The 144,179-nt window shown below is 38.1% G+C and overlaps 4 protein-coding genes, 1 long non-coding RNA gene and 1 pseudogene across 5 annotated transcripts; 2 read left to right on the top strand and 4 right to left on the bottom strand.

Moving 5' to 3' along the window:
- Positions 1–47,226: 47,226 nt before the first annotated feature.
- LOC145163520 (replication factor A protein 1-like) lies at positions 47,227–49,250 on the bottom strand. Its single transcript, XM_079082358.1, has 8 exons — positions 49,154–49,250; positions 49,098–49,105; positions 48,739–49,009; positions 48,536–48,629; positions 48,248–48,375; positions 48,026–48,110; positions 47,802–47,949; positions 47,227–47,286 (listed from the first exon to the last, which is right to left on the bottom strand). The coding sequence occupies exons 1-8, from the start codon at positions 49,248–49,250 to the stop codon at positions 47,227–47,229; spliced, it is 891 nt and encodes a 296-aa protein (XP_078938484.1).
- A 2,854-nt stretch (positions 49,251–52,104) lies between these two features.
- Positions 52,105–54,684, bottom strand: LOC145163518 (uncharacterized). The gene is made up of 10 exons (XM_079082357.1): positions 54,532–54,684; positions 54,322–54,436; positions 54,166–54,258; positions 53,981–54,074; positions 53,768–53,885; positions 53,118–53,293; positions 52,911–53,031; positions 52,652–52,834; positions 52,491–52,559; positions 52,105–52,401 (listed from the first exon to the last, which is right to left on the bottom strand). The coding sequence occupies exons 1-10, from the start codon at positions 54,682–54,684 to the stop codon at positions 52,105–52,107; spliced, it is 1,419 nt and encodes a 472-aa protein (XP_078938483.1).
- A 1,819-nt stretch (positions 54,685–56,503) lies between these two features.
- On the bottom strand, positions 56,504–57,850 carry LOC145163517 (uncharacterized). The gene is made up of 3 exons (XM_079082356.1): positions 57,567–57,850; positions 57,205–57,479; positions 56,504–56,982 (listed from the first exon to the last, which is right to left on the bottom strand). The coding sequence occupies exons 1-3, from the start codon at positions 57,848–57,850 to the stop codon at positions 56,504–56,506; spliced, it is 1,038 nt and encodes a 345-aa protein (XP_078938482.1).
- A 2,100-nt stretch (positions 57,851–59,950) lies between these two features.
- LOC145162316 (uncharacterized) lies at positions 59,951–61,035 on the bottom strand. Its single transcript, XR_013739035.1, has 4 exons — positions 60,935–61,035; positions 60,365–60,459; positions 60,150–60,212; positions 59,951–60,013 (listed from the first exon to the last, which is right to left on the bottom strand). It is a non-coding gene; the product is annotated as an uncharacterized LOC145162316 (long non-coding RNA).
- Positions 61,036–90,955: 29,920 nt separating this feature from the next.
- On the top strand, positions 90,956–135,716 carry LOC145163516 (cyclin-T1-4-like; annotated as a pseudogene).
- A 6,807-nt stretch (positions 135,717–142,523) lies between these two features.
- LOC145165696 (F-box/kelch-repeat protein At3g06240-like) lies at positions 142,524–143,864 on the top strand. The gene has a single exon (XM_079084497.1). It carries the CDS (start codon positions 142,534–142,536, stop codon positions 143,686–143,688), a length of 1,155 nt encoding a protein of 384 aa, XP_078940623.1. The 5' UTR covers positions 142,524–142,533; the 3' UTR covers positions 143,689–143,864.
- The last annotated feature ends 315 nt before the right edge of the window (positions 143,865–144,179 follow it).

Here is a 144,179-nt window from a genome sequence, read left to right as displayed (position 1 = left end):
GTGGGTTTGTCAAACCCAATATAGATCTATACACAACTATCACGCTCTCCCTCAAGGAGACTCTGGTTACAATACAGGACTTAATGGTAATTTGAAGTAAATGTCTCACAAAGTCATTAACGGAATTACGTGTTATGAAAACTTGGTACCGTATGGCCGTACCTTGCTTAATGAAAATATCCTTTGTATAAATGTACCCTTTTTAAATGTATGTGTTATGTAATGTATCATAAACTATACCTATTATAGTTTATCAACCAAGGGTAGTACGTAGTAATGTATGCAAACTATATTCAAAATAGTTTATTAAATGTTTGAATGTATCGGTTGTACTTTGATTATAATCACTTGTTATTCTTTATATTTTATATGTCCAAATCCATTTGTAAACTGATGTGTGTCTAAATATTAAGATAAAATGTCATATATTGCAATAACATATAATCACATAAAGATATACACCTTGCTCAACATGTTACAAGGTGAAATGAAATTGACAGCAACTTTTCGTTGAATACAGTTTCTGTTACTGTTCTTAGAAAATTTATAGAAAAATCATCAAAGCTCTAAATCCAAATCCGCAAATTCTGAGAGTTTGGAATATGAGTCTAGTTTGTTCGTAAATTTTATCATGATTTTTAGTGATTTCTAACAGAGGTGAAAATGTTCATAATCACAGACTGGTCCGGGTTTGCCTCTGAAATGATAGGCAGTTTTGTAAAAATCACCATAAATTGTAGAAAAATCATATGGAGATGTGCAAGTAGCCATTTTAAAGCTAAGAGTTTGAACTACTTGCACCTGGAACAGTTTTGAAAACTAAAATATTTAAGTTGACCAAAACAGTCCGTGATCGAAGTTCATCTTTTCTGATGTAATCTGATAGAAAAAGTTTAATTGTGTTCTTGATGATTTTACTTGTATTCCCCCCTTAAAACTTAAGAAAAACATGTAAATGTAGGGGTATGAACTCACCTTATGTGTTCTTAGAGGATGGATGTTGGAGAAGAGAAGTGTTCAACTCAAAAACACTTAGAAGATGCCTTGACGAATCGAGAACCAAGAGTGGAAGAAAGCTTGATGATTAACCTTGGAAGTCTTGAAATTGAGAGAGAATGGTGTAGAAAATGAGTGACTTAAGCCTTGTATTTATACTAGTAAGAATTACTATTCATATATAATTCTTTAATAATAAGTGTTAAATGTTGACATTCTCCATATAACTAGTTAGTGTATATGACATATTCATGATGTAATCATGACAAATGTTTCTAGAAGATGGTTAATACTAATTGGCTAATAATAGTAATTTTTAAAACGTAAATAGTAAATAGTAGGTAGTAAATAGTAAATAGTAAATAGTAAATAGTAAATATGATGAGATTTTTACAATTGTCATATTTGTAAACCCCGTTAAGCCATGTTTAAGAGTCTTACACAGCCCCCAATAATTGTGCAATAGTGTTTTATCGCTTTGGTTCGTTGTTTAGCACTGTTAAGGCTAAGGAAAATCAAACACATGAATTTTCCAAATGATGTTTTCTCATTAAAATAGCGAATTGTACAACGTAAACCTTAACATACAAGGGTTAATGGAGTTGACCGGTGTGACTTGTTGACTTTGTTTGACTTTGACTTGACCGAAATTTGACGGTTGTCACATCATCCCCCCGTTAGAAGAAATTTCGTCCCGAAATTTGCATTTTTGACTGGGACTTCAAGAGTTCGGGAAGAGATGTGGATACTTTTGTTTCATCTGATCCTCGCGTTCCCAGGTGAATTCGGGTCCTCGTTTAGCGTTCCAACGGACCTTCACGATGGGAATACGACTTTGTTTCGTTCGTTTGATTTCCCGATCCATGATTTCGACTGGTTCCTCCACGAAGTGGAGATTTTCGTTAACTTCGATTTCGTCGAGTGATATTACGAGTGTCTCATCAGACAAACACTTCTTTAGGTTCGACACGTGAAATGTGGGATGTACTTTGTCGAGTTCCTGAGGTAATCGAAGTTTGTATGCTACTGGCCCAATCCTAGCAAGGATTTCGAATGGCCCGATGTACCTTGGATTTAGTTTCCCGCGTTTGCCGAATCGTATCATTCCTTTCCAAGGGGAAACTTTTAGTAGTACACGATCACCCACCTGGAATTCCAAGGGTTTGCGTCGTTTGTCTGCGTAACTCTTTTGCCGATCGCGAGACGCTTTCAGTCTTTCTCGAATTTGAACGATCTTTTCTGTGGTTTCCCTTATGATTTCAGGGCCAGTGAGGGTGCTATTAGAGACTTGCCCTCTAGCTAGCTATGTATCCCCCACCTCAGCCCAACACAGGGGTGATCTGCATTTGCGACCGTAAAGAGCTTCGAATGGAGCCACTTTGATGCTAGTATGATAGCTGTTATTGTAGGAGAATTCGATAAGCGGTAGATGGGTATCCCATGCTTTACCGAAGTCTATCACACAAGCTCTTAACATGTCTTCCAACGTTTGAATGGTTCGTTCGCTCTTTCCGTCGGTTTGTGGGTGGTAGGCCGTACTCATGTCAAGCCTAGTTCCCAATGATTTTTGTAGAGACTGCCAAAACCGTGAGGTAAATCTACTATCTCTATCGGAGATAATGGATATCGGCACACCATGGAGTCGTACAATCTCTTTGATGTACGTTCTAGTCAGCTTCTCCATCTTGTCGGTTTCTTTTATCGGTAGGAAGTGTGCTGATTTGGTCAATCTGTCTACGATTACCCATATGGTGTCAAGCCCGCCCGATGTCTTAGGCAGCTTGGTTATGAAGTCCATGGTTATTCGTTCCCACTTCCACTGAGGTATATCCGGCTGTTGTAATAGCCCGGATGGTTTCTGGTATTCGATTTTGACCTTGGCGCAAGTCAGACACTTGCTCACATAGGTAGCAATCTCAGCTTTCATGTTCGGCCACCAGTATAATTTCTTGAGGTCCAGATACATCTTATCCGACCCGGGATGGATGGAGTATCGAGTCTTGTGTGCTTCATTCATGACGACGTCTCGGAGTCCACCAAACTTCGGTGTCCAAATCCGGTTCATGATATAACGTGCTCCATCATCCTTGACTTCTAAGTTTTTATCCATTCCCCTTAATGTCTCTCCTGCCACCTTTTTTGGTTTCAAAGCTTCCAGTTGAGCTTCCTTGATTTGTATGGTCAGGTGGGAATGGATTGTCATTGTTAAGGATTTTACTCGGCGGCCCGAGTACTCCTTCCTGCTTAGAGCATCGGCCACTACATTGGCCTTGCCCGGATGATAACGAATTTCGCACTCGTAGTCATTCAGCAACTCTACCCATCTCCTCTGTCGCATGTTGAGCTCTTTCTGATTGAGGATATGCTGAAGACTTTTGTGATCAGTGAAGATAGTGCATTTCGTGCCGTAGAGATAGTGTCTCCAGATCTTCAAAGCGAATACTACTGCTCCTAATTCCAGGTCGTGGGTAGTATAATTAACCTCGTGCGTCTTAAGCTGTCTTGATGCATACGCGATAACCTTCCCTCTCTGCATGAGCACACATCCGAGGCCTTGATTCGAAGCATCACAGTACACTACGAAGTCTTCGGTTCCCTCTGGGAGAGACAAGATCGGTGCGCTGCATAGGGCTTGTTTTAACGTTTGGAAAGCAGTTTCTTGTTTATTTACCACTTGAATATCACACCTTTCTGCGTCAAGGTGGTGAGTGGTTTCGCAATCTTGGAGAAGTTTTGTATAAATCTTCGGTAGTAGCCAGCAAGCCCAAGGAATTGTCGAATTTCGGTTGGCGTCTTGGGTGCTGACCAATTCTCGATTGCCTTGATCTTGGAGGGATCCACATGTATGCCTTTCTCACTTACCACATGGCCAAGGAAATCCACTTCTCTAATCCAGAATTCACACTTAGAGAACTTAGCATAAAGCTTCTCCGCTCTTAGTGTCTCTAGCACTTGGCGTAGATGTAGGCGATGCTCTTCTTCGCTTCGCGAGTAGATCAAGATATCGTCGATGAATACGATTACAAACTTGTCTAGGTAGGGTCGACACACTCTATTCATTAGGTCCATGAATACCGCATGTGCGTTTGTTAAACCGAAGGACATCACCACAACTCGTAGTGCCCATAGCGAGTTCTGAATGCAGTTTTGGGAATATCTTCTTCTTGAACTCGTAGCTGATGGTAACCTGACCTTAGGTCGATCTTTGAGAAGAAATTTGCTCCTTGGAGTTGGTCGAAAAGGTCGTCGATTCGGGGTAGAGGATATCGGTTCTTGATGGTGAGTTTGTTTAGTTCCCGATAGTCGATGCACATGCGAAAGGATCTGTCCTTCTTCTTTACAAAAAGGACTGGTGCTCCCCAAGGTGAGAAGCTTGGTCTGATGAACCCTTTGCTCAAAAGCTCGTTCAACTGACTGGACAACTCTTGCATTTCTGTTGGTGCGAGGCGGTATGGAGCTCTGGCTACGGGGGTAGCTCCGGGTATTAAGTCAATTCTGAAATCGACTTGTCGTGCGAGTGGTACACCAGGAAGATCTTCTGGGAACACATCCGGGAAGTTACACACTTCGGGGATGTCTTTGATGTCTTTCACGTCTTGTTTCTTGTCTACTACGTGGGCCAAGAAGGCGTGGTACTCCTTCCGGAGATACTTTTGGGCTTTGATGCATGAGATGATTTGTAAATTCGCACTAGGTTTGTCACCATAGATGAGAAGGGTTTCGTCATTTGGTAGATTGAGGCGAACGGCCCTTTCCTAACATAGAATGTCGGCACGGTGAGGAACTAACCAATCCATCCCGATGATTACGTCGAAGCTTTTTATGGTGACCGGCATCAGGTCAATTTTAAATGTATGGTTGTCTAGAGTGAGAGTACACTCTGAGTATATATCGCTAGTGCGTTCTACTTTCCCATTTGCCATTTCTACTACATAAGTATCCTTTAGTGATTGAGGATTTTGTTCAAGTAATTGTTTATATTGGTGGCTCACGAAACTCCTCTCCGCTCCACTGTCGAATAGTACGCATGCATAAGAGTTATTGAGGAGAAACGTACCGGTAACCACCGTGGGATCCTCGACTGCTTCCCCATGTCCTATTGCCAGGACTCTTCCTACTCCACCAGCATTAGGGGCTTGTGCTTTGGGGCAGTTTCTTTTGAAGTGACCGGCGTCTCCACAGTTGTAGCAGGTTCGGGTTGCCCCCGTACTGGCGACTTGGTTGATTGGTTGAGCTGACGCTTTACAGAAACGAGCAGTGTGCCCCTTCCTGTCGCAGTTGTTACAGTGCATCTCCCTACAAGCACCATTGTGGTGAAAGTTGCACTTGTTGCACTTAGGTAGGGTTCCAGCATATGGCTTCGGTGGTGCTGGAGTGGTAGCAGTAGTGGCAGCATTAGTGGCAGCATGGACAGCAACAGTTTGTTGCTTCTTAGCGGGGTCCTGTGCTGGTTGGCTCTTCTTTTGGTTCCAGAACTTCCTTTTGTTGTTTCCCCCTTTTGATTGATCAGTGGTGGTGGTTGTAGTATTATGACCGGCTCGGTGGTCAACACGTTGTTGTGCCAGCTCCCTGGCACTGTCAAAAGTAGTTGGCCTTGAAGCCAGGACACTACTTTGCACTTGGGGAGACAGTCCCCAAAGGTATCGCTCCACCTTTTTCTCCTCCGGAGTAATCATTGTTGGGCAGAGGAGAGCCAATTCATTGAATCGGGTGGTGTAGGTTTCAAGGTCGGAGCCCGTCATCCTGAGGTTCCAAAGTTCTTGTTCCAGCTTTTGAATTTCACCTCTCGGGCAGTACTCCTTCATCATCAAGGTTTTTAGTTCTGCCCAGGATATGGAGCTAGCCACTTCGAGAGTAAGTGAATTAATCCGACAGTTCCACCAAGTAAGGGCCCGGCCGGTGAAAGTGAAGGCTGCGAACTTAACTTTGCTCGCTTCGGGGCAAGAGCACACTTGAAAGACTACTTCAGTCTTTTCAAACCATTGCATTAAAGTGATGACTCCCCCGCTCCCATTGAAGTTGTCGGGTTTGCCATTGGTGAAGTCTTTGTAGGAACACTCTCTTGTACGCCACGTACTGTCTCCATGGTTAGAGTTTGTAGCACCCGATCCAGAACCACCAGCTCCGTTTGTCCCTATCTGCGATATTGCGGTCGCTATGGCTGCTGTTACTGCAGCCTGGAACATCGCAGGATCAAACTGTGGAAGCAGCGGCGGAGGAGGTGTTGCTATGTTGCCGGAAGGTCTTGGTCTTCTCCTTGGCGGCATGGTTCTGTCGTAAGTCGTAAACCAATGTACTTTTAGTAAAAGTATATTTATAGGAAGAGAAATCTTTTATACATAAAGTATATTATTACGTTGTTTTCCGGTATGTTTACGATACATACGATTTTATACTTTTAATTGACCCAATACATTGGGTTATGAGGTAAAATGAAAGTATAAAATATTTTATTTGAGTCTCCTTGTTTCCAAGTATATGACTGTTTGTAAAAGTTTTACATATACTAATTTAGTCGGGACATAATTAATATATTATATTTTAAAATGATCTTTATCGGTTACTAAATTAGTTGCAAAGTGCATACCAGTCATATGTGATTAAGATATAATAGTCCTTCGAATAGATGACCCTAACTCCAAGACCACAACCAAACAAGGACAGGAAGTGAAACAAAGATACATAAATTCTAAGTCTATAGCATCTTAGTTACATATGACCTTAGCGCATCCACTTAGCAGCTATTGATCTATAAATAAAGACCTATTTAATTCTCAGATAATTTATTATAGTAACACAAAATACTCCTATAGTATTTGTAAATGTTTAGTTTTGAGTTCTTAAAGTATCCTTTTGTAGTGTGTTATTAGGTTTGTTAGATTTGTTGTCCATCCTGACCATCCCCCGGTATATGCAAGTAAATTCCCGGACAGATATAGTTGATCAGGCTATATCCTTCCCAGATTTAATCCACATATACTAAGGCATACTCAAAATGTTCAACTCTTCTTCTTTTGCTTTATGTTTTCGCTAGTTATGATACCATGCGAGCATGTAATGTATGTATGTATACTTTAATCAAGAAAATCATTTATTTTCTAAGAGTATATTTATTTGAAAAATGCACAAATCCGAGACTATTAGTCCCAATTGTGTTTATAGTTTGTATATCTTATGTGGTTTGATATACTTAATTTACTATAAACTGTGCTCTGATACCAATCTGTCACACCCCCAAACCAAGGATGGCGGAAACGTCCGGGGGTGGATGACTTCATGTATAGTATCATAACAACAATTGTAATAGTAATTGAAGCAAACACAACCAACATATATATAATTGAAAAAGTGACATCATTGTATGAATTACATGTTTACGAATCAATTACAATATGTTGACAAAATATGAAATAGTAGACGCCTTAGCGCCCCATCCTCAAAAGCACTTGGTTACCTGTTTAATGATTTCCTGAGAATACAAGTTGTTTGAAAAAGTGTCAACACAAAGGTTGGTGAGTTCATAAGCTTTTGTTTGGTATTATTAAAAGCCTTTCGTTTGTAAAAGTAGTATTTGTATTAGAAAATCCAATATTTTCCTTAATGTGTAAATGTAGTCTTAAAACCCAAAGACCGAAATGTACAAGTAATTTGTGATATTTATAGTAAAACAATGCAAGTTTAAATCGACATAAACTCGTTAAATTTTAATGAAGTTCCCGTAAATTCCAATGTTTATTAATACTTTATGTGAGTTTATTATAACCATACTATGACCAAGGTTGCCTAAAACGACGTTCTTCAGGCGTCGGAAATGTTATGACATTTGTCACCCCAGACCTATCGGTCTAACTGTTGCATGCAGTTTAGGTGTGGGTTTGTCAAACCCAATATAGATCTATACACAACTATCACGCTCTCCCTCAAGGAGACTCTGGTTACAATACAGGACTTAATGGTAATTTGAAGTAAATGTCTCACAAAGTCATTAACGGAATTACGTGTTATGAAAACTTGGTACCGTATGGCCGTACCTTGCTTAATGAAAATATCCTTTGTATAAATGTACCCTTTTTAAATGTATGTGTTATGTAATGTATCATAAACTATACCTATTATAGTTTATCAACCAAGGGTAGTACGTAGTAATGTATGCAAACTATATTCAAAATAGTTTATTAAATGTTTGAATGTATCGGTTGTACTTTGATTATAATCACTTGTTATTCTTTATATTTTATATGTCCAAATCCATTTGTAAACTGATGTGTGTCTAAATATTAAGATAAAATGTCATATATTGCAATAACATATAATCACATAAAGATATACACCTTGCTCAACATGTTACAAGGTGAAATGAAATTGACAGCAACTTTTCGTTGAATACAGTTTCTGTTACTGTTCTTAGAAAATTTATAGAAAAATCATCAAAGCTCTAAATCCAAATCCGCAAATTCTGAGAGTTTGGAATATGAGTCTAGTTTGTTCGTAAATTTTATCATGATTTTTAGTGATTTCTAACAGAGGTGAAAATGTTCATAATCACAGACTGGTCCGGGTTTGCCTCTGAAATGATAGGCAGTTTTGTAAAAATCACCATAAATTGTAGAAAAATCATATGGAGATGTGCAAGTAGCCATTTTAAAGCTAAGAGTTTGAACTACTTGCACCTGGAACAGTTTTGAAAACTAAAATATTTAAGTTGACCAAAACAGTCCGTGATCGAAGTTCATCTTTTTTGATGTAATCTGATAGAAAAAGTTTAATTGTGTTCTTGATGATTTTACTTGTATTCCCCCCTTAAAACTTAAGAAAAACATGTAAATGTAGGGGTATGAACTCACCTTATGTGTTCTTAGAGGATGGATGTTGGAGAAGAGAAGTGTTCAACTCAAAAACACTTAGAAGATGCCTTGACGAATCGAGAACCAAGAGTGGAAGAAAGCTTGATGATTAACCTTGGAAGTCTTGAAATTGAGAGAGAATGGTGTAGAAAATGAGTGACTTAAGCCTTGTATTTATACTAGTAAGAATTACTATTCATATATAATTCTTTAATAATAAGTGTTAAATGTTGACATTCTCCATATAACTAGTTAGTGTATATGACATATTCATGATGTAATCATGACAAATGTTTCTAGAAGATGGTTAATACTAATTGGCTAATAATAGTAATTTTTAAAACGTAAATAGTAAATAGTAGGTAGTAAATAGTAAATAGTAAATAGTAAATAGTAAATATGATGAGATTTTTACAATTGTCATATTTGTAAACCCCGTTAAGCCATGTTTAAGAGTCTTACACAGCCCCCGATAATTGTGCAATAGTGTTTTATCGCTTTGGTTCGTTGTTTAGCACTGTTAAGGCTAAGGAAAATCAAACACATGAATTTTCCAAATGATGTTTTCTCATTAAAATAGCGAATTGTACAACGTAAACCTTAACATACAAGGGTTAATGGAGTTGACCGGTGTGACTTGTTGACTTTGTTTGACTTTGACTTGACCGAAATTTGACGGTTGTCACAGTGTCCACTCTCACCTATCGCTTCCTTGACTGGTGGAGGGTCGTTAGCCGAACGGGTAGGACAAGGACTATAATTCTCCTTTCATTAAAAGTATTAATGATAAATACTAAGTAACTAAACTCTTATTAATACCCAATCTTAGTTACTTAGGAAAATGTGAATTTGGTGCTAACCCATGAAATTACACTTTGCACTTTGCTTAAGTCGTTAGTGGAGCGTGTGTGGTTAACCGGCACACTAACCTGGACTTAACAAGGTAGGCAAAGGGTAACCTAATATTTATCATAGTATCGGTGGAGCGTGTGTGGTTAACCGGCACACTGATTAAGGGGTAAATATTAAGGGTACCAAGTATATTTGCATGGTTATTCACACCTTGTTTTGTGATCCTCGGCATCCCAGTCACAAAACCTGAAGGGCACACTCGAGATTGAAACATGCCTTTGAACAGTTCAATGAATCTCAAAGATCTAGGACTTTCAAATCCAATTAAAACCTAATAAATTATTTCGTTTTTCATGGTGGAAATTGGTGAATCGTCATTCACCTACCTTCAAATATTTTATAGCTTGGATTACGGCATCCCTCTTCTAAGTTATAAAATAGTGTGTTGGGTCCTAGCCTTAATATTTCATATTGGGTGTCATATTAAGGACTTTAAATCAACTATCTTGAATATCTCCCAAAAAGATGTCTGGTCTAGACATTTATGATCTTCCCAAATCTCTTGAAACAAGCTTTCCTAAATGAAGATGATGTCCCATGGATATCATACTTCTTTCACCTCCTCCAATTATTCTCCCTAGCCCACAAGTTCCTAAAAAGTTTAAGGTCACTCAAGCCCTATTGGCAAGGCAAGGTCTAGGTGTTATCACATCTTGGAGATGTAGTCACATATTGACAAGCCGGGAGAGTTGGGTGTCAAAGTCTTGAGAAAGTTGGTGGCTCAACTACTTTCTAAGTCACATAGTGAGTTCTTTTGGGAATCCTATGAAACAGACTAAGACAAGACCCTTAATGATCTTATCTATTTGCTAAGATCAACTTCCTAAAACGCTATGGACATTGACAATGATGACATTAGATATCCAGTAAAGCTCTCTCTTCCCAATGGAAAGGGATCGGCCATAGTCAACTCGGTTGACCCAATGGTAAAGAGAGAGGCGAAGTCTGAGATAGTCCCATTATCAAGGGTCCATAGGTAACTATTGCCAAAGGAAGGGGCATTGGTTACGAAGCTGCCAAATTTACCTAAGGATGTTAAAGTCAATAAGTTTGGCTCTACTTCAGGTAAAGTCCATTGTCTAACTCTATTAAGTACATGTTGATTCTGATCGCGAAGATGGATTTCAATCGCATGGTTCGGTGATCAGAATTTTGGGCTATTACTTAAGAGTTATGATATTTATATTGCTTAGGAATAGATAACAACAAGGTTTTCATATGGATTGTAAGGATAAGTTTTTCCGCAAAGTTTTAAAATAAAAGAAAAAGGTTTTGATTTTATTTATTTTAAGTATCCTTACAATGGCATTTGTGAAAAGTTGTTGCTTATAAGATTCCATTGATAGCAATATTGGAAAAATGGATTTGATTCTTTCGGTTGTGGTAGTGTCTAATATTACCAAATAAGGAAAGATTGTCATCACCCAAGGTTCAATTGGACCGAAACTTGGAATCATGCAAGTTGTATAGTATGATGAATGAGAACTTTCATCTTGGAAAATTAAGACTAATTCCTTATGTGAATAAGGAAAGGACTAAGGGATCGAGTACACATTCTTGTGCACTGGTCAAGTCCACCACAAAAGATCAAGAAGACTATTCGTCATGATTTACTTAAGTTCAGTAAATATGGTTATACTTATAAGTTTAAGTATAAGTTTGTAGCATTGGAGAAGTTTCAATGTGAGACAGAACGAATAAGAAGAATCAAAGTATGGCCGAAAGATAAAAGTTTCTCAAATCTGAAAAGATGGGAGAGTACTTTAGTATCATGTTTATGATCATCTTAATGATTAAGATACCATATCACAATTGGTCCTCTAAAGTCATCTTAGTGCATTCTTATGACTAAGAAGAGGAGTCATGAATTGTTGAAATGGTTAAATCAAAAAGATGAGTCATACTTCGTTCCAAAACAATTCTTAGAGTCATACTCCAAGATTGTAACTTGAGTGACATATCTTAAAGAGGGTTTGTTAACACTAGTCAAATGTAAGAGTAAAAGGTTATCTACTCTTGTACATTTGAAATTGGTAAGTTGTGATGTTTTGGATAAAACAGAGACCAACTTAGGCCAATTGTGTAAAGTGTTAGTCTTGATAAAGAATCCGCACTATTCTTGTTAGTCTTGATAAAGAATCCGCACTATCTCTTGAATATTTGACAAGGGAGTCTTATATGTCAAGAGGACAGTGGGAGTCTTAAAGCTCTTGAAAGTTTCAAGACTTAATCAAGAATAAAACCTAAAGTCCTTCACTAGCACACGACTTGAGGTTTATAACCTATCGTGTTGAAATTTTTGTGCCTATTCAAGTTGGCTTTGCATAGGAGTTCTGAGAGTTCTCAATTGGTTGCACAACTACTTGGAAGCAATGGCAGGCACCTGAGCTGCCAAATGGCAAGAATTTAAGATTGCACAAGTTTAATCAATATGAGTTTGGATTTGTCACTAACCTTGTCTTGTGATTATGGTTTTGACAAATTCACATGGATAAGAACACATACACTATTAAATCTAAGTGTCATAAGGTTTCTCTCCGATTCATGAAAATGATGGTGAGGAAACACTTTCACTAAGTAGATTTTAGCTAGATAGCAATTGTGATATTTGCATTCTCAAAGTCGTTAGTGGAGCGTGTGTGGTTTACCGGCACACTAACATGGACTTGTGAGAAGTGGCAAAGGTCTAAACAATTGAGACTATGATTACGGCATCCCTTTTCATAGTTCTAAAATTGTTTAGACACACATGTGAGCTATCTAAGAGAGGTGTATGATTTTGATAAAGTTTTATCAAAACAATCTAGTATCAGAAATCTGAACTTTGGTAAGAAAGTCAGCTGATTTCTGAGTACATGTCAAAGCTAGTGGGAGCATAAGTGTTATGCTAATAATCATCATGTTAGTGGGAGAATGATAATTATGACAAAGGTTGCAAGTTAGCAATGTTAATTATAGAAAACAAAAGTTTCAATTCGTGAGGTTGCAGGGGTTGAAAAAGTTGTTTTGCTATAATTAAGGGAGAGGAAATTATACTTCATTTCAATTCTAAAAGCTTAGATTGAGATTTTAATCGTATTTAATCAAGGATATATATATGAATTCATGTTGGAATGGCTCAACATAAGGAAATTCTATATATGGTTCCATTATTTGAAATGGAAATATTATAGCAAAAGACTGGTTTAGTCTTTATGTGAGACATCATGAATCGTGTCCCATATGCTTCGGATATAGGATCGATTACATGTGCTATATCCATCCTTTCTAAAATTTTTCAAATGCCTGGGGCATTATGAAGGGAAAAGGTCTAGAATTGGATATGACTAAAATGATTAAGCAATTGTCGAGGACAATCTAAGGTTTACCAAAGATTGGTTGCTCAAGGACAGTTGGAAGTATAATGTTAATTCTTGAAGGACCATATTGACATAATCTGTAAGGAGGCAACTCTTGTTCAGAAGTGATAGTCAAAATGGAATATGGAAATGTTTCAAAGTTAGAAATTATTCAATCTGTGTAAGATTAGGAAACTTAATGAAAGAAGGATGTTTCCAAGGAGCTGATCTCCTTTGGAATGCTCTGTAATGATTGTTGTCAAGTCTTTCTGACTTTGTGCATAATCATTAAGAGGATCAATGCATATAAGTTTAGAATCTAACAGATTTCAGTAAATGGCATGAATTTGGAATTCTTGCATTTGCTGTAAGGATTTGGGACTGTGAAAAGAGGATCATTGGAGTGATGTTCGATTGATCTATTTTACAAAGTAAAGATCATAGACAAACATAGTATGCATACTTGGTGTATGGCATGACTAGTGTTTGGAAAACATAATGTACATGCTTGGAGCATGGGACAACTATTGTTTTAAATTCAAGTATAAAGTTGATAAAACCGAAACAATGAATAATGAGTAATCAGTATGGTGATAAATAAAAATGTTTATTTATATTAATAGGGTTTGATACCATATTTGATTCATTTATTCTTGTGTTTCACTTTGCATGTTTTGACTTCCAGAATAACTAAGTCGCTCTTCCTGAATGATTAAGTTATTCATACCATCCACAGTCGGTCATATGTTGGAAGTAGATATGAATCAAGACTGTCATGGGTTGGTTTGTAGAGGTCCAAGTTGGTGGACAAAGTGGTGCTACAACACTCATGAGTGCTCATAAGTTCTGAGTATTGGATTCAACCCGCGCTCATTTGAATCACTTCATGGATTTTATCACGAGTGATCATGAGACGATAATATCTTATATTCTTCAAACCTAGAGATATGAGTTGTTACTATGAGTTGGTTATACATTGATTGCACGAAAACGCATTGGTAACTCGATGTTATAAAACGTGCCTTTGTGTATGATTCAACAAGTAGTAGAACAAGCCATATGAGTCGAAGTTTATCCATTCCTTTTACCTTCGGGATAAAAGCAATATATGTGGGCCCCTCGATGATTTAAAGATGATACATGTGAGTGCTTGGCCAAGCCAGGACTGATTTGATTTGTTCAATCAGTCAGTCATCATGAATCGGAAATCGGGAAACAACAAATGGACAGAGAGAATGATTGATAATCCATGTCTCAGTCCATATGATATCTAGAATGGAGGAATATATGATCCCTTATCTAATGGACAAGTCATTGACAAAGGTCAAAGTTCATCGACAAGGTCAGAGTTCGACAGAAGCTTTTGAGAGCTACGATTGCTGATTGGTTCCTGAAGTCATACGCAATAATAGTTTTAGACTTATCCAAGTGGGAGACTGTTGGATTAATGTCTAAGTCCATAACTATAATTGGTAAGACTTGACCCGACCCGACATGGTCCATTTGGGTTGCATGGCATCATGCATTTGGATAGACTATAATGAGAGAAATAACACTTAAGGTTGGTTAATATATTATAAGTTATAATATATTAATAAGGTTATTTAATTAGTATTGATCAAGAATTAATTTGGAATTAATTAAGTGATCAAAAGAAGACTAATTAAATATATGGGTTGATTGTGTAAATCATTCATTCTTATATATGTGGGCTTGTGATCCAAGATTCCTTATGTTGGACTAAGTCCATGGGGTGACCCATGGATACTCCATGAAGGTTAAAATCCATGGAGCATAAGGAATGGGTAAAGTTATGAGTTACATGGTGTAACCCTAATAGCCACCATATAAAAGAATCCCATGGCTCAAGAAATCGTGCACTAATGTGTGAGTGTGAGGGCTAGACGATTTCAAGGAGTGTTCAAGTTTCTCTCAAGTTATTCCAAGTGTATTTGGTGTTGTGTGAACCATTTGAGGTGTCACACTTGGGGCACTAGGCACTTAAGCTTCATGAAGACATTCTACATCAAAGAGGTATGTATTCTATCTTGTTATATTTATTATTTTGTATGCTAGATTAGGATAATACCTTGGATGTTCATAATTGTATGTATAATAGAGAAAACATAGATCCAAGGTATTTAGGGTTGCATGTACACTTAGGAGTGTTAGAATGCTCATAACCCAACAAAAGTGTCAAGTGAAGGACTAAAAGATCGAGTACACTTGGTTGTGCGTCGATCAAATCCACCACAAGAGTAATAAAGATATTCGTCATGATTTACTAAAGTTTAGTAAATATGGTTATACTTATAAGATTGAGTATAATTTTGAGTTGATTGAAAAAGTTTCAATAAATAGCAGAATGAATAAGAAGAATCTAGTAGGCAGAAAGATAAAAGTTTATCTATTCTAAGAAAAAGGGAGAGTAACTTTTATTGTGTTTTATGATAGATCTTAATGATTAAGAGCCATGTCTCAATTGATCCTCTAAGTGAGTCTTAGTGCAAATGCATGTCTAAGAAGAGGAATCGAGAATTGTAGAAATGGTTAAATCAAGAAGTCAATCATACTTCGTTCCAATATCAAGTCTTAGAGTCAAGATTCTGACATGAGTGACAAGTCTTAAGTAGGTTTATAACACTCGACAAATGTGGAATTTGGAAAAGTTTTCTTATTCCTGCACATTTGAGATTGGTAAGTTGTGATGTCTTGGATAAGACAAAGACCAACTAGAACCAATTATGTGAAGTGATAGTCTTGATAAAAACTACACTAACTCTTGAATATTTGTTTTGTCAAGGAATGTTTCTTGACAAGAGAACCCTATATGTCAAGGAGTCAGTGGGAGTCTTAATGGTCTTGAAAAGTTTCAAGAACAAATCAAAAGTAAACCTAGTTAATCATCATTAGCGCACGACTTGAGGTTTATAACCTATCGTGTTGACATTATTTGTTTCTGTGCCATTCCAATTAAGCTAAATATGTATGTGAGTTCTATGAGTTCTCATTTGAATGCATAAAGACAAAGCACCTTGATCAATGGAAAGTACATTGATATGTAAGGGTGAGTTGCTAAACCACTTGGAAGACATGGTGGGCACTCGTGTTACCATGAGGCAAGAAATCAAGATTGAACAAGTTCAGTCCATATGGTTTTGGATTTGTCGCAAACTTTCGTTTTGACAAATTCACATGGATAAGAACACATACATCATAAAATCTAAGTGTCATAAGGTTTTCCTCCTTCATGAAAATGATTGTGAGGAAATGCTTTCACTAAGAGAGATTTTAAGAAGATAGCAATTGTGAAAATTGTATTCTCAAATTCGATTATGATTACGGCATCCCTTTTCATAGTTCGAATTGTGAGATTTGGCAATTGATTTGAACATTTGGGACTTAGTAACATAAATTCTGAATTGTTTAGACACACATGTGAGCTATCTAAGGCAAAGGTGTATGAGCTTAAAAAGCTTAGATAAAGGCTTATCAAAGCATTAGGTATTAGAAATACGAACTTAAGGAATTCAATAAGCATTGTTTTCTAGAAGTTCAATTGTTTTCTGAATACATGTCAAAGCTAGTGGGAGCATAAGTGTTATGCTGGTAAGAAAATAATCATCATGTTAGTGTGAGCATGATTATTATGGTAAGTATTGCAAGTTAGCAATATTAATTATAGAAAACAAAGATTCATTTTGCAAAGTTGCAAGGGTTGAAAAGTTGTTTTGCTATAATTAAGGGAGAGAATATTATACTTCGTTTCAAAATTCTAAAGCTTAGATCGAGAAATGTTAATAAATTTAGTCAAGGATACATAGTGCATTCTCAAAATTCGATTATGATTACGACATCCCTCTTCATAGTTCGAATTGTGGGAACAGGGCACATAAAATATTATGGCAGAAGGATGATGAAGTATCATGTCTTTATGTGAGACATTATGCATCGTGTCCAATACGCTTCGGTTATAGGATCGATTGCATATGCTATAATATTTGACCATTCTAAAATTTTCCAAACGCCTAGGGCATTAAGAGGAAACAGGGACTAGAACTGGTTTTGACTAAAATAATTAAACAACTATCAAAGGACGATCTGAGGTTCACTGAGGATTTGTCGCTTGTGAGTAGTTGGAAGTATAGTACTGGATGGACTATATTGACATTATTATGAATAGATAAGATTCTATTAAGAATGAGTTGTCATATGGCAAATATGGAAATGTTTCCATTAATGGGAGTTGGATATTAAGAAATATGTCTAGATTAGAAACTTTTATGCGAGAAGGATGTTCAAAGGAATGTACTTTGAATGTGAGACTTCACGTCTATGGAATTGTCTTGTAACAATTTACGATAGAATACCTTGTAATTTCATTAGCCGGGTCTTGGTGACTTTTGTGCTATGACATTACGAAAGAATCATTGCATAAAATGTTAGAATCTGACATATTCTAAAAGTGGCAAGAATTTGGTATTCTTATACTAATAATAAGGATTGGGGATTATGAAATGAGTTTCATTGGAAAAGTTTTCAATTGATCTATTTCACAAAGTATGGACCATAGGAAACCAAAGTGTGTATGCTTAGAGCATGGGACAATTGTGGTTATAATTCGAGTAATAAGTTGATTTTCTGAAACAGTAAGCAATGAATAATGAGTGATAAATATGGTGTTTAAATAAAAGTGTTTTTATTTACGCTCAAAAGTTTTGGGACCATATATGATTAATATTATTATTGCGTTTCATTTTGCATGTTTTGACTTCCAGAATAACTAGGTTATTCGAACCTCCACAGTCGGTCATACGTTGGAAGTAGGTATGAAGGAAGACTGTCATGAATCTGTCTGTAGATTGTCTAAAGTGTTTAGACATAGCACAAGTTTGCTGCAGAGTTCATGAGTGCTTTGATAAGATTAAAGTATTGGATTAAACCCACGCTTACTTGAATCACTTCATGGTTTTATCACGAGTGATTGGTGAGACGATAAAATTGTATATTCTTGAAACCGAGACGTGTGAGTTGTTATTTGCTGGTCGGTTGCACATTGATGATAAGTAAACGCACCAGTAACTTGGTGTTATAAAACTTATTGTTGTTTGTGATTCGATTAGTAGGTGCAAGCAAGCATTTGAGTCAAATTTTATCCATTCCTTTTACCCAAGGTGGGATAAAAGCGATATATGTGGGCCCTTCGATGATTTAGTGATGACAAAGGAAAGTGCTCGGCCGGGCCGGGCCAGGACTGATTTGATTTGTTCAATTAGTCAGTCGTCATAAATCGGAAATCGGGAAACGACACATAGACTGAGAGAATGATTTCAATCCATGTCTCATGTCTATACGATATCTTGTAGAATGGAGGAATATATAATCCCTTATCTAAAGGACACGCGTATCTGATAAGATCAGAGTTGACATCGGCTTTTGGAAGCTATGATTGCTGATCAGGTTCTGAAGTCATACGCAGAATAGTTATTAGACTTATCCAAGTGGGAGACTGTTGGATTAGTGTCTAAGTCCATAACTATTTTGGTATGTACTTGACCCGATTATGAGCATGGTCCTTTTGGGTTGCCTTCACCATAGCAATATGTAGGATGAATTAAGGAGAGAAAGGTTTAATTATGATTTATTAATATATTATAAGAATAATATATTAAAGGAGAAATCATATAGTTTAATTATAGTCAAGAATTAATTAAGAATTAATTTTGTGGCTAAAAGAGATTAATTAAACTTAGGGGACTGGATTTGTAATTATAAGATAATTACGATTGGGCTATGGATCACCTAATAATATATAGGTTGGACGAATTCTATGGGAAGCTCATTAGAAATCGTCCAAGGGATATGTTAAAGGAGTCCATGGGCTGCTTAGGGCCTAAGCAGCCAGATTAGGGTTTCCTAGTTGTAAACCCTAATAGCCTACATGTATATAAAGGACCCTTAAGCCCCAAAAACGTGGACAAGTAATCCTTTAGGGTTTCCAGCCGTTTTTGGTGCCTCCTCTCTCCTCCCTCTTCATCCAAGTTGCTTAGTGGTGTTTGTGACTCCATTAGAGGTGCAACACTTGAGGCACTAAGCTTTCTGAAGCCAATCAAAGCAAGGATTGATTGTTATTGCTATATAACAATCAAAGGTAATTACTAAACCCTTATTTTAGTTCTTATTTGATAGATCTAGGGTTTGTAAGTCTTGGATTCATTGCATGTACAATAGAGAAACCTTGATCCAAGCATTAGGGTTTGTATGAGCACATAGGATTGTTCTTATGCTTAAAACCTATCAGAATTGACTCCCTCGGGAGTGAGTAACCTTCACCGAATAACCCTTCCGCCATCGCACACCCGAACTCCAGGGAAGTTGAATCTCAGTTGAATACTTCTCACACCGCAGGTGCCATACCCAACAAAGATATCATATACCCGACCTTCTGATCATCTATCCTCTTGGATGCTAACCAACTACAACTCCTAACTACTAAGATCCTCAATCATACCGCAGCTGCATCCGGCGCTGCCCTGACCTCCTCTGCTGTAAGCTGGAATGCGCGTCCCTGAGCCCTCGGAGGCTCCGCTCCACCCTGACCCCCGCCAGTAATCCTCAAAGTGGCCGGTGCTGGAGCCTGCACCGGTCTTGCAACAAGTTGTGGACAGTTGACCCTCAAGTGTCCAACCTGATGGCAATGATAACAAATCCTCATATCCTGCACCGGAGCCGACTGACGACAATCCCTCGCATAATGCCCCTCTCTCCCGCACTTACGACACGCACCACCGGATCGGCAAACTCCGGCATGACCCTTCCCACACTTCTCACAAGTGTGGCTGCCCTGACCTCCAACCCTAGAGTCAACGGTTTTGAACCGTTTCGGCGCCGGTTGCGACTGCACCGGGGCCTGCCTCTACTCTCGCAACTGCAACTCAATCTCCAACTCACGCCGCCTGGCGGCCTCCTGCAACTCTAACAAGGTATCACATCTCTGCGTGGACACAGACTGTCTAATATCCCTCTTGAGCATACTCAGATATCGGGACATCTGAGCCTGCTCCGACGCGAACTCCGGGCAAAACATCGCCCTCTCAGTGAACATCCTGGTGATCTCCGTCACCAACTCTGAACCCTGCTTCAGTTCCAGGAACTCCTGAGCCAACCTCTCTCTCTCAACCTGCGGAACATAACGAGTACTGAACATCTCCCGGAACTGATCCCACGAAACCGCAGCCCGCTGCGCATCAGAATAAGATCCCGTAGTCAACCTCCACCAATCCTTCGCCCCGAGCCTCAAAAGGTTCAGAGCACACCTCACCCTCTGATCCGCAGGGCATGAACACGTGAAGAAACAACCCTCCACGTCTGACAACCATCTCATAGCAACGATCGAATCCTGAACTCCATCGAAAGTAGGGGGCTTGATTGTCGAAATCCCGATACTGAAAGCCCCGACTGGCTCCTCCTCCTGTCGCTGTCACAGCCGCTGCGGCTGCCGCGACTGCTGTCTCTGCAAGAGCTGCATAGCGCTCATCAAAATACTTAACCATGGCGGTCTTGATCGACCCAAACAGTTCCGGCAACTCAGCCCGAAACATAGCAGCAACCTCATCATGCAGGATCTTACGAATCCTGGCATCCAACTCATCTGTACTCATCTGACCGATGACTTCAGGTGGTGCTGGTCCATCCTGACCACCTTCTCCTGATCCCGATCCCGAACCGAATCCTGCCTCGAAACGTCTCGCATCCGCCATAATGAAACGAACCATAAGAACCTCAGATACCTCGCATAACCGCCGAGAACTAACCTCTAACCAACAACCTAGGGGTTGTGACTTCCTTGACACGCGTATGGGTCCTGTGCTTTCAGTAGTACGGGCCCATACTACCTTCCACACCTACCCATATTTGTCTCAAGTATCAACAAAACGCCCTAAGCACAAACATACATAACAAGCACTCCATCCTCACCCCTAGAGGAATACTGAATATCCCATAACAAGAAACCCTAAGCTAGCAGGCATCATAAATCAGACAATTCTATCATGTAATTCCTTAGTACTAGCATGCTGTTCTAACATATCACATATTCAAAATAACTTATATGGTATTTTGGGGTCTACTTACTGGCTCTGGATGATCGTACCCTCTGCATCCTCCTTTACTTATTTCAAAAACCTTTTGAAAACCATTTTGAAAATCCTTCCTTGATTTGAGACTGGATTCACACGAATGTTCCTCCAATTCACTCAAACCAAGGCTCTGATACCAACTTGTAACGACCAAAAATTTCAACCAAATTAAAACATTTTAATTCATTCAAAAACCATTAAGTTCATACATCTCGTTTTCAAAATAGTTTAAACATAAGAGTATCCCCCAGAACCATATCACATAAATCATAAAACATGAGGAGCGGTACGATCACGCCTTCGCCTTGCCACGATCTCCTGAAGTACCTGAAACAATACACTGAAACTGTAATCCCGAAAGCTTAGTGAGTTACCCCCAAAATACCAACCGCACATAAACATACTCATAACATATCACAAATAGAACAGCCATGCACATTGGGTCTACTGTGTGACTGGTCCGCCCGCACCGGGCCTTCAGTCCACCTGGTCCACCCTCCGAGTCTAGCCATGTACATCGAGTCTACAGTGTGATTGGTCCGCCCGCACCGGGCCTTCAATCCACCTGGTCCACTCTCTGAGTCTACGGTATGACTGGTCCGCCCACACCGGGCTTTCAGTCGGCCTGGTCCACTTTCCGAGCCTCGGCACGTCTTGTCCGCCCTCTTGGGGCCTTCAGCCTATCCGGACCGCTCGCTGGGCCTTCGGAATATCCGGGCCGCCCTGGGTATGTTGGCCTACAGCACAAAGCAAGACCCGCCTCAACCCAACCCCCGTCAAACAACCATGTGCACATAAAACAATTAATCACATAACAGATCCTTAACCAGACAAACAATCTAACAGATCACATAGCATATCAACATCCTAACCAGGATTCCGACCTAACCGGTCACTAGCATAACATTACCCTATATTCTGGGTACCGACCTTAACCAGGTCACTAACATAACATTACCCTATATACCGGGTACCGACCTTAACCAGGTCACTAACATAACACCATCCTAAATACCAAGATGCAGATCTAGCAAGGCAATAACATAACAAACAATACCCGAATTTCCATCCGATAAAGGGCCGACCTTGGTGCCGTAGACCCTGTTGATATAGTGAGGATAACTCACCTGAAATGAAGAACCGAACCACGGAAGCACACACCCGAAGCACTGCTCCAAACTCCAACACCTATTGCCATCAATGGACCATTGACATAAATAACCAATTACCATAACACCCTTGAAGGTCAAAGTCAAAGTCAAAGCCAAAGTCAAACTTCCTGACTGACCCTACTCGTCGAGTCAACCCGTTGACTCGTCGAGTCCTTATACTCTGAAAACTCTTAGAACACGACTCAACTCGCCGAGTCACCCCAAGACTCGTCGAGTCCAACGATCTCCGAGTCCCATCCTGTCCAACTCACGGAGTTACCCCTCGACTCACTGATCTGCGTCTTAACCAGAAGAGGTTAGGGGTTCTGTGACCTGACTCGCTGAGTCCAAGAACAGACTCGCCGAGTCCAAGGCAATCTTCAACAGACTCGTCGAGTTGTTCTTCCAACTCGCCGAGTCCATGCACATGTTCATACAACTCGTCGAGTACACCCATGTGACTCGCGAGTCTCTCCAGTTCTCAATCCATACAGAGGCTTTTCGAGCCATGCATGGGCTCCAATCCATAGATCCACTCTTCTACAGTCTAACCCTCACATAAAGTTGCAAACTTTACGTGAAACCAAGGAGATATAGGCCCAAAACACTCTAGGGCTAGGGTTCATGACAAAGGGGCTTTACCAACAACTCTTAGACAGAAGCTTTATGACATTTTGGACCATCACAAGCCTAGATCTGAAGTAGCAACCTCAGATCTAAGCCTCTAACTCGAAATAGCTCTCAATCATACCAAAAATGCCCCATATCTCAAATGATAATAGATCTAGATGCAAAAGAGCCCAAGCAACAGATTATTACCTCCAAAATAAGCTCCGACTGAAGTAGATCCCGGATCTACACCACTCCTTTGCTGCAAACCTCTTGATCTTCAAGCCCCTTTCCAAGATTTTCTCCGCCAAAGCTCTATTCTCTCTATTAATGGAAGCTCAGTCGATTCTAGGGTTTCTGGATCTCAAAAGGGTAGCAAAGAGGCTGAGGGTGGGTTATAATGTGCTTTATATAGGGCACAACCCCCGGTATTAGGGTTTTCTCTCATCAGCACCAACTCGTCGAGTCCAAGCCGCCGACTCGACGAGTTGGCCACTTAAACCGCGATAGAATCCCGCTCCGACTCGGCGAGTAAGCGGACCTACTCGTCGAGTCCCTTTCCTAAATTTACACTTTTGGCCCTTCATTGAACAATTGAAATTCGGGGTGTTACATATAAGTAATGTCTCCATATCTTGAGAGCGAACACCACCGCTCCCAACTCTAAATCGTGAGTAGGATATCTCGTCTCATGCGGCTTCAGCTGCCGCGACGCGTAGGCTATCACCCGTCCTCTCTGCATGAGGACCGCCCCCAAACCTGTGATGGATGCATCACAGAACACCACAAAATCCTCCACTCCCTCCGGGAGTGTCAAGACTGGAGCCTCGCACAAACGCTGACGGAGGGTCTCAAACGCCCTCTGCTGCTCAGGACCCCACCGGAAATCCACCCCCTTCCTCGTCAGACGAGTGAGGGGTACTGCAATCTTAGAGAAATTCCGAATAAACCTCCGGTAGTACCCTGCTAAACCTAGAAAACTCCTTATGTCCGAAAGTGACCTCGGCACCTCCCACTGCATGACTGCCTCGATTAGTCGATTTTGGCCGGGTCGATCAAAATCCCCTCCTGGTTAACGAGATGTCCTAGGAACTGGACCTCTCGCAACCAAAACTCGCACTTCGAGAACTTGGAATACAACCATTCTCATCTCAGAACTCCCAACAACTCCCTGAGGTGCTCCTCGTGCTGCTCTCGGGTCTTGGAATACACCAAGATATCATCTATGAACACGATGACCGAGCGATCAAGCATCGGTCTGCAGACCCGATTCATCAGGTCCATGAATACTGCTGGCGCGTTGGTGAGCCCAAATGGCATCACCACGAACTCGTAATGACCATAACGAATCCGAAACGCGGTCTTCTCCACGTCCTCCTCTCTGACCCGGACCTGATGATATCCCAACCTCAAATCAATCTTGGAGAACCAAGATGCACCCTGCAACTGATCGAAAAGATCATCTATACTCGGGAGTAGATAACGGTTCTTCACCGTCAACTTGTTCAACTCCCTATAATCAATGCACATCCGGTGCGAACCGTCCTTCTTCCTGACGAAAAGGATCGGTGCTCCCCATGGAGAACTGCTAGGTCGAATAAACTGCTTGCCCAGCAGTTCCTGCAACTGTGAAGACAGCTCCTGCATCTCGGGTGGCGCCAATCGGTACGACGCCTTGGCGATAGGAGCCGCACCCGGCACCAGGTCGATCCGGAACTCGACCTGCCTCTCCGGAGGTATCCCTGGCAACTCCTCCAGGAACACGTCGGCAAACTCCCTAACCACTGGAACCTAAGCAACTGAAATCTGATCCTTGACCCGCGTATCCACCACATACGCTAGATAACCCGCACACCCGTGCTGAATATACTACCGAGCCCTGGCAGCCAAACAAAAACCCTGATCCCACTCTGGTGCCCTCACCATATACAATCAGTTCTCCCCCACTTGGGGTTCGAACTACCACTCGCTGGCCCTCACAGTCAATCATGGCACCGAACCGACTAAGCCAATCCATCCCTACAATCACACATACCTCCCCCATGGGGATCGGAATCAAATCTATTGGAAAGGGCACCCCGAAAATCTCCAACTCACACCCTCGGTAGACCGAAGAAGCAGAAACCCCGTGTTCGTTGGCGATAGAGACTCGCAACGGACACTCTAACTTGTCCACTGGCACAATGAACTCCTTACTAAACGACTGAGATACGAAGGACCGACTCGCCCCCGAGTCAAATAAAACCAAAGCATGCAAAGAGTTCACTAAAAACATACCTAATCACAGGTACAACAGATGAGCATAAAACAAATATAATAAAAGATATAAAGGATAGAAACATACCAGCAACCACATATAGTGCTACCCTGGCCTCCTCCGCTGTAAGCTGGAAGGCATGCCCCTGAGCCTTCGGAGGCTCTGCCTTAACTGGCCTCCAATCAGAAATCCTCAATGTAGCTGGCGCGGGAACCTGCGCTGGCTTAGCGGCAAGCAACGGGAAGTTGTCCATCATGTGGCCAACCTGATCACAGTGATAACATTGTTGGATATAGTGTCTAAGTCCATAACTATATTTGGTATATACTTGACCCGACCCGGCATGGTCCATTTGGGTTGCACTTCACCCGAACAATTTATGGATAATCGTTTGAGAATAGTATAAGTTATGATTTATTAATATATTATAAGTCCTAATATATTAATATAAAATCATATTATTTAATTAGTATTGATCTATAATTACTTTAGAATTAATTTAGAGATCAAAAGTATGACTAATTAAATATTGGCTCTTGTATTTATATAGTGTGGGCTAATGCTTATTTGGAATGGGCTAGGCTTGCATGGAAAGTCCATGGATACTCCATGGAGCTTTAACCCATGGATCTCATGGAAATGAAAAGACATGGGTATTAGGGTTTACATGGATGTAACCCTAATCCACCACACTATATAAAGGAGGCTTTGGTTCTTGAAATTACACTAGTTGATGTGTGTAAACCAAGATGGCCGATTTCAAGAACTTTGTGACTATTCTCTCAAGTTTCCAAGTTTGTGGTGATTTGTGACTTCCATTTGAGGCATCCACATTATTGGTGCTAGGCTCTCAAACTCCAAGCAATCAACTACTACTACAAGGTAAGTAATTCTACTAGTTTTATTTGATTCAAGTATCCCATGTCATGCTAGTTAGGATAAGAACCTTGTAAAAATAATTATTTGCATGTATCTTAGTCAAACATAGATCCAAGGTTTCTAGGGTTGCATGTACACCATAGGAGTGTTAGAATGCTCAAAACCCATCAGTGGTATCAGAGCCAGGTTTGTTTATTTGATACTTGATGCAAAAAAAAAAAAAAAAAAAAAAAAAAAAAAAAAAACTTGAAAATCGAAGTTTTGTTCAAAAGCTCGTATCAAAATTTCAACTTTTGTATATGTACTTACGATTCTTGAAATTTTCGATATGAACAATCATAAACATATGAGTTTAGAAGATCATAGAAATTATGTGCTAATAATTGATTAGATTAATTCTTGATCTTTATGTGTTTTATTGGAATCCATAACTAGTTCTTAAGTTATGGATAACCAAAAGTCACATTTATAAATAACCATTAAAAGAACACATAGGTTACAAAAAATGAAGAGTCTTCATTTTTAATAACCATTAACTCATAAGTTATGAGAAATGAAAAGTTTTGAAAGTTTACAAAACTTGCCCTCAAGTTTTGGAACATGTAAAGTCATATTAAAAACTTTAGTTCCAACCCCTAGAATTTTAAAAGTTAAAATTCAACCCTTATACTTTATAATATTATAAGTTTAATAATATTTATATATGTATAAGATCAAGTCGTCTTACCGCTAGTACGCCTCATTCACGAAGCCGGTCTATAAGGGGGGTATAAGGTTGTTGCCTATAAAATGGCAACTTAATGGGTGTCCACTCTCACCCACCGCTTCCTTGATCGGTAGAGGGTCGTTAGCCGAACGGGTAGGACAAGGACTTATAAATTCTCATTAAAAGTATAATGATAATACTAAAGTAACTAAACTTTATTAAATTCTCAATCTTAGTTATTTTAGGAAAATGTGAATAAGGTGCTAATCCATGAAATTACACTTTACACTTTGTTTAAGTCGTTAGTGGAGCGTGTGTGGTTAACCGGCACACTAACTTGAACTTAACAAGGTAGGTAAAGGGTGACTTAATGTTTATCATAGTATCGATGGAGCGTGTGTGGTTAACCGGCACATCGATTGAGGGGTAATACATTAAGGGTACCAAGTAATTTGCATGGTTACTTCACACCTTGTTTTGTGATCCTCGGCATCCCAGTCACAAAACTTGAAGGGCACACTCGAGATTGAAACATGCCATTGAAGAAAGTTCAATGAATCTCAAAGAATCTAGGAGTTTCTAAACCAATTAAAACCTAATTAAATATTTCGTTTTTCATGGTGGAAATTGGTGAATCGTCATTCACCTACCTTCAAATATCTTATAGCTTAGATTACGGCATCCCTCTTCTAAGTTATAAAATATTGTGTTGGGTCCTAGCCTTAATATTACATTTGGGTGTTTTGTTAAGGACTATCTCTATATCTAATCTAATCTATTCCCTCTTCTTTTCAGATGTCTTCCAATAACAATGCTTCTGGCTCAAACCCTACTAGCTCCTACTCTCTCATGAATCTTTGTGGGAGAGTCATCTTTGATGGGTCCAACTTTACAGATTGGATTAGAAACATCAGGATGGTCACTCGGTATGAGAACAAAGAATATGTTCTTGACAAGGAGCTGAAGGTACCCGAGCCAACTGCTACTCCTGAAGAGCTTGCTGAATATGAGGTACATGAAAGAGATGCTACAAAAGTGGCATGCATCATGATGGCCACCATGACAGCCGAGCTCCAAAAGTCCTATGAGGACTATTATCCTTTTGAGATGCACTAGGACTTGATGGACCGCTACCATCAAAGTGCTCGTCAAGAGCGATATGAAATAATCTCCTCCATGATAACAACCCGAATGAAGGATGGTGAACCCATCACGGGCCATATGCAGAAAATGCAAAGGTATGTGGACCGTTTACTGAAGCTGAATGTGAACTTCCCTGAGGAGTTAGCAATAGACATCATTTTGCACTCCTTGCCATCGTGTTATGATCAATTCCGCATGACATATCACATGAACAAGGAAGAAGTCACCCTCAGCAAACTTCAAGGACTCTTGAAGACCGCCGAAAGTGGTCTAAAGGGTAAGTCGGTTGTTACTACTCCTACTCCTACTCCAACTGCGGCCAATGTCTTAGCAATCGGGCATGGCAAAGGGAAGAAGAGAAAGAACCCTTCTAAGGGTACCAAGGGTAAGAGCCTTGAAGGCTCCTCTTCAAGCAAAACCAAGAAAGGTTTTGTCACTCCTTCTGCTAACCCTAATGAGGCTGAATGCTTCTATTGCCATGAAAAGTCGCACTGGAAGCGAAACTGCCCAAAGTACCAGCAAAATTTGAAGGATGGGAAAGTAAAACCCAACCATGCAGGTATATACACTATATTGTCTAATAACTCACCTCATTCTAAGTCTTGGGTCCTTGATACAGGTTGTGGTATTCACATATGTTGTGATTTGCAGGGACTAAAAAGAAGTGAGAATGTGGAGCAGGGAAAGATAAACTTGATCATGGGAAACAGGAAAGCTTCACCTGTCACCAAGATAGGAATTTATTCCTTAGTGCTAAATAGTGGGTTTACATTAGATTTGAATAAATGTTATTATTCGCCAGAAATGGCAAGAAATGTTATTTCCTTTCATGCATTGTATAAACAAGGTTTTACCTTTTATTTTGATAATAATAATGGTAGTATTGATGCTTTCTTTAATAATGTTCTTTATTTTAAAGCATTACCTTGTGATGACGTGTATGAAACTGTATCTGTTGTAGAATCTAGGAAATAATGTATTGTGTATTAACTCTTCCACTAGCTTAGATAAAGCATCCTTATGGCATTGTCGTCTTGGACATGTAAGCAAGAAACGCATAGGCCAACTCCAAAAGGATGGAGTCTTGGAGTCATTTGACCTAAAGTCAGATGATAGTTGTGAATCTTGTTTGCTTGGTAAAATGACAAAGTCACCTTTTACTGGCACTTGTGCTAGGGGTGAAGGTTTGTTGGACCTCATACACACGGATGTGTGTGGACCCTTCAGAACCGCCACAAGAGATGCTAATCGGTTCTATGTGACTTTTACTGATGATTTTAGTAGATATGGATATGTCTACCTAATCAAGCATAAGTCAGAAACCTTTGAGAAATTCAAAGAGTTTAAGAAAGAAGTGGAGAATCAGTTGGCCAGGAACATTAAGATGCTTCGATCCGATCGTGGTGGTGAGTATCTTAGTACTGAGTTCCTTGACCATCTTAAGGAATGTGGGATTGTCTCACAATTGACACCTCCTAGGACACCACAGTTGAATGGTGTAGCTGAGACGCGCAATCGGACCTTGTTGGACATGGTTCGTTCCATGATGAGTCGAGCTTCGCTACCAATCTCATTTTGGGGGTATGCCTTAGAGATTGCCGCCCATATCCTTAATCTAGTCCCTACAAAGAAGGTTGCCAAAACACCTCACGAGTTGTGGACTGGAAAAGTTCCCAATCTAGACCACATCAAGATTTGGGGTTGCGAGGCTTTCGTGAGACGCGAGACTCACGATAAGCTCGAACCCCGAAGCGAAAGGTGTATTTTCATCGGCTACCCACATAAATCCTTTGGTTACATCTTCTACAGACCCAGTGATAATGTGGTCTTTGTAGCAAGAAGAGGATTATTTCGAGAGAGAGAATTCATGAGCCAAGGAGACAGTGGGAGGCAAATTGACCTTGAGGAAATTCAAGAGTCAAGTGGTGAAAGAACCTCAAACCCTAGCCCTCAACCTGAGGAGGAAACTCCTGTTGAGCCGACTGAAGAATCTATACCTCTGAGGCGTTCCACCAGAGTTAGGAATGCACCTGAGCATTATTATGGTTTTCATATTACTGCAGAAGGTGAGACACTTATCAGTGATAACACACTGGTAAATCTGGATGAGCCTAACAGCTACACGGAAGCCATGGCAGGCCCTGAGGCTGCTAAATGGAAAGAGGCTATGGATAACGAGATACAGTCCATGTATGACAATCAAGTTTGGAACTTGGTTGACAATGTACCTGATCGTAAGATAGTTGGGTGCAAATGGATCTTCAAGAAGAAGACCGACATGGATGGTAATGTACACACTTATAAGGCACGACTGGTTGCAAAGGGTTATTCTCAAACTCCGGGAGTTGATTTTGATGAGACCTTTTCACCAGTGGCCAAGATTAAGTCTATTAGGGTTCTGTTAGCCATTGCTGCATTTCATGATTATGAAATATGGCAAATGGATGTCAAAACCGCTTTCCTTAATGGAAAGTTGGCTGAAGATGTTTACATGGTTCAGCCAGAGGGTTTTGTCAGTACAGAGTACCCCAGTAGAGTGTGTAAGCTCGAGAAATCCATTTATGGATTAAAACAGGCACCTCGCAGATGGAATCTTTGCTTTGATGAGAAAGTCAAAGAATTTGGCTTTTCAAGGAGTGAAGATGAATCTTGTATCTATATCAAGGCTAGTGGGAGTATAGTCAGCTTTTTGGTACTGTATGTGGATGACATACTACTCATAGGAAATGACATCCCAACCCTGCAGGAAGTAAAGTCCTGGCTTGGGAAGTGTTTCGCTATGAAGGACCTTGGAAAAGCTGCCTATATCCTAGGGATAAGGATTTTGAGAAACAGGAGTAAAAGACTAATTGGACTTAGTCAAAGCACCTATGTGGACAAAGTGTTGAAAAGGTTCAACATGCATAACTCCAAGAAAGGAGAGTTACCCATCAAGAGTAACGCCAGATTGAGTAAGACACAAAGCCCTAGTACTGAGGCTGAGATAGCAGAAATGAGTCGAATACCTTATGCTTCAGCTGTAGGATCAATCATGTATGCTATGACGTGTACTCGACCTGATGTAGCCTTTGCTTTGAGCATGGTTAGCATGTATCAGGGGAACCCTGGCAAGGCTTACTGGACTGCGGTAAAGAATATCCTCAAGTACCTACGGAGGACTAAGGACTGAGTCCTTACCCTCGGTGGCAGTGAGGACTTGAGAGTTGTAGGGTACAGTGATGCTAGCTTTCAGACTGACAGGGATAATTTCCGCTCTCAGTCGGGCTGGGTCTTTACTCTAAACGGAGGGGCAATTACTTGGAAAAGTTCCAAGCAGGAGACAGTGGCTGATTCCACTTGTGAATCAGAGTATATAGCAGCAAGCGAGGCAGCAAAGGAGGCTATATGGCTAAAGAACTTCTTCAGAGACCTTGGAGTTGTACCAGCTATAAAGGAGCCAATGGAGATTTTCTGTGACAGCAATAGTGTGGTTGCCTTAGCCAAGGAACCAAGAGATCATGGGAGATCCAGACACATTGACAGAAAATATCACTTCATCAGACATCGAATAGAAGAAGGAATCCTCGTGGCAAAGAGGGTATCATCGGATGAGAACCCAGCAGATCCCCTCACGAAGGGACTGACTCGGGCTAAGCATCTCCAGCATGCTCGGAGCATAGGGCTGAAGGATGATATTAGTTTTAGTAGTTAGATAATCTTGAAATTTGTAAAATGTAATTGACATTTGATGATAAATAAAAGCTGTTATTTATGAGTAAAGTGTTGCTATCTCTTGTCAATCGTTTACTATTATTTCTTTTTGCATGTTTTGACTTCCAGAATAATTATGTTATGGTTTATATCATATTATTCAAACTCTCCACAGTCGGTCATATGTTGGAAGTAGATATGAATCAAGACTGTCATGGGTTGGCTTGTAGAGGTCTAAGATGTTAGACAAAGCGGGGCTACAACAATCATGAGTGCTCATAAGTTTTTAGTATTGGATTCAACCCACGCTCACTTGTATCACTTCATGGAATTTATCTCGAGTGATCGTGAGACGGTAATATCATATAAGTCTTCAAACCTAGAGATATGATTTGTTGCCTATGAGTTGGTTATGCATTGATTGCACGAAAACGCATTGGTAACTCGATGTTATAAACCGTGCTTTTGTGTGTAATTCAACAAGTAGTAGAGCAAACATATGAGTGGAAGTTTATCTGTTCCTTCTAGAATTAGAAACGATATCTGGGCCCCTTGATGATTTTGTTTTGACCTATGTACCGGGCCCGGTCAGAACTAAATTGATGTGTTCAGTTAAGTTCTATGTCAAACAAATCGGAAATCGGGAAACAAATGCTGGACAATAAGCAAGACCATGTTCCATGTATTTGTCCGGCTGATATCTAGAACAGAGGATTATATGATCACTTATCTAAAATGGCGCTTCATAGTTCAACAGAGTTTAAAGACCTACGATTGATGATCGGTTCCTGAAGTCATACTTGCAACTATAGTTATTAGACTTATCCAAGTGGGAGACTGTTGGATATAGTGTCTAAGTCCATAACTATATTTGGTATGTACTTGACCCGACCCAGCATGGTCCATTTGGGTTGCACTTCACCCGAACAATTTATGGATAATCGTTTGAGAATAGTATAAGTTATGATTTATTAATATATTATAAGTCCTAATATATTAATATAAAATCATATTATTTAATTAGTATTGATCTATAATTAATTTAGAATTAATTTAGAGATCAAAAGTATGACTAATTAAATATGGGCTCTATTATTTATATAGTGTGGGCTAATGCTTATTTGGAATGGGCTAGGCTTGCATGGAAAGTCCATGGATACTCCATGGAGCTTTAACCCATGGATCTCATGGAAATGAAAAGACATGGGTATTAGGGTTTACATGGATGTAACCCTAATCCACCACACTATATAAAGGAGGCTTTGGTTCTTGAAATTACACTAGTTGATGTGTGTAAACCAAGAGGGCCGATTTCAAGAACTTTGTGACTATTCTCAAGTTTCCAAGTTTGTGGTGATTTGTAACTTCCATTTGAGGCATCCATATTATTGGTGCTAGGCTCTCAAACTCCAAGCAATCAACTACTACTACAAGGTAAGTAATTCTACTAGTTTTATTTGATTCAAGTATCCCATGCCATGCTAGTTAGGATAAGAACCTTGGAAAAATAATTATTTGCATGTATCTTAGTCAAACATAGATCCAAGGTTTCGAGGGTTGCATGTACACCATAGGAGTGTTAGAATGCTCAAAACCCATCAAACATAACCTCAAAATCGGAACCGGGGTGGCCTGGCGACAGTCGTTCGCATAATGCCCCTCCTTGCCACACATGTGGCACTCACTACCAGCTCGACAAACCCCAGAATGACTCCTGCCGCACTTTCCACAAGTGCGGCTTTGCTGACCCCGGTTCTAGAATCAGCAGTCTTAGACCGCTTAGGCGCCGACTGCGACTGTGTAGGGGCCTGCCGCTGCTCCCTCAACTGCAGCTCAATCTCCAACTCACGCCGCCTAGCGGCCTCCTGTAACTCCAAAAGAGTATCACATTGCTGGGTAGCCACAAACTGACGGATGTCAGTCTTGAGCATGCTCAGATAACGGGTCATCTGAGCCTACTCAGAAGCAAACTCTGGGTAGAACATCGCCCTCTCCGTGAACATGCGGGTGATCTCCGTCACCGACTCTCCCTCCTGTCTCAAACTCAAAAATTTCTGAGCCAATCGTTCCCGCTCAACCCGTGGAATGTATCGGGCGCGGAACATATCCCTGAACTGTTCCCAAGTAACAACAGCTCTCTGCTCATCAGTGTACGACCCTGTCGTCAACCTCCACCAGTCCTTGGCCCCGAGCCTCAGCATGTTTAGGGCACACCTGACCTTCTGGTCAGTAGGACATGAACACGTGAAGAAACAGCCCTCCACGTCAGATAACCACCTCATGGCTCTAATCGAATCCTGGGTACCATCGAATGTCAGGGGCTTCGTGTTATCGAATTCCCGGTACTGGAAGCCCCGACTGGCTCCACCTCCTCATGCCGCTGATACGGCCGAGGCAGCTGCAGCGGCAGCCGTCTCTGCAAGGGCTGCGTAACGCTCGTCGAAGTACTCAACCATAGCGGTCTTAATAGACCCAAACATCTCTGGCAGCTATGCCCGGAACATAGCAACAACCTCATCATGTAGGATCTCCCGAATCCTGGCATCCAACTCCTCTGTACCCATCTGCACCACAGGCTCAGGTGTTGTTGGCCCCTCCTGGCCTCCGTCTCCTGATCCTGATCCTGAACCAGATCCAGTCACAAAGCGTCTCGTCATCACCATTCTGAAACATACCACAAAATATCAGATAATCCACATAGATAACTGGGAACCAACTCCCGACTAAACCCTAGGGGTTGTGACTTCCTTGATATGCGTATGGGTCCTGTGCTTTCAGTAGTACGGGCCTATACTACCTTCCACACCTACCCGTATTTGTATCAAGTATCACCACAACACCCTAACAATATACATAAGCATAGAGAGCGCTCGATCCTCACTCCTAGAGGAAGGCTAACTACCTCACAACTGACCTACCGTTCCCACACAACTCACTCATCCATGAAACTTCCACCAACCCTGTAGCACTAGTGTATGCTAGCCATACATAACACTGGACCCTATAGACATTCGAATATCCGGTCCTACCCTAAGCCCTAATCAATAAGAACATAACATAAGGTCAAATCAAACATTCTCGGGCTATAAGATCTTAATTATGTACAACCATGATACATACACAAGTAACTACAGTAATGATGTCAATCTCATATAAAGAAACCCTAGGCTAGCAGGCATCACATAATCAGACAATTCTATCATGCAATTCCCGAGGATCCCTAGCCTAGTACTAGCATGCTGTTCTATCATATCATAATATCAAGTAATTGTATGGTATTTTGGGGTCTACTTACTGGCTCCGACTGATCGTACACTCTGCATCCTCCTTTACTTATTTTGAAAACCATTAAAATTATTTCGAAAATCTTTTTCCTTAGTTTGAGACTGGATTCACACAAATGTTCCTCCAATTCACTCAAACCAAGGCTCTGATACGAACTTGTAACACCCAAAAATTTCAAGACAAATTTGAACTTTTCAAAACATTTAAAACGCACAGTTATTACAGACATGTTTTCACAATAGACTATATCAGAGTTTTTCCCATAAACATAAATAAAACATGAGGAGCTGTACGATCATGCCTTCACCTTGCCGCGATCCCTCGATATACCTGAAACAATAAACTAAATCTGTAAGCCCAAAAGCTTAGTGAGTTCCCCCGAAATACTGATACACTGCACATAACACATATACAAATAACAACATATACTGGGTCCACAGCTTTACAGACTGGGTTGCCCCCTGGGCCCACAGTGTGAGTCTGGATTGCCTTACGGGCCCACAGCTCAGATCTGGATTGCCACCGAGCCCACAGTACGAGTCTCCCTCAGCTCGTATCTGGAATGCTCTTGGGTTTGCTGGTTACCACACGGAGCAGTATCTCCTCAACCCATCTCACATAATATGTCGACATATAACATAACTAATGCACATACAGATAATCATACAAAATCACAGGTAGTCCTACAGATCTACCAGACTAGCATACCACTGGCATACATTACTAGCTCAAACTCAACATATCAATCACTACTAGGATATTAAATCCAATGGGTCGGCCTTGGTGCCTTAGACCCCTTAGTATAGTGAGGGTAACTCACCTCGCAAGTAGCTCGGAAGAGAGTGTCAAACTCCTCCAAATGTAACTCCAACTCCAACACCTATATTCACCAATGTCCTTTGCTATAATATCCAATTTACCAAAAATACCCTCAGAAGTCAACTGTTCAGCCCTTGGTCAAAGTCAAAGTCAAAGTCAACTGCCAAGGTCAACAGTCCATGTTGACCTTAACTCGTCGAGTACCCTCAGATACTCTTCGAGTTCCTTGCATAACTTGCCAACTCGCCGAGTCACTCGTCTGACACGCCAAGCCCAAGGCAATCCTCATCGGACTTACCGAGTCACTCTACTGACTCGTCGGGTCTACGACAATCTTCATCGGACTCGCCGAGTCGACCATGCCACTCGCCGAGTCACTTTGGTCCTTCATCCATACATATGCTTTTTAAGCCATGCTAAGGCTCCATACTGCAGATCCAACTTCCCAAGGCATGCTTATCACGTAAAGTTGCAAACTTTACGTGCACGCAATGATCTAATGACTCAAAATGCCAAATCCAAACTTGAAATGGAGTCTAACTCAAATGGAAGGTTTCATACATGACAAGGCTAGAAACTTTATGAACCTAGATCCCAAGGAGGGTTCAGATCTGAAGTTGCAACTTCAGATCCAGCTCGTACTCAACAATAGCTTCATAATCAAGCTAAAAGCCCTAAACTTCATCAAAAGAGATCTAGAAAGAAATGAGGCCAAGATCATGAATTGATACATCAAATGAAGCTAACTGAGATAGATTTTGTAGATCCACACGAGTCCCTTGCTGCTAGCTACTTGACCTTCAAGCTCCCTTCACAAGTTCCACCTTCCAAAGTTCAAAAACACATTCAAATGAAGCTCTCACACGAAATAGGGTTTGTTGGACTCTCTAGAGGCTGTAAGGGACTAAGGGAGGCTAATGATTCCTTAAATAGGGTGCAAAACCCCGGAAATTAGGGTTTCACCCTCCAGCTCCAACTCGTCGAGTCACTCTTCCGACTCGGCGAGTTGGTCACTTAAACACGTGGCCCCAAACCCGCTGCTACTCGACGAGTCAGGGCATCCAACTCGTCGAGTAGACCTTGAAACTTGAAAATTAAAGCCATAATATTAATACCTGAGAATCGGGGCGTTACAGATTGCCACGACGTGGGGGTCGTTTGAGTTGACTTTGACCGTTGACTTTTTGACCAATTTGACTTTTGGTCAAACTCAAGTGGAATTGAGTATCTAGCTAAGGGATAGTCTTGGTTTGGCTTTAGGAAGCTCAGGTTAGCAATTTTTTTGTTGGGGATGCTGTTGAGCTTCTACTGTTTAGTTTAGGTGAGTTTTCTCACTATACTTTGTACTGTAGTATATGTCTTTGTGTGTAGGATGTTGTTATTATAACATCCCAATATTGTCATTTATGGTCCCTGGGGTTAGAAGGAATGAAGCCATGAAGTCTAAGGGCTAAATTGTAATTTTGGGACCAGGAGGAGTACGTTGCGTGTACATAAGGGTACGCTGAGGGTACTAGGGCGCGCCCTAGTACGCTAGGGTACACTTGTGTACGCTGGGCGTACTCATAACAGAAGGAAACCCTAATATCTCGGGTTGGGGGCTATATAAACATCCTTATGACTCATTTTCTCTCCTCCTTCTCAACCTCCATCTTCCAGAAACGTCCCCAAACCCTAGTTCTTGTGTGTGAGAGTGAGTTGGTGGGTATTTTGAGCTCTTGAAGGTGAAGCCATTGCAACAAATAGTTGAAGAAGGAGATTGGCTTGTAGATCTGAAGTTGTGTTGTGTACTAGAAGCTCCAGAAGGTAAAGAGCTTCAAAATTTATGCTTGTAGGTCATAGATCTAGCCTTTCTAGCATTATGGAACCATTTCTTGTCCCAAAAACCCCAATATGGTGCATGATGCATTTTGGACGAGATAAGATGTCCTTTCTGGACCTTGAAGAGGTCTTAAGTGAAAAATGAGGTCCCAATGGCTTAAGATGTCCCATGCATGAAGTAGAAGGGTCTTTATGGATTAAGACCTTGGATTAAGAGCTTTCTGGACGTCCCAAGTGATAAAGTTCGAGACTTTATGGTTCTCGGATACTTTTGGTCGATGGATCTGAAATATGGGCTTAAGTGCTTAAGCCATTAAGCACTTAGGAGAGTTTTGGTTCAGTCGCGAGTACGCCCCGCGTACTGGGTCAACCACCCCGATGGTGGTCAACATCGGGAGAGTACGCCCAGCGTACCAGAGGAGTCTGCCCCTCGTACTTCCTCTGTTCGGCTTGTGTCATTTGGGCTTCGGGTTTTGGGCTGTGTTTGGACTAAATGGGCTTGGGCTTTGCTGGACTCTCTGAATATTTGGATTTGGGCCAAGTTTTGATAATGGATCTTGGATTGAGGCCCAATTAGGGAGTTGGGCCCAATTTGGTAAATTGGGCCAATAATGGGCTTTGCATAAGGACTTTCAAGTCAAGGACTTGGTATTGGGCTTGGACCAATAAAGAGAATGGACTTAATGAGTTGTGCGGACCCTTAGTCAAGATTGTTATGCTGTGTAATCACTTGGTTTTATTATATGGATAGTTCGGGATCATTGGTGAGGCGGCGATTCGGGAGTTCGACTCTTCAATTCGGATCTGACATTGCGAGGTGGGTTATCCTCACTATGCTAAGGGGTCTAAGGCACTAAGGCCGGCCCATTGGATTTGATATCCTAGTAGTTATTGCTATGTTGAGTTTGAGTTAGTGATGTATGCCAGTTGATATGCTAGTCTGGTAGATCTGTACGACTACCTGTGATACTTATTGATTATCTGTATGTGCATTTATCTGTTACATGTCGACATGTTAAGTGGGATGGGTTGAGGTTGTACTGCTCCGTGCGGTAGCCAACAAACCCTAGGAGCATTCCAAATACGAGCTGTGGGCCCGGTAGGCAATCCAGACTCGTACTGTGGGCTCGGTGGCAATCCAGATGTGAGCTGTGGGCCCGGTAGGCAATCCAGACTCACACTGTGGGCCCATGGGTATTCCAGTCTGTAAAGTTGTGGACCCGTTACGTGCTGTTATTTGTTAATGTGTTAGTGGACTGTATGTGTATCGGTATTTTGGGGGTAACTCACTAAGCTTTCGAGCTTACAGTTTCAATTTATTGTTTCAGGTTCATCGGATGGTCGCGGGAAGGCGAAGGCGTGACCGTACACTTCCTCGATTTATGACTATGATTTCTGGGAACTCTGATGTTTAAACTATTTTGAAAACAATTGTAATAACTGAATGTTTTTAAACGATTTAAAAAGTTTTAAATTGGCTCGAATTTTACGGATGTTACAGTTATACTGTAGTGTTATGTTAGAATAGTAGATATGCTAAGTTTACCTATGTTTGCTTGTTATTGTTTTATGCATAGTATGGTTGGGTTGAGGCCGTACTGCTTTGTGCTGTTACACAACAAACCCGGGAGCAATCCAATCATAACCTAAGGTCCGGGAAGGGCAATCCAGTCTTAGGTTGCGGGCTTGGAAGCAATCCAGTCTTAGGTTGTGGGCCCAGGGACAATCTAGTCTTAAGTTGTGGGCTCATGGGCAATCCAGTCTTTGTGATTGTAGGCCCGGGGGCAATACAGTCTTCGTGTTGTGGGCCCCTGGGTAATCCAGTCTTTGTGGTTGTGGGTCCGGTGTGCATGCATTGTATATGTATTGTTGTGTGGGTTATTTTGGGAGAACTCACTAAGCTTTGGCTTACAGTTGTGTACTCAAATGTTTTTCAGGTACTTATCGGATTGCGATGGCGGGACTGTACACACGCACATCAATGGTTTTATGATTCGAGATTCGACATTGTTTTCCTTATAACTCTGATTTTGAATTATGGTGTACGAACAAATGGTTTGACTTTAATGTAACTTTATAAAAATGGGTGTTTATTCTATTTTAAAAATGAACAATTTTATTCTGGAATTTGGGACGTTACATTTATAATGCCCAACTTGTCAATAAAATCACGAAACTGTTGAGCCCCTAAAGGCTTAGTGAAAACATCAACAACATGAGTCTTCGATTTAATCTTCATAGATTGAATTCCCTTGGACTCAACACGTTCCCGAACAAAATAACAATCCATTTCCACATACTTAGTTTGCTCATGGAAAACCGGATTATTGGCGATATGTCTCGCAACTTGACTATCACAGAAAAGCTTAGTTGGACCAGAACAATACATTCAAAGTTCACTCAACAAACACCTTATCCATATTAGTTCACTAACAGTAGATGCCATGGCTTTGTATTCGGCCTCAGATGATGAACGGGAGACAACTGACTTGTCTTTGATTTCCAGGAAATTGGAGAACCACCTAATAGTAGAAGGTATTCAGTTCTAGACCTTCTAGGCATTGGGCATCCCAACCAATCAGAATCACAGTAAGCAATAAGATTACTCCCCCTTGTTTGGTAAGAAGTATTCCCTGCCAGGTGATAGCTTTGAGATAGCGTAAGACTCAATTAATTGCTTCAAGATGACTCATACGAGGATCACTAACAAACTGGCTGAGAACATTGACAACATAAGTGATATCTAGACGAGTTTCTTGATGATAGAGCAATCTACCCACGAGACGTCTATATTGGTTGACATCTATCGTGGCTTCTCCTTTACATTTATCTAGTTTCAAATTTTGCTCCATAGGGAACGAAACAGGTCGACAATCAAGCATTTCTGCATCTTCCAAAATATCTAATGTGTATTTCCATTGGCTTAGGATCATGCCGACTTGTGTTCTAGAAACCTCAATACTGAGGAAAAACTTTAAATGACCTAGACCCTTGATGCTAAACTTAGCAACAAGATCCATATTCGTATCTTGTATCTGTTGCATGTTATCACCAACAATGATAACATCATCCACGTAAATAAGAGCAACAACAAAAGAATCATTATTTTTACAAAGAAATAAGGAATGATCAGCTCCTGAAGGTTTGAAACCAAGGCATTGTAAGAAGATAGTAAATTTTTTATATGAATTTCTAGAAGCCTGCTTAAGCCCAGAAAGGGACTTTTTTTGATTTGCATACACGAGGATCATCCTTTAACCCAAAACCTTGTGGCATCTTCATGTAAACATCTTCATTTAAATCTCCGTGTAAAAAGGCATTGTTCAGCTCTAGATGGTGAACATAATAACCCTTTTTCACAGCAACAACAAGAAGAGTTCTGACTGTGACAAGTTTTACAACTAGGGCAAAGGTATCGTGATAATCCACTCCTTCCATTTGTGTGAATCCTTTTGCGACTGAGTGAGCTTTGTATCTTTCTATTTCCCCATTGGGTTTATATTTGATCTTGTAAACCCATTTAGAGTCAATAGTTTGCTTTCCTTTAGGTAGCTCTTGTAGAATCTAAAGTTTTTTTCAAGAGCTTGGATTTCTTTCTTCATAGCTTCTACCCATTTGGGATCTTGGATGGCTTTTGTAAAGTTCTTTGGCTCATTATTTGAGGTAATGAATTCCTCTTGTCGTTTGGTTTTTTCCCTATTCTCGAATTTCCTTCGCAACAAATCCGAGTCTAAATTGCTATTGGGTGAAAAGTGGTACGAGCCTTAGGTTTTATTTATGTCTCCCATCGTTGTATGTTTTTCAGAGCACCCAACCACTAAGAGTGGAAGAGAACCATTGAAAGTGTCATCGGAAGAAGCTAGCATTTCTTAAGCTTTCTTACTCAAATTTATTACTTTTATGGATACATTGAAGAAGAAGATTCAGTTTTTTTCTTCTTAACAGATCGATTTGAAGAAGCGGATTCAACTTTCTTATTTCTTCTCCATTTCGGTTTGGTTTTTATCCGGGGTGGTACAAACCCATGTAATGATCGGTATCAAAATCCTATCTTTTTGTATTTTTAAATCCCGTCCACATGAGTTTTGATTTTTAAGATCATCAAAATCATGTTACAAATGTTTATTCAGTTATTTAGTGATGAAATTATATGTAGCATTGTTCTCTGTATTTGGTTTTTGGTTCGCAGGTATGTTTTAATCTTTTTACAACCATCTTTGTTTCTAATTTTGGTTTCTTTCTTATATGTCAAGATCAGCCTATACACCTTTGGTTTGATTATTGTAGTTAAGTAAGAAGTTGAAGTGTTGAAAGGGCTTCATTTAGAGCTTATTACAACTTTAGCATGCTAGAACAAGAACCGGTCTACATATAACTCTTTTAATATGGATCTTAATTATTTTTTCTCATATAAATATTTGGTGGCAACTCTATACTTGGTTTTGTTTTTGTATGTATAGTTTATATGGTTTCCTATACATCGAGATAAATAATCTCAAGAAGAATGTAATGGGGCTTATGACTACTCAAGAATACACATGGTTTAGCAACATACTTTGAATAAGTTGCAATAGAGAATTTTAGTGCTTCGTTGGCGGAGTTGTAAGTTTTTGATAATGTAAATGAAGTGAGGCTCAAATTAATATAAACATAGAAATCTTATCTTTTGATCGAATTTAATATAGCTCTTATAATAATAAACGATATTATAATACTATTAGGTAGATTTTAAGAGTAAAATGTCTTAATAGGAAACTAAATGGAACTACATTGCATGTCGTACCGCAAAAAGAAACTAATTGCCGAAATAAAACTATTCGCACCCGTCGTTTGGCGCGGGTAAACGACTAGTATATATATATATATATATATATATATATATATATATATATATATATATATATATATATATATATATATATATATATATCAAGGTTGTAAAAATCGCTCGATGATCGACTGGTGTTAAGGGATTAATCGATCTTGGTGTGGATTATTCGGGGACCATATATTATTAAGAAAATATTAAAATTAATCAAATATTAATATATCTTAAGAAAAACAAGTACTTCAAAATTAGAAAATAAGAAAATTTGTAATTTGAAAATTTGAAAATACGAAAATATGAACATTTTGGTATAATATTTGAAAATTTGAAAATTTGAAAATTTTGGAGTAAAAAAATATACTGCAATTCCTACAATCGATTTAGAAGACCTACAATTATTCTCTTCTAAGTTCTTTATGTGGTTCTTGATACACAAACCACATCCATGATTTGTCCCAGTTGTGAGTGACCTCCCAGGGTTTTGAGCCAAGTGATTCCCAAGACCATGTCATGTCTAGCTAGTGAAGGACTCATGCCAGAAATCAATGAAGTTCTAAACGATAGATAAGGAGTCGAACTCGGTTTTGTCAATGGTTATATACATTCGAAGGTTTAAGTCTATCATGTTTGTAAAATGTTTATTGTTTTTCTTTTCATTTCCTAAGGAAGTATGGATTCTTGGTGCGAAATTCCACAACCCTTCCCCTCTTTTAATGTTGTGGGAGCTTAAGATGGTTGTATAGTAAAAGCCTATGTAATGTTCATTACGAAACATACCAAGAAACACACGACAGTCGATGAGAGTTGCAAGTGAATACCTTTCCCTTTTGGCTTGTTCTTGTTTCTCTTTTACCTCCTCCAAGTTTGACTTTTCTTTAACCAAACTCGAGTCGACTCTAAATGCTTTCCACCAAGGAATCCGACCCTTTTGCTTTGTTATATTTGGTTTCGCTTGGTTATATTTGGTTTCGGATAGATTTTTGACAAACATCATGGTCCCTTGACCCTCTAAAACTTGAAAGGTTATCCAGAACTATGGTTTGGAGACCATAATGTTGTGCAACACGGTGAGCTGCAATACAAAGATAGGAAGTAGGCAATTGTTGAAATTTGAATTGATGTTGTTCTAAGTTCTGGATGAACTTCGAAATGTTGAGTTCCATTTGATGAATGGAGAGATGAGGACATGGATTCTACCGAACCTTGACCAATAAAGAATACACTGACATAGATGCGTAATATGGTTCAATCATTTCCAATTTCTCATGGTACGTCGATGTCGCTCTTGGAGTCGTACGAAAACTTAAAGAGGTTGACGATTGCACCAATCTAGAGCTATACGGTTCATATGTGGACTTAGTTTATTCTTGACTTTCATAGCCAAGTCCATAAGGTCCAATTTCAATGAGCCCAGATCTATAAATTCGGGCCCATATCCTTTTTAAACCTATTTTTGTGACATCCTAAAAACCTTCTGTTACTTCAATTAACGGAAATAACCTTCTCACAACGTTCCATTTGTACTCCACCATCGTATGCGTTCCCTTGTTCTTTTCTTCAATCCAGGCGGTGGCGGTGGTGGTGGCGATCTACCAAGAGGATTCACCGCTTGCTCCGGTGTTTCCTTTCTCTCAACTTCAAGTTTAATCTCCGCCAAATACACGTGATAATCTCCATTCTTTGATGCTTTTTCCGCTCCCACAATCCAACTATCTGGATGTTTTCCGTTAAGGTGGAGAATGTACTGATTCTTAAACTTCTCTTTCATTCCTCTCTGATTCGAGATTAGGCTTATTTGTTTTCCATTCTTTGTTTCAATTGTCGTCACTAGTAGCGGTGGTGGTAGAAATGACAACAAATGATAGTTCCAGAGAAGAAATTGGAAGGAAGAAGATGATGAAATTGATTTAACGATTAACATAATCAAATGATTGTTCAAGAGAGCTCCCTCTCTCTCACGGCCACAAGGCGAGAGTCGCCAATACAAAGAGTATCATTTTATCAATATAAACATTAATCTTTCTCTCTCTATATATATATATATATATATATATATATATATATATATATATATATATATATATATATATATATATATATAACTCGTGGGAATCATGGATTAAAAATTAATTTTTTAATTAAATTGTACTTATTTAATTGGGAATCATGGATTAAAAATTAATTTTTTAATTAAATTGTACTTATTTAATAAGATAACGACATAACTGTTGGTAATAATACGAACCGGTAGTGGTTTGAATATGCAATTGGCATTTTGTATTTGTAGATATGCAAAGAAATTATAATTTTATGAAATGAAATATAAATTTAATAAATAACAAATAACGAAATTTATATGAATAATAAAATTGTACGAACTTTTTTACAAATTTCTAAAAACTTCTTTATACACAACATTAGAAGTTTTATTTGTTAGTCTACCATTCTTATCTAAAATCAATAATTTTAATCCTTCTCTACTTTGAACTCTGGATAAAGCAACATACAATTGACCATGTGTGAAAACAGGCTCTTTGAGGAACAAACTAACCTTCGATAAAGACTGTCATTGGCTCTTATTAATTGTCATTGCAAAACACACAGCCAATGAAAATTGTCTTCTTTGGAATTTGAACGGGATCTTGTCTTCAGAAGGAGTTAAAGACATTCTTAGAATAAAAGTCTGGTTTCCAATATTACTTCCAGATAAGATAACTGCCTCAATAACACGTTTGCCCAAAGATTTAACTTGTAGTCTAGTCCCATTACATAAGCCATTTTTCTGATCAATGTTTCTCAATAACATATTTAAAATACATAAAAAAACATATAATCAATGAAAAATAAATTAAGAAAATTACCGTATTGGGTACAATGAATAACATGTGTAGTAGGTGTACGATGAGACGATGATGTGGTAAATTGTTTTTTGGATTTTTTGTTATCCAAATATAACTTCCTGATTTTTCTTCTCTCTCTAGCGTCAGTTGTATTCATGTCCTTGTTTGGTATGTAATGAAAAAAAATGGAATATAGTTAAAAATAAAATTAATAATTTAAAACTAACTGTTACAGACGACTGGTAGGTTATGTAATCATGTATAAAGTTGAATACATGAATTGATAAATAATGAAATAGCAATAAAACTGTGTCCGGAACGGGTTAGACAGTATTTATGTGATGATTATATCAACGGATTGGAATTATCTATCAGTTTATCGAATATTAAATCTGGTTAGAAAAGCCCATTCCGGACCAATTGGTTAATTTCAATAATAATAACAATAATAATAATAATAATAATAATAATAATAATAATAATAATTTATTAAAACAACAAATAAAAGGGTTAGAATCTGTTGCTATTTTTTTAAAGTATAGGGAGTAAATACAAACTTTGTCTTGGCATCTAACAATCGGTGCATAATAGACGATGGAAAAGAGAAAACTGAAAAGGAACATACCAGACGATACGATGGAGACCTTGTGCAGAATCGGAAGAACAGTGGTCGAAGGAGGATGGATTTCGTGAGATTACAGGGTGAAAACGGAAACTTTTAGCTAATAGTGAATCGACGAAATGCTTCTTAATATGCGATTTCAACAGGTAACAAATTAGGCCTTTTTTTAGATGAAGATGCAAACTGGTTGAAATCGGGTGGAATATTTTCTCGTTATTCAATTCTGAGGTCATAACAGTTGCTTATGTATGTGAAAAAGTAAATCCCGAATATCTCTCTAAAAATTTTTACTTCCCGCTAGTGTAATTTCATTCGAATTTCAAACATCCCGGTAATGTATTACCATTTTTAAAGGGGATAAGGAGAAGAGTGTGATGTCATTAGGGAATGTGTGTACGTAAATTATAAAAGGTAGAAGCTTTGATAAATCTGAGTAAATTCATGAATGGAATGAATTATGAATTCACTGTTTAAGCAGAAGTCAACAACCTTTATATTTTTTTAACTTTTTTTGTGGGTAGTAGAAGAGTAACAATTAAAGATATGGTTGTGTACACAGGTTCAACAACTTTTTTCCCAATCTTCAAAATACCGAAAACCATTTTTTCTTCCAATTGAAGGATTTGACCAAAAGTCAACATCTTTACGTGTATCTTTACTACATAAGTCACAGGGCAACTTCACTTAGCTATTTGCCCAGGTTGCTGTTATGAAAAAACATTGCAATGGATTGGTAGTCAACATCACTTTCTTCGTTATTGGAGGGTAGTTTCGACTTTTGATAAATTTTCAGGATCTCATAATTATTGAAGGTTATTTTGGATATTTGGAGAGAGCCATATTTGTTTGTATTTGATATTATAAAAGAAGACTAATGCTTTTGAATCTCATATTATTTGCAGAAATGGCTGGAACGATATTCAGAATCGCAAAATGTTCTTAACCTACAAAAGCCAGATGCTTCTATTGATTTGAAAATTATGGAATGCTACATTTGTTAGTAATGAGAATCAGGTAATTCTTATAGCACATGTCCCCCTAGTGTGTAATTACGAAATCTTGTTTCAGACTTTCTATTTTTATATTGATCAAATGATCAAATCTCGTTTTTCTCTTTTTATTTTTTATTTTTATCCATTTATATTGAAAAACATAACGATTTAGACACTTTACTGATGAAAGTAATACATATAAACAACATTTAGCATCTTGTTTGGTATTGCTGTAAACTTGTAAACATTTCTCCTTCCTCAATTTAACCAGGACGAACACCTGTTACACCGTAATTGTCAATATGACAATAAACACACCCCAAATGTAGGCAACATCCATTAGATAGGGGTTACAACTAATCTTTTAAAGGTATCCTTATAGCAGAAAACGAAAGCTCTTGACAAACTTCTTTGATCTGATATAAAAAAAATGTATTCAATAATTAAATTTGCAAATATTCGTATTGACAAATTTTTATTTCGACTTTTTAATTAGATTGTAGGTAGTGTGTATCAGTCAAGTGGGGTGTCTAGTGATTTGAGTTCAAATGATGATGGTGTCTAAATAGGTTTAAACTCGTAAACAATCTTCTATTATATCTTGTATTAAGTGTGTTTAAGATTATTTTTGTATTGTAAGCTCTATAAAACCAAAATATATTAAAGAAAAAAATTGCATGTATATCCCTGAAGTAGGATTTTTAATATACGGAAAAAATAGATTAAACAACTAATAACATTAACAAAAGTTTTTTTATAAGATAGATATGCGAAAAAAATAATGTATAATCCATAATTTATGTAAGAAACCACTAAAACAAACAATGATGTTGAACAAATGTTTCAACCTTGTAAACCACGAATGTAAACAAACAAAGTTTTTCAAACTTCCTATTAAAATTAAAACTCAGCAACAGTTTCACAATGTAACCTTCACAATTTCTTTACTTTGTTCCAACACATCTGCATTAGTCTTGAACTGAAATTTATGTATTAAATCATCATGCTTACAAACTTGATTAAATGGAATGAATTTATTTGTATTCGAAGAGGTATCAGGGGGATCATCTCCATCAAAACTGTGTTTATAAAAAAAATAAGCATTATTAGTGACATAAAGGGTAATTATAGAAAAAATGATAAAACATAAATTACCTTTTTTTGAAAACATTGATCTCATCAATGTCGGTGTTAATGAAAAGTTTTGTCACGAAAAAATATGTGTTAACTGTGGGTTGATCTAAACAAAATTGTATAAGTGTTATTTAAATTGTTATAAAATAAAATATAATATGAAAATCAATTACCTCTCAAAACTTTAAGCAACAGTGTTATTTAAATTAGTATAAAATAAAATATAATAAGAAAAATAAATACCTCTCCAAACTTTAAGCATCGCAAATTGAAGAATGACAATTATTCGAAGACTGTGTGGATTGTTATCAATAAATTTTTGCATTTTGTAGGCATAATGACCCCACAAAGTGACACGAATTTGTAAACCACTGGAAAAAAAATGATTCAAATTACTTGAAATAATTATAATATATATATATATATATATATATATATATATATATATATATATATATATATATATATATATATATATATATATATATATACACACACACACATAAGTTTGTGTGTGTGTATAAAACATACTTTGCATCTTGTATTTGGATGTTGAGTCTGTGTTTTTTCATATCGGAATTATCTCGCAACATGTCACCAAAAGCAACTACCAATCCAATTACATCTATGAAAAATAACAACGAAGAACGAAACATTCTTGTGAATTTAAATATATAATATTTTAGTCAAAAATAAAATTTGACAATAATTAAAATATATTAAAATAAACTAACCGATAGCAATGTTCTGAGGATGTATCAATGAGATAATCGTTTGATAATCAACAAACTCAAAACCAAATGTAGGTCCAGAAAAGTCAGCACACTCAGTAATAACAGTGTTATGGACAAAAGTAAGTTTATGATGAAACCGAGTTAACCTCAAACCACTTATCCTTTGTGATTCAAAGATTGGAAATTTTATGTAAAATGCATGGCCATCTTTTATAATATCTTTGAATTTGTAGATGTTTTTTGTTGGGACAATTGCTTGGATCTTGTTTCCCTAAAAGAAGTATGATATGAATTGGCATTTATAAGTAAATTATATTTTGTATATATAAAGAAAAAATATTTTTAATTTTTCTAATTACCTGTTCATCTATTAAGATCATTTCAATTGAGTAAATTTCATCCTTGTTTTAGAAACACATTTGCTTCCACAAGTTTATGACATGAAGTTTGAAAGCCAAGTCATCCCTAGTTACATCTACATCAGCTACAAAGGTAACATTTTGTGGTGCCATTTCTGTGAAAAAAGAATTAAAATAACAACTTCATAACAAATTGTTGTAAGATATTGAAATTGAATTTGCATATGAAAAGTAGTTAAAGTGTCATTATTTACTTGCATAAAGAAGTCCAAATTGACACTTGTTAAAAGAAGTATATTTTTCAACTATATAACATCAATATGAATGAGTTATTGTGGTATACATATGCATATGTAAAAGTAGGTTGCGTTATTAGGTAAAAGTATAAAACATGATATCTGATAAATACATATAGAAAAAGGGCATAATGGTCGTTTTAGTAAAGAGAAAGAATATCGTTTTTATCTGAAAAATAGTTCACTAATGGAGAGGTTTTTGTTAAGATAATCAATCATTTTTAGGATATTGTATAATAACAAAGTTAATAAAGAATAAATGAACAAAAAACTAAAAATATGAATAACCCTATAAGATTTTCGACCATAACATACACAATCACACTCAAAACCAGTTAACTTTTTGTTGCAATTATGTATCAATAACCATTCGTATAGATCATGGTTGATGGGTAGACGGACAGTTAACAGTTTTTTATAAGAAAAAAGCAACACAATAAAGAAAAATATACGCATACCATGAGCAAAAGGGAACTGTATACAGAAGAACAATACTTTTTTTAACAGAAGAAAAAATATAGATGAAAATGAATTACCAAAGTCGCAGACCAGAAGCCGTACAAAGAACCAAAGTCTCAAACACGCAAAGGTAAACAAATAATTTTAGATACAGATTTATATAATTGTAAATGTAAATAATATAATATAAATAATAAATGATAAAATCGCAAAGATGATTACATTCCCATTATAATGCAGATATAATGGGTAAAAGATAAATCAATTCAAAAAAATTCAAATAGATTGCTTAGAATATGGCAACTGAGAAGCTCATTAGTAGGAGAAATTAAATATCCTCCTACTTTTTGTTCCTACAAATCCTCCTACCCAATTAAATAGTAACATATGTAACATTTAATGATATTTTTATACACTAATATGACACATGTAATCATTTAATTGGGTAGGAAGATTTGTAGGAACAAAAGTAGAGGGATATTTAATTTCTCAATTAGTAAGATAACTCCAAAAAGTTCGTTTCTTTTAATTTTATTTTATTTTACGTTTTCTATGTAAATTTTTGTAATTGATTTTCATTATTGAAGCAATGGTAGGGAAAAGTTTATGAGGAGAAGTGAGAAACGGGTTACCAACATAAACCTTTGGCATAAACCATGGTAATTTATAAGAATACGGACCATTCAATCAGTCATGCAATTTAACATAATACTTTATTTATTTTTTTCCATTTATGGATTAGTTTTGTACAGGACCATTTATGTTAATTTATTTAAATTTAAAAACGGACCATTCAATCATTGATTCAAACTATTTTTTTAGAACTCGAAGGTACCATATTAAAAAAAACAGTTAATATTTAGAACATAGTTACATAGGTAAGTTTCATAACTGAACGTAAGTTTCACTATGACATTATCACCAGCAACTGTTAATTTATAGAAAATAGAAAGTTACTTTAGTTTTTGTGTGTAATATTGCATCATAGTTTTATTTTTATTTCCATTTATGCTTTACTTTTATGCAAAGAAAAATTAAAAACTCTATGTGAGTAATTTTTACACACAGGGAACTCTATGTGAGTAATGTCTGTGAAGAGTGTGAGTAACTTTTGGTTAAAGCGGGAAGGAAGGAAGTACACGCTGACATTATCAACTGATGGGAATGATATGAGAGCATTGTATAACTGTGGTCTTGCTATTTCCTTCAGAGCTCAATTGATTGCAGATATTGGACCTGTAAGACTAAAAGAAATGTTTTATTTTTTGTTTTTTTTTTTATAAAACTAAAACTCTGGTTTATATTTTTTTAATGTTACGAATTCAGGAGGCGGCTTTAGATGCTGACAAGGTTTACATGGCTGCCAATGACAAATTCGATGCAATGATGTACAAAAGTAATTATCACACAACGGATGGTAATATTAAACTGTCTTGTACTGTGTTTGACGTGCATTGGGCTGACACATATATTAGTGGGACAAAAATGGACAAAAGTTTCAGCTTTTTTATCCCATTTTTGGAAATGACGTGAATGCCCTCAGTTTTGTCCCGACTTGATAATACATTTTTGTTTATGATATCTTATTCGTGAAAAAGACATGAATGACATCAAACTTATTTTGTGTTTGCAGCTATTTTTAGATGGGGTGTGGCATTACAACAAAGATCTCACTTAAGGACATGAAATTTCATAGAGAAGGTTAAGTTGTTGAGTCAGGCAAAAAGGCTTTATGAGGATGTATTTCTCATGGAATCCAATAATCTTTAGGTGAATGATGAATTGGGCAGGAGAAACAAAAAATAAAAAAGTGTATATTCAGATATTAAAAATTAAAATTTAAGAAGACTATAATAATGAACATTATTTTTTTGGGAATTGATCATCTTTTTTAAATTTGGAATACAATTGATGATAAGATAGCAATATGCATCTTATTGTTTTTATTGCAGGTAATTTAAGATATGAAATGGTAGATCTTGGGATCTGATGGTGGATTTATGGTGTGAGTCACTGCACTGGACATAAGGTTAGATTTATTATCACTTTGTATTAATATTATCATAACAAAGTTAATAGAGAATAAATGAACAGAAAAGTAACAATACGAATAACCATAACTAAAAATTATAAAAGTATGATGCTATAACATGGTAATAAAAAGTTAACATCAAACAACCATTTAAAAACAATCATAGGAAACAAATGTTTGAACCATGAAAAACCACAATGTGAAAAATCCAGTATGCAAATTAAAAGAAGTAATTGTCCATGCAATTGCAAAATGGAACAACTATTAAAATATCCCAGAAAAGAATAAACCAGTCATTTTTCTCCAACTTTACTTTCAACAATTGTTTTCCTGGACCATCCGGAGATAATTTTGGAGTTTTTGATGTAGATAAGTGATCATTCATCTCTAAATCGAAAACTTCTTCCAGATTTCGCTTTAAGACCGGTGTTGTGTTCAAAATCTTCATTGGACTTGTTGTGTCGTTTTTGTCGATAATGGAAGGAGTTATGTTATCGTCTGTGCCATAAACTGCATCCTAAAAAAAATATAATCGTATAATATTATTATTGCTTAAATGAATTTATGTTTTAGAGAATATGTAAAAAAAATTTAAATGTATTTAACCTTTAAATTTTTGATATCTTGAGATTGCAAATCGACCGAACCAAAATCTAACGACTGTGAATTAGAAGGCTGTATAATACAAAAAATAAACAATAAAATAATGTTCTAAAAAGTAAAAGAATATTTAAATAAAATAAACGAAAAATAAGTAATAAAATAACTTGTGACTCGGCGAACTTATTTTCAAGTTGTTCGATTAAAGTCTCATCATCACTGATTCTAGCAATACCATATTGGTTGTTTTTGTTAGACACGTTGAATTTTGTAATAGAAATTTTAAAGGCCAATTTCAAACCTTTCAATGCATTAATTTCCCCCGGATATAAACCTAGATCGTCTCCACGCTGCAATTAAAAACATTTTGTTTAAAGTGATAGTATATAACAAAGTTATATGATTATCATGAAATAAGGAGAAGACCTCAATCATTTTTTTAACAAACTCTTTAGCTGACTGCTTCAACAGATACCTCCCTTCTCTCTCAAACATGGTTAAGGTTAGAGGTCCTATATTATCTTGCACGCGTATAGGAATCATAAACCTATTAAAAATTTGATAATAATATTAATATTGTGATAAACATGGAATATTAGATAGTTCATTACGATTCAAGTGTAAAGTAACAACCTTGGAACAACCGAAGTGGTAGTTTTTGTGCAATTTTCATTATGACATTCATAAGTCTTTGTTTGATGAGCATCATTTTCATTTACTTTTCCAAAACAGTTGGTACATGCTTGATAATACCATTTTTGGTTTTGTAAAATTCCCTTTATAGTGCCCACGATAACGAAAAAACATTTCTACAAAAAAAAGGTATGTACTTTAGATTAACATACACAAGACAACTGTAAATGAAATATATTTAATTTATATAATACAAACATAAAAAAACACAAAACATGGTCAAACTATTTAAAGAAACATATTAAATTGAAACAAAAAATAACACATGAAATCATCATCTCCATCCAAACTGTTATGTATGCAAAAAAAAAAAAAATTATTCACGTAAAGGATGTTATTGTACAACAAACAGAATAAAACATAAGTTACATTTTGTTGAAATTGGTAATTTCATCTGTGTCAGAGTTAATGAACAACTTGAAAGAGGTAAAGTAGGTGTTTACACTTGGACGATCTATAACAAATATATATATATATATATATATATATATATATATATATATATATATATATATATATATATATATAAAATATTATTTTATTGAGGACAACATAAATATTAATAACATAATTTGAACACCTCTCCAAACATTAATCTGACCAAACTGAAGAATAACAACGATGCGACGATTGTCTGGATTGTTATGTATATAATCAAGCATCTTGTACGCATATTCACCCCACAAATTGACATGAAGTTGCAAACCGCTGAAAAGCAATTTATTTATAAAAAAAATGATATATTTAGATAATATAATTTAAAATTTATAAATTAGAAGATGTAAACATATAAGAAAATCAACTTTGCATCTTGGATGCGGATGTTCAGCCTGTGTTTTGATTTCTCTGGATGACCTTGTTGTATCTCAGTAATTGCAACAACCAAACCCATAACATCTATAAAACAAAAAAAAATAGGCAAATGAATGTTATGTTTGGAATTGGAAAATATAATATTATATTTAAACATATAATGATATGTACTAACCAACAGATGTATCTTGAGGATGGGTCAATGATAACACAGTTTGATAATCAACAAATGAAAACCCAAACAGAGATCCAGAAAAATCGTTACACTCTGTAACAACAGTTTGTTGGACGAATGTGAATTTCTAATCATGAGGAGTTAACTTAAAACTACCCGTCTTCAATGCTGCAAAGTTTGGACCTTTGATGTAAAATGTCATCCCATCATTCACTACATTTTTGAAGCGATATAAGTTTCGTTTGGAGACCATTGCTTGGATTTTGTTCCCCTAAAAATATTTAATACAATAAGAAAAAGTTGTAAAGTAGTTAAATTTAAGGAAATATGTGTAAGAAATATATAAAAATATTTTTTGTAACATACATGTTCATCCATTAAGATCATTTCAATTGACCAAATTTCATTTTTGTTGTAGAAAGACATTTGATGCCGAAGGTTTATGACACGAAGTTTGAAAGTCAAGTCATCCCTAGTTACATCCACATCAGCTATGAAGGTAATATTTGGTGCTGCCATTTATCTGCAAAAAAAGGAGAAAAAATAAAAATTAATTAAATAGAAGAGTTTCATACCATATGTAATCAATAGTAATTAATGTTTGCGGAAATGAAATTATGAAAATCTATAAAGATGAAAATTACAGTCAAATTAATTTTGTTTTCAAACATAATTGAATGAAAAAAGGATTATTGCCTACTTGTATAGGGCATCCCCACTCTCTTTCATTATAAATGAATATTATAAGATTCACACCCACTTCAAAATGCATCAAATAATCTCACTTTTAAGAAACAACACATATTTGTGATAGTTTAGTTTAATGGTATGTGGACATAGATAATTTTTTTTTTTTTTACAGAAATGGTATAATTACAGATAGATAAACAAAATAGTCAATAGAGAAAAAAAAAATAACAGAAAAGCAACAATAAAAATAAGTATATAAGATTTTCGACCATAACATACACAGACACACTCAAAATCAGAAAACTATTTGTTGCGATTATTAGGTATCAATAACCTTCTGTACAAAAAAGGGCATAATATGCAATTTATTAAAGATAAACAATATCAACTCTTTGATGCGTATATAGTTCACTGATCAACAGATTTTTGTTAAGATAATCACAGCCACACTCAAAATCAGTAAACGTGTTGTTGCAATTAGGTATCAACAGGGCATAATCGTCAATAACATCCACATCAGCTATGAAGGTATGAACAGGTTATTATCAGTAAACTATTTGTTGCGATTATTAGGTATCAATAACCTTTTGTACAGAAAAGGGCATAATATGCAATTTATTAAAGATAAACAATATCAATTCTTTGATGCGTATATAGTTCACTGATCTACATATTTTTGTATAGATAATCACAGCCACACTCAAAATCAGTAAACATGTTGTTGCAATTAGGTATCAACAGGGCATAATCGTCAATAACATCCACATCGGCTATGAAGGTATAAACAGGTTATTATCAATAACCTTACGTACACAACATGGAACAATCGTCAATTTATTAAAGACAAACAATAAACAATATAATTTTTTTGATGTGTATATAGTTCACTGATAAACATGTTTTTGTTAAGAAGAAGAAATATACGCATAATAGGAAGAGAAGGAGAACTGTAAACAGAAGACCAATACTTATTTCAACAGAAGAAAAAATATAGATGAGAATGAATTACCAGAGTAGCAGTGAAGAAGACGTAAAGAGAAACGAAGCTATGAAAGACTTAAAGGTAAACAATTAATTTTAGATTTTTAGATATATATATATATATATATATATATATATATATATATATATATATATATATATATATGTAAATGATAAATGATAAAATCTCAAATGCAATTAGTTCCTATTATAATGCATATATAATTGGTAAATTGGTAAAAGATAAATCAAATCAAACATATTCAAAATTGCTTAGAATATCAATTCAAACTTATTCAAATTGCTTAGACTACTAGGTGTGGGCAACATGTTATTACATGTTATCACACCCAAATTGGCCACCTCATCATCCTAGTCACAATTTGGTGTTATAACACCCAAGGTGGAAATGGGCAACATCTAATAACATGTGATAACACCAATTATTTTCTATTTTTTTTTATTTTTTTTTTTGATGTTTTTTTTTCTATATTTCGAATTTGTTTTTCTATTTATTTATATTTGAAAAGTAAAAATAAAATTTTAATAAAACTTAAATTAAAAACAACATTAAAAAAATTACAACAAAACACAAAAACATTTAAAAACCTAAAAAGCCAGAAAACAAAAAAAAAAGATGATAAAACCTACATTTTTTGGCCTAAAACTATTCATCTTCATCTTCGTGACCAACATAAATGTAATCCGCCAAGTCTTCACGGAGTTGCATGTGTTTTCGCTGATCTTGAATATCAACCACTCTATGTAAATATTCCGATGTCCCCGGTTGAAATTGCACATATCTTGGCTCCGTAGGAGAATACGTTGCAATATTGCGTCCTTTATCTTCGACAACCATGTTATGCATTATGATACATGCATACATGATATATCGTAGAGTATCTAACTCATAAGGTCTCGCCGCATGTTCAACTATGTGCCATTTTGATTTCAAAACCCCAAAAGCACGTTCATCGTCCTTACATGCTCCTTCTTGTCGTCTCTTGAAATATTTGTCCTTTGGATCTATTGGGTGTCGAAACGCCTTCACAAACGTGGAATATTGTGGATATATTCCGTCTGTAAGGTAATACCCAAACTTATATTCATTTCCATTCACTGTGAAAGGAGCATCCGGGGCTTTTCCTGACAAAAGATCGTCAAATATTGGTGATTGATCGAGAACGTTGACGTCGTTGTTAGAACCCGCAACCCCGAAAAAAGCATGCCAAATTCATAAATCTTGTGAAGCAACAGCCTCTAATACCAACGAACGCGCTCCATGATGACCGCTCGAATACTGGCCTTTCTACGCCACGGGGCAATTTCTCCATTTCCAGTGTGTGCAGTCAATGCTCCCAAGCATACCCGGAAAACCATGTCTTTCTTCATGCGCCGCATATAGTTGTTGCATATCATGCAACGAAGGTTTGCGCAAGTATTGGTCACCGAAGGTTTCGACAACACATCTTGCCAATAAATACAAACTTTCTCGTGCGATCCTCTCAGACATTCTCATATAATCGTCAACAGAATCGGGCGACTCCCCTATTGCCATAAGTTTAATTGCAGCAACACATTTTTGCAACCCTGTGAAGCCTCGTTTGCCTCTAGCATCATATCTCATTTGGAAAAATTCATACCTAATTAAATATTAAACATGTAAAAATTGTATTTATTTTATCTAAAAGTGACATTTTGTAAATTATAAAAGTTGAATCAAACGATACCTTGCTTCCATAGCGTTGGCTATCCTTTCAAAGACATTTTTTCGCAAACAAAATCTTCTTTTGAAATCGCTTGGCTGGTAGACACAATTTTCCTCAAAATAATCGTTAACTAGCCGCCGATGCCCTTCCTCACGATCTCTATTTAACGCCGCACGTCGCGTGAGTAGTGGAGCTGGATCTGGCTGTAATAGGATGTCTGTGTAATACCGGTACATTATACTCACGAACAAATCGTCTTCGTCGTTATCATCATTGTACGGATGGGCCGGATCAAATTCATCCATAGTTGGTTGATTTTTGTGTTTGTGTTTTGAGTGATACAGAAAATAGAGATAGATATAGAGAAATATGTGTAGTAAAAAGAATGAGGTATATATATAAAATGAAAATGTAATTAGTAAATTTTTTTTTTATTAAAGTTACCGTTTTTAAACGGTTTGAATTTGCAAACGGTCGATTTTTTACGCGTTAAGATACGTTACCACCATCGCGCGAGATAACATAACATCTAATAACGGGAGGGGGGGGGGGGGTGTTCCCCCGTTATGGCGCTGCCACATCGGATAACGCCATACGGGCGTTGCCCACACCCGCCCCTCTTAGAATATGGCAACAAGGTTGCTAATTAGTAGGAAGTTTCCCAGAATGTCGTTTTCTTTAAATGTGATCTGATGGAAAGTTATTTTATTTAATTTTTGTAATTTTGTAATTGGTTTTCATATTTAATGCAATGGGCGGGAATTTTTATCTGCAGAGAATTGAGAAGTGGACACATGGAAGGATGGTGCATAATGAAGTGACATGTGGCATTTAGGGGAGACAATTATTAGGAATGAATATATATATATATATATATATATATATATATATATATATATATAATTTTTTAATTAGTTAATCCTAACAATAGTTAAAAATAATAATCACTTAAATAAATAAATTTTAAATTAATTAATCAGTATAATAGTCAAAAGTAACATTAAATCAAGAATTGTATTTAATTTTATTCAAGCGTAAACTATGTCTAGAGGTCATTGTAAAATTTGATTGCAATATATGTTTATCTGATCATATTGTTCAAAAAACTAACAATCATATATATCAACATAACGTAAGAATTATTATTTCGTAGTTAATATGAATAACTACATGATCTTAACTTGCGCAACGCGCGATAATTCGCTAGTCTTATATATCTTCTCTCACGGCCACAAGGCTAGAGTCGCCAATACAAAGAGTATCAATATAAACATCTCTCTCTCTCTCTCTCTCTCTCTCTAACCAACTTTAGCCACTTTTCCCAAATTGCCCTTTTGAGCCTTCTAGAATATACATGTATAATTCTATGTTAATTATGCTAATTGGTGTCTAGTGATTCCGGATTCTTATCACAATGTAAACCCAAAAATACAAACATAGATATAGTTGTTATATCTAAGTAGTCCATATTCATTACAATCTTGACAACAAAAGTATCGTATATGTACCGCTAATGCAGTCAACAAAAATGCTAAAGCCTAAGCCTCCCTCGCATAAAAGAAACCAAGTGTTAGTTACCAGCAGCTGCACACCTCAAATTTATGCTTGAAGAAAAGCGTTGATCTTCCGTGTAATGCACACCCATTGTTGAATTGCAACATCCTTGGATTCAATATAAACATAATTGATATTTTTTGCCAGTGGTTGCAGATACTGTTCAACAACCAATGGGACCCATTTCTGTGTATATTTATAAATACAACATAAAAAATTAATTAGAACAATTATGAAACTACACAAGGTATAACAAAGAACAAAGAATGAACTGAAATTAAAGCTTCATAACACTTCAAAGGGAAACAGACTAACAAAAAACAATAATAGAGAAACAAAAAGGCTTAATCTCAACATAATGTGATCGTATACATAAACAAAGTGGAAAGATAAGTAAACCTAATTAAGGAAGTCGCTTACAGTTTTGATTGTCTCCACATGAGGTCCAGCCCATTTTCTAGCTTGTTCCTTTTTCTCTAACACCTGACACAATTACAAAATGACAACTTACATATTTTCTCATAAAGACAAAAAGTAAACAATTCCACCAAGTATATCCTTTTGTTGCTAAATGACACATGCAACAATGTCCAATAAAATCCAGATATACAAAAGTTACCTTCCACGTAAATGACTCAAAAGCAGATTTTCCATGCTCTTTCCAGCGAATCTCAACAAAAGGCTGCAAGATAATATGCAGTCAAATCTGATTCCTTTAAAGACCCACTTGAAAACCATCCAATCGAGTTGAAATCCAAGGTGATAGACATGCAACAAAAACCTAAATACAGTTTTTGTAGACATCTGTATCTTATGTAGAAAGATAACCAAAACTATGAAAACCCACTTACAGTTTTGATTTTTTGCACATGAGGTTCAGCCCATTTTCCAGCTTGTGCTTTTTTCTCCAACACCTGTCACAACAAATGATAATTTAAACCTCCTCTCTTGTATTAAATAAAATTTGAACAGAGTTACCAACGAATATAAGTATAACACCTTTTAGTAAATGGTATATGCAAAATTGTACGCCAAAAACACTATATTTACCTTCTGCCAAATTAATTGAAGAGCAGGTTTTCCATGCTCTTTCCAATGGCTTTCCACATAAGACTGTAAGATAGTAATGTAGTCAAAACAAATATGGTGCAGAAAACGAGATCAAAATATATATGATTGATATTGGAAACACAATTAAGGAACATAATAAACATTTGAAAGAGCTAATAGCATTGTGTGATAATGGTTTTCTCAAGTTTAAATACCTCACTTTGCAATGAAGTTATGCAATCTTTCTCTCTTTGTGCAATGATCTCATCCGTTCTTTTTAGTTCTTGATTCCTCTTGTCAATAAATGATTCTGAAAAACAGCATATAGTTAATGTAAATACGCCAAGTTTTGTCATTATATGCTTCCACTACATAAGCCTTATACACTAACTTCGGGTGTCCACAAATCACACAATTGAAGTTTAAATAGAATACATCTTTAGAGACCAAGTTTTGTAATGCTTTTTCTTTGCAGGTTGAAGGTCATCTGACCAATAGGCTGCTATTGATTATTCATACTATTTACCTTAAAACATACTAAGAAACAGTAACCCTAAGGTCGTCAATTGGTAAATGGTTAGAAAGGCGTACAAATTAGTATCTCCAAGATTCACTTGAGGTCAAATAAATCAATGAGTTAAAACACATATTCCAGGGAGATAAAAGAAGGTAACAATAACTTGAGTGGACAAATTGAACTACACCAATATAGAAAAAGAAACAGTGTACTAGCTTGACAAAATTCAAATTTTGATAAAGTAAAGGGGTAAAGGAAGAGGACAAACCAAGTGCTTGGATCTTGGAGGTGAGTTTATCGACTTCGATTCGAAACGCCTCGCAATTGTCCGACCCAACTACAGCTTCTGTAATGGTACTATCGGCTTCAGTTAGAGAAAAAATTAGGGCAAAAAGAAGCGAAACATAGAGGATGACATGGAACTTCGAGGTTGCCATAGATGTAAAGCTAGCGACCGAAATCCAAAAAAAACTCTGAAATCAGTGGCGTCCCTCTGCAAGGGACATAAAAAAAATAATAAGTCATTGCCTTTCGTTATTTTTATGGTTTAAAACCTTAAAACTTTATATTTTATTTAATTTATTAAAGTTAGTTTTATTTTGAAAAATAAATCATTTGATCGGGTTAACATTTTTTTTACCGAAACAACACGAAGTTATAAATTATATCTCCTTAGTTTTACAAAGACTTCTTTATATGTAACATTTTATTTCTCAAGATTAACAAAAATTTAATAATAAGTAAATAAAAACAAAAATAATTAATGAACAAAAATCAAAATAATAAATAGCTGCCAATAACAATTAGTAATGAACAAACAATGTGACATCCCCATTTTCACGGCCAGAAAAGACCGATTTTGTTTATGCTTGTTTGAAAATCAGAGTAACATTTTAAATAAAAGTGTTGCGGAATTTGTCCCAAAACAAAATATGATAAAGATTTATCAAAAGCATTTCCAAAGAAATGTATTTCATTAAAAGACTCGGGATGTCATGTTCGATACAGATCAAAAGCATAAACAATACAATATAAGCCTTGCTACATTATTTCATATCTACAGGCCTATATCCGTAATCCCTCATCCAAAACATCACATCTATGCTCGAGCACCACTACCTGTAATACACGAAACTGAGTGGGTCAGGCTTGGGAGCCTGGTGAGCACATAAGGTTTTCAACCCACAATAAATAAGTTATTTAATTTCATCAACCAGCAATAACCCGATTACCCGTTCCCGTTATCCTCACTTTACGTCCCTAAAACACCTATCATAAGGGACCTAGCCTAAGGATCATCATCGGGATGGACACTACTGCTAAAGGGATTCCTCAGCAATAAATGTCCTTAAGGCAACCATGTGGGGGATGGAGTACACCGGTGAACACATCGTTCACAAACACCTACAGGTTGCGAGCCTGCTAGCGTTCCACTGGACTGTCTAGAAGAGTCTGTGCTCGTCATCCATACTCCGCTAGATGACAGAATCAACAACAACATCGAGGTCTCTCATCATTTTCACACACATCAACTTATTTCATCTACCTATGTTATACCAAACATATTTGTAGATAAAATATATATATACGTTTTAAATCATTTTAAACATGTATAAAACATCATTCAACATCGTCTCAAATAAACAAACAACATATATACACATAACACGTATTTTATATAAAATACTTCATATCTATGTGTAAGATGAAAATAACTATGTACTCACTTGACTAGTTAGTGGAAACTAACTACTATCGTGGTTCCAACCTTAACACTGCTTGCCCACTTATTATCTTGCCAAAATCTTATTTCGTTCTATAAGCGTATTCTCGTAATTGGCATCATACACACTTCATTTATCTACCGGTCACCGCTTGAACGTTCTAAATTTCAATCGGAGAAACGTAGCACTCAATCTTATATATTATCGTATTTTTCAAAAATACATAAATTTATGTTGTTTGGAAGAATCTGATAGATGATGTCTATTTATACTTAAAATTTTGAATCTCATTTCATATTATTCGTACATCTTATAGGCTTAGTCATAACATAATATTGACACGTAGCCTTTATGATCGACACTTAACTTCTTCCTACTACAAGTTTTCTCTATGATTGAGGCGTATCAGAATTAGAAAGGAATCGTACATTTCTTTTGTTTTATATGAATTCACAATTCTTATCTTATATAATTGAGTAAATTACTGAAATCGTCCCTATGGTTTGGTCAAAATTGCACGTTTGATCCCTAACTTTTATTTTGCACTCGGATCGTCCCTGTGGTTTGATTTTGTTACGTTTTTTGTCCCTATGGTTTGGTCAAAATTGCACGTTTAATCCCTAACTTTATGTATATAAGGGATGAAAAACGCAACAAAATCAAACCATAGGGACCATCCGAGTGCAAAAGAAAAGTTAGGGACCAAACGTGCAATTTTGACCAAACCATAGGGTCGATTTCAGTAATTTACTCTATATAATTTACACATATAACCCTTGTAAATCTATATAAAATCCATATATGTCCATTCCTTTTCTAATTAATATATATTTTAATTAAAACTTCTACATCTCTACATGTCGATTTTACCCGTATACAAATATATATCATTATTCAATTTTCTATTCTTATAATAACTTCACTAATATAAACCAATATTGTTTTATAATAATAAAGAATTACAATTTAAAAAATATATAATGATCTTCAATATGATATCTTAATACAAAATAATATTATCAAATATATAATGGATATTGTTGTGCGACCTACCTAATTTTAACAATCGATAACTAACGTCGTAAAATATAACTAATAATTATCGTCGAAAGAGAAAAAAAAATGAATGCAACATAAAAATTACCGTTTCACTATTTGAGTTCACATTTTAATGTATTTAGACCAAATACACCTTATAATATATAGAGTTTGATTTTAGGATCGTTACAACTTTTGTTTAGATCACTAACGCTAAAAAGCACTTTATCGTAAATTCACTTTTTACGTCACACAGCATCGTGTCGGTTCTGTCGCGAAACTTCGACAGGTCATAACTTCTTCGTTATAACTCGAATTTCGGTATTCTTTATATCTCCGGAATCCTTATTTCGACCACTACAACTTCATTCTTAGATATCGAGTTTATCTAATATTTATTTTCGACACTTATTTTTATTCTTAATTCATTAAATCATAATAATCAAGTAAATAAGCACATATTTCACATAATTCCTAATCATTACTTCAAAATGAGTTACAAAGGTTGACCTAGACTATTACACCATCATTAATGCTTTAGCCCGGAAACACGGGCGTTACAATTCTCTCCCCCTTAGGATGATTCCGTCCCCGGAATCATACATCAACAAACAAATACGGATAACGACTCATCATGTCACTCTCCGTTTCCCAGGTGAGATTTGGCCCATTCGAATGTTTCCATCGGACTAGCACTAAGTCGACCATCTTGCGTCGTAACTTCTTAGTCTTACGGTCAACAATTGCCTCGGGCTCTTCGATCAGCCTCTTATTCTCATCCATTCTTAACTCTGAGATTGGAATTATGTCGGGAACTTCTCCCGTGAACTTTCTCAGATAACACACATGGAAGGTGTTATGAATACCATCTAGTTCTTCGGGTAATTCGAGCTTGTAAGCTTGGTTCCCAACCCTCTGAAGAACTTTAAACGGTCCAATAAACCTTGGACTCAACTTTCCTCATTTCCCGAATCTTATAAGTCCCTTCCACGGTGAGACTTTAAGCAAAACTTCGAACGTCATCGGTCGTCTTTCCCTAATCATCTTCAGCTTCTCAGCAGTCTCATGGACTATCTCGGGGCCCATAAACTGCTTTTCTCCAGCCTCAAGCCAACAAGACGGCGTACGACACTTCTGTCCGTACAAAGCTTGATAGGGTGCCATCTTGATGCTCGAGTGGAAACTGTTGTTGTAGGAAAATTCTACTAGAGGTAAGTGCTCATCCCAGTTACCTTGGAACTCTAGGGTACATGCTCTTAGCATATCTTCGAGTGTTTGTATCGTTCTTTCGCTCTGACCATCAGTCTGCGGATGGTAAGCTGTACTCAAACACAACTTCGTACCCAATTCCTCTTGTAGGCTTCTCCAAAATCTTGACGTGAAACGACTATCACGATCTGATACAATCGTTAGAGGAACACCGTGAAGTCTTACAATTTCCTTCACGTAAGCATTTGCGAGCTTATCCATAGACCACTTCTCGTTGGCTGCTATGAAGTGTGCACTCTTGGTGAAACGATACACGACCACCCAAATCATGCCGTGTCCGTTCTTCGTTCTGGGTAGTTTAGTCACAAAATCCATGGTGATGTCTTCCCATTTACCCATGGGTACAGGTAAAGGTTCTAAACTCCCATATGGTTTCTGATGTTGTGCCTTAACTCTCGCACATGTCACACACTCAGCCACATACTTAGCAACGTCGAGCTTCATTGTCGGCCACCAGTAGTAGGGTTTTAGGTCCTTATACATTTTAGTGCTACCGGGATGAATCGAGTACATGGTCTTGTGCGCTTCTTCCATCAGAAGATCTCTTATTCCTCCCGTCTTAGGTACCCAAATCCGATCTTGGAATACCTTCAGCCCTTGACTATTTGTACCGAACACTAACGTTTTGCCCAAACGTTCTTCCTTTCGGCCATTCTTCTCTGAAGCTTCTTCTTGAGCTTTCTTGATACTTTCCACAATCGTCGAGACAACTTCTATTCTCAATGCCCTTGGCCTTTTCCTTTCAAGGTTGACTTTCCAACTGAGAGCATCAGCGACAACATTTGCTTTACCGGGGTGGTAAAGTATCTCACAGTCGTAGTCCTTGAGTAACTCTAGCCAGCGTCGTTGTCTCATGTTCAATTCCTTCTGATTAAAGAGATACTGGAGACTCTTATGATTAGTGAAAAGCTTGCACTTCGTGCCATAGAGGTAATGCCTCCATATCTTTAGGGAAAAAACTACCGCTGCCAACTCCAAATCATGAGTGGGGTAGTTCTTTTCGTGCTCTTTCAGTTGTCTCGATGCATATTTAATCACCTTATCCCGTTGGGTCAAAACACAACCCAACCCGACTCCAGAGGCGTCACTATAGACCGCGAAGTCTTCAACTCCATCGGGTAGTGTAAGAATCGGTGCTTCACATAATTTCATTTTTAGCTTCTCGAATGCTTCTTCGTGCTTCTCACTCCACGTATAAGTAGCTCCTTTGTGGGTCAAAGCTGTCAATGGAGCAGCTATCGAAGAAAAGCCTTGGATAAACCTTCGGTAATATCCAGCTAATCCCAGAAAGCTTCGAATCTCCGTGGGACTTTTTGGTCGTTCCCACTTCATCACAACTTCGATCTTTGCGGGGTCAACCATTATCCCTTCTTGGTTAACCACATGACCCAAGAATTGGACTTCTCGGATCCAAAAATCACACTTGGAGAACTTTGCATACAACTTCTCCTTCTTCAGCACTTCTAATACTTCCCGTAGATGCTTGCCATGCTCCTCCTGGCTTTTCGAGTAGATGAGAATGTCGTCGATGAACACTATCACGGATTTATCGAGGAATGGTTTACAAACCCTATTCATCATCCATGAACGCTGCTGGAGCATTGGTTAGTCCAAATGACATAACCAAGAACTCGTAGTGTCCATATCTAGTTCTGAATGCAGTCTTCTCAATATCCTGCTCTCTCACCTTCAGCTGATGATATCCTGACCTAAGATCGATCTTTGAGAAGTAGCTCGAACCTTGCAGCTGATCGAATAGGTCATCAATCCTCGGCAATGGATACTTGTTCTTCACCGTTGCCTTGTTCAGCTCTCGGTAGTCTATAAACATTCTCATGCTTCCGTCCTTCTTCTTCACGAATAACACCGGAGCTCCCCAGGGTGATGAACTAGGTCTAATGAAACCTTTGTCCAATAATTCCTGAAGTTGTGTCATCAGCTCCTTCATCCCCGTTGGTGCCAATCGGTAAGGTGCCTTTGCTATCGGTGTTGTACCTAGTAACAAGTCTATCCGAAACTCCACTTGTCTATCAGGCGGTAATCCAGGAAGATCTTCGGGAAATACTTCCGGATAATCACACACCACGGGTATACTCTGCACCTCCTTTTTATCCTTCTTTGCATCGATAACGAATGCCAAATATGATGTACATCCCTTGGCCAAACACTTTCTGGCTTTCATTGTGGAAATGATTCCAGAATTTACTCTGCGTTTGTCCCCGTACACGATAAATGACTCCTTTCCGGGTGGGTTCACCCTTACTATCTTCTTTCGGCAGAGAATCTCAGCATCGTTGGCGCTAAGCCAATCCATTCCCAAGACGATGTCAAAACCGTTCAACTCTATGGGTAACAACTCTTCGTGGAATTCGTTTCCGTTTAGGTCGATGACGATGTTCCTAATATGATCACTAACAGGTACGAACTTGCCACTGGCAACTTCTACAATCAGGGTATTATTAAGTTTCTCTACAGGCAATGCTAGTTTCCCACCAAACTTATGTGATACAAAGTAGTAGTTTGCTTCGGAATCAAACAGTATATTGGCAAGCAAACCATTTACAAGAAAGGTACCTGAAGCGACGTCTGCTGCCTCCTTCGCAGCCTCAAGCGCCATCTGGGAGGCTCTTGCCTTCGGCTTTGGTGGAATGTTGGGTCTTCCTGCCTCCTTTTTCTTCGTACAGTCCCTTGAAATGTGCCCCTCCTCGTTGCACTCATAACAGACCTTCTTAGTAAACGTGCATTCGTTGGCCTAGTGCCCGGGCTTTCCACACTTGAAACAGGTGACCCCTCTGTCACATTTTCCTTGGTGTTTCTTTTTGCATTTGTTGCACCACTTGGCTTCACTTCCCTTCGAACCAGACTTCGAGAATTTACTCTTCTTACCGGACCTCGAGGATCCGTCAAATTTCCTTTTCTCACCAACCTCAGCCCTCTCCATATCCCTTTCCTTCTGCTGGGTCTCCACATTCTTAGCTGCTCGAACAGTCGATTTCAGAGTGGTTGCCATCTTGACTGTTGGGCCAAAGTCGGCTGGCAGTCCATTTGTGAACCTCTCAATTTTGGAGAGTTCGGTTGGCACCAGGTATGGAAATAACTTCATCTTCTCAGTGAATACAGTAGCATAGTCGTCAACGCTCATCCTTCCCTTCTTCAAGTTTTGGAACTCATTGTTCAAATCAATCAGATCTATCTCTGAACAGTACTGCATCTTCAGTTGTTCCAATAACTCTTCCCATGACATTTTCAGGGCTTCTCCTCGTGGCATTATATCTGCCAATAGCTTCCACCAGCTCAAGACTCTGGTCTTCAGTTGCCTCACTGCGAAGACAGTCTTCTGTTTCTCGCTACAGCTGCAGCTCTCGAACACCATCTCCATTTCGAAGATCCAATCCATAATCTCAACAGGCTTTGGGCTTCCTGAGAGACTTGGTGGCTTGGCACCCAAGAAATTCTTATACATCCGTCCATCCTTGTCGTTTCCCCTCTCCGGGTCATTCCTTCGTTCTCCTTGAGTCCCAACTTGACTCACATGGCGGCTATAGTTCCCTTCCTCAGATTGCTCGGGAATCAGCTCGGGCTCTACGATTGGTATGGTAGCTTCGTCCCTATTTTCGTGAAACATCTGCCTCATTTCCTCCCTTTGTTCTGCTAGCATAGCCCGAATCATGGCTTGTACTCCAACCATGGTGATTGGCTTGGGTGCAACTTCTACTACAACAGGGATTTGCTGAATCACTGGGGGTTGATTCCTATTCCCATTCGCATTCCCAGCTCCACTGCGGGTTCTTGCCATTTTGATCTATACACCGAATAAGGTGAATTTAGATCTTTATTTAGGATTGACGTTTAAATCATCCTTATCACTCCGAAACATTTACATGTTAGTTCTAATATCGTAGTCGTACGTTTAGAATCCTAAACACATAAGGTTTCCAGATCCGGTCGGCAAGTGACCATAGATCTGAACAAATAACAGCATATTAGGCACAAAGCATTTAGCACATAAAAGCATTTTAGGCATAATCCCTAAAATAAGCTAGTGCTCACACCTCACAATCATCGCTTAGCATTCTAAGTTTAAGTCTAGAAATCCTACAAATTCCTAGTTCGCTTAAACTAATGCTCTGATACCAACTGTGACATCCTCATTTTCACGGCCAGAAAAGACCGATTTTGTTTATGCTTGTTTGAAAATTAGAGTAACATTTTAAATAAAAGTGTTGCGGAATTTGTCCCAAAACAAAATATGATAAAGATTTATCAAAAGCATTTCCAAAGAAATGTATTTCATTAAAAGACTCGGGATGTCATGTTCGATACAGATCAAAAGCATAAACAGTACAATATAAGACTTACTACATTATTTCATATCTACAGGCCTATATCCGTAATCCCTCATCCAAAACATCACATCTATGCTCGAGCGCCACTACCTGTAATACATGAAACTGAGTGGGTCAGGCTTGGGAGCCTGGTGAGCACATAGGGTTTTCAACCCACAATAAATAAGTTATTTAATTTCATCAACCAGCAATAACCCGATTACCCGTTCCCGTTATCCTCACTTTACGTCCCTAAAACACCTATCATAAGGGACCTAGCCTAAGGATCATCATCGGGATGGACACTACTGCTAAGGGGATTCCTCAGCAATAAATGTCCTTAAGGCAACCATGTGGGGGATGGAGTACACCGGTGAACACATCGTTCACAAACACCTACAGGTTGCGAGCCTGCTAGCGTTCCACTGGACTGTCTAGAAGAGTCTGTGGTCGTCATCCATACTCCGCTAGATGGCAGAATCAACAACAACATCGAGGCCTCTAATCATTTTCACACACATCAACTTATTTCATCTACCCATGTTATACCAAACATATTTGTAGATAATATATATATATATATATATATATATATATATATATATACGTTTTAAATCATTTTAAATATGTATAAAACATCATTCAACATCGTCTCAAATAAACAAACAACATATATACACATAACACGTATTTTATATAAAATACTTCATATCTATGTGTAAGATGAAAGTAACTATGTACTCACTTGACTAGTTAGTGGAAACTAACTACTATCGTGGCTCCAACCTTAACACTGCTTGCCCACTTATTATCTTACCGAAATCTTATTTCGTTCTATAAGCGTTTTCTCTAGTGAGCTACCAGTCCAGAGAGAGAAACTCTAGTGAGCTTGAGTGTGTGGTGTGAAGAGAAGGGCTATTTTAATCCTTGTTGGTGTGGTTTTTGCAAAGAAGAAGGAGATTCCAGCAAAAGAAGGTCAAGGGGGTTGCTATTCTGTGATTTCAAGCAAGGAAACTCCATCTTTGAGGTATTAAATCGAACCCTTTTCTGTTTTGGTGAAGAACCCTTGAATCTAGGGTTTTCTCTATCCTTTATTGGCTTGGATATGATACTTATGATGTCCCTTTGAGTGTTAAACTCTGGATCTGGACCTTGAGAGGTCCAGAGAGCCCCAACCTCCCTGCTTTATGCTACTTCCTTAGAGATATGAGCCTAGGTTGCCATTTTAGAGGCTATTTCACCAAAAGAAGCATATTGAACGTTGCATGAGTGTAAAGGTCGGACCTTTACGTGATTATTGAGTATGGTAAGGTCAGATCTATAGGTTAGAGAAACAGATCTGACCTCAGAAGGTCATTTGAGTGTTGCCATGGAAGGAACTCGCCGAGTCCATAAGGGGACTCGACGAGTCGAGTCGGGTTGCCCCGCGATTCATGACCGGTAGTAACCCGTCGAGTGAAAGGTTAACTCGACGAGTCGAGTGAGGATCTATGAGGATTCGGAAGACGCCTGGACTCGCCGAGTCACACGAGTGCACTCGACGAGTCTGGTCAAAGTTTGACCGTTGACTTGAGTTGACTTCAGTTGACCGTAGGGTTTTGGTCAAGTTGGTTCTAGAGAGAGACCTGGGAGGGGTAGAATGGTCTTCTACCCACTCCTTAGAAATGAGGACAAGAGAAAGTATTAATTAGAGATGTTATTGTGTTGATAGGAGGAGGCTAGGTCGGGTTATCGAGCACGAGAGGTTATCCGACATCGTACGAGGTGAGTCTTCTCACTATACTTTACCTAGAGTGGTAATATGTGTGACCGGAAGGTCTTATGTGTCATGAGGAGTATGTGATGTATGCTGTTATTTAATATGTATGTGTTATGTTATGTTATGAGTAGTATGTTATGGACCGGAAGGTCATTATGATATGGACCGGAAGGTCATTATGATGTGGACCGGAAGGTCATTAGGGGTAGGACCGGAAGGTCTACCAGGATCGTGGGACGGAAGTCCCCTGAGACACATGGACCGGAATGTCTTGTAGAGCTATAGCCTTGAGTGGCGTATGTGCGTATGTGGTATTTTGGGGAACTCACTAAGCATTTATGCTTACAGTGTTTGTGTGATGTGTTTCAGGTACCAGTGAGGATCACGGGAAGGCGCCAGCATGATCTGTACACACTGATGGGATTTATGTATTAGAGATCTTGGGATTTGTTTTATTATGATGACATGTGACACAATGGATTCTTATGATATCTTATGAATGAAATTATGTTTTAAAAATGAAAAATTGTTTTGAAAATTTACGTTGTTACAACAACTTCATTCTTAGATATCGAGTTTATCTAATATTTATTTTCGACACTTATTTTTATTCTTAATTCATTAAATCATAATAATTAAGTAAATAAACACATAATTCACATAATATTCACATAATTCCTCTTTATTACTTTAAAATGAGTTGCAAATGTTGACCTAGACTATTACACCATCATTAATGTTTTAGCCTGGAAACACGGACGTTACAAACAACTTGGAAATCCCAATCTTATACAGTTATATCCTGTAAATATCAATACAGTAGAAATATAATAAATATGAGAAATTGTACCCAATCCTCACCATCATGAATTATATTGGACAATTCCCTTTCCTTTATATGGATAGAATCACCGTGGTCATTATACATCCATATGCACACTTGTTCAAAAACAATCAGAACATAGTTTAAAGGGAAAATATATAAAAAAAAAACATATGTATTCTTTATGGATTTTTCTATTGTCTGTTCTCTATAACGATTAAAAGTATTGTATATTGGTAAATTTTATCCACTAAAAAAATATTTTGATAATCGAGTTCAGAAAATAATGAAATACATAAAAACAAAACATATTCTCACCTTTTTTTTATCAATCTAGCCATTGAGTTATTGGTTTTTCATGATTATAGGCCGATAGGATATTGAACAAAAATTATATGAAATGGAGTTGGAAGCCTCACGATTTTGACATTCTAAACTAAAGTTGCAAACATTGATTATTAATATGTATATTTAATGTATATTATTACAAAATCTCAAAAGATGGAGCATGTAAATGGATTAGCATCTAAACTTGCAACAACGACATACACGGACGTTTTATTTTTTCTATTACACCCTCCAAATCTGTTAGGGCTTCCATCTCCCCTCAAATAAGTAATTTCACGCGCATGAAAGAAAAAAAAATATTGTACCCACACAATATTTAATTGGAGTAGAAAATGACAATCAAAAGTAGTTACCCTTGGATAGGATCATGTTTTTTCCTCCATAAAATACTGTATGACATCTATAGTGATGCCAATATATGTGTAGTCATTAACTTATAATGGAACCAAGTGTACAACATGTTGATAGGAACATCTGTCACTCGGTGCAGCTGAAGAGCACATATTTTTTTCATGAAAGGATGGATGCAGTCAAAGACATCCATCCACCAAAGGCATGCACTTTGCTTTTTTGTTTAATATTGCATATGTAAGATAGCAAGCATAAACATGTCATATATAAAGTTTACAATACATAACATAACTTTCATAATGAGAATTAAAAAAAAAAAAAAAAAAGAGAGAGAGAGAGAGAGAATAAAAGTCCAGAATGTTGTTAAATCACAAATTATTAGGAGCATGCATTTCAAGAAGAAAGTAACAGATGTTATGTTTGTCGGTCACAAAATATTATTATAACTAGAAAGGTTACCCCCGCTACGCGGGGGCCAGGAGTTTTCAATGTTGTTTCCGAATTGATAAATATGACAGACATAGAAAGTGCAAGGATGAAAAGTCCGGGCTTTGCCCCGGACAAAAAATGTAAAAGTTTTGACTGCAAGGACCAGAAGTGTGAAAATGGCTAAAGAATTAAAGGGGTAGGAATTAGCAACTTTTTAGAAAATGGATCAAAGTTGTCAAACCGTTAAAGTTTTGTGGCCAAACTTTAAATATTAAAAGGTTCCAAAAAAGTGTAAAAATATTGATTGCAATGACCAAAAGTGTCAAAATGGGTAAAGAATAATGACCAAAGTTGCCAAAAAACATCCAAATTTAGTATTCCTAACTTCCAACAATAATACAGGGACCAATTCTGCCAAAAAAATGGGAAGTTGAATGGAACACAAACAAAAGGACATGAATAAACTAATTAAAGAAGTACAGGGACCGGATATGTAAATCAAGGGACCAAACTTGGACAAAGTATCCCAAGTTTACTATTCCTTTCTTCCACAACTTTAATATATATATAATAATGTGACTGGATATTTAGAGGGCGCCCGAAGAAAGAGTCAACAAACTCATATGCTTGTCGTTCACAAAATTAATAGGTTCCACATAGAACCCATTTTACAAACGAAATCAAAATGAAAGAAATTGAGGGGGAGAAAGCAAATTACGAAAAAAAGGAAAATATTAATTTCTTTATATTAAAACTTTTAGCGACAAAAATTATGAGATTGTAAAGACAGGATATTTTGCCATAATGTAGGAAAGGAAAACTAGAAAGTACAATGTTTTTAAGAGAAAATCAGCAAAGTTCAAACGCGGCGCGTGGAGTGTAGCATCCCAAAAATCCAACCATATTTTTTTAAATAGGAGTAAAGGTTTTTACCAAAAGTTTCATTTATATTTGTTATTAATTCATGAAATCATCTTTTCATGTCACATTAACATATTCATAGAAAAAATGCGGAAGCTAGTCTAGTTTTGAAAACAGGAAGATAAAAGATAACTTAGATAGATACCTCAATCATGTAAACTCATTGCCCTTCGAACTTGAAGGATCTGCAACTAAAAACATAAAGTAGTGATTGTACGCCTAGTGCTTAGTTTGTAATCATAACACTCACCCATTATACAGATCATATGCAATACACACAATAACACATAAACTTCAAGTAATATGATACAAACACATTTATTTAGTTGACTGATTCTTATTTCCATTATGCATGCATTTAGATAGAGTCCACGTTTTCATCATTTCCCAGTCAAGAGTAGTTGTTTTAGTCCATGTCTTCCATTTCCTGCATGTTCCCATTTCCAGCTTAATTTTAGGACCTAGTTGCATATTTAAGTTGCTTGTAATCTATTGTTTTGGGTTACGAATGAAATCATAAAAATTGTTCCAAAGTTGCTCTCCTTTTCCTGTTATGTTCTTAGGAGATTAGTCATCTCGAAATAGACTTTATCAATTGGTGCTTTCATCATTCGTTCTCATGACTCCCAAGTCAGAACACAGCGACTCCACCTCCGACAACCCTAAGGTCACCAACGCCGACAACCCAATCGCCGCCCTTCACGCCTACATGCTCCATATCGCTCAAATTACCACTGATACCAACGCCAAACTCGACAAATTGATCCAAATCCTGACCGACCAACATGTTAATCAGCCTCCACCGCCGCCGCCACCACCCCCCCCCCCCTCGCCGCCACCCCCACCACACGTCCCGAATCAGACCCTCCGACCACCGAAAATTCTCCTGCCGACTTTTGACGGTTCCAACCCACTTGATTGGATTTCCAAGCCGAGAATTACTTCACATACTACACCATTCCACCGCCTCAACGCCTTTCCTTAGTTATCTTCTACTTTACCGGTGATGCTTTAAGCTGGTACAAACATCTTGCCAGCAACAACCTTCTTGGCACTTGGCCTGAGTTCACCCGCGCACTTGAACTGCGTTTTGGCCCATCTACATATGAAAATCACCAAGCTACCTTGTTTAAGCTTCAACAGACCACCACCGTCTCCGCCTACCAAAGCAAGTTTGAAAGAGTCAGTAACCGGGTCATCAGTCTCTCTTCTGTATCCTTGCGTAACTGCTTTTATCTCCGGTTTACGTCCCGACATTCAATCGGAGATTGCCATCCATAACCCGCAAACACTTCATGCCACTTATGGTCTCGCCAAATTAATTGAAGACAAGCTCCATGATAACCTTCTTCCTGCTACTGGTACATCGGACCCACCGCCACCGACTCTACCCTTGCTGACTGCCTCTCCTTCCACTTCTCCACCACTTCCGATCAATAAACTAAGTCCCACCGAAATGCAACAACGAATGGCTGAAGGCCTATGTTACAATTGTCCCGCTAAGTATCAACCCGACCACCAGTGCAACCCGCCCAAGTTCCTCCTTCTTCAATCAGACAACGATCCACCATGGTCGTACCTGCAGCAAAATGACTTTAGCCTTGAGGACAAGGCCATTTTTTAGGGGCGGAATATTGATACAAACACATTTATTTAGTTGACTGATTCTTATTTTCATTATGCATGCATTTAGATAGAGTCCACGTTTTCATCATTTCCCAGTCAAGAGTAGTTGTTTTAGTCTATGTCTTCCATTTCCTGCATGTTCCCATTTCCAGCTTAATTTTAGGACCTAGTTGCATATTTAAGTTGCTTGTAATCTATTGTTTTGGGTTACGAATGAAATCAAAAAAATTGTTCCAAAGTTGCTCTCCTTTTCCTGTTATGTTCTTAGGAGATTACTCATCTTGAAATAGACTTTATCATAATACGTCACATATTACTTATATTCTACCACATAACATATGTTAACATATTTCTAACCATTGTGTCTAAAACTTCCTTTCGAGAGTCTATTCTCTAGAATATAGATAATCCGATCACACTTCCCTCTGAGAGGCTGTTCGTGATTGAATATTGTCTTGGTACAACTAGAACTGCCTTCCAAGAGGCTACTCTCTAGTTGTAACACCAACACTTTTCGTTAAACATTTCACGGATAGACCCTCATTTACGTTATCAAACTAATGTAAATTGTATTATAAAATAAATAAATAAATGAGAAGTTGTCTTACGTGTTATGTGTTTACAAAGTGTTCTTTGTATGTAATACTGTATTTATGTTATACGGATAAATATTATAACGATATAATATTTGTATAAAAATACGGTTGAAAAAGAGACGAAAAACTAAAAATATCAATTTAAAATAAAAACGTAATTAGGATAAATGACCTAAATGAAATTCGAAGTACTCGTCAATAGGAACGCGTCAATATAAACAATGCCTAGATCTGACTTCGTATGAGGAGGTTATGATTTTTCAAAGTTTCGAGTGCGACACAACAGTGTGCGACACATAAATCAAAATAAATTTTGGTTGATTATTAGCCAAAACAATCTAAATTAAAGCTATAGTACTCTTCAATATGAAATCAACGATATAAATAACGTCGAAAATGGAGCTCGTATGAAGAAGTTATGAGTTTCGCAGCATCATTTGTAGTATAAGCCATTTCGAACTATAAACTGAAAAATAAAGTGAAAACTAGTCGACAAAGTCTAAATGAAAGTTGTAGTACCCATCGATAGCAACGCGTGGATATAAAAACCATCGAAAAAGGAGTTCGAGTGAAAGTTACGATTTTTAGAAAAATATTAAATATAGACCAATATGGGGCCGGCACGTGGCACCACAAGAATGCGACACGTATCGCCATCTTACTCCACCCTTCCTCCCCACTACAAGCCCTAGGATTATGATATGTGGCAGGTCGCGGCGCGCCCCCTGAAAAATACTATAAATAGACGCGTTTGCTAGCTTCTTTGGTTGTCATTTCTCTTTTAATCTTTCCCAAACTCTCTCGAACCCTCAATGCCCAGTTCTAGTACTTCTTAGGTGTTAGTAGAGAAGCTCTGGAGTGTTAGAGATCCTGAAGAAATAGAGTCTTCGGTTTTGAAGTTCTGGCCACATCATTCCTGGTTTTTCACTAAACAATCTGTAAGTTGAGTTATGCTTACCGTGCTTTGATTATAGTTTATATTTACGTTTATAAACATTATTATGAACTTATAAATAAGATTTATTAGTAATATTAGTCGTTATACTGATCGGTCTACTTACGGAAATGATGTCTAGGCAAAATCAGTGTGGTGTTTATAGTGGATTTTCCAAACAATATATATTTATATGTCAAACGGATCCTACCTCCGATACGATCTTACCTGGTTTTTTATTATAGGCTATAAGTCAATATTTCATTTTGGGATTATTGATAAATTTAAGAAACTATAACTATAATCATGAATAATATAAAGATGATTGAGCGTAATAATATTTAAATCTAGGTTCTTTTAAAAGAAAATGCTAAAATATTATTTGGAGCGCAGACTTAACCAAAAGTCTTTCACATTTAACCAAGTGAGTGTGTAATTATAATAAAGAGTAAATTACACGGATCGTATCTCGTGTAAATTCCCAAAGGCACGTTCAGTCCATATTTTCAAAATTTAATTCGGATCATCCATTATATCGTAAAAAGTTGCACGCTTCATCCCTCATTAATTTAAATTAATATGTTTCATCCTCTGTGAGACATGACAATAATTCCCTTTTAAATTTCTTTTTCATTTAATTAAAATTTTTCTGATTATTTTTATTGGGCCGCATGTGTAGAAGACTTTTCTGTTTACATTCAAATACGTTAAAACAAAAAGGAAAGAGGGATTGGGCCTACAATTCGATTTTAATGACAAAAAAAAGAGGTGGGCTGCCATTATTTTATTTTGGGCTCCCATGACAAACGGGTTGCTAGCTTGGGCTCCTTTCAAACTTGCTTTTCTATTTTTTGTGGACTACCTGAATAACTTATATGGGCCACCTTTACAAGATCAGCTATTCAACGATCAAGTGTTGCATGCTTAGCTCAAAAAAAATATTTTCAGAAATGTGTTGCGGTCTGCACACTCGGTCTTTCCAAAAAAAAAGTCATAGCTCGTGCGCTCCAATCCAGTCAAGCTAAATCTGATTCTATAAGATGTTGTCCGACCATCTCAATGTTTTCAAGAAAAAAAGGGGGAGGGAGAAGAGTAGTGTACTATTGCTACTCGTGAAGCGTTCGTGACGAGCAATATGAATCGATTTATTATTTCAAGAAAAAAATACTAACTATTTGATCGAGTTGTCTTTTCAGATAGTCGCTTCAGCGCCACGCCACTCAGAGTGCGCCAACAACAAACTCGCGGAGTAAAACTCGGTCTGTAAAGCATTTACAGGGGACTTGCAAAGTGTGAACCGCTGACCAGTCACTCAAAGTTCCCATTCAGCGGGCATAGAAATATAACTCCCCACCCGGTGTTGGCTGCGGGTCTCTTCCCCCTCACCGAGGTGCGCGTGCAACGCTCAGAGCGTCTATTTCTATTAACAACTTTCAGCTGTGACTGGAACGCGGGAATCATGGACCAAGTACGTTGTATCTATTTACAAACTTTGGAGCTCGACAACGGTCTTAGAGACTGTATAGCGAGGTTACGCTTCTTAGCTACCCCGGCGACATTTTATCGACATCAGTGTTGCGTAACACTCTTTAGCAGCCTTGGTCCGCATGATCGCAGCAACAGTTACGTTGCATCGCACCGATCGGCTCGCACTCCTCTCAAGAAAGGAGTATCAAGTGAGCTCAAGTTGCATAAGCAATGTTCGGCTCGTCGCACAACCCTACAGCTCTCATGGGCGAGGTTTGGTCGTTCTCTCTATTATTTTGGTGCTTTATCTAGTCTGATCCGATTGTCAGCAACCCAATCGCATCAGACTAGAGTGACTTGACGGCGCACGGTTTATATGACTAAGTCCAGTCCGATGTCATTGGCCGCGTACCAATAACATCAGACTGGGGGGGACTTGATGATATATGGTCTGTTAGCATGACCTAGACTGCTCTAGAGCGCCAGCCTGGCCTGGCGCTCTCCTGCCAGCCCTGTCTGGCGCTTCCTTGCCATCCTTGCCTGGCACTCCCTTGCCAGCCGTGCTGGGGACTCTCCTGCTGGCCCGGCCCGATGCTCCCTCGCCTGGCGCTCCCCTGCCAGCCTTTCCTGGTGCGCGTCCGCCATCCCCGCCCGGCTCCTCCGGGCGGCCTTGCCCAGCTCCTTGCTAGCTGGGCCTGAATTGGGCTGGCCCAAGGCCTGACCTAATTCCCCTTGACCTAGTTGTCCTCTATAAATAGAATAGTGCCTCCTCCATGAAGGGGGACCTTTCCCTTGGACTCTTCCCTTTGGTTCATCCACCACCATAGACCTTCCCCATGGCTCAGCCGCCACATTATATTTCGGCCGGGTGGCTCAGCCGCCACCCGCCGCCGTCAGCCACCATACACCACCACCAGCACCAAGATGGTTCTCTCCAGCTATGGAGGACCATCTCATATCTACCAGCTGATCTAACTTGATCGTCGGAGTCCGCTCCCGGGGCACAGTCCCTGGGGCGGCTCTAACGGCCTTGTCTGTTGTGACCTCGCAGATCCGTCTCCGGCGTAGAAGCACATCCTCAGAGCAGGTGGTCGGAGCCGATGTCGCATCATTTATATATTAAAAGTTTTTAATTGAAATTTTGGGTCGATCTAACTCTTTTAAAACTTTAAACCTAATATTTATATTTCCATTGTTTAAGAACGGTACCCACCACCACCATCGAAAATCTATACAACCATCACCACCACCGGAAATTTGCACCACCACCACCGTCGGAAATCTGCAAAACACCGAAAATTGAAAAGTAGATTTAATAAAAAGATAGGGTCATCCCTATTATACGTGAAGAACATCTTTTTAGTTACCAATTGAATTAGGTAGTTCAATTTCCTTGAAATTCTCGTTCGCTAAATTAAACGCAGTAATCATTGATGAGTAATTGGGTCGTGTGCTTGTTAACGGGTGAAGGGGATTCGTAACCAAATCCATACCGATAAAAGGGGAAGTTTTGAGATCTTACGTGTGGTTGGATTCACCAGATAGAGTTTATCATCTTCGTTTTTGGCTAAAACGATCCCATTACAAGACCCCAAGATACCTTCCTACATGATAAAAGATGTCTGGAAAGTTATTTCATTTCCGGTTATAGGTATGTCTTCACTTTTGAGAAATGGAACAATTCCATTGATATCGACTGAGTAGAGGTATTTTGAACTAGAAACGAGAATCAATTGATTTCATCAAATCTGTGTAGAAATCTACTTCGCCGGATATGTGCAGAACTCATCGAAAAGGAGGCTGGCGATCGAAAAGAGAGCACAAGAGGGAGAATGAGCGTTGTAGTGTAGAGTGTTTGGTCTAGTTGTGGATCTTGATGGGGAGAAGATCGAAGGTGGTGCTTTCGCCGAAGTCATGGAGGCAGTGGGTGGCGTCATGGTTTTCATCGACATTATGGAAGTAGGTGGGCGACGTTTAGGGTTGTGGGTGGGTGTCGAGAGTGAAGGAAGACAAAGTAGAAGAAACTGGGGCAGGGGAATGGGGAGGGGTGGGTATATTTATTTATTAATTTAAAAATGATAAATAAACAAAAGAAAATTAAAAAAAGAAATTATTAAGAGCGAAACAGTCATTTTATGGTCGCAGGGACTGTCCAAGTGAAAAAATATTTATACAGGTACGGTGTCCGAGTTAAGTTTTAAAAATAGGGACTGAACATACTTTTTGACACATGAACGAGGGCCGATTCGTGTAATTTACTCTATAATAAAAGTATTTATCGCACAAAAGATTAATTATATATTAACTCTTTATTATTTGTATTTTTGTGGTGATCTTATATATTGAATTATAATAGTAACATATGATCAGAAAACTTTATTCGAAGTCAATTTCTTTTATTATAGTCTCATATAATTATAAATTAAGACTTATAAAATGATGTTTTAGTTCAAAGTAAGTTGAATAACCAAGTGAGTGCGTAGTAGTCCTCTTTTTAGATAGCCACAAATGGTGTGTCTGATTCGGACAACCGGTAGATATGTCTGACCAGAGTAAGATAGCAACACTTGATTATTCTAGATTGTCTTGTGAATTACGTTGTTAGTGTGGATTTATAACCCACATACGTATATAAAATTGGATATCATATTTATAAAATACTCTGAACATCAGTTGCCTTTAAATGACTTACACTGGCCAGGGACTCCCCTAGCTATGTAGTAAAAAAGTTATGCAAACGATTTATCAGATTGGGTGATTCTTCCAGATAATCGTTGAACTAGGATTTGTGAGAACTGGTTGGACCGAGTATGTCTGGGTAAAGTGTCTTAGAGATATTTACATTGGATTTATATATTTGCATTGTTTGGATGTTTATTTTTGTAGGATTATTAATATGATTTAATATCATTAAATTGTTATGGTCTTGAAAATTGTATGTATCTCACCAGGGTTTCCCAAACCTGGTCCACTCAATGTATATGTATCATAGGTAGAGTAAATAAGGCTGGTGGAAACTAAATAGGATGTCGAGTGAAATAAGATATGAGGGTATAATACTCATCAGGACCTTTAAGTATTTACATTGTAATCTATGTTGGATATTAATTATGACATCCTTGGTATATTAATATTATGAAACAATATTTGTTATCTCAAAATGTTTTATTAAACTGAGATTTTTCGCAACAAAAACAACTCATAATTTTTTAAAGTGTAAAGAGAAAGTTTTAATTGGTTCTGAAAAATGGTGGATGTCTCACTAGTTGCCTGATCCTCCCGACCACACTTCCTTCTGAGAGATTGTTCGTGGTCATACAGAACATAATCACATCGTCCATATAATAAGGAAGTTTGTGAGAACTCACCTAAACATCCGAGTGGATGAAATCCACAAAACCAAGCTAGTTACATCGAGTCTTCCTCAAATCACTACACAATACATAACCTTAATTTAACAATTAAGGTAAAAACTTTCATCTACACTTCCTTATCAAGTCTAGGTCCAAATAAAGCTAATCTATAGGTAAAAGACCATTTTACCCATGTAAGACCCAAACCTAACTCAATTGACTAAAAGTCAAACTTGATCAAAAAAATCACGTCATCGGACATGACATGAAAAACGGTCATGAATTTTCTATTACCTCTGTGCCGCGTCATGCACTTGGTCGTCGCGGTTCCCTTGGAAGTACACTAAGGTGTTTTTTTTGTTTGTAGGTCTTCTTAGTCTCTTCTGTTTGTAGTGCGCAGACCACACGTAAAAATGAGGCTTTGCAAACCATTTTTTTTAAGATTGCAGGCCTAAAAAGGTATGTGCATCCTTTTCTTAGCGCATATGTAAGTCCCCAATCTGCTTGTGTATCAATCAGATCCGTCTGATGGTGTGGAATCCCAATCAAACGAATGATGTCAGATCAAAATAGAAGAGAAGGAGAAGAAGAATATGATGAATCTTGTATGATTTGATTAGAATAAAGCTCCAGATACAAGATTCACACACACTAACACACACTAAAATCTCCTCTCTTCTCTCTAACTTTTTCTCTCTACAACACCTTGGATTTCACACACTTAAGCTCCTAATCCGTACACTCATATGCACTCCTCACCCTATATATATGAGACATGGGCCGTGAACAGGTTCACGACCGTAAACACAACCGTAAACTCATAAAACATTACAGAAAAATACAATTGCCTAGAAAAGCAAAGTATAAACCATAATTTTGACCCAACAATCTCCCCCTTGGTTTATAGCTTTCTTTTCTAATTGGCCCAACAAACTCCCCCTAAAAAGGTAGCTGGCTTTTCTTGTCAATCTTCATTTGGAGTTTGGCTTCAGCTTTAATCTTCAATATCTTCACGACTTCAAGATGAACATATGAATCTTCAATAAATGACTTCATCTCGAGCAGTTAGGCTTTTCTGCAGAATTTGACATTGAATGCACATTGGGTGAGGATGCTTCTTGTACTGATTCTTGAATAGCGCATTCAGCTTGAGAATCTTCAGAGAGAATAGAGAACGAAACTTCTGGATCACTTCAGGAGGTACAAGATAGCAGCAAATTGATTGAGGAGGCTTCAATGCAACTTGACACATAATCTTCAAGTCAGCTTCACCTTGCTTCAGGGGTTGAAGGATTGAATGTTGAAATAATAATCTTCATTTCTTGCTCCTTCGAATGAGAATTCTTCGATGCTCACGGATGAAGCCTTGGCTCAGAAATTTTCGATTTAGTCTCCATGAGTCTCATCTACATCTGAATTCACTTTTCAAGACAAAACAAAAAACTAAAAGGAAACTTAGCACACAATATTTTTGGATTTTTCATATTTTCTGGAAAAATAAAAACAGAAACAACACTATTTTTGGATTTTTAATTTTCTGATTTTGTTTGATTTTTGAAATTTCTGATTTTTGTTTGATTTTTGATATTTTTAATTCTCCCCCTAAATTTGAAAAAAAAAAAAGAAAAAAAAACTTAGCACACAATATTTTTGGATTTTTCATATTTTCTGGAAAAATAAAAACAGAAACAACACTATTTTTGGATTTTTAATTTTCTGATTTTGTTTGATTTTTGAATTTTCTGATTTTTTTTTATTTTTGATATTTTTAATTCTCCCCCTAAATTTGTGCATAGAGGAAAACTATGAACAAATTTAACAAAAACAAAAATATTTGGGATCAAAGTTGTCAAGCAATCCAATATCGTTTATCAGCACACGCCTGCATGTCTAGATCTGGTCAATCACCGGTATTGTGACCCACTTAAACACAAAGGAAGTTGACAATTTGGACATATTATAAGTGACAAGTCATTGTGATATATATTCCTAAATGGACATTTAGCTGACGACGACCAAGGATATTGTTGTCCACTTAAATTAAGCAGCACGATCTACAGACAACCTATTAAATGGTTCAATTTTAGATGTACTAGAACATGTTTCCCACTTCCCGATATACCCCGATAATCAAGAACTTCCAAAGAACCCCTTACTTTAGGTGAGTAGACAATCATTAAGAAGGAAGTCAGATTTAGAAATAGGTGCATATGTTGTGTCCCAGGTCGGATCTCTTTCAATCACGCAGAGGGGACAACATATGGCTAACTAGGATAGAAGGATTGAGAGGTAGAATGTTGCATATGCTGTGTTCCAGGTCGGATCATTTCAATCACGCAGAGGAGACAACATATGTCTAACAGATAGAAAGAATTTCATAGATAAGGAGGTGCGTAGAAATAGAGTTGCATATGTTGCAATCCAGGTCGGATCTCTTCCAATCACGAAGAGGAAGCAACATATGACTGACAGATAGAAAGCAAGAAAATAATTTCCTACAGACCTACTTTATCAGAACCCCCCAGTTGCCCTATCAATACCGGAATTAAGGACATGAGTCCATACATCAAGGAAATGTTGAACCACAGTTCTAGATAATTAACTTTTAGTGTATCTCGCAGGTTCCCATGTTTATCTTATTGCTCAATCTACCCGAGCGTCATATGGTCAGTCCAAATGAAACTATCTAAGTCTATATTGTCTACTCCTTTCATGGTCAATCAATGTCTAGTCCTTTTGAATCCTTTGTGCCTACCAGCACATTGAATACAGAGTCTAGACAATTCGTCTTTAGTGCATTACACGCATCATAAATTGCCCTTTAGCACTATACTTCATATCACTTCCCAAAACAACCTACTAACGAAAAACTATAAGAAAATAAAAGATTGTCTTCAAAACGAATCAGTTTAAGATAAACTCAGGAGTATATAGAAGAAAGCGCAAACCGTAAGTCACCGATTGAATTTGCGTCTAGAAGGTCTGAGAACAGCACGCATAATCTCAGAACAAATCCGAAAATTCTTCACATCGTTAAGCACAAAACCCATGTGTGATCCTCTCCTTTCTTCCCTTTCTCGCAAAGGACACATACTCTCAAACAATGTTCTGAGTGTTGTACAGTTGAGAGATGTCCCTTATCATGTGCCTGGAACAGCCACTATCAACAAACCGAAGTCTGATGATATGCCTCCATAGCTGTTCCGACACAGAGCGGGAACAGTTGGTCTTGGAACCTAGTCCATTTTCAAACTGGGTTAACCTTTGTCATCCGTGCAAGGAACTCTCTCCCATGACATATCCTGTTTATCACAAACAGAAGATGAAGAAATATTAGACGCATTAGATGATTTGGGAGATTGAACCTTTGGTACCCATTTGTAGTTGGGTTTAACCCATTTCTTTTTCGAGCGGATGGGTGCCTTGGTACTTGCTTTTGAGCTTGATGTCGGCCGTTGAGATGGCTTTGACCTAACCGGTCTTGGCTTCATTGGAGCGTCTCTTGGATTTGGTTTCTTGGCCGACTTTCCCTTCTTGTCCTTGTGATTTTGATTTTTCGCCTTTTACGCGTTCCAGTCGCCATTGTCTGAACGTGACCTTGAGGGGTTTCTTTTGAAAAATCTCCCTCTTGGCGCGTTTTGCCAAACTTGTGCATAGTAGGAACGTATGCGCGATTCGGACAATTTCTGGCAATGTGTCCAGGTGTTCCACAGTAAAAGCAAGTCTGCTTCATCACTGGGAAAGTGTTTCTTCCTGCCCCAGGTGGCGTGTCCATGCCTCGTTTCTTATTGTTCCCACAAGCACAGTTGCAGCAAGTCGGCTGTTTCACTTGATTTGGTGGCCTGTACTTCTCAACAGCAGGTTGATCAGAAGCAACTGAGTTCGAAGCAACAGATTCAGAGTTCAAGGAGACATTGGTTTGTTCAACAGTTTTCTCCTTGTTCTCATATTCTGTTACTTTACCTGCACAAGAAGTAGAAGCATTAGAATCGTTCAGCTCAATACTTTCTGGCGTATCTACGTCAGAATTATCAAAGATATCATCAAATATATCAAAAAAATTTAAGTCATCAGACTTTGATACAATTTCATTATCAGACACACTCTCTTCAGCTGCTTGCTTGCAATGACTTAGTGGTTGATCTGCAGAAGAATTAGAAACATTAGTACTTTCAACATTAATACTACCTCCTGACACAAATCTATATTTAAGATTTGGCTCTCTGTCCATTTCCTCTTTTGTCAAAGGCTTAAACTGATAATTATGATTATGAGGAGACACTTTGTCATATCCTAAACCCTTTTGCTGATTCTCTTTGAATTTCAAATTAGTTTCTATCATGGATGCAACTACTTCACTTGACACATCAAATTTTCTAAAAGTAAAATCTGCATTTTCAAATTTGTTTTTCAATGTGTCAAGCTCAGTAGTTACCCCATCAAGTTGTTCAGTCACATATCTATAATGCGCACTCTTAGTGTTATACTTTTCCTGAAGTTTTCTAAAGTCTTTGGTTTTTGCTTCTAATTCAGCCTTCAAGGGTTTCTGTCCTTTTCTAAGTTGATACCCTTCATATCTCAAGTCCTCGTTCTCTCTACGTAATAATTCTATATGCTCAAGAAGATTTTTAACATTATCAATGCATGTTTGAGAACAAGAAATTTCATTGACTTTGGTGTTTGAAGAACTCATTGTTTTTTTTTAAATATGGCATTTGACTAAAAACTCAAAAGTCAACCTTAAAAGCCAAATTTAAAAAGTCAAACTTAAAAAGTCAAACTGAAAAGCTCAATTTGAAATTTTGAATGTTAAACGAGAAAGTCAAAGTTTAAAGTCAAAGGTCAAACTTGAAAGTCAAAGACAAAATTTAAGGAAAAAATCAATTTAGAAATTTAAAAAATAAAAGCTAAATTTTTTTTGGAAGAAAATAGAATTTAAAAATAAAAGAAATTTGAATTTTGGGCTAAAAGTGACAAATTTGCGAAAATGAAGAAGTGCAGATATGATATTTGAATTAAGAAGCGAAAGGATTTATCATCTAGCAAACTAGATGAGTTGGTTAAGGCGTGTGGCTGATGAATCAAGGGACCCGGGTTTGATCCCCGACACCCTCAATTTCGCTTCCCTTTTTTTTAATAAGACGCGTGCAGGAAGAGCTTGAAGTTGCTGAGCCGAATTCCTTAGCCGTCCACCGAGCCGCAATCCACCAAGCCGTCCAAGCTGAGCTGCACACGTTCCGAGCCGTAAACCGCCGAGCCGCAAACGTCCGAGCCGCAACCGCCGCCGTAAACTCCGGCGACCGTAAACTCCGGCTGTAAACTCCGACGACCGTAAACACTGCTTCAGATCGCGAAAAAAAGGACGTTTTTCACCATATTTGCTCCAAAACTCGATCAAAAACTCGTTTTTATGAAAAACATGAAGAACAAACCCCCCCTAATTTTCAGAGATCTATCCAAAAATGCAGAAATCTTCTAAAAATAAAATCAAATAAGCTCCAGATCTGACAAAATTGACTGATACAATCCAAGCTCTGATACCACTTGTAAGTCCCCAATCTGCTTGTGTATCAATCAGATCCGTTTGATGGTGCGGAATCCCAATCAAACGGATGATTCCAGATCAAAATAGAAGAGAAGGAGAAGAAGAATATGATGAATCTTGTATGATTTGATTAGAATAAAGCTCCAGATACAAGATTCACACACACTAACACACACTAAAAGCTCATCTCTTCTCTCTAACTTTTTCTCTCTGCAACACCTTGGATTTCACACACTTAAGCTCCTAATCCGTACACTCATATGCACTCCTCACCCTATATATATGAGACATGGGCCATGAACAGGTTCACGGCCGTAAACACAACCGTAAACTCATAAAACATTACAGAAAAATATAATTGCCTAGAAAAGCGAAGTATAAACCATAATTTTGACCCAACAGCAGATGTGGACCAGAGTCTTCAAAGCTCTCCAGGCATATTCTAGCCTAAAAACACATATATCTTTGTTTTGTTTTTTTAACTTAGATTTATTCCAACTTTATCTATGATCAGGGTCAGCCCTGGGGCAAGGCAGGCTAGGCGACCGCCCTAGGCCTCGCCAAATTTCGAGGCACATACGAGTTACGAATAATATATATAGTTTTAGATAATATAAATATAAATATGAACATTATAAATAAATTTATGAGGCGATGTGATGGATCAGTCGCTGATGATTTTGCTTTTTTATAGAAAGGCGCATGTTCGAACCTTGTAATCGGAAATTTATATTTTACGTACATTTTTTTATGTGTCTCCTCGTTCCCAGTTATTTTGTATGTCTCCTTGTTCCCATTTTGGATTCTTAAGAATCTCCTCCGATTTTCAAAGTGACCCAGATCTCCCCTTCAAAAAGCGGCTTCTCAAATCAATCGTGGTTAGATTTCTAAAATCTAATTCTCTGAAATGATATTTATGATAATCAATGTAACGTTGAATATTGATTTCTGATAATCAGATTAAGCGATTTATGAGTTTCGATTTTCAACCCAGCCCTAGCCAATATCTGGATAATAATATTAAAGGGTTTATAGGTTTTGATTTCTCATTTCGATTTTGAAGTTCTTTCTCGATGTTTGATTTATGACTGTTATGATTTCTAAATAACTTACTATATGAAGTGTTGATAATCCAACATTTTTTAATGGTTTGCTAATCCAACATCTTATTCGAATTTTTACATAGTGTGACCAAGATATTTGATTTTGATTTCCGAATTGGGATCATGTATCTAACTCTTTTAGCTCTTGATCCTACTATATCTCACTCTTTCATCTTTGTTTCTTGTTTTTTCATGTATCCTAATTATTTTGTTTTGTTTTTTTATTATGTGTGTTCTTTGATATATGTTATTTCATTACTTGTTTTTTCATTAATATTGTAAGTTTTTAGTACTTATATATTTTAGATCACACCAGTAGGTTTAGATCAGTAGCTTTGTGTGGTGAGATCAAAAGCATATGGAATGTCTTATTTATACATATCAGAATGCATATAGAAGGTCTACTTTAACCAATTAATGCATTTCTTTGGTGCTTAAGGAGAGTTCTTATTAGAAGATAATAAAAATGTCACTAAACTTTACTGTTATATTTGGAGAAGCTCCTAAACTAGGTTGTTAAAATTAGGGAAGATTTCAGTGTTTGTTGCTAGTCGTTGCAAAAAAAAAATGCTCCTACTGGTTATTGGTTTTGGTTTGAATGAATTGCCCTTCACATACAGATTATTATGGTTGTTGAAAATAAAGTAATAAAAGGTGGGGAATAGAAAGAGGTTTTGCTCCTGTTGGTCCTAGTTGGATGAAATTATCCTTGTTGGAATTACTCATGTCAAAGCCTTTTTTACTAACTTGGTGGTGTGTTTCGTCTTAGCTCATATACTTAAGATTGCTTTGTCCCTTGTTTAGTTTTTTTTTCTTTATCCTTTTTTGTGTGTAGGTACTTTATATCTTTCCAGGTCCTAGTTGGTTTTGTGATAATGGGATAATTGTTCCCAATTGAATTTTATTGAACAATAGAGGAAAATATATATACAAGATACAACATTAATCTAGGAGATATGCTAGGTAAATAATCATCTATAATAAGGAACTAAATAAACTAATTATATATACAATTTAATCTCCAATACACCCCCCCTCAAGCGAACTGGTGGCGGACGAACGCGTAGTTGATTACGAAACAGCTCAAAAAGTGGTTTGGGTAAAGGTTTTGTAAAAATGTCAGCCACTTGAAGCTTGGTAGGAACAAACTTGGTGTGCAGTTTTCCAGACAGGACAAGCTCTCGAATAAAATGATGATTGATGTCGATATGTTTAGCTCTCTTGTGTGCGACCGGATTTTGACTTAAGAAGATGGCACTTAAATTATCACACAGTAATGTAGGACGCTCCGAAGGCAAGTCATTTAAGTCACGCAAACAACCACGCTTATTAAGAAGAAAAATAATATCATGGGCAACATGCCCAAGTCTTTTATGCCATAAATCAAAAGAAACTCTAGTAGAAGAAACCACTGATGCTGCAAAAGCTTGAGAACCCGGACTCATAATATAAAGACCATCCTTATGTGTTCCTGTTGCTAGAATCCGTTTGTTGATTGCATCCTGAATAGCAAAGGAAGACCGAGAAAATAATATATCAACCAAGTTGTCATTAGTTAATTTGATTACAGAAAGGAGTTTCTTTTTTATATGAGGAACAATGAGAATTTCCTTTAGTTTCAGTTGTGGGTTAATAGATAAGGTGCCAATATGAGATATGGGAAGAACAGTACCATTGCCAAACACCACTTTGTCTTTTCCATGGTAAGGGGTAGACGAGTCAAGTCCAGCAGAGGAAGGAGCCATGTGGGCTGTCGCACCAGAATCCACACACCAATCAGGAGTGGAATCGTTGATGTTGCAATCGGCATGAAAGGCTTGGGCTAGATTTGCAGCCGAGTATGAAGATTTCTGAGCATTGTCACCCAAATCTGTACAATAAGTGGCATAATGACCATCATGTCGGCATAATTAACAGTGAGGTGGTCGTCTACCACGACCCTGAGAGGAAGAATTTCCCCGAGAGTTTGATCGCCCAGAAGAGTTGGACCTCCCTCTCCCACGAGAAGAAGCAGCAGTAAAAGCAATAGTGGAGGGAGTAGTTTCATGTAAAGATGTCATAAATAATTCATGGCCCTCTGATTGAGTAACAAGAGCACGAAAGGAGGGTATGGTGGGCAGAGCTCGATGAGCTGTATAGAAGGTTTCAAAAGTCGGTCCTAAGCCACACAAAAACTAGTGACTTTTGTCATCATCAGGAACAACTTTACCAATTGCCTGAAGTTTATCACAAATGGATTTAAATTGCCTAGCATATTCAGAGACAAATAAATTACCCTTTTTAAGTTGACGCAAAGAATCCTTGAGGTTCTGTGATCGCTCCTGTAAATCATGACTGTAAGCAGACTCCAGCGCTTTCCATACGTCACGAGGTGAAGAGAGGCCCAATACCTCTGTCATGGATTCTTCAGATAAGGAGGATTGAAGGATGGGAAGAACCTTCTTATCAAGTTCCACCCAAGCATCATGGGCTGGGTTTGGGGCTTCTTTGTCGTCGACAAGGGTGGTGGATGGCGAAACAGTAGAGGAACCATCGACATGACATATCCACTTTTGATGAAGGAGAAGTGGGGTAATTTGATTTCGCCATAGGAGGTAATTTGATGATCTTAATTTAATGGTGAGCATATAGATGAGAGTGTTTAGGGAAAAAGAAGATTCAGAAGAAAACATTGTGAGATGAAGAGAGAAGATGAAAGGCAGAAAGCAGAAAGCAGCGAGGGTTAGGGTTGTTTTTAGGGATCAGTGTTTAGTTTGATACCATGTGATAATGGGATAATTGTTCCCAATTGAATTTTATTGAACAATAGAGGAAAATATATATACAAGATACAACATTAATCTAGGAGATGTACAAGGTAAATAATCATCTATAATAAGGAACTAAATAAACTAATTATATATACGATTTAATCTCCAATAGGTTTTACATTTTTTTTGGGGGGGGGGGGGGGAATTTTACATATATCCTTGGAAACATTAAGTATTACGTCTATATCCTTTTAAAATTCAGAATTACATAATATCATTCTTAATATATTAAACTCACACACACACACACACACACACACACACACACATATATATATATATATATATATATATATATATATATATATATATCCAATCCTATAATTTAATGAAATATCAATCAATTTAATATCAAAAAATATATTTAAAAACCATAAATACAAAAAAATTACCAAAATACCCATTACATATTATTTCCAAATTAAATCCTATTCTTTTTTCTAGACACCGTTAATCAAGAAAAATTGATTCCCTCGTTCATCCATCGCATATCCACCTTTCTCCTCCCCCAAAAACCGAGTTCATATGTAATATCCATAAATTTTCAAAAAAATTTAAAACTTTTACATTATTCCAAAAACCATCATTTATTACATATCGTTTTCAAAATAGGTTTCACATCAATGTTTTCCCCAGAAATCATAATATGAAATGCAAGGAGGTGCACGATCAAGCCTTCGCCTTTCCGCGATCATCTGAAGTACCTGAAACACAACCAAAAACTATAAGTCTGAAGCTTATTGAGTCTTCCCCAAAATACCACCACAACATACAGTCAACAACAAGCATAAATGAGCCTTCAGCCTAATTGGACAGCCTCACAGGGCCTTCAGCCTAATTGGACCGCCTCACAGGGCCTTCAGCCTAACTGGACCGCTCCCGAGCCTTCGGCATGACTTGTAACGCCCGCAGATTCGGGCTACTCAATTTAGAGACGATAAGCATCAAAAATGACTTTTTTTATAGATGATTATTTAGAATAAATAATCTTAACTAAATTGTAGTATATGTCACAAGGTTTCCATACATATAAAGAACGCCGAAATCCGAGTTATAACGAAGAAGTTATGACCTGTCGAAGTTTCGCGACAAAACCGGCACGACACTAGGAATCGTAAAAAGTGAGTTTACGATAAAGTAGTTTTTAGCCTTAGGGGTCTAAATGAAAGTTGTAGAGTATGTCTCCACCTATGCGTGGATATAAAGAACGTCAAAAACAGAGCTCGTATGCAAAATTATTGACCTTCCGCAGATGCAACTATCTGAGAGCATGATACGTGTCAGAAACCCTAATTTGACTGAGTTCACGACATGAGCATAGAAATTCACGACGTAAGGAGTCAAAATGCCACTTTCCAAGGCTAGAATGCAGATAGCAAGTCTACGTTTAAGGCTCACGACGTGAGCATGATTTCTCACGACGTGAGCATGATTTCTCACGACGTGAGGAGTCAAACAGACATTATTCAAGCCTAGAACGCAGATGGCAAAGCTACGAAGTGATACGGAAATGGCTCACGACGTGAGCAATGAATTCTCACGACGTGAGAGACCAAAAATCAGGCTATAAATAGCATGTTCGACCTCAGCCATTACCACACCTTCTACTTTCATTCTCTCTCATTTTCCGAAGGCCGTTTCCCTTCCCGAGCCTGACAACGACGAACCGTTGACCGTTTCTAGTTAGATTCTATCCAATCATGCTATTAAGGTGAGTGCATAGTTACTTTCATCTTACACATAGATATGAAGTATTTAATATAAATTACGTGTTATGTGTGCATATTATTTGTGTTCCCGATATCTATGTTGGATGAACGTTTTATACATGTTTTAAATGATTTAAACTGTATATGTATTTTATATCTACGAATATGTTGGGTAGAACATGGGTAGATAAATAATGAGGGATGAAAGATGATATAGATGAATATTGGCAGCTGTGCCATAACCCTTAGGTTTTTTTGATTTACGTGTTCACCAGTTGTAATCTAAATATCTTGGCAGCTGCGCCTAATGGATAATATTGGCAGTTGTGCCTAATAGATACAACATAATCTTGGCAGCTGCGCCTAAAGGATAATATTGGCAGCTGTGCCTAGTAGAGAATATCATAATCCTGGTAGCTGTGCCTAAATGATAATATTGGCAGTTGTGCCTAATAGATAACACTGGCAGCTGTGCCATAGGCAACGATGGATTTCGTACCTATTCCTTAGAAGAATCCTAATAAATGAAAAAGTGAATGATAGATGATTCTTAGGGTAGATCCTTAAGGAATAAAGAAGATAATTGGGATGGGTAATTGGGTTGATTGTTTGATGATTAAACATAATAATTATATTATTGTGGGTTGAAAACCCTATGAACTCACCAGGTTTCCCAACCTGACCCACTCAGTCTATTTGTATCACAGATATCGATACGAAGCTACTTTACACTGAGAGATTTAAAGGAGATGTAGATCATTAGTGTAAATAAATGTAAGGTCTGTTTATGCTTATGTTTTTGTATTGACGATAACATCCCAAAGTTTTAAAACCAATAAAATACATTTCTTCGGAAATGCTTTGATAATATATTTATAATGTTTTCTGGGAACAAATTCCGCAACACTTTTCTTTAAAGGTATACTCTTATTTTCAAATAAAGCATAAACAAATCGGTCTTTTCTGGGTGTGAATTTGGGGATGTCACATTACTGGACCGCCTCGCAGGGCCTGCACCCTATCCGGACGGATCGCTAGGCCTTCGGACTGACTGGACCGCCTCGCAGGCCTTCAGTCTATCTGGACTGCCCTGGGTCTCTTGGCCTTCAGTCTACATTGGTCCGCCTGAACCCAACCACACATAAACCATGTCGACATATACATAACAGATAAGCATACATATAACATATTGATATAAACATTACCGGGTTTCTTGACTGGCCGCACAAAGCAGTACAGTCTCAACCCAACCACACCACGTCAACATATGCAACCGGTAAACATATAGCCATAACAAATAACAAGCAAATCTAACAGATCACTAAGCATAGCACCATCTTACATACCATGATACAGATCTAATAGATCACTACAGCATAGCTCCAACCTAGATACCAGGATATAGATCTAACAGATCGCTACAGCATACCAACATGTGATAAACCAGGATAACAATCCAATGGGCCGGTCTTGGTGCCTTCGACCCAAAAGTACAGTGAGGAAATCTTACCTCGCAAACCAGACAAAAGTTGATGAGTTCCCAACTCCGAATCCTATCTCTCAAACCAACACCTACTCCAACCAAAAGACCAAACACAATCAAGATCCCCAAAATACCCTCAAGGTCCAACTAGGTCAAAGTCAAAGTCAAAGTCAAAGTAAAATGGTCAAGGTCCAAACGTAAATATCTCTTCCTAGCGGAGTACACCCTGCATACCAAGAGAGTACGCCCAGCGTACTCTGATGTTGACAAGAAGCGTGGCGCTGACCGCGTGCAGGCAACATGCCACCAGGTACGCCCAGCATACACATCCTAGTCCCAAAAGTCCATTAAGAGCTTATTCCATTAAGTTCTTACATCCAAAACTCAGATCCAAGCTCCAAATGATGTCCTAAGTCATAAAGTTTCCAACTTTATTACTTTGCATGGCTATAAAGTGATTAATGTCCAAAACCATAAGTTCTTAACCCAAGAAGACATCATAACTCTTGCATGAAGGGGATAGAAGGGCCAAGATCACATTTTTATAGTTCATAATAGCTTTATAATGGATAAAGTTTCCAACTTTATCCGTTAGAATGGCCCCAATAAACAAGATCTAGTCTTTAAGTCACAAAGGGACCTAAAAGTTCATCTTTTTCAACTTAACCCAATAAGTACAAGTCTCCAACTTTCAGATCTGAATCAAAATGATGTTTAGATGGATAACGTTTCCAACTTTATCCATAACAAGGTCACAAACTTTCAAGATCTAAACTTTATGCACTGAAATGACCAAAAGCTCATAACATCCAAAACTAGTTAGATCTAACAAATGCATCATCAAGATTCAAACTTTATACCTCTAGAAGATAGATCAAGGTGAACAAAGTACAAATCTACAAGCTCCAATGCGACCAACACTTCTCCAAGAAGTTCCTTCTTCTCCAAGGTGCACCATGCATACTCCAAAGCACTCAAAATACCTTCTTTCAGCCCAAAAGGCTCAACTAGGGTTAGGGTTTCATAGAAGGGGTGTTGGAGGGGTGGAGGTTGAGAATGGAGTGGGTTTGGGGGAGTTAATGAGCTTAAATAAGGCTCAAACCACGAAAATAGGGTTTGGACACTGATTGCGTACGCCCAGCGTACTTCGGGTACGTCCAGGATACTCAGGGTGCCTCAGTTGGCCCATGGTACGCCCCTCTGTACGCCCATTGTACTCAGCATAACCCAAAACTGACCAAACTTGAAACGGGCATAACTTCTTCGTTTTAACTCCGATTTTGACGTTATTTATATCCACGAAAGGTAATGAGAAGCTCTACACTTCTATCAACCCATCCTTTCCTTAAAACTTTCCGAACAAAAATCCAAAATTCATAAAAGCCTGAACTGACACTTAACCGAAATACCTATTGGCACCAAAACACAAACCGAACTCCCGAATCATCCAAATTACATTACCCACACCCAAATGGGTCTAAATCTCTTTCCCTTAAAGGCCCTAAGCCTGATGATACTCAGTCTTCGGGTCACCACCCCCACATAGGAAACGATTAGGAACAGAGCGTTACAACTCTCCGCCACTTAAATTAGATTTCGTCCTCGAAATCACTCCTTACCACCCTCCTGAGAACCAACATTCCGAACAAAACGTTCTAGTGCTAAACAAATCACTGAACCCATAATTCTCGATCCAAAATGCTACTTCTATAATTCTGAAGCCCCATAACTTGCCTGACCTCCGCACAGGTAGAACCATTCTGAAACACAATCACAAGGGTCTCCTCCTACCATTAGAAATAAAACCTCCTTTTGAACCTGAACCTTCCAACTGATAACCCGACATACAAATTCCTAAATCCATAACTTGCTGAAATATAGATTTTGCACTTATGCACTAATGATCCCCGATGCGAATCTCAACCAACAGCCAACTCGGTACATAACCCATAACCTGAGATCCAAGGATTTACACTTACATTTCACCCGAACTCTTCTGATTCACGGAAACCATTCCCTAAACAGGGATATAAAATCCCCAAACCGCCACTGAGACTGCCAGTCTCGCACGTGGTCCAGCCACCAGATTCCTAAAAGTCCAACAGATAAGGCTATTCTAGCCTATGCACCACTCTATGCCACTCCCTAACCACATAATCATCCTACTAAGACCATAATCCAATTCCTTGACCTAACCGGTCTCTATCAGGTCTCACATGCATTGCTATAATCATACGGGCCTTGCCCACGGGTCCCACCCAGTGAGAGCTACACAGGCCCAACCCGTCTCGGACCCCAATGGTTCTATTCCCATAACAGAGATATGCTCTCAGACCCCACTGCCCCCTTTCCAAAGGCACGAGCTGATCCTACTTTATACTCAGGACAAACCCAACAATGGTCTACCTTAATTTGGTGAATGCTACGATCCCATCGCAGACTTAAAAACACTTCCATACTATCCGACAATCTAGTGAATGCTATGGCCACCCAGCAGTCTTACGACACGTCTATCCCGCCATGGTCACCGCCCATGGTCTTACCACACACAATTCCTTTCACATAACACGCTGCTATTAATGCAAAATACGACGAAATCATGGTCGCACACGACCCGCTAATAGGATAAACGGTCGTATTCTTGATCCAATTCAAAGGCCATAACCCAAAAGAACCATGCATATAATTCGAACCAAGTGCTCCAATGCTATATTGTCCAGTCGCATACACCCCTCTTGGCAATACATATAATGAATTACCCCAATGCACATCGATAGAGAACCCATAACATCATCCAAAAAAAGGAGAGAAATTATAGAGTTCTTTCGAACGACAAACCTCAATCACTAACAGAAGATATCCCCATGAATGATCGGAACAAGACCCCATACCATGGTTGAGACTAAACAGATTCCACCAATGTGTAACCAGCTCATGAAGTCTTCCAAGGTGATCTTGAATGCTACCAAAACCATATCCAGCTTTGAACCAAAATTCCACATCACTTTCATTGATTGTAAACATACCCAGAAACCAAAGGAATATAGAACATATTGAACTTGATGATAGGTTGACACATCCATTGAAATTTAGTTGTAACTATCGGAGAATCTCCCTGATTGACGAATGAAACCATCAATGATTGAAAACGCATTGACATTAGGCCTAGTGAACCAAAACCCGCGCGGAGCTGAACATAACCAACTAGGAAACTGATCCCCTAATCGACCTCTGAACAAGCTAGACTATAATTAGAAATCCATGCAACGAGCTGACAAATTCCCTCCGCAACCAATACTCAACCTGAGTGGTCCCAGTGGCTCCTCATCCATTCTTTGGCACCCCCACAAGAAACCAATAGCTGCAACGTGCTCTTTGACCAACCACTTCCTGCTGAGGGACAACTCATGTGTCTCTTGAACATATACATCCGATCGTTACCTACTATATACCCCTGCCTTCACCAAATCCTGAACTGAGATCCCACATACTCGCACCGCATATCCATATTAACCATTCTCTCAATACTACGAACCTAAACAGATTGATGATCCTCCAAGCAGAATACCCAGTTCTCCCCCACTTAGGGTTCGAACTACCACCTACTAGTGTTGAAACCAAACCATAACTCAAATCGGCTTAACCAGGTACAATCATCCCTGATCTTGGAATGAATAACACATGAAGGATAATCTTCCAGATAAGGATCAAACAAATCCCAAGAGAATTCCTGAATTTCAGCTGAAGATCTCTGAAATTTCCCCAATCATGGCCACTTTAACATTAAGGATTCTTTGTAAGAGCATAAGCCAACACCGACTTACGATCCAAAACATGTCCTCCTAGCCTACAATCCCAACCACCAATCTAGTACCTGACCTGCCTATATCCCAAGAACGCGGTCCCTTGATCACATTACAAAGCATCCATAACACTTCAATCCACGCGCGCACTCCTGTGCTGACATACTGTCGCCAAACACCACGACCCACAAACCCCATGTTGGGTTTACATACTAACTCTGAAAGTCACAAGCCTGCTCACTCCTTCTCCGAACTTGGAGAACTGAAAGGGCATCACCCCTGCCACATATGGCGGCATTCCAAACCATCAATCAACTGTTGGATTAGGTGTCTAAGCCCATAACTATAATTGGTATGTACTTGAATTGATAGCAGCACAGTCATTTTGGGTTGCCCTCAAATCTAGCAACCGGACAAGGAATTTATGAAAGGAGAGATATTGATTTATTATAAGATTAATAAATTAACATAAATGATTTATTAATATGTTAAAAGATTAATATATTAATTAGAAATCATAATGTATAATTAATAGTTAGCCAGAAATTAATTAGAATTAATTTTGGGGTTAAATGTATTAATTATAAAGTGCAGGGACTAGTTTGCAATTATCTAATAGTTGAGTGGAAGGTTCCAGAACCTCCTTGGAAGGGGGTGGACGAAATCTATAGGGGAAACCCTAATGATTTCGTCCAAGGGGATTAGATAAGGCCTTTGGATAAGCTTAGGCCCCAAGCAGAGGAACATTAGGGTTTTCCCTAAACCCTAGATCCCTCAGCTATATAAGGAGCCTCCTGGCTCTCAAAAATGGTCACTCCTTCTTTGAAGAAACCCTAGGGCCGATTTTTTCATACCCTAACCTCTCTCCTTCAAGTTTCCTTCTTGCTAGTTTTTGGGTGTGACTCCATTAGAGGCATTACATTTGTGGTGCTAAGCTTCCAAGAAGATCAAGATCAAAAGGAATATCAATTGTTTGCTATAACAATTGAAGGGTATGTAACTCTATAACCCTAATTGGTTAATTTCGAAAATAGCCTCTCTCCTTAGGGTTCTTGTTTTGCAATTCAAAGTTATATGTTCAATAGTTAAAACAAAGATCCAAAGTAGGTTGCATGTGAACTTAGGAATTGTTTTTTCTAGTTTATTTGTTTTACCTAAAACCCATCATCAACCACTCAACTTCCAGCTGTAATCACCCAGCCGATCATCACAATTGTTTCCTTCTTGAGTCCCTCGACTCAATGCACGACCTCGAGCAACACCCTCGGGACCAATAAACTTATCCAGGTTTGCGCCATTCAACCCAACCTGATATCGCCACTGGGGCCCAAAACAATTTCAAGACCCATCTTCTTGTCTGCGCAACCCTACCACAAGATCGACAGATACAAAACTGATGCCACAAATCATGGTATAAAACTATGCCATCTTCCCCGACCAACCCTTAGGATCCCCGAAACTCTGCTTGATTCGAGTATGGATCTTGTGCTTCTAGTAATACTACCTTCCACACCTATCCATACTTTCCTCAAGAATCATCCCGGGTCCTCTAAGACCTACTGATAATAATACTTTAGATGCCTGATCAACAGTGAAAACCCATTCTAAGATACCTCCTAGGCTCCCCTAGGATTCCCCCACCTCCCCTGCCATCAGCTGCTGAAGAACCCCTATTAATTTCGGTTAACCACTTCATGAATAAAATTACATGCAACAAAGCTTAAATAATCTTCGACTAAAGGAGTCAACCCTACAACGGTTGGACTCGGACAAGAGGTGCGCAATAGGTTCAAGTCCTTCATTCTAATATTATTTAACCTTCATAGCACGTAATTTAATGTATTCATTTGATGGTTAACTCACATCAATATGGGTCTCACAAAGCACAAAGCAAGCAACATTCGAGCAAAAGAGTCGACTGGCACTAAGACACAATAAAATCAGATAGATTCTCATATGAAATTCTCTATATCTATCTCCCAACATCTCGGATACACCTTCGTCCTGTCCTCCCACTCTCGAGAGTGGCTAATCATTCCTCATGTCCGTCCGCTATGAACTCCACCCGCTCATGAAACTTCCACCAACCCTGTAGCCACTCGTGCATGCTAATCATACATAACGTTGGATCCCATAGACAGTCGAATACTTGACTCTACTCTAAGCCCTTAATCAGACAATAATAGGAAGTAAAGCTAAATCAAAAATTCTCAAGCTATAGAATCTTTGTTATGTGCAACTATGATGCACACACTAAGTGACCACAGTAATGATGTCAATTTCATATAAGAAAGAAACTTAGGCTAACAGGCATCATATAATCAGACAATTTTATCATCCAAGTCCTGAAGATCCTTAGCCTATCACTAGCATGTTGTTCTAACATATCACAACATCAAATAACAATGTGGTAATTTGGGGACTACTTACTGGCTCCGGCTGATCGTACACATCGCATCCTTTCTTGATTATTTTGAAAACAATTTTGAAAATCATTTTTTTAAAACCTTTTTTATTTCCTTAGTTTGAGACTAGATTCACACGAGTGTTCCCCCAATTCACTTAAACCAAATCTCTGATACCAACTTGTAACAACCCAAAATTTTCAACAAATTTAAACCTTTCAAAAGCGACCCAATTAATAATAAAAGTGTTTACAAACTATTATTTCCAAAATATTATTTAAAATACGAGTCACCCAAGATCCAATCAATTGTAAAACTAAGGATGTGTACGGTCACCCTTCGCCCTGCCACTGTTCACTAAGGTACCTAAAACCATAAACCAAATTGTAAGCACAAAGCTTAGTGAGTTCCCCCAAAATACGACCACACAAATAGATAAGCTAGCAAACAACAACATGCATATAGAGCCTTCAGCCTGACTGGACCGCCTCGCAGGCCTACAAACTATTTGGACCGCTCACAGAACCTTCAGCATGACTGGACTGCCTCACCAAGCCTTTAGCATATCTGGACCGTTCTCCGAGCCTTTGGCCTGACTGGTCCGCCTCACGAGCCTTCAGTCTATCCGGACCGCCCTGGGTTTCTTGGCCTTCATTCTACACTAGTTCGCCTCAACCCAACCACACAAAAACCATGTCGACATATACATAACATATAAGCATACATATAACATATTGATATAAACATTATCGGGTTTCTTGACTGGCAGCACAAAGCAATATAGTCTCAACCAAACCACACTACATCAACATATGCAACCGGTAAAGATATAGCCAGAATAGATAACAGGCAGATCTAACAGATCATTAAGCATAGCACCATCCTACATACCAGGATACAAATATAACAGATCACCACAGTATAGCACCATCCTACATACGAGGATACAGATCTAACAGATCGCTACAGCATACAAACATGTGATAAACCAGTAAAACAATCCAATGGGTTGGGCTTGGTGCCTTCGACCCAAAAGTAAAATGAGGAAAACTCACCTCGCAAACCAGAAAAAAGTTGATGAGGTCCCGACTCCGAATCCCAACTCTCAAACCAACACCTAGTCCAACCAAAAGACCAAACACAATCAAACTCCCCAAAATACCCTCAAGGTCCAACTTGGTCAAACTTTGTCAAAGTCAAATTCAAAGTCAAATGGTCAAGGTCCAAAAGTCAATATCTCTTCCTAGCGGAGTACACCCTGCGTACCAATAGAGTACGCCCAATGTACTCTGATGTTGACCAAAAGCGTGGCGCTGACCGCGTGCGTGCAACATACCACCAGGTATGCCCAGCATACACATCACGGTCCCAAAAATCTATTAAGAGCTTATTTCATTAAGTTCTTACATCCAAAACTCAGATCCAAGCCCAAAATGATGTCCTAAGTCATAAAGTTTCCAACTTTATGACTTTGCATAGCTATAAAGTGCTTAATGTCCAAAACCATAAGTTCTTAACCCAAGAAGACATCACAACTCTTGCATAAAAGGGATAGAAGGGCCAATATCACATTTTTATAGTTCATAATAGTTTTATAATGGATAAAGTTTCCAACTTTATCCATTAGAATGGTCCCAACAAATAAGATCTAGTCTTTAAGTCTCAAAGGGACCCAAAAGTTCATCTTTTTCAACTTAATCCATTAAGTACAAGTCTCCAACTTTCAGATCTGAATCACAATGATGTTTAGATGGACAAAGTTTCCAACTTTATCCATAACAAGGTCAAAAAATTTCAAGATCTAAACTTTGTGCACTAAAATGACCAAAAGCTCATAACATCCAAAACTAGTTAGATCTAACAAATGCATCATCAAGATTCAAACTTTATACCTCTAGAAGATAGATCAAGGTGAACAAAGTCCAGATCTACAAGCTCAATGCAACCAACACTTCTCCAAGAAGTTCCTTCTTCTCCAAGGTTCACCATGCATACTCCAAAGCACTCAAAACACCTTCTTTTAGCACAAAAGGCTCAACTAGGATTATGGTTTCATGGAAGGGGTGTTAAAGGGGTGGAGGCTGAGAATGGAGTGGGTTTAGGGGAGTTAAGGAGCTTAAATAGGGCCCAAACCACGAAAATAGGGTTTGAGCACTGATTGCATACACCCAACGTACTCAGGGTGCCTCAGTACGCCCAGTGTACGCCCTTCTGTACGCCCAACATACTCAGCATAACCTAAAATTGACCAAACTTCAAACGGTCATAACTTCTTTGTTCTAACTCCGATTTTTGACGTTCTTTATATCCATAGAAAGGTAACGAGAAGATGGACACTTCTATTAACCCATCCTTACCTTAAAACTTTCCGAACAAAAATCCAAAATTCATAAAAGCTCGAACTGACACTTTACCGAAATATCCCTTGGCGCCAAAATACAGACTGAACTCCCGGATCATCCAAATTACATTACCCACACCCAAATGGGTCTAAATCTCTTTTCCTCAAAGGCCCTAAGCCTGATGATACTCAGTCTTCGGGTCACCACCCTCACATTGTAAACGATTCGGAACAGGGCGTTACATAAATTGTAATAAATAATTTTTTTAATATATTATATGGTTAATATATTAATTTGTAATAGTAATTATTAATTAAGAATTAATCAGAATTAATTTAAATTTAATTATGGGTTAACTAGAATTAATTAAAGGTGCAATGATTGGACTGTAATTGTTCAATAGTTGAACAAGAAGGAATTTCAGAACCTGTCACTAGGGTGGACGGTTTTGTAGAGCATAGTCTAACCTACGCGTGGATATAAAGAACGTCAAAAACGGAGCTCGTATGAGAAAGATATGAATTTCTGAAGTTTTTAAATAATTAAAATATATTAATAAAATTATTTATTCGGATAATACCCGAATTCGTGACACACCCGATCCTATCCACCCGGTACGCCCAACGTACCAGGAGTACGTCCAGCGTACATGTCGACGAGGCGTTACGCCCCTATAAATATGATGCGACCCCCAGCCGGATTGGTTGCTAATTTTCCATTCTTCCACCCTTTTCTTTCTTCTATTTGGCAAGTTTTACCCCCCGAAGCCCCGATATTAATCCCGAGACCCGAAGCAAGTCCCGAAGCCCCGAAGATCCCGAGAAAAATAGTTTCGAGCCGAAACTCTGCCTGCGAGAAGCCCGGTTTTTGGAAGATATCCCGGTTTCATCGAAGATTATTATTTTAAGAGTCGTAGTGCCGTCCGAGCGTCATCTTATCAAGTGAGTGTATATTCCTCTTCTTCTAACACATAGATACGAAGTTATGTGTTTGTATATTATTTGCTTATTTGAAATAATTATTGAATGAATGATTTGTACATGTTTTAAGCTGTATATAAATGTATATATTTTTATCTACTAATATGTTGGGTAGAACATGGGTAGACAGTTATTGTGTGATGAAATAAAATGATGAGAGGCCTCGATGTGATTGTGATCTAGTCATTCAGCAGAATATGGATGACGACCACAGACTCTTTCTAGACTGTCCTGTGGAATGCTGGCAGGCTCATAACCTGTAGGTGTTGGTGAACTTGGGTGTTCATTTGTTGTATTCTATCCCCCTCATGGTTGCCTTAGGACATTCGTTGCTGAGGAAACCCCTTTGCAGTAGTGTCCGTCCCAATGAAAATCCTAGATTAGGTCCCTTGTAATAGTTGTTGTCATAGGGGCGTAAAGTGAGGATAACGGGAATGGGTAATCGGGTTATTGTTGGTTGGTGAAATTAAATATAATTATTTATTATGGGTTGAAAACCCTATATGCTCACTAGGCTCCCAAGCCTGACCCACTCAGTTTCTTTGTATTACAGGTAGTGGCGCGAGAGCATAAGTTGGAGAACTTGTGAAGATGTTTTTGTTTATAGATCAGTAGTTGTTTATAACTGTGTAAGGTCTATGTTTTATTGTTTATGCTTTTGTGTCTGTATCGGAACATGACATCCCGAGTTTTGATATATAATGAAAATACATTTCTTTAAGAAATGCTTTGATAAACTTTATTTTATCATGTATTGTTTTGGGGACAAATTCCGCAACTCTTTTAAATCAATGGATTTACTCTGAAATTATTTTAAAAGCATAAATGAAACCGGTCTTTTCTGGCCGTGATTTTGGGGATGTCACAGTTGGTATCAGAGCATTAGTTTAAGCGAACTAGGATTTGTAGGATTTCTAGACTTAAACTTAGAATGCTAAGTGAAGATTGAGAGATAAGTGTATGTTATATTTAAGACACGAGCACTAGTTTATTTTGGGAAAGTTGCCTAAAATGATTTTATGTGCTAAATGTTATATGTTTGCCATATATGATATTATTTGTTCGGATCTATGGTTTGTTGCCAACCGGATCTGGAGACCTTATGTGTTTAGGATTCTAAACGTATGACGACGGTATTAGAACTTGCATGTAAACGTTTCGGAGTGATAAGGATGATTTAATTATCTATCATGAATAAGGATCTAAATTCACCTTGTTCGGTGTATAGATCAACAATGGCAAGAACAAGAAGCGGAGTTGGAAACGTAAACGAAAACAGGAATCAACCACCTGTAATCGAGCAACTACCTGTTGTAGCAGCAGCACCTGAGCCAATGACAATGGCTGGTGTACAAATGATGATTCAAACGATGTTGGATCGTCAGATGGAAGAAACGAGACGTCTGCTTCAGCAGAATCGTAAAGAACATTCAATGCCGATTGTACAGCCCGAACTAAGTGAAGGGCAGTCGGAAGGAGGAAACTTTAGTGGGATTATTGGTCAAGCCAACCCACCGTTGATTAGACAAAACAACCCAGAGGGAGGAATTGATGGACTAGGATGCAAGTACAAAGACTTTTTGACTTGCAAACCATCGACCTTCACTGGAAAGGAGTATCCGATCGGAGTTATGGATTGGATCTCGGAAATAGAGCTAGCCTTCATGACGTGTGGCTGCAGAGGCAAGTTGCAGACCACTTTCGCAGTACGTCAGTTCAGGGGTGGAGTTGTTCGTTGGTGGAACACTCTGGGGAAGACCCTAAGCCCTAATGAGCCACTACAACTGACTTGGGCAGAGTTCTTGGTGCAGTTCAAGCGCAAGTTCTGCTCAGCCCAAAATCTGCTAGAGTTGGAGAACAAGTTTCTGACTTTGACAAAAGGCAGCATGTCAGTCGACGATTACACAAACACCTTTACAAAAAAAATGGAGTTTGCTTTGCACATCATCCCAGATGAGCTGACAAAGGTAGAACGATACGCAAAGGGACTTCCATGGGAGTACGTAGTACCAGTACGTCAGGCACCTACTCTAGAGGCAGCTATCTGGGCTGCCAAGTCTGTTGAGGACATGATCAAGGGGAGAACCACCAGCAAAGTTGAAGTTGGTGAAAAGAGAAAGTTTAAAGGAACTTCAGGTTCCAGCAGGAAAAGCAAATTTTCGAAGTCTGATTCGAAAAAGTTTGGAGGAGGAAAAGGAGGCGAATCGAAATGGTGTGAGAAGTGCAAGAAAAAGCACTCTGAGAAATGTAGCGAGGATGTGACTTGCTACAAGTGTGGAAAGACGGGGCATTATGCCAATGAGTGTCCGTCCAACAACAGAGTGTGCTTTGGGTGTAATGAAGAAGGGCACATTTTGAAAGACTGTCCGAGAAAGAAGGAGGCAGCAAAACCCAATATTCCGCCAAAGCCGAAGGCGAGAGCCTTTCAAATGACACTTGAGGCTGCGAAAGATGAAGTCGATGTCGCTTCAGGTACCTTTCTCGTAAACAAATTGCCTGCCCAAATTTTGTTTGATTCTGGAGCTAACTACTCCTTTATTTCGCATGAATTTGGTAGAAAACTAGCTTTGCCTGTTGATAGACTAGATAATGCTTTATTAGTCGAAGTTGGTAGTGGCAAGTTTATACCTGTTAGCCATCGCATGAAAAACATCTTAATTGACTTGAATGGGAATAAGTTCCACGAGGAATTATTGCCTATCGAACTAAATGGTTTCGACATCGTGCTGGGAATGGATTGGCTTAGCGCCAATTATGCCGAAATATTATGCAAGAAGAAGATAGTAAAAGTAAACCCGCCAGGGAAAGAGTCATTTATGGTGTATGGGGACAAACGCAGAGTAAATTCTGGAATCATTTCTCTAATAAAAGCCAGAAGGTGTTTGGCCAAAGGATGTACATCATATTTGGAATTCGTGATCGATGCTAAGAAAGAGAAAAAGGAGATGCAGAACATTCCTGTGGTGTGTGATTATCCGGAAGTATTTCCCAAAGATCTTCCCGGATTACCGCCTGATAGACAAGTGGAGTTTAGAATAGACTTGTTACCAGGGACGACGCCAATAGCAAAAGCACCTTACCGATTAGCACCAACGGAGATGAAGGAGCTGATGATGAAACTTCAGGAATTATTGGACAAAGGTTTCATAAGACCTAGTTCATCACCCTGGGGAGCTCCGGTGTTATTCGTGAAAAAGAAAGACGGGAGTATGAGAATGTGCATTGATTACAGAGAGCTGAATAAGGCAACGATAAAGAATAGATATCCATTGCCAAGGATTGATGACCTGTTCGATCAACTACAAGGTTCAAGTTATTTTTCAAAGATCGACATAAGGTCAGGATATCATCAGCTGAAGGTGAGAGAGCAAGATATCGAGAAGACTGCATTCAGAACACGATATGGATACTATGAGTTTTTGGTTATGTCGTTTGGACTAACCAATGCACCAGCAGCATTCATGGATTTAATAAACAGGGTTTGTAATCTGTTCCTTGATAAATCTGTTATAGTGTTCATAGATGACATTCTGATTTACTCGAAAAGCCAAGAGGAGCATGGCCAACATTTGCGAGAAGTGTTAGAAGTCTTGAAGAAGGAGAAGTTGTATGCAAAGTTCTCCAAATATGATTTTTGGATTCGAGAAGTCCAATTCATGGGTCACGTGGTTAACCAAGAAGGGATAATGGTTGATCCAGCAAAGATTGAAGCTGTGATGAAGTGGGAACAACCGAAAAGTCCCACGGAGATCCGAAGCTTTCTGGGATTAGCCGGATATTACCGAAGGTTTATCCAAGGCTTTTCTTCGATCGCTACTCCACTAACAGCTTTGACCCACAAGGGAGCTACTTATGCTTGGAGTGATAAGCACAAAGAAGCATTCGAGTTGCTAAAGAAGAAGCTATGTGAAGCACCGATTCTTTCTCTACCTGATGGGGTTGAAGACTTCGCTGTCTATAGCGATGCATCTGGTGTTGGATTGGGTTGTGTGTTGACCTAAAGAGAAAAGGTGATAGCATATGCGTCTCGACAGCTGAAAGAGCATGAAAAGAACTACCCCACTCACGATTTGGAGCTGGCAGCGGTAGTTTTTGCTCTGAAAATATGGAGGCATTACCTCTATGGCTCGAAGTGCAAACTTTTCACTGATCATAAGAGTCTCCAATATCTCTTTAATCAGAAAAAATTGAATATGAGGCAACGATGCTGGCTGGAGTTACTCAAGGACTACAACTGTGAGATACTTTACCACCCCGGTAAAGCAAATGTTATTGCCGATGCTCTCAGTCGGAAAGTCAATCTTGAAATAAAAAGGCCAAGAGCGTTGAGAATAGAAGTTGTCTCGACAATTGTGGAGAGTATAAAGAAAGCTCAAGAAGAAGCTTTAGAGAAGACTGACCGAAAGGAGGAACGTTTGGGCAAAACGTTGGTGTTTGGTACAAACGGTCATGGGCTGAAGGTATTCCAAGATCGTATTTGGGTACCTAAGTCAGGAGGAATAAGAGATCTTTTACTGGAAGAAGCTCACAAAACCATGTACTCGATTCATCCCGGTAGCACTAAAATGTATAGGGACCTAAAACCCTATTACTGGTGGCCGACGATGAAGCTCAATATTGCAAAGTATGTGGCCGAGTGTGTGACGTTTGCGAGAGTTAAGGCACAACATCAGAAACCATATGGGAGTTTAGAACCTTTACCTGTGCCTATGGGTAAATAGGAAGACATTGCTATGGATTTTGTCACTAAACTGCCCAGAACAAAGAACGGTCACGACATGATTTGGGTGGTCGTTGATCGCTTCACTAAGAGTGCGCACTTCATAGCAACCAATGAGAAATGGTCTATGGATAAGCTTGCGAATTCTTACGTGAAGGAAATTATGAGGCTTCACCGTGTTCCGTTAACGATTGTATCAGATCGTGACAGCTATTTCACCTCAAGGTTTTGGAGAAGTCTACAAGAGGAATTGGGTACCAAGTTGTGTTTGAGTACAACTTACCATCCACAGACTGACGGGCAGAGCGAACGAACGATACAAACGCTTGAAGATATGCTGAGAGCATGCCCTGGAATTCCAAGGTAACTGGGATGAACATTTACCTTTGGTAGAATTTTCCTACAATAATAGTTTCCACTCGAGCATAAAGATGGCACCTTATCAAGCTTTGTACGGACAGAAGTGTCGTACGCCCTCTTGTTGGCTTGAGGCTGGGTAAAAGCAGTTTATGGGACCCGAGATAGTCCATCAAACTGCTGAAAAGTTGAAAATAATTAAGGAGAGAATGTTAGCAGCTCAAGATCGTCAAAAGAGCTATGATGACAAGAAAAGACGACCGATGACTTTTGAAGTTGGAGATTCAATTTTGCTTAAAGTCTCACCGTGGAAGGGACTTATAAGATTTGGAAAAAGGGGAAAATTAAGTCCAAAGTTTATTGGACCGTTTAAAATTCTTCAGAGGATTGAGAATCAAGCATACAAGCTAGAACTACCCAAAGAACTGAATGGAATTCATAACACTTTCCATGTGTGTTATTTGAGGATGTTCACGGGAGAAGTTCCCGACATGATTCCAATATCTGAATTAAGAATTGATGAGAAAAAAAAGGTTAATTGAAGAACCAGAGGCAATCGTTGACCGAAAGACTAAGAAGTTGTGACGCAAGATGGTCGAATTAGTGCTTGTCCAATGGAAACATGCGAATGGGTCAAATCTCACCTGGGAGACGGAGAGTGACATGATGAGTCGCTATCCGCATTTGTTTGTTGATGTGTGATTCCGGGGACAGAATCATCCTAAGGTGGAGAGAATTGTAACGCCCGTGTTTCTGGGCTACGCATTAATGTTGATGTAATAGTCTAGGTTAACCTTTGTAACTCGTTTTGAAATAATAATAATGTATTATTTGAGTATTATGTGTTTTGTGCTTAATTGTGTGACTTAAATGAATTAAGGATAAAAATAAACGATAAAATAAAATATTAGATAAGCCCGATATCTATGAAGGATGTGGTAGTGGCCGTGACGAGGTTTCCGAATATATAAAGAATGTTGAAATCCGAGTTATAACGAAAAAGTTATGACCTGTCGAAGTTTCGCGACAGAACCGGCACGACGTTGGATGACGTAAAATGTGAATTTACGATAGATCGATATTTAGCCTTAGTGATTTAAACGAAAGTCATAGAATACATTAAACCGAGAGTGTGCATAAAAAGAACGTCTAAATCTGACTTCGTATGAGGAAGTTATGATTTTTCTAAGTTTCAGCTTAGCAGTACATAACCCGAAGTTCGGATTTTAGATCAAGTGATTTCTATCCGAAACAATCTAAACGAGAATCGAAGATCTCGTCGATAGTAGTCCAACGGTAAAAAGACAGACGAAAACGGACGTCGGATGAAGAAGTTATGATTTTATAACGAAATTTTCCTGTCCCGACCTACTAAAAATGATATAATAAAAATAAATTCAAAATTAGCTGACAGAGTCTAAACGAAAGTTGTAGAGCATAGTCTCACCTACGTGTGGATATAAAGAACGTCAAAAACGAAGCTCGTATGAGGAAGATATGAATTTCTGAAGTTTTTAAATAATTAAAATATATTAATAAAATTATTTATTCAGATAATACCTAAATTCGTGACACACCCGATCCTATCTGTCACACCCCCGAACCGTCGGAACGGACGGAGGAAACGTCCGGGGCGGGTGACGTCATGCGTAGTATCACAACAGTTGTATCATAGCAAGTGAAGTAAACACAACCATTACATTAATATGATTATTTACATCTGTTTGAAAACATAGTTTGTACATAACAGTATATGACAAAAGTAAAAGACGTGACTCCAAAATGCTCCGTCTTCTCCAAAAGTTGGCAAGAGTATCTGTCTATTGTTGCCCTAAGAATACAAGCAGTTTTAAAATATCAACATAAAGCTGGTGAGTTCATAAACGTTTAGTTCTGGTGAGAGAAATGTTTCTTTGATCCTTTGAAAAGTGTTTCCCAAGAAAATCCTATATTTTCTTATGAAAGATGTTTGATTATCCATTCGTTATTTGTTTAACAGCCTGTTTATGTAAGGTTGAGTTATCCCAGGAAAATCCTATATTTTCCTTAAAAGTTGATAGTTGGTTATCTGTTCTTGTCTGAGGTGTACAAGTATCTACCATACTTGTATCGTTAGATGTAGTTTCCTTGAAAAACCCTGTTCGCTCCATGTGAGATGTATTAGCCATATTACATAAATAAAACTAATAAATATGTGGTGAACTAAATCCTAAGGGTATTATTAATACCCTCTAGTAATCAAATCGGTTATTACTTTGAGGTTAGTTCACTTGTTTCATTATTACAAAAGTAAATTCTGTTATCTAGGTTGTGAGTGTCATAACCGTACTTAGACTTGATATGAAACGTAACGGGGCCAGTATCTTTTTATGACTTTGTCACCCCTAGACCTATCGGTCCAACTGTAGCTAGCAGTAAGGTGCGGGATAGTCGGTCCCGTATAGATCTATACACAATAGTCACGTTCTCCCTACAAGAGATTCTGGTTACAAGTGCTAGTCCTACACTCTCGAATCCGGTGGGAGTGTTACCAAGGACGTGTCTCCAACTTTAGACTAACAATTTGCATGTAATAATACCGAAAATCCCGTTTGTGATTTGTATAAATCCTTTGTATCAATCCTTTATAAAATATCACATTTTATGACAAGATTCACAAGTTCATTGCTTTAGTTTTGAAAACTGTTTCTACGAGTTGATTTCTTAATCGATTGGTAAAACTGTTTTCTGTGTTAAAATCATATTGAACATATAATTATTTTAAACAAAATAATATACTTTGAGCACAAGTTTCCTTGTACTTTTGCTTGTATTCCCCCCCCCCCACTGAAAACATAAAAAAAAACTTGGAAAAAGCGTAGGGGTATGAACTCACAGTTTGACGTGGGATTCGAGTGTAAGTTGCTAGGAATTGCTGAGTGTCAAATAAAGCCCCGGGCACAAACGGATCCTATTTAGCATGTAAAATTACATATATATGCATTAGGTGAGGGCATAACACTAGTTGTTATGGAAGGAAATCATCCTAGGGACCAGGAAACACTTGAAACTAAGTGTTAGAATCGCATGTGATTTGAAAATGGGGAGTTTGCGGTCGTAAAAGGAGTGTACGGTCAAGGGTTTGTGGCCCAACAGGGTTTACGGCCCATATGTTTACGGCCCAAGTGTTTGCGGTCCATGGGTTTACGGCCGTAAACACTTGGTGAAAGGTGCGATTTTCGGTGTTTCAAGGTCCTTTCTAGCCTTCTGGAAGTGTTCTAAGCCTCGTGCCCAGTTCAAGGAAGAGTTTAAATGTCAATAATCGACCAAAAATGGAGTTTACGGCCATTGAAGGGTGTACGGCCGTAAACACTCAGTTCATGCGTTTCAGGTCGATTTAAGGCTAAAATCGATGGTTTCTAGTAGATATCAAGTACAGATGGTAGTTACTTACTGTTAAGAAGCTTGGAATGAGGTTTTTAGCCACCAAGAACTAGTTTGTGTTCTTGGTGAGAGAGAAAATATAGAAAATGATGAAATTTAGGAGATGAGACATGGATTCATCACTAGAATAAGGATAGAAACACAATCAAAGTGAAGAATCACTTACATTCTTGAGGATCCTTGAGCAAATTCGAAGTTTGTAGAGAGAGAGAGAGAGAGAGAGAGAGAGAGAGAGAGTAGATAGAGAAAGCTCATGAGATGTGTAAAGTGAGAAATGAAGGCCACTCATCCCTTATATAGGGGTGAGTTTACGGCCAAGGGGTGGGGTGGAGGGTTTACGGTCGTGAACAGGGTTTACGGTCGTAAACAGGGTTTACGGTCGTAAACTGAGTTTGCGGCCGTAAACTCCTCTCGAAGGGTTGTTTGGCCCGGATGATATGCTTTAACTTAGAAAACCTCGTTTTTGAACCCAAAACTCGATTGAACTGAGCTTAGAATATTCCGTTAGACCAAAAATAATACTAACGTGAACGGAAATAAATCCGAATTGATTTATTTAAAACGTAAAGTCCTTCCCAAACTAAGAAATTTGACGGAATTAAATAAAAACCCAAGTTTTATTAATGGAAACTGGGTAAGGATAACGGAAAAGGTTTCGGGTTGTCACATCATCCCCCCGTTAGATGGAATTTCGTCCCGAAATTCGAACATAAAATACAAATCATGGATTAGAAAAGAGATGTGGATACTTCTTTTTCATCTGATCTTCGCGCTCCCAAGTGAATTCAGGTCCCCGCTTGGCATTCCAGCGAACCTTCACTATCGGGATGCGACTTTGTTTCGTTCGTTTGATCTCTCTATCCATGATTTCGACTGGTTCTTCCACAAAGTTCAGGTTCTCGTTGATCTCAATCTCGTCGAGAGGAATCGTAAGGGTTTCGTCAGATACACATTTCTTAAGATTTGAAACGTGGAATACAGGATGAATGTTGCTGAGTTCTTGTGGTAAACGAAGTTTGTAGGCTACGGGACCGATCCTAGAGAGGATCTCGAAGGGTCCTATGTATCTTGGATATAGCTTTCCACGCTTTCCGAAGCGTCTCATGCCTTTCCAGGGCGAGACCCTCAACAGAACACGGTCTCCAACCTGAAACTCCAAGGGTTTTCGTCATTTATCAGCGTAGCTCTTTTGTCTATCTCGTAAGGCCTTAAGTCGTTCCCGGATTTGTACGATCTTTTCGGTGGTTTCACGGATGATTTCTGGGCCAGTGAGAGTGCTGTCAGGGACTTGCCCCTTGGCTATCTGCGTGTCGCCCACCTCAGCCCAGCACAGAGGGGATCTGCACTTGCGGCCATAGAGAGCTTCGAAAGGCGTAGCCTTCATGCTTGTGTGGTAACTGTTGTTGTAGGAAAACTCGACCAAGGGCAAATGGGTGTCCCACGACTCACCGAAGTCAATGACACATGCTCTCAACATGTCTTCCAAGGTCTGGATGGTTCTCTCACTCTGCCCATCTGTCTGAGGATGGTAAGCTATGCTCATATCCAGCTTAGTTCCAAGAGCCTTCTGAAGTGACTGCCAGAACCTCGAAGTGAACCTGCTATCTCGATCGGAGATAATGGACACTGGCACACCATGCAGTCGAACTATCTCTCGGATGTAGATTCGTGTGAGTCTTTCCATTTTGAAGTTTTCCTTGATCGGCAGGAAGTGGGCGGATTTAGTCAGTCGGTCAACAATTACCCAAATGGCGTCGTGCCCACTCGGAGACTTGGGTAATTTGGTGATAAATCCATAGTAATTCTCTCCCACTTCCACTCAGGTATCTCCGGCTGGTGGAGTAGACCTGAGGGCTTCTGATATTCGACCTTCACCTTGGCGCAAGTCAGGCACTTGCCCACGAATGTAGCGATCTCTGCTTTCATGTTCGGCCACCAATACAGTTTCTTGAGATCGAGGTACATCTTGTCCGAACCTGGATGAATGGAGTATCTAGTCTTGTAAGCTTCGTTCATTACAACCTCTCTGTAACCACCGAACTTTGGAGTCCAGATCCGGTCCATGAAATAATAGACTCCGTCTCCTTTGATCTCTAGGTTCCTTTCCATTCCTCTCAAGGCTTCCCCCGGCATGTTCTCTGGTTTTAAGGCTTCCAACTGAGCCTCCTTGATTTGTGCGGAGAAATGGGAATGGATAGTCATGGTCAGTGCCTTCACTCTACGACCTGAGTACTCCTTCCGGCTGAGGGCATCTGCTACCACATTGGCCTTGCCGGGATGGTAGTGGATTTCGCTGTTGTCTTATGTTCAGTTCCTTCTGGTCGAAAATATGTTGCAGGCTTTTATGGTCAGTGAAGATAGTGCACTTGGTTCCGTAGAGATAATGTCTCTATATCTTCAATGCGAAGACCACTGCTCCCAATTCCAGGTCATGCGTTGTGTAGTTGACTTCGTGTGCTTTCAACTGTCTTGAGGCATAAGCAATGACTTTTCCCCGTTGCATGAGCACACAGCCTAGGCCCTGATTGGATGCATCATAGTAGACAACGAAGTCCTCCGTCCCTTCGGGCAGAGATAAGATAGGTGTGCTGCATAGGGCCCGCTTCAACGTTTGGAACGCAGTGTCTTGCTTTTCACTCCAACAGAAAGGTACACCTTTCTGAGTCAGAGTGGTTAGGGGTTTGGCAATTTTGGAAAAATTCTGGATAAATCTGCGATAATAGCTAGCGAGACCCAAGAATTGACGGATTTCTGTGGGCGTCTTCGGTGCTGACCAGTTCTCTATCGCTTTGATTTTGGAGGGATCCACGTGTATGCCTTCCTCGCTTACCACGTGACCTAGGAAGGTTACTTTCGAATCCAGAATTCGCACTTGGAGAATTTCGCGTACAGCTTCTCCGTCCTTAGGGTTTCCAGCACCGATTTCAAGTGTTGTCGATGATCTTCCTCACTTCTGGAATAGACAAGTATATCGTCGATGAACACGATTACGAACTTGTCCAGGAAAGAACGACACACCCGATTCATCAGGTCCATGAATACCGCCGGTGCGTTGGTTAGACCAAAGGGCATTACTACAAATTCGTAGTGTCCATAACGAGTTCGGAATGTTGTCTTGGGCACATCATTCTCGTGAACTCGCAACTGATGGTACCCTGATCTTAGGTCTATTTTGGAGAAGTAACTGGCTCCCTGAAGTTGATCGAAGAGGTCGTCGATTCGAGGAAGAGGGTAACGGTTTTTGACAGTGAGCTTGTTCAGTTCACGGTAATCAATGCACATCCGAAAGGATCCATCCTTCTTTTTTACAAATAAGATCGGGGCTCCCCAGGGTAAGGAACTCGGTCTGATGAATCCTTTCCTGAGCAGCTCATTGAGCTGACTGGATAACTCCTGCATTTCTGCCGGCGCTAATCGGTATGGGGATTTAGCTACGGGGGTAGCTCCGGGGACTAAGTCGATGCGAAACTCGACTTGGAGCTCGGGAGGGATTCCCGGGAGATCTTCGGGAAAAACATCGGGAAAGTTGAAGACTTCGGGGATGCTCTCGAGGTCTTTAACTTCCTGCTTCTCGTTAATGACATGGGCTAGGAATGCATGACACTCCTTTCGCAGAAGTTTCTGGGCTTTGATGCACGAAATGATACGGAGGTTTGAACTGAGTTTATCGCCGTAAATCATGAGAGTTTCATCAGAGGAAAGATTGAGACGGATACCTTTTTCGTAACAAAGGATATCAGCATGATTGGGGCTCAACCAATCCATGCCGATGATGACATCGAAGCTTTTTATAGAAACTGGCATAAGGTCGATGGGAAAAGAATGATAGTTTAAGGTAAGGGTACAGCCTACGTATATAACATTAGTGCTCTCTTTCTCACCGTTAGCCATCTTGACGGTAAATGTTTCGGTTAGTGGTTGAGGTTTATGTTTGAGGAGATGTTTGAATGCATGACTAATAAAACTTCTCTCCGCACCAGAATCGAAAAGAATGCATGCATAAGAGTTGTCGAGGAGGAACGTACCCGAAACAACGGTGGGATCTGCAACTGCCTCTTCTTGCCCCATCGCTAGTACTCTCCCTGTGCTACCAGCTGTTGTTGCCTTGGGGCAATTTCTCTTATAGTGTCCGACTTCTCCACAACCATAACAGGCTTGACCAACACCTGCTCCAGATGCCTGATTGGTTGGTTGGACTGGTGTCTGGCAAACTCGAGCTGTGTGCCCCTTATTGCCATAGCTGGTGCATGACATTTCTCAGTATGGGCCGAGATTATGATGATAGTTACACTTGTCGCACCGAGGAAGGGTACCAGCATATCTACTGGTAGGTGCTTGAGTGGCAGGAGCAGCGGTAGGAGTAGTAGCAGCGTGGACTGTCACCGTTTGCTGTTTCTTTGAGGGCTCCTGCGAAGGTTGGCCCTTTCGCTGCTTTCAGAATTTTCTTTTCTCACCGCTCACCTTTGCTGGTTCGGGAGCGGTTGCCACTTTATCAAGACCAACTCCGTGATCTATGAGGGTTTGTGCCAAGCACTTGGTGCTGTCAAAAGTATTTGGCCTGGCAGCCAATACATTCCCTTGCGTTGGGGGTGTCAATCCCCAAATGTATCTCTCTATCTTCTTGCTTTCCGGGGTGACCATTCCCGGGCAAAGAAGTGCTAGGTCTTCAAACCTAGAAGTGTAAGCAGCAATGTCGGAACCCTTCATCTTTAGGGTCCAGAGCTCGTGCTCCAGTTTCTGCATTTCGCCCTGTGGGCAGTACTCAGCCAGCATGAGCTCCTTTAAACTTTCCCAACCCATAGCATTCGCCACTGACAGGGTTAGGGATTTGACTCGACCATTCCACCAGGTCAGTGCTCTGTTGGCGAAAGTGCAAGCGGCGAATTTTACTTTGTTGGCTTCAGAACAGGAACAGATTTCGAAAATGGATTCGATCTTCTCGAACCATTGGGTCAGGGCAATAACCCCTCCTTTGCCGTCGAAAGATGTGGGTTTCGCGTTCATGAAGTCCTTATAGGAACACTTCTTCTGGTGTCCCTGACCACCTTCATGATTTTGGGGATGAGTACCACCTCCCTGCCTGCCAGATCCGCTAGGATTAATCTGTGACATCGCGGCAGCCACAACAGCAGTAACAGCTGCCTGGAACATAGCGGGATCGAACTGAGGGGGTGGTGGTGGTGGTGGAGTGTCGTCATTGTTGGATATAGTGTCTAAGTCCATAACTATATTTGGTATGTACTTGACCCGACCCGGCATGGTCCATTTGGGTTGCACTTCACCCGAACAATTTGTGGATAATCGTTTGAGAATAGTATAAGTTATGATTCATTAATATATTATAAGTCCTAATATATTAATATAAAATCATATTATTTAATTAGTATTGATCTATAATTAATCTAAAATTAATTTAGAGATCAAAATTATGACTAATTAAATATGGGCTCTTGTATTTATATAGTGTGGGCTAATGCTTATTTGGAATGGGCTAGGCTTGCATGGAAAGTCCATGGATACTCCATGGAGCTTTAACCCATGGATCTCATGGAAATGAAAAGACATGGGTATTAGGGTTTACATGAATGTAACCCTAATCCACCACACTATATAAAGTAGGCTTTGGTTCTTGAAATCACATGAGTTGATGTGAGAAAACTAAGAGGGCCGATTTCAAGAAAGGTTGTGACTATTCTCTCAAGTATCAAAGTTTGTGGTGTTTTGTGACTTCCATTTGAGGCATCCACACTATTGGTGCTAGGCTCTCAAACTCCAAGCAATCAACTACTACTACAAGGTAAGTAATTCTACTAGTTTTATTTGATTCAAGTACCTCATGCCATGCTAGTTAGGATAAGAACCTTGGAAAAATAATTATTTGCATGTATCTTAGTCAAACATAGATCCAAGGTTTCTAGGGTTGCATGTACACCATAGGAGTGTTAGAATGCTGAAAACCCATCAGTGGTATCAGAGCCTGGTTTGTTTTATTTGATACTTGATGCAAAAAAAAAAAAAAAAAAAAAAACTTGAAAATCGAAGTTTTGTTCAAAAGCTCGTATCAAAATTTCAAGTTTTGTATATGTACTTACGATTCTTGAAATTTTTTATATGAACATTCATAAACATATGAGTTTAGAAGATCATAGAAACTATGTGCTAATAATTGATTAGATTAATTCTTGATCTTTATGTGTTTTAATGGAGTCCATAACTAGTTCTTAAGTTATGGATAACCAAAAGTCACATTTATAAATAACCATTAAAAGAACACATAGGTTACAAAAAATGAAGAGTCTTCATTTTTAATAACCATTAACTCATAAGTTATGAGAAATGAAAAGTTTTGAAAGTTTACAAAACTTGCCCTCAAGTTTTGGAACATGTAAAGTCATATTAAAAACTTTAGTTCCAACCCCTAGAATTTTAAAAGTTAAAATTCAACCCTTATACTTTATAATATTATAAGTTTAATAATATTTATATATGTATAAGATCAAGTCGTCTTACCGCTAGTACGCCTCATTCACGAAGCCGGTCTATAAGGGGGTATAAGGTTGTTGCCTATAAAATGGCAACTTAATGGGTGTCCACTCTCACCCACCGCTCCCTTGATCGGTGGAGGGTCGTTAGCCGAATGGGTAGGACAAGGACTTATAAATTCTCATTAAAAGTATAATGATAATACTAAAGTAACTAAACTTTATTGAATTCTCAATCTTAGTTATTTTAGGAAAATGTGAATAAGGTGCTAATCCATGAAATTACACTTTACACTTTGTTTAAGTCGTTAGTGGAGCGTGTGTGGTTAACCGGCACACTAACTTGAACTTAACAAGGTAGGTAAAGGGTGACTTAATGTTTATCATAGTATCGATGGAGCTTGTGTGGTTAACCGGCACATCGATTGAGGGGTAATACATTAAGGGTACCAAGTAATTTGCATGGTTACTTCACACCTTGTTTTGTGATCCTCGGCATCCCAGTCACAAAACTTGAAGGGCACACTCGAGATTGAAACATGCCATTGAAGAAAGTTCAATGAATCTCAAAGAATCTAGGAGTTTCTAAACCAATTAAAACCTAATTAAATATTTCATTTTTCATGGTGGAAATTAGTGAATCGTCATTCACCTACCTTCAAATATCTTATAGCTTAGATTACGGCATCCCTCTTCTAAGTTATAAAATATTGTGTTGGGTCCTAGCCTTAATATTACATTTGGGTGTTTTGTTAAGGACTATCTCTATATCTAATCTAATCTATTCCCTCTTCTTTTCAGATGTCTTCCAATAACAATGCTTCTGGTTCAAACCCTACTAGCTCCTTCTCTCTCATGAATCTTTGTGGGAGAGTCATCTTTGATGGGTCCAACTTTACAGATTGGATCAGAAACATCAGGATGGTCACTCGGTATGAGAACAAAGAATATGTTCTCGACAAGGAGCTGAAGGTACCCGAGCCAACTGCTACTCCTGAAGAGCTTGTTGAATATGAGGTACATGAAAGAGATGCTACAAAAGTGGCATGCATCATGATGGCCACCATGACAGCCGAGCTCCAAAAGTCCTATGAGGACTATTATCCTTTTGAGATGCACCAGGACTTGATGGACCGTTACCATCAAAGTGCTCGTCAAGAGCGATATGAAATAATCTCCTCCATGATAACAACCCGAATGAAGGATGGTGAACCCATCACGGGCTACATGTAGAAAATGCAAAGGTATGTGGACCGTTTACTGAAGCTGAATGTGAACTTCCCTGAGGAGTTAGCAATAGACATCATTTTGCACTCCTTACCATCGTGTTATGATCAATTCCGCATGACATATCACATGAACAAGGAAGAAGTCACCCTCAGCAAACTTCAAGGACTCTTGAAGACCGTCGAAAGTGGTCTAAAGGGTAAGTCGGTTGTTACTACTCCTACTCCTACTCCAACTGCAGCCAATGTCTTGGCAATCGGGCATGGCAAAGGGAAGAAGAAAAAGAACCCTTCTAAGGGTACCAAGGGTAAGACCCTTGAAGGCTCCTCTTCAAGCAAAACCAAGAAAGGTTTTGTCACTCCTTCTGCTAACCCTAATAAGGCTGAATGCTTCTATTGCCATGAAAAGTCGCACTGGAAGCGAAACTGCCCAAAGTACCAGCAAGATTTGAAGGATGGGAAAGTAAAACCCAACCATGCAGGTATATACACTATATTGTCTAATAACTCACCTTATTCTAAGTCTTGGGTCCTTGATACAGGTTGTGGTATTCACATATGTTGTGATTTACAGGGACTAAAAAGAAGTGAGAATGTGGAGCAGGGAAAGATAAACTTGATCATGGGAAACAGGAAAGTTTCACCTGTCACCAAGATAGGAGTTTATTCCTTAGTGCTAAATAGTGGGTTTACATTAGATTTGAATAAATGTTATTATTCGCCAGAAATGGCAAGAAATGTTATTTCCTTTCATGCATTGTATAAACAAGGTTTTACCTTTTATTTTGATAATAATAATGGTAGTATTGATGCTTTCTTTAATAATGTTCTTTATTTTAAAGCATTACCTTGTGATGGCGTGTATGAAACTGTATCTGTTGTAGATAATCTAGGAAATAATGTATTGTGTATTAACTCTTCCACTAGCTTAGATAAAGCATCCTTATGGCATTGTCGTCTTGGACATGTAAGCAAGAAATGCATAGGCCAACTCCAAAAGGATGGAGTCTTGGAGTCATTTGACCTAAAGTCAGATGATAGTTGTGAATCTTGTTTGCTTGGTAAAATGACAAAGTCACCTTTTACTGGCACTTGTGCTAGGGGTGAAGGTTTGTTGGACCTCATACACACGGATGTGTGTGGACCCTTCAGAACCGCCACAAGAGATGCTAATCGGTTCTATGTGACTTTTACTGATGATTTTAGTAGATATGGATATGTCTACCTAATCAAGCATAAGTCAGAAACCTTTGAGAAATTCAAAGAGTTTAAGCAAGAAGTGGAGAATCAGTTGGGCAGGAACATTAAGATGCTTCGATCCGATCGTGGTGGTGAGTATCTTAGTACTGAGTTCCTTGACTATCTTAAGGAATGTGGGATTGTCTCACAATTGACACCTCCTAGGACACCACAGTTGAATGGTGTAGCTGAGAGGCGCAATCGGACCTTGTTGGACATGGTTCGTTCCATGATGAGTCGAGCTTAGCTACCGATCTCATTTTGGGGGTATGCCTTAGAGACTGCCGCCCATATCCTTAATCTAGTCCCTACAAAGAAGGTTGCCAAAACACCTCACGAGATGTGGACTGGAAAAGTTCCCAATCTAGACCACATCAAGATTTGGGGTTGCGAGGCTTTCGTGAGACGCGAGACTCACGATAAGCTCGAACCCCGAAGCGAAAGGTGTATTTTTATCGGCTACCCACATAAATCCTTTGGTTACATCTTCTACAGACCCAGTGATAATGTGGTCTTTGTAGCAAGAAGAGGATTCTTTCGAGAGAGAGAATTCATGAGCCAAGGAGACAGTGGGAGGCAAATTGACCTTGAGGAAATTCAAGAGTCAAGTGGTGAAGGAACCTCAAACCCTAGCCCTCAACCTGAGGAGGAAACTCATGTTGAGCCGACTAAAGAATCTATACCTCTGAGGCGTTCCACCAGAGTTAGGAATGCACCTGAGCATTATTATGGTTTTCATATTACTACAGAAGGTGAGTCACTTATCAGTGATAACACACTGGTACATCTGGATGAGCCTAACAGCTACACGGAAGCCATGGCAGGCCCTGAGGCTGCTAAATGGAAAGAGGCTATGGATAGCGAGATACAGTCCATGTATGACAATCAAGTTTGGAACTTGGTTGACAATGTACCTGATCGTAAGATAGTTGGGTGCAAATGGATCTTCAAGAAGAAGACCGACATGGATAGTAATGTAAACACTTATAAGGCACGACTGGTTGCAAAGGGTTATTCTCAAACTCCGGGAGTTGATTATGATGAGACCTTTTCACCAGTGGCCAAGATTAAGTCTATTAGGGTTCTGTTAGCCATTGCTGCATTTCATGATTATGAAATATGGCAAATGGATGTCAAAACCGCTTTCCTTAATGGAAACTTGGCTGAAGATGTTTACATGGTTCAGCCAGAGGGTTTTGTCAGTACAGAGTACCCCAGTAGAGTGTGTAAGCTCGAGAAATCCATTTATAGATTAAAACAGGCACCTCGCAGATGGAATCTTTGCTTTGATGAGAAAGTCAAAGAATTTGGCTTTTCAAGGAGTGAAGATGAATCTTGTGTCTATATCAAGGCTAGTGGGAGTATAGTCAGCTTTTTGGTACTGTATGTGGATGACATACTACTCATAGGAAATGACATCCCAACCCTGCAGGAAGTAAAGTCCTGGCTTGGGAAGTGTTTCGCTATGAAGGACCTTGGAGAAGCTGCCTATATCCTAGGGATAAGGATTTTAAGAAACAGGAGTAAAAGACTAATTGGACTTAGTCAAAGCACCTATGTGGACAAAGTGTTGAAAAGGTTCAACATGCATAACTCCAAGAAAAGGTTCAACATGCAAACAGGAGTAATTTTTTAGTGTAATTTTTTAGTGTAATTTACAATGGCAATTATTAAAATTACAAGTTTTTTTTTAAGTGTAATTTTTGATTCTTGAAAGTGTTCATATTCATGTTCTTGAACTTATGAAGATTAGATGATCATAGGAATTGTTTGTAACGTAGTTTAATTCATGATCATAATGTGTTTTAATGGAGTCCATAACTTGTCCTCAAGTTATGGAAAACCAAAAGTCTCACTTTTATTAAAGCCATTAAAAGAACACAAGAGTTATAAAAATGAAGAGTCTTCATTTTTATTACTCAATTAATTCATAAGTTATAAGAAATGAAAAGTTTTGGAAGTTTACAAAACTTGCCCTCAAGTTTTGGAACATGTAAAGTCTTGATTAAAACTTTAGTTCCAACCCTTAGAATTTTAAAAGTTAAAATTCAACCCTTATACTTTATAATATTATAAGTTACTAATATATATATGTATAACGTCAAGTCGTCTTACCGCTAGTACGCCTCATTCACGAAGCCGGTCTATAAGGGGGTATAAGGTTGTTGCCTATAAAATGGCAACTTAATGGGTGTCCACTCTCACCCACCGCTTCCTTGATCGGTGGAGGGTCGTTAGCCGAACGGTTAAGACAAGGACTTATAAATTCTCATTAAAAGTATGATGAATATTATAAAGTAACTAAATGCTTTTATTAAATTCCCAATCTTAGTTACCTATAGGAAAATGTGAATAAGGTGCTAATCCATGAAATTACACTTTACACTTTGTTTAAGTCGTTGGTGGAGCGTGTGTGGTTAACCGGCACACTAACTTGGACTTAACAAGGTAGGTAAAGGGTGACTTAAGGTTTACCATAGCATCGGTGGAGCGTGTGTGGTTTACCGGCACATCGATTGAGTGATAAACCTTGAGGGTACCAAGTGATTTGCATGGTTACTTCACACCTCGTTTTGTGATCCTCGGTATCCCAGTCACAAAACTTGGAGGGCACACTCGAGATTGAAACATGCCTTTGAAAAGTTCATTGAATCTCAAAAGAATCTAGGAATTTCTAAGAACCAATTAAAAACCTAATATTTATATTTCGTTTTTCATGGTGGAAATTGGTGAATCGTCATTCACCTACCTTTCAAATATGTTATAGCTTGGATTACGGCATACCTCTTCTAAGTTAAAATATATTGTGATTGGATTCTAGCCTTAATATTATATTTGGGTGTTTTATTAAGGACTCTCTTAATATCTAAACTAATCTTGTTCTCTTCTTTCAGATGTCTTCAAACAATGCTGCTTCTGGCTCTAATCCTAATGGCTCCTTTACCCTTATGAACTTGTGTGGGAAAGTCACTTTTGATGGATCCAACTTCAATGAATGGATCAGAAACATCAGGATGATTACCTGCTACGAGGACAAAGAATATGTCCTTGACAAGGAGCTTAAGGAGATTGATGAGACCACTGCAACTCCCCAGGAGATCGCTGACTTCCAGGCACATGAAAGGGATGCTACAAAAGTGGCATGTATCATGTTGGCCACCATGACAGCGGAACTCCAAAAGTCCTATGAGGACTTCTACCCTTTTGAAATGCACCAAGATCTGATGGAAAGATACCATCAAAGTGCACGACAAGAGAGGTATGAAATCATATGCTCTATCATAACAACCATGATGAAGGACGGGGAATCCGTCACGAGCCACATGCAGAAAATGCAAAGGTATGTGGATCGGTTGCTGAAGCTTAATGTGAACTTCCCTGAGGAGCTTGCAATAGATATCATTTTGCACTCCTTACCATCGTGCTATGATCAATTCCGCATGACATATCACATGAATAAGGAAGAGGTCACACTCAGCAAACTTCAGGGACTCCTCAAGACCGCAGAAACAGGTCTTAAGGGTAAGTCGGTTGTTAACACTCCTACTCCAAACTCCGCCTCGGTTTTGGCAATCGGGAAAGGTAGAGGGAAGAAGAGGAAGAGCTCTTCGAAGGGTACCAAGGCTAGGACCCTTGATGGCTCTTCTTCAAGTGGAACCAAGAAAGGTTTCGTCACTCCTTCTTCTGACCCAAAAGAGGCTGAATGCTTCTATTGCCATGAAAAGTCACATTGGAAGCGGAACTGCCCAAAATACCAGCAAGATGTGAAGGATGGGAAAGTTAAACCCAACCATGCAGGTATTTACACTATCTTATCTAATAACTCACCCCATTCTAACTCTTGGGTCCTTGATACCGGTTGTGGTATTCATATCTGTTCTGATTTGCAGGGACTAAGAAGAAGTGAGAATGTGGAGCATGGAAGAATAAACTTAATCATGGGGAATAGGAAAGCTTTACCTGTCACCAAGATTGGAGTTTATACTTTATTGCTAAGTAGTGGGTTTAGTTTAGATTTGAATAAGTGTTGTTATTCGCCAGAAATGGCAAGAAACATTATTTCCTTTCATGCATTGTATAAACAAGGTTTCACCTTTTCATTTGATAATGAATTTGGTTCGATTAATGCTTTCTTTAATAATGTTCTTTATTTTAAAGCATAACCTTGTGATGGCGTGTATGAAACTGTATCTGTGGTTGATAACTTAGGAAATAATGTATTGTGTATTGATTCTGTTAATAATAATAACTTGGATAAAGCATCATTATGGCATTGTCGTCTTGGACATATAAGCAAGAAACGCATAGGCCAACTCCAAAAGGATGGAGTCTTGGAGTTATTTGACCTAAAGTCAGATGATAGTTGAGAATCATGCTTACTTGGAAAAATGACAAAGTCACCCTTCACAGGTTCTTGTGAGAGGGGTGAAGGTTTGTTGGATCTTATACACACGGATGTGTGTGGACCCTTCAAACATGTCACAAGGGATGCTAATCGTTATTATTTAACTTTTACTGATGATTACAGTAGATATGGATATGTCTACTTAATCAAGCATAAGTCAGAGACTTTTGAGAGGTTTAAAGAGTTTAAACAGGAAGTCGAGAATCAATTGGGCAGGAACATTAAGATGCTTCGATCCGATCGAGATGGTGAGTATCTTAGTTCAGAGTTCCTCAACTATCTTAGGGAATGTGGGATTGTCTCACAATTGACACCTCCCAGGACACCGCAGTTGAATGGTGTAGCTGAGAGGCGTAATCGAACCTTGTTGGATATGGTTCGTTCCATGATGAGTCGAGCTTCGCTACCAATCTCATTTTGGGGGTATGCCTTAGAGACTGCCGCCCATATCCTTAATCTAGTTCCCACAAAGAAAGTTGCCAAAACTCCTCATGAGATGTGGACTGGTAAAGTACCCAAACTAGACCACATTAAGATTTGGGGTTGCGAGGCTTTCGTGAGACGCGAGACTCATGATAAGCTCGAACCTCGAAGTGAGAGGTGTATTTTCATCGGCTACCCACAGAAATCATTTGGTTACCTCTTCTACAGACCTAGTGAGAATGTGGTCTTTGTAGCTAGGAGGGCTTTCTTTCGAGAGAGAGAGAGTTCATAAGCCAAGGAGACAGTGGGAGGCAAGTTGACCTTGAAGAAATTCAAGAGTCAAGTGGTGAAGGAACTTCAAACCCTAGCACTCAACTTGAGGAGGAAACTCCTGTTGAGCCAATTGACAAGTCTGTACCTCTGAGGCGTTCCACAAGGGTTAGGAATGCACCTGAGCATTACTATGGATTCCATATTACTGCGGAAGGTGATACACTTATCAGTGATGAGACACTGATAGGTCTGGATGAACCTAACAGTTACGCGGAAGCCATGGCAGGCCCTGAGTCAGCCAAGTGGAAAGAGGCAATCGACAGCAAGATACAGTCCATGTATGACAATCAAGTTTGGAACTTGGTTGAGAATGTACCAGGTCATAAGACTGTAGGGTGCAAATGGATCTTCAAGAAGAAGACCGACATGGATGGTAATGTACACACTTATAAAGCACGACTGGTTGCAAAGGGTTTCTTACAAACTCCGGGAGTTGATTATGATGAGACCTTTTCTCCAGTGGCCAAGATTAAGTCTATTAGGGTTCTGTTAGCCATAGCCGCATTTCATGACTATGAAATATGGCAAATGGATGTCAAAACCGCTTTAATTAATGGAATGTTGGCTGAGGATGTTTACATGAGTCAGCCAGAGGGTTTTGTCAACACAGAGTACCCTAATAGAGTGTGTAAGCTTGAGAAATCCATTTATGGGTTAAAGCAAGCACCTCGCAGATGGAATCTTTGCTTTGATGAGAAAGTCAAGGAATTTGGCTTTTCTAGGAGTGAAGATGAATCTTGTGTATATGTCAAGGCTAGTGGGAGTATAGTTAGCTTTTTGGTATTGTATGTGGATGACATACTACTCATAGGAAATGACATCCCAACTCTGCAGGAAGTTAAGTCCTGGCTTGGGAAGTGTTTCTCTATGAAGGACCTAGGAGAAGCTGCCTATATTCTAGGGATAAGGATCTTGAGAGACCGGAGTAAAAGACTAATTGGACTTAGTCAGAGTACCTACTTGGATAAGGTGCTGAAGAGATTCGGCATGCAGGACTCCAAGAAAGGAGAGTTACCCATCCAGAGTAACGCCAGATTGAGTAAGACACAAAGCCCTAGTACTGAGGCTGAGATAGCAGAAATGAGTCGAATACCTTATGCTTCGGCTGTAGGATCGATCATGTATGATATGACGTGTACTCGACCTGATGTAGCCTTTTCTTTGAGCATGGTTAGCAGGTATCAGGGGAACCCTGGCAAGGCACACTGGACTGCGGTAAAGAATATCCTCAAGTACCTACGGAGGACTAAGGACTGGGTCCTTACCCTCGGTGGGAGTGAAGACTTGAGAGTTGTAGGGTATAGTGATGCTAGCTTTCAGACTGATAGGGATAATTTCCGCTCTCAGTCAGGCTGGGTCTTTACCTTAAATGGAGGAGCAATTTCTTGGAAGAGTTCCAAGCAAGAGACAGTGGGTGATTCAACTTGCGAATCAGAGTATATAGCAGCTAGCGAGGCAGCAAAGGAGGCGATATGGCTGAAGAACTTCATTGGAGACCTTGGAGTTGTACCAGCTATTAAAGAGCCAATGGAAACTTTCTGTGATAGTGAAAGTGCAGTTGCCTTAGCCAAGGAACCAAGGGATCACGGGAGATCCAGACACATCGACAGAAAATACCATTTCATCAGACATCGAATAGAAGAAGGACTCCTCGTGGCAAAGAGGGTATCATCGGATGAGAATCCAGCAGGTCCCCTCACGAAGGGACTGACTCGGGTTAAGCATCTCCAGCATGCTCGGAGCATAGGGCTGAAGGATGATATTAGATTTAGTAGTTAGATAACCTTGAAATTTGTAAAGTGTAATTGACATTAGATGATGAATAAAAGGTGTTTTATTTATAAGTAAAGTGTTGCTATCTCTTGTCGATCGTTTACTATATTTCTTTTGCATGTTTTGACTTCCAGAATAATTATGTTTGGTATATCATATTATTCGAACCTCCACAGTCGGTCATATGTCGGAAGTAGGTATGAATCAAGACTGTCTTGATTGGTTGCAGAGGTCTAAGTTGTTGGACATGGCTACAACACTCATGAGTGCTCATAAGTTCTGAGCATTGGACTCAACCCACGCTCACTGGAATCACTTCATGGAATTTATATCGAGTGATCGTGAGACGGTAATATCATATAAGTCTTCAAACCTAGAGATATGATTTGTTACTTATGAGTTGGTTATGCATTGATTGTACGTTAACGCATTGGTAACTCGATGTTATAAAACGTGCTTTTGTGTATAATTCAATGAGTGGTAGAACAAACATATGAGTCGAAGTTTATCTGTTCCTTCTTAGATTAGAAGCTGATATCTGGGCCCCTCGATGATTTTGTTTTGACCTATGTACCGGGCCCGGTCAGAACTAAGTTGATGTGTTCAATTAAGTTCTTTGTCAAACAAATCGGAAATCGGGAAACAAACTGCTGGACAATAAGTAAGACATTGTTCCATGTATTTGTCCGGCTGATATCTAGAACAGAGGATTATATGATCACTTATCTTAAATGGCGTATCATCATCTTCTCAGTTCCGAGAGACCTTGAAAGAGCTACGATTGCCGATCGGTTCCTGAAGTATTGCAGTTATAGTTATTAGACTTATCCAAGTGGGAGACTGTTGGATAAGGTGTATAAGTCCATAACTATTTCTGGTATGTACTTGACCCGACCCGGCATGGTCCATTTGGGTTGCATGGCACCATGCAATTGGATAAACTAAAAGGAGAGAAATAACACTTATGGTTTATTAATATATTATAAGTTCTAATATATTAATAATATTATTTAATTAGTTTGATCAAGAATTAATTTAGAATTAATTAAGTGATCAAAAGATAACTAATTAAATATATGGGTAGATTATGTAAATCTTCCATATCTTATATAGTGGGCTAAGAGGCTCCATGGATTATCAAGTTGGGTTCCACCCATAGGATGCTCCATGGAGGCTCCATAGGAGTTACAAACCCATGGGTCATGGAAATGAAGAGTCATGCCACATTAGGGTTTACATGGTGTAACCCTAGATGTGACACACTATATAGCAACATGTTCTCCACCAAAATCGGCGACACTAAGAAACAAGAGGGCTAGAGCCGATTTTGCAAGTGTAAGATTCTCTCAAAGTTTACTCCTTTGCATTTGGTGTTGTGTGAAGCATTTGAGGCATCACACTTGGGGTGCTAGGCTCACAAGGTTTCAAGGATCATAATCAACAACAAGGTAAGTTATTCTATCTTTCATTCAAGTTAAAAATGTTCCCCATGTATGCTAGATAGGAATATAACCTTGGAATTCAACTTTCCATGATTATTAGACAAACATAAATCCAAGGTTATTAGGGTTGCATGTACACTTAGGAAGTGTTAGAATGCTCAAAACCCATCAAGAATATTCCGTTAGACCAAAAATAATACTAACGTGAACGGAAATAAATCCGAATTGATTTATTTAAAACGTAAATTCCTTCCCAAACTAAGAAATTTGACGGAATTAAATAAAAACCCAAGTTTTATTAACGGAAACTGGGTAAGGATAACGGAGAAAGTTTCGGGTTGTCACACTATCCACCCGGTACGCCCAGCGTACCAGGAGTACGCCCAGCGTACATGTCGACGAGGCGTTACGCCCCGCGTAAACTTTGATTACGCCCAGCGTAACCCGGGGTTCAGCCCCTATAAATACGATGCGACCCCCAGCCGGATTGGTTGCTAATTTTCCGTTCTTCCACCCTTTTCTTTCATCTATTTGGCAAGTTTTACCCCCCCCCCCCCCGAAGCCCCGGTATTAATCCTGAGAACCGAAGCTAGTCCCGAAGCCCCGAAGATCCCGATAAAAATAGTTTCGAGCTGAAATTCTGCCCGCGAGAAGCCCGGTTTTTGGAAGATATCCCGGTTTCATCGAAGATTATAGTTTTAAGAGTCGTAGTGCTGTCCGAGCGTCATCTTATCAAGTGAGTGTATATTCCTTTTCTTCTAACACATAGATACGAAGTATTCTCTACAAAATACGTGTTATGTGTTTGTATATTATTTGCTTATTTGAAATAATTATTGAATGAATGATTTGTACAGGTTTTAAGCTGTATATAAATGAATATATTTTTATCTACTAATATGTTGGGTAGAACATGGGTAGACAGTTGTTGTGTGATGAAATAAAATGATGAGAGGCCTCCATGTGATTGTGATCTAGTCATTCAGCAGAATATGGATGACGACCACGGACTCTTTCTAGACTGTCCTGTGGAATGCTGGCAGGCTCATAACCTGTAGGTGTTGGTGAACTTGGGTGTTCATTTGCTGTATTCTATCCCCCTCATGGTTGCCTTAGGACATTCGTTGCTGAGGAAACCCCTTTACAGTAGTGTCCGTCCCAATGAAAATCCTAGATTAGGTCCCTTGTAATAGTTGTTATCATAGGGACGTAAAGTGAGGATAACGGGAATGGGTAATCGGGTTATTGTTGGTTGGTGAAATTAAATATAATTCTTTATTGTGGGTTGAAAACCCTATATGCTCACCAGGCTCCCAAGTCTGACCCACTCAGTTTCTTTGTATTACAGGTAGTGGCGTGAGAGCATAAGTTGGAGAACTTGTGAAGATGTTTTTGTTTATAGATCAGTAGTTGTTTATAACTGTGTAAGGTCTATGTTTTATTGTTTATGCTTTTGTGTCTGTATCGGAACATGACATCCCGAGTTTTGATATATAATGAAAATACATTTCTTTAAGAAATGCTTTGATAAACTTTATTTTATCATGTATTGTTTTGGGGACAAATTCTGCAACTCTTTTAAATCAATGGATTTACTCTGAAATTATTTTAAAAGCATAAATGAAACCGGTCTTTTCTGGCCGTGATTTTGGGGATGTCACAGTCAAAGTCAAAGTCAACTACAACAGGTCGCCACGTCGTGACCATCCTTGGTCATGTCGTGGCCACTATACGACAAAACAAATGGGCCTCGACCCAGTCGCCACGTCGTGGCGACTGGTTTGTGCAGCTTAAACCATTAAGTCACTTTTCTTTACAACTTCAAGGGCTCCAAAACTCAGATCTGGTCCTTTCTAAGGTCCAAGTGGATAAAGTTTCCAAATTTAACCCTTTAGACCCTCCAATAGATAGAGATCTCTCTTCTAGGCCTAAATAAGGCAAAACATGACTTAACTTAACCCATTAAGTACTTTTTCCTTGAAGGCTTACTAGGTCCTCATTTCAGAACGTTTCTAGCACCTTATAATCACATAAAAATCCATACTTTCCAGACATGCATGTCCAATGCATGTCTTGGACTCTTATTAGGTCAAAATAGAGAAAAATGGGCTAAGATCTCACGAAAGAGTTCAAAACTATATAAAACTCCAGATCCAACACTCCTAACCACAAATGGACTCTTGGGAATCATAAAGTTGGCAACTTTATGAAATCTCAACACTCCAATATGTACCAACATGAATAATAAGGCATAGAAACCTAGATATATGCACAATAAACCAAAAAGCTTGGAACTTGAGGACTTACAAGAGTCCAAAAGATGCACGACAAGATGATGAGAAGAGTTTCTTATTGAATCCAAGTCTAGAGGTCACCTTCTTCTTTTCCTAATCCCCAAAAATCAACACAAAAAGCTTAGAGAGCAAAAATGGAGGTTAGGGTTTGCTTGGAGGCTGAGAGAGTATGCTAGAGGCTTAGGGTAAGCAACCCTAGCCATCACATTCCCTTAAATAGGTTGAAAACCCTGGATATTAAGGTTTTCTCATTAAGCAACTGCCACACCATGGCCATAGGCTACCACGTTGTGGCGGCATGCCCGACCCTGATGGTGGGCAACCTGGGCGGGTTAAATAAAAAAATTAAATATCAAAATATAAACATTAAGTATGATTTAAAATTAAATTTTAAAATAAGGAAGGAAAAAACATATTTATTGCAATTTATGATCATATTTATTATATTTAATACTCTACTTATATAACTATATGTATTATGTGACTTTTTAATTTTAAAATTAAAAAAAATCCTATAAATTGACATGCGAATATTATTTATTTCAAAAATACCACAAAATGACAAGTATCAAAACTTATGAGAGATCGACATGTGGCAAAATGAATCTTCATTTATTAGAGTAGTAGTTTATAACCCGTGAGAACCACGGTTATAAAATTAATTAAACTTCTATATTAAAAAATCAAAATTATTAATCAATTATTTTAAATAAATTATTACAAAGATATTTTTTAGTTATATAAAATTATAATCGTTGAATTAAATAAATACGTGAAGTTATATCACCTTATAATCTGTATAAATTTTATTTTATTTTTTAATCTAATGTTATTAATTTAATATAATTAAAGTGAAAAAGTTTAAAATTTGAAAATTAAAATTTAATTTAATTAGGATGGAAAATCTAAATTTTAAAATTTGAAATGGATAATTAATATGTTGAAAAGTGGCATTGATATGGGACATATAATATCAATAAGGATGTTTAATATAATGACACTTGTCAATAGAAATATATATATATATATATATATATATATATATATATATATATATATATATATATATATATATATATATACACTAGGCGTAACCCCGCGCGTTGCGCAAGAATGCATTTAAGTGGTTAAAATAATTATGGGAAAAAATAGAAATATGTTGAAATTTACGTTTTTAGTCATGTTTGGGCATTAACCGAATTATCAAATAATATAAAAATCCATCAATTTATATTTTGATACTATCTAATATAGTACATACCTTATAAACTTTACTTTTACTTTTATAATATCCAATATATATTATAAGTTTTTGTATAACATTAATATAATCTACTTTTCTTATGTCCGATAATATTTTTTGGATAAAAGAAGAAATAAGTTGTTTTGAATGAGGTATTAATAAACAATATTGAACTAATAAACTTTGTATTACACTATTTATATTACACCAAAACATCCAAAGTTTCATATATGAACTTTTAAATATTAAACATTGAAATTAAGAATGAAGTCATACAAAATATATCATTATACATAAATGTTGTCAAGAGTTTTAAAATAAGTCGATTAGTAAATATAATATTTAATTTTAATTGCATATTTTGCAAGGCGTACGTTTGACTTTATGTTGGTGCGCCGATAATCTTCTTCCTTAATTTGTACCTAAAAAATTAAGGTGAATAGAAATATAAAATAGATATTACTAAGCATTAATATAAATAATTAAAAAGAGTATGTGGATCTCCTACCACCGGTTAAAGACAACATACATCTCTAATTGTATCAGTCATTCTATGTACACCTTGTTTTCTAATTACATAAACAAATATGACTAACCAAACATAAAAATGTTATCTTTATGTAGGAAAAATATTTTAGTTAAATAACAAACTAAATAATATAAGTTTAAGAGTTAGGAGTTTCAAAACATTAATATTTTTATTAATCAATCAATTAAGTAACACATGTTGAAATTTTTACCAATCATTATTAAAAAACATTTGAAATATTAGATTTTAAATGAATTTTGGTTGAAGTGTTTTGACCTCTATTATAATATATATATATATATATATATATATATATATATATATATATATATATATATATATATAGAGAGAGATAGAGAGAGAGAGAGAGAGAGAGCTAGGTTCAAATGTTTCTAGCAACTATTGTGTGCATGAATGCACCAATAAGAATTTAGGAAATAATAAAATAAATAAATAAATAAATAAGGGTGATTTAGTAATTTGATATATAAATTCCATAAATATTTCCTATAATCTAGTTGTATTGACTTTTACTCTAATTTCTCCCATATTTATCTACGACTGTTCTTTTTCCCTCACCCCACTTGTGTTTGTGTGTGTGTGTGTGTACGAGAGCACGTTCTTCATCATCAACAAACGCTCCTGCATCCCTCGTCATCATCATCATCATCATCTCGTGATGCGAGTGCTCCAAGATCACATTCCCTCTTCCTGATGGAAATCCTAAAGTTTCCACATCCATTAGCTATAAATGTGATCGAACAAGATTTGAAGATGAAGATGTTGAATTGATGTCAAGGGATCCGATTGAGAGGTTTTCTCCTTCCAGAAAAGATGGAATTGACGCCTTACAGGAAACTCATTTGCGCTACTGTTACTGTGCGTTTCTTCAGAACCTTGGAATTCGTCTTGATCTGTAAGCAAAACATTTTAGTTTATACTTTACTTATATACATTTTTGAAATTAGGCAATAACATAAACTTTTGTCTATTCTTTTGTTTGAGATTAACTTTCTTTCAATTTAACCACAGCCCACAAACTACTATTGGAATTGCTATGGTTCTATGCCACCGTTTTTTTTGTATAGAGGTCTCATGCATCCCATGACAGATTTGTAAGTTACCATTTCTCTTTGGTCAATAAATTTTTGTATCTTAGATGTTAATACTTATTGCATATAGGCCTTATTTCCTTTATTATTCTTTTCTACTTTCAAAATGTAATCTTTATCTGAAAGAATTTAATATATAATCTTTATACACTTTGCTGCAGCTGATTGCTACTGCTGCTCTTTTTCTTGCTGCAAAGGCGGAGGAGACACCTTGCCCTCTGAATGATGTATTGAGAGTGTCCTCTGAAATTTTCCACTAGCAGGATTTCAATGTGCTCTGCTATTTACTCCCCATGGTGACTTGTTAAACTTTCTATTATCTTTCAATCTTTTTATATTACTTTGTATGATTGCTTTTATCTAATGTACAACTAACTATTCAAACATGATTGGTTTGATGAATACCGAGAACGAGTGCTTGAAGCTGAGCAAATGGTTTTGACAACTGAGCTGAATGTGCAGCATCCATACACACATCTCACATCCATTCTTGACAAATTAGGGCTTGCACAGTCACTTTTGGTAAACCTGACATTAAGCTTGGTCAGTAAAGGGTAAGCCATCCATTTCTTCCCTTTTATGGAGTTAATAAAATATATGAATTAGAAATAGAATGTTGGTTGCTTTTTCATTTTAACTACAGTGGTTATGAGCCGGAGATGGAGGCTGAAGCCAAAGATTTTGAAGATGAAGCAGGAGGCATTTTAACTACAGTGGTATATTCTTGATAATACAAATTCTTTAAGAATATTCAAAACCATTCTACAAGAATAGTTTATTCTGTAAGAATATTATTGATGTATTCTAATAGAATTGAAGTTAATTATTTGTATGTTTAATGTGCAGTTGTTACAAGTGTATCACTACCAATTATTTGGCAATGAATTTCTGATAGAAATGGCTTGAAGAATGGCTTGAAGACCTTATGGGAAAGGATTGAAGAATGAATTAAAGAATGATCACACTCACTGTTTAAGAATGTTGTTATTTTTTAAGAATTATACTTGTTATTCTTTCAGAATGTTTGTTATTATTCAATGAATCACAATCATACAATGTAATTATTTGGTATATTATTAGTTCAAGAATCAATTTTGTGTATTCTTTCAGAATGTATTTACTAGTTTATGATTGGCATTCTGTCATTCTGACAGAATAAAATCGAAAAATATATTTACTAGTTTATGGTTGGCATTTTATCATTCTGACAGAATAAAATCGGATTTTTAAATTTGAATTAATTTAAAATATTCAAAATTTTAAAAATAAAGGAATTAATTATCCCTAAAAATCCGAAAATTTCCTTTTTTAATATAGGTTGATTGACTAAAATTCTCTTATGCTGAAATTTGTGTGATTATATGGTACATGTTATCCTATTCTAATATCATAGACCCTCGGATCATGACCTTTGATTCTATTCCATCCGACGGTCCAGATCTGTGCATTCTGGCACACAATAGTTAGTAAAAACAAAATAACATAAGCCTATATATAGGGCTAGGTTATAATGTGGATGACATTTATTGTGTGGACGTAAGGACAATTCTGGACCAATCATTTTGGAGTAATATACACTTTTTTTATATCGTTATTTTAGGCAATTAATTAGTCAAATCCATAAATTTAGGAAACTTATCCAAATCAAATTAATTATATTAATTATTATTTATAATACTTAAAGAATACTTGTATATTTTTCTGGTCCCCTCCAAGAAAATAATTTCAAATTGAAGAGCATTCTTAAAGAATATTTATAAATATTCTTTCAAACAAAACACAATTCTAAATGAATTACAAAAACAACCAAGTAAATTTTTTCTAAATTTGAAACAATTCTTAAAAGAAAACTCTTCATTTGATGCGAGGACAATAAATAATGTAAAGAATATGCAATATTCTTTTTTTAAATCAAAATATTGCATATTCTTTACATTCTTTTTTTAAATAAAATAATGAAAGAATTACAGCAACATCAAAATAAAGAATGAAGAATCAAAATCATTCTTATTGGAAAACTATATCAAAAGAATTAGAATTCTTAAAGAATATGCAATATTCTTACAGAATGTGATGTATTTTTTTAAAAGAATGTAAGGTATTCTAAAAGAATGTAAAACATATTCTTGACGTATGCCTCTAGAAAATGTAAAATGTGTAGCAGAATAAACTTGATCTTCTTTATTGGGCTATAGAATTGAGTTTATCTACTTGTGTTTAAAATAAAAGAATAGTTGTTACAAGAATTCCTGCAAAATGAAAAGGCGAACTATGTTAGGAAGTTTTTGCATTGATTCTCCATGTGTATGTCCATCTTTCAAATTTAGATATTTTCCTGATGACAAATTGTGAAGGAATATTATCAATTCATCTTTAAAGATTTTGTTTTTCAAGAACTGCCATATCTAGCAACAATAAGACATACGAGTTTACGTTTACAAGCTAAACATGTCAACCATACGTACTCTTGTTGGATTAGATGTATTTTACTGTTGGTAACATCAGGGAAATGTAATTTACTGTTGGTAACATCAGGAAATTATACTTTTCATTACACCTGCTACACAATTGTTGCCTTCAAATCAGATCGTCAATTTGATCAGTCCAAGCAGAATGTCTCTATGAAGAGTAGAAACATGATGAAAAACACCACAAAAACTACATCAATGTATGTGGAATTATAGCTCCAATACAAGAAAACCACCAATTTAACTTATGATCTGCCATTTAATAGATTCAAAAAAAAATGAAGACAATAAGAACAATTTCAATAATAAAAGACGAACAAAATCACCAATTTCAACAGGAAAATGAGATAAAAAACATTTCAAAAGAACAAATGAACACGATCAGAACATTTTAGTAAAGAGATGAACAAAATTACCAATTTTAGTAGGAAAAAGAGAGAAAATAAACACTTGCGGTAAAGAAAAAACTACTACTGAGTTCTATTCAGAGCAGACGATAGGAAAAGAAGACGCAGTAACAATAAAATCTAATAGCAACAAAATACCTTCGTATTTTCTCCGGAACAAAATATCCCCATCAAGGGTTTGGTGACGACTCCTTGAAAAAACAGTGACGGAAGATGTTAGCGGATGTGCTGATTTTACCGGTGAGACCTTTAGTGAACCGATGATGGTGAGAACTGATGGTGCAATGGTAGGGTTGTCGGGAAGGGCTTTCAATCTGATGGAGTTAAGTGGTGGCTGCGATGGAGAATTTAAAAACGCAGGAACAATTTAAAAAAGCAGGAACAGGTCGATGTCTTCTTGATGAGGGTAGTTTTAAATCATTAAACTAATTACCTAAATAAAAGGGATTAAGGATTTAATTATTTATTTACCAAAATTAATATTTTAAAATGATGGGTCCACACTAATCCCTACATCCACACAATAATTGTTCATCCACGTATGAACCTACCTCTCTCTCTCTCTTTCTCTCTCTCTCTCTTTCTCTCTCTCTCTTTCTCTCTCTCTCTCTCTCTCTATATATATATATATATATATATATATATATATATATATAGAGAGAGAGAGAGAGAGATATGGAAAGTATAACATATGTATGAGTTTTAATTAATTATCTTTTTGAAACGATACAATTACAAAACAAAAAAACATATTTAAAATATTTAATTAAATATTTTCGACATCACCATATATAACATATGATCAATATATTAACGATTAAACCACAATATACAACGACTGTATTACAATAATCCAAAAACGAAGAAAATATAAAAACGAATTAGTATAATAAACTTACAAATTAAAAGCTCTAATATAATAGCATATCTCCAAAAGTGGTCATAAGACCTCAACCAAACACAAAAACTTTTAAGTTTGTTTTCTTTCTGAAATTTGTATATGATTTGTATGCATGTCTTTCCAAAAGATTGGTCTTTTATAGTAACTTTTCACTAAATGCTAATTAAACATAGTATAAGTTATAAAACTTTTGAGTGTTAAATCATAATTAAGAAAACTTTTGAATTGCATTAGTTAAAAAATGGGGTTTCAAAGAAATATGGTTTGAGAAAGTTAAAAAATGGGGTTTCAAATGCATGAGATTCAAGAAAAAATGCTAGCTTTATAAGTATGTATGATGTATGATGTATGATATATATATATATATATATATATATATATATATATATATATATATTGAGAATAAATGAACAATAAACCGATGATAATTGTTTGGAATGCTTCGTTTCGAACATGTTGGTTATTTTATATATCTCTTAGAAAAGACAAAAGTGCAAAATTGGTCCTTGTGGTATTCGAAAAACTGTGGATAAGGTCCAAAAAGTTTCTGACTTGCATGGAAGGTCCAAAATCAAGATTTTTCCGTGATTTTGGTCCTAAAATTAAGAAATTTCTGTAGTTTTGGTCCATGGAACATTTGAATTGACTGTTATGCCCTTTTAATTTCTTTTTTCTATTTTTTATAATTTTTAATTTGTAAATATTAATGCAAAAAAGGAATTATGTTGGCACACCCCATCCTTCCATCTCTCTCTCTCTCTCTCTCTCTCTCTCTCTCTCTCTCTCTCTCTCTCTCTCTCTCTCTCTCTCTCTCTCTCTCTCTCTCTCCGGTGGCATCCAACACGGCTCAAAATCTTCCTCCCCTTTTGTAAACTCCTCCCATAACCCAATGAGACCACCACGATCCTCTAAAACCATGGTCATCGACACCATCTTCACCCATCGTCGTCACCACATCTGGTTCGTAGTCCAACACAACCATCTGAAAACCAGACCATCGCTCATCCTCGAGCTTTCCATCCCAACCCAATCCTTTGTTCAAGAAATACGGGTTGGACTCGTCCGATTAGCCCTTGAATGCATGTAACACTCAGTTTTGAAAGTATTTGTTTGTGTTCCGGAGGCCAAGGGTATAGACGATTCAGTTTTTATGGGGTCTCGGGTTTTATCCGAAAGGTTTTAGGCTTGAGGGTGTTGCTAGGAGCGTAGGGCTACTTGTCATATTTTCATGGATATAAAGTTTGTCGGAAACGGACTTAAAATGAAGGAATTATAGCACTTTGAAGTTATTGGCATTATTGGTCCTTAATGAAGAAAGATGGCAAGAAAGGACCATGCATGCAAGGTGGTAGACGAGAGTGTACGCCCAGCGTATAAAGGAGAATGGTCGCGGGTGCGGAGGGGCGTACGCCCAGCGTATCCTCAGAGTTCCCAAAACCCTAATTAGGGTTAAGCCCTATATAAAGAACCTTATGTCTCGAAGGCCAGCCTCCATTTCCACCCTAAAAGAGCTACTACAAAACCCTAATCCATATTTGAGTGTTCTTGGAGCTTAGAAGGCCACTAGAGAAGTAATGGACTTTGAGTCTTTGGGCTTGGTGGGCCATCAGAAGTCAGATGTTTTGGTCCAAGAATATGTTTGGGCTTAGGGTAAGGCCCATTAGAGGGATTGGGCCCAATTTAGCAAATTGGGCCATTAGTGGATTGGGAAGCCTACCTCGTGTTGGGCCTTTGTAGATCATGGTTTGGGCCTTAGAAAGGGACCAAGTTGGACTAGGGGGTAAAACGGTCATTTTACCCTAAGAAGGATTATTGATTTGGACTAAGTGATATTTTGGTATTGGTAGCTCGGGGAGCTGAAGGATCAGCAACTCACGAATTGCCAGATAACAGCCATAGGGGTATCAGCAGGACTCCAGCAGTGCAAGGTGAGTTTCCTCACCGTGTGCATGGATCTAAGGCCACAATGTCGGCCCATTATGTTTGTGTATAGTAGGAAGACCTGGGGGTTAGCCCTGGGCACTGTACGTTATATGTTCCGGATCACGATCCGATGACCGGGCGAGGCCCGAGGAATGTTAGTATGCTAGAGGTATTTGTGATTCTTGCATGTGTAGGTACGATAGGTTCCGGACCAAGGTCCGATGTCGGGGCAAGCCCGAGGAAGATTTACCCGAGAGTAGTGAGTGTGGGCGGGGGCCCGTATCTCACTGACAACAGGAGTGTGGACGGGGTTCCATAGCTCATCAGTAGTAGACCAGGGGCGGGGCCCAAGTTAGGCGAGGCCTTAGAACAGAAGTACAGTAGAGTATGTTTCTTTATGTGCTAGTATGTTATATGTTTGTATGTGTATAGCGGGCAAGGCCCAGCGACAGGCGGGGCCTAAAATAGACAGATCTGTATACCGAGCGGGGCTCGATGCCAGGCGGGGCCTGATGCCGGGAGGGGCCCGATGCCGAAGCGAGTCCGATGTCAGGCAAGTCCCGATGCAGCGGGCGGGGGCCCAGTATATGGTTATATGTTTGGTATGTGGTAGATTGGGGAACTCACTAAGCTTCGTGCTTACGATTTTCAGTTTTGGTTTCAGGTACTTCCGGTAGCGGAGGGAAGAGCTTGGGATGACTGCATCGCACACACCATGATGTTTAGCTTGGGATGTTTTACTCTGATGTAATAAATAAGTGTTTTGAAAAGATACTCTGATTGATAACTATGGTTTATTAATGAATTAAAATGAAAGTTTGGTCTTGATTTTTGGGATATTACAATGCAATAACTCCCTAGAATCTAAAGTTGGATCATGCCCTCTTTGGTTTTTCCTCGTCTGGACGATGTTCTGTAACGGTCGATTCAATCCATGACTCCTAGCATTTTCGACATCCAACGAACCAGTGAAGCCCTATATTCAAACGTGGGGCGTTTGTGTTTGATCTTTGAAGAAGAACAAAAGTTTGGTTCTTGAAGGTGGGGCTTTTCTAGTAAATCAAGATTTCAGCATCTATAAATCGAGATTTCAGCATCATCTATAAATCGAGACATCTCCATCGCATCTTATATTTTTAAAGATCCTGTTCACCACCACTGTCTTTATCTCCTTTTCTAATATGTTCTTCTCAATTTCTCCAGTAAGGGTTTTTTTCTTCAGAAATCAAACCAAGAAACAAAACAAAGGGGATTGGGTTTTAATTTCATATGATTTAAAACCTTCGAATTCCTAAAACGCTTGGATTTAAAACCTTCAATTTCCTGAAGCAAAGGGGATTATGGAAGAGGGACCGAAGAATAGGGAGATGGGAAATGGGGATGACGATTTGCATGTTTGGAACGATTGTGTTTTTATTCACTATGTGTGTTTAATTTTCTTTGTGTGTATGTAGAATTTTGTGATTGTTTGTTCTTGAGGAGATGAGTTTTGAAGGTACAAAGAGAATTAGAAGTTCTTTACGAATTAGACGGAGAGAGAGAGAGAGAGGGAGAGAGAGAGAGAGATATATATATATATATATATATATATATATATATATATATATATATATATATATATATATATATATATATGGGAGGGGGTACCAGTGGAGATGGTTAGGGTGGGGTGAGATTTATTTTTCTATTTTTAATTATTTAAATACTAAGATAAATAAAGAAAATGCAAAAAAGAAATGAAAAGGGTAAATTTGACATTTCAAGTGTACCAAGGACCAAAATCACAAAATCTTGATTTTGAACCTTCCATAAAAATTGAAAACTTTTTGAATCTTATCCAAATCTTTTTAATAACACAGGACCAACTTTACGGTTTTCTCCTTAGAAAATAATTATTTTTTTAATACTCGTTTATTGATTTATATGAGTTAGGTTAGTTAATTTTCTTTAGAAAAACAGCTCCACCTGACCCTTTTCTAAAAAAATTAGAAAACAAATTATATTTTATTATCTTTGTGTTGTGCATGCCACTCATCGAACCTCTGATATTTTTTCCTGAGGTCAGAAACTACCTCTCTCAAATTGAAGTCCCAATGGCGTACGAAGACACTATCAGAATTCCGCCGGAGATCATCTCCAACATTTTATATCGACTTCCGGCCAAATCTCTTGGTCGCTTCAGGTGCGTTTCAAAGGATTGGCTATCCCTAATTTCAGAACCCCAATTCATCAAAACCCATCAAAATACCCGCAACCGAAGTCAACTCATCTTCGTCTCCAACCATCGTCCACTCTATTCACTTCCATTTCATCACGATGAAGCAGAAGCAGTACTAGAACCAACGAAGATTCTCCTTGAATCGTATCACACCGACTTCAACCTCCATGGTTCTTGCAATGGCCTTGTTTTGGTGTCTGCTAATACCTTCGCGAGTGTTCATGTGCTCGTAGTTTTAAATCCAACGACAAAGGAATTCGTGGAATTGCCAGCATCCGATTATGAGATGATAAATGCTTCCTCAGAAATTGAAATCATGTATGGATTTGGCTATGATTCATTGACTGATGATTACAAGGTTGTTACCATCTCCTACTTTCATTATAACTATCTGATTCCTCCTGATGATATGGCAGTCCATGTTTATAGCCTTAGAACTAATACTTGGAGGAGGGTGTCTGATTCACCTTATGATCATTCTTATGGGAGGAATTTACCAGGCGTTTTTGTTAATGGATTTCTTCATTGGGTTGCCATGAAAGATTCTGATCATGTACCAGTGATTCTTGCTTTTAGTTTAGCAGATGAGAGGTTCAGTGAATTGCCATCGCCCAGTTTGCATGAAGATGTTGATATCATGTATAGGAATGATTTTAAACTGGTTGTTCTTGGTGGAAAGCTTGCAGTTTTCATGGAAGATGAGGTCTGGTTGATGAACGAGTATGGGGTAAGGGAATCTTGGACAAAGATTTTAGTCCATGGAATCCATGAAATTCCAATGGTTGAACCAATGATTTTTTATGACAATGGAAATTTTCTGTTGGTCAGCCGTGATCTAATGGTGATATACGACATTAAAGAAAGAAGTTTCTGTAAAAGTGGTAATGTTTCTTGGAATATGAAAGACTTGAAGGTTAGAGGTTCTTATGTTGAAAGCCTTGTCTCGCCAAAATTTATCTGATCAAAAAATCGATAAAATGAAGCACATGTGCGTGTCTAGAAATAAGGCTTAGTTTATATTTCCAAGCATGTTTGTTGTATTCTTAACTTTGCATTGTACATTTTGTTAAAGTTGAATTTATCATGAGATAACTTCAACTATGAATGGTATTTTTCTAAATAAATTACCTTACAGTCTTTTAGATTTGTTAAGAACTTTTGGCATAATTTCTTTGCGAGATAAAATTTCCTCCTCAAACTTGATGGACTTCAAGACAAAGAAAGAAATGATATAAACTTGTCTTTGACATTTCTAACTCATTCCTCGTACCTGACTTAGGTATGTTTGGTGGAGCTTTTGAAAGCTTTTAGCTTTTAAAAAAAAGAATTAAATTCCGGAGTACGAGCTTAAAGCTTTTAACAAAAAAACCCTCAAATCCAAGCATTATTTCAATTAGTTTTTATAGAGTTTTTGGGAGCTTTTACGTTTTATGTTTTATCAAACGTACCATT

This window comes from Lactuca virosa, chromosome 3, assembly GCF_052849685.1.
Source record: "Lactuca virosa cultivar CGN04683 chromosome 3, Lactuca_virosa_CGN04683_v6, whole genome shotgun sequence".
Classification (NCBI taxonomy): Eukaryota; Viridiplantae; Streptophyta; class Magnoliopsida; order Asterales; family Asteraceae; genus Lactuca; species Lactuca virosa.
This window is presented reverse-complemented; position numbering and strand designations above follow the sequence as displayed.

Excerpts from the sequence above, each read along its gene's own strand:
- LOC145165696 (XM_079084497.1), top strand. The coding sequence starts at position 142,534 with ATGCCACTCATCGAACCTCTGATATTTTTTCCTGAGGTCAGAAACTAC.
- LOC145163518 (XM_079082357.1), bottom strand. The coding sequence starts at position 54,684 with ATGGCAGCACCAAATATTACCTTCATAGCTGATGTGGATGTAACTAGG. Across the intron at positions 54,259-54,321 it reads CTTTGCAGCATTGAAGACGG|AGTGTAACGATTTTTCTGGA; the intron begins GTAGTTTTAAGT and ends CTGTTGTTACAG. Across the intron at positions 53,886-53,980 it reads ATCCGCATCCAAGATGCAAA|CGGTTTGCAACTTCATGTCA; the intron begins GTTGATTTTCTT and ends ATTGCTTTTCAG.
- LOC145163520 (XM_079082358.1), bottom strand. The coding sequence starts at position 49,250 with ATGGCACCACAAAATGTTACCTTTGTAGCTGATGTAGATGTAACTAGG. Across the intron at positions 48,111-48,247 it reads GATGCTTAAAGTTTGGAGAG|ATCAACCCACAGTTAACACA; the intron begins GTATTTATTTTT and ends AATTTTGTTTAG. Across the intron at positions 47,287-47,801 it reads AAAGTAAAGAAATTGTGAAG|ATCAAAGAAGTTTGTCAAGA; the intron begins GTTACATTGTGA and ends TTTTTATATCAG.
- LOC145163517 (XM_079082356.1), bottom strand. The coding sequence starts at position 57,850 with ATGGATGAATTTGATCCGGCCCATCCGTACAATGATGATAACGACGAA. Across the intron at positions 57,480-57,566 it reads GCCAACGCTATGGAAGCAAG|GTATGAATTTTTCCAAATGA; the intron begins GTATCGTTTGAT and ends ATATTTAATTAG. Across the intron at positions 56,983-57,204 it reads AGAAAGACATGGTTTTCCGG|GAAAAGCCCCGGATGCTCCT; the intron begins GTATGCTTGGGA and ends ATCTTTTGTCAG.